This window comes from Aquarana catesbeiana, linkage group LG11 (genome assembly GCF_042186555.1).
Source record: "Aquarana catesbeiana isolate 2022-GZ linkage group LG11, ASM4218655v1, whole genome shotgun sequence".
Lineage (NCBI taxonomy): Eukaryota > Metazoa > Chordata > Amphibia > Anura > Ranidae > Aquarana > Aquarana catesbeiana.
In genome coordinates this window covers 280,909,590-281,053,768 of record NC_133334.1, presented here as the reverse complement: position 1 = coordinate 281,053,768, position 144,179 = coordinate 280,909,590, and the positions used below count along the sequence as shown (strand labels likewise).

The window sequence follows — 144,179 nt, the reverse complement described above, 5'->3', positions numbered from 1 at the left end:
ACGTTCATTAAAGCCCAAATTCAGGCAATTTTTTTTTTAAAGGAGCTGCAATCAGTGTTTAAAATAAAAAAAAATGCCTCCAGCTGCAATACTCATCTCCTCACCGGAGCTGGGTCCTGCAGTAATCATATTCCACCACTAGATGTCCTCCGTCCAAACAGTGGAGCTCCAGAGAACAGAAGGACTAATACTGGACATACACATAATCAGTTCATTTATTAATTAATTTCCGACTAATTAGGAAGTTACATACATTTTATATACAAATAAATATTAATTAAAGCGGAGCTCCAGACATATTTAAAACAATTAATGCAATTACAAGTTCATTACAGCCCAACTTCAGGCAAGTTTTTTTTTAAAAAAAGGAGCCGCAATCAGCGTTTAAAATAAATAAAAAAATTGCCTTCAGCTGCAATACTAATCTCCTCACCGAAGCTGGGTCCTGCAGTAATCCTATTCCACCACTAGATGTCCTCAGTCCAAACAGTGGAGTTTCAGAGACCAGAAGGACTAATACTGGACATACACATAATGATGTTCCACAAATCCCTTTCCAATAATTTCTGACTAATGTGAAAGTTACATACACTGTATATACGAATATATATTCATTAAAGAGGAGCTCCAGACATATATAAAAACAATTATTGCAATTACACATTTATTAAAGCTCAACTTCAGGCAATTTTTTTTTTTTAAAGGAGCCGCAATCAGTGTTTAAAATAAAAAAGCAGCTCTGGCTGCAATACTAATCTCCTCACCGGAGCTGGGTCCTGCAGTAATCATAATCCACCACTAGATGTCCTCAGCCCTCTGGATTGATATACGCCCAGTGTCCCAGAGGGGGCGTCACCACAGCACTATGCATTTACAGTTTAGAGAAAAACTCCAGGAAAAAAAACGATTAAAGTGGGTAGTGAAGTGACCGGTCTCAGGCGATACACTGAATGAAACAAATCCTCCTACATAAGCTGTACCTGTTTATCTATAGCTGTCTCTTCTCTACATTCGTTCAAGTTGTAGAATGAGTTTTTAGAAAGAAGGGGGCGGGGAGCTGAAGTTACACTCTGCAGAGCTCAGTGATTGCTGATTGGAATTAAAGGACACGCCCCCTCCCCATTACACAGCACACAGGTACAGAGCTGAGGCTGTCAATTACAGGCTGTGTGCTGGAGCTCCCTCCCCTGTCACCTTTTTAACCCTTCTCGGTGTCAGGGAAACTTGTCAGAAGTGACTCATGCAGATAGCAGAGGAAGGAGGCAGCAGACAGAAATGACACTTAGTGCTCTGGACTGAGACAAGTACACACTATAGAGGAATATGCTTTGTTCATATTTCATGTCTGAGGTTTACAACCACTGACATATGAGGAGTTGTATGTCACCTCCTGGATCACTTTTTTACATTTACAATTTACTGGTCCACTGTCACTAGACCTAGAGAGAAGAGATATAGCTCCTACACTGCAGCTGCTCTGCCCACTGCCAGATTAAAAAAAAAAAAGGTTTCCCAGGAGTTCTTCTTTAATGCTGCAGAGAGTGGCAGTGATGTTATCATGTCGCTGCCGCATCATTGAGGACCACCCACTGCCAGGAGAAGATCCAAAGAGGAAGAGGACCCTGCACATTGATGATGTCATCAGAGGCACCCCTGATGAGGTCACTGATGACGAAACGCGTAGGATGGAGCCTGGGATTGCTGACACTGCATGTGTATGATGGGAACCGCACATTTGACTGCTTATTTTCTAGCGTCTGCACAACAACACCAGATTGCCGGATTTACTTTATTTGGAAGTGATTGTTCTCATCATTCATGGGAGTGCATTTTTTTCTAGTTTAATTTAATAAAAATGGAGGACACTATGGCTGTTTCTGTTTCCTTTTGAGCCGGATGAGGGCTGCATCTCCCCTGGCTGAACTAGATAGTTGATTCATAAGGCTGACTTTTGTGAGATAATTGATCCCGGGTGTATTTGGAGGAGCATCGATACCTACCATAGTAGAGATAAGAAGCCAGTCCAGGTTCTTATCTCTGCACATAGGAAGGAAGTTGGGCATCCCATAAACTCCTCTACTCCATTCAAGTTGTTACCCCTAATAAAACAACAAAACCAAAGCCAAGGGACTGATTTCTTGTGTCTGGGTGCAAGTGGAAAATGCGTGTTGCCTGGCTGTGCAGGAATAGGGGAGCCAGGTACCAGCAGACCTTGCGGGGGGTAGTGTTACACCTACAATAGATTGTCAGTGAGATAGAATAAGACTCTGTAGGCCACAATAAAGATATAAAGTATGGCTACACATCCATACTCTCTTAGTGCATAGCCCATGTTAGCCCAAATTCGGTAAAAGTGGAAGAGGGGTAGGTTGGTTTTGGGATAGAAATTAGTAGTAACCATGGTGATCTCTTGCTTCACACTTGGGAGGCTCGCCTCTGAAGCTGTATGGGATCTCAACGTCAAGCTGACATTATTAACAACATGCAGGGTGACTGATTAACCGTTGTGTCATCCGGTAGCTGGGATGGATGGAACGTTCATATTGCTCATAAAACATTTTGGAGAAAGTTATTTCCAAAAGGAAGTTGGATGAAAATTCTGTTAACCCATCACCGTGTCTGCAGAACATGGCTTTGTGTCATCGGCTTTACAGAATACATAGAAAAATACAACCTTTAGCAACTAATCTGATTCCAGGTGCCAGGTTCTATTGTTTGTTAGAGAAGGTTGGCATCTAATGGGCATTGAAAGGACCTCTGCTTCTCGTTATGGGGGTTTTACACTTTGCTCATAGATGTACCGAGAGTAGTCCTCCAAACTCCTCAACCCCTAATGCCGCGTACACCCAACCGGTTTTGCCGTCAGAATAAACTCCGAAGGTTTCTCAGATGGAACTCCGACGGGATTCCATTCAAGCGGTCTTGCCTACACACAGTCACATCAAAGTCCGACTGTCCAGAACGAGGTGACGTACAACACGTACGACGAGACTAGAAAAAGGAAGTTCAGTAGACAGTAGCCAATAGCTGCCGTCTCGTACTTGCTTCAGAGCATGCGTCGTTTTTGGTCCGTTGCAACAGCATACAGATGAGCGGTTTTCACGATAGGAATTGGTTCCGTCGGAAATATTTAGAACATGTTCCATTTCCGGGTCCGTCAGAATTTTCAAAAAAAAAAAAGACCGATGGGGCCTACACACGATCGGAATAGACGTTGAAAAGCTTCCGTCTGACTTTTTCTGTCGGACATTCCGCTCGTGTGTACGCGGCATAAGACACATTTCTCAAATCTCCAAATGTTCCATTGTATTCTCATCCTCTCAGAGAAGAAGTGCTGGATCCTTTCACATGTGCTTTAGAATCAGATCTAGGGGGACCTGATCAGAAGCTCCATACTTATGAGCAGGTTGATGTAAACTGATCTGTGTCCGTTTAAAACTTAATTCCAATAAAAGTCAGAGGGACAATCCAAAACATAGCCAAACAGAACAGGGTTTTTTTGCATCTTTTTTCTGGACCTGGAAGGGCCCAGAGGTGCCTTTTTTCTGGACTTTGATGGACTCAGCAGTACCTCTTTTCTGGACTTTAATGGATTCTGAGGTACCTTCTTTTCTGGACCTGGCTGGATTTAGAGGTACCTTTTTTCTGGACTTTGATGGCCTCTGAGGTACCTTTTTATCGGACTTGGACGGACTCACAGGTATCTTTTTTTCTGGACTTGGATGGACTCAGAGGTACCTTTTTTCTGGACTTTGATGGACTCTGAGGTACCTTTTTATTGGACTTGGACAGACTCAGAGGTACCTTTTTTCTGGACCTGGATGGACTCAGTTACCTATTTTTTTGGTGCTTAATGGACTCAGAGGTACTTTTATCTGGACTTGGATGGACTCAGAGGTACCTTTTTTCTGGACTTGGATGGACTCAGAGGTACCTCTGAGTCCATCCAGGTCCAGAAAAAACAGATGGAACAGGACCCTGTTTTCTTTGGCTACATTTTGGATATTTTGGATTGTCCCCCTGACTTTTATTGGAATAAAGTTGTATCTGGAGCTCTTAGCAGTGGTGTGGCGCTTAAATTTCCATATTTGTTACTTTACACTACAGCAGGGGTGTCAAACTCAATCTCATTTTGGGCCACATCAGCATTATGGTTGCCCTCAAAGAGCCTATTATATCTGTAAGACTGGATAGACTAGTCGGTATTGCTGAAACCTGGCTTCATTCCTCACATGACTAGGCTGTTAATATTCCTGGCTATGCACTCTTTCAGAGAGACAGTTGATAAATGTAAAGTTATGGACTTGGGGGCTAAGAATATGCATCATATATACTAGGGAGAGTACAACTGGGGGAGTCAATGGTGGAGAAGGATCTGGGGGAATCCGTGGTGGAGAAGGATCTGGGGGTTCTGGTAGATCATAATCTCAATAATAACATGCAATGCCAAGCTGCGGTTTCCAAAGGGAGCAAAGTCCTTTCTTGTATAAGAGAGGTATGGACTCCAGAGAGAGAGACATCATCTGTACAAATCATTAGTAAGATCTCATCTGGAATATAAAGTTCAGTTTTGGGCTCCAGTTCACAAAAAGGATATCGGGGAACTGGAGAAAGTGCAGAGAAGGGCAACCAAACTGATAAGAGGCATGGAGGAGCTCCGCTATGAGGAGAGATTAGAGGAACTGAATTTATTCTCTCCCGAGAAGAGGAGATTAAGGGGGGATATGATCACCATGTATAAATATATAAGGGGTCCATATAGTGAACTTGGTGTTGAGTTATTCACTTTAAGGTCATTGCAGATTACAAGGGGGCACTCCTTTATGTCTAGCGGAAGAAAGATTTCATCTCCAAATACAGAAAGGTTTCTTCACAGTAAGAGCTGTGAAAATGTGGAATAGACTCCCTCCAGAGGTGGTTCTGGCCAGCTCAGTAGATTACTATAAGAAAGGTCTGGATTCTTTCCTAAATGTACATAATATAACTGGCTACTGACATTTATAGGTAAAGTTAATCCAGGGAAAATCCGATCGCCTCTCGGGGGATCAGGAAGGAATTTTTTCCCCTGCTGTAGCAAATTGGATCATACTTTGCTGGGGTTTTTCGCCTTCCTCTGGATCAACTGTGGGTATAGGATTGGGTATATGGGATTGTATGATATTATTATTTATTTACTTATTTTTATGGTTGAACTAGATGGACTTGTGTCTTTTTTCAACCTGATTAACTATCTAACTATGTAACTATGTTCAGAGCACCCAACCCCCCTTACATCAGAAGTCAGGAGTCCCCCACCTTCTCTTACATCACAGTGCACCACCCTTATCTTCTGCTGCTGCTGGGGAGAAGCTGGGGGCGGAGCTGGGAGGCAGAAAGTGCAGGGTCTGAAGGAGGACCAGAGGAGGGCTGGAGTCAGCTTCCGGAGTCTGATGAATGCTGAGACCAGGGGAGAGGAGGGGATGCTGCGGCTGAACAGAGAGGCGTTGGATCTGTAGGAGTAGTTCTGTCCTCATCTCTGCTGATGACTCCCGTGATGAGGTGGGGGGGGGGGGACGCAAAGAGAAGCCTCTACACGGCTGCATGGAGAAGTGCAGGATCTGGCAGAGGAGTTCTGTCCTCCTCACTGTTGCCAACTTCTGAGCCAGGGGTAAGGGGGGCAGAAGACAAGCCTCTCCGCAGCTGCACTGAGAAGCTCAGGATCTGGCAGAGGAGTTCTTTCCTCCTCACTGTTGCCAACTTCTGAGCCAGGGGGAAGGGGGTAGAAGACAAGCCTCTCCGCAGCTGCACTGAGAAGCGCAGGATCTGGAGGAGGAGTTCTGTCCTCCTCTCTACTGCTGAGACAATGTGGGGTTGGAGACGAGGGGGGGTGCTGCAGCTGCAGGAGGGGTGCAAGGGCCACATGAAATGGCCTGGGGGGGGGGGCAGATATGTGTTTGACACATGTGCACTACAAGGAGACCTTGGAGATACTCTGGGGTGTAAAAGCTGCCTGTCTGGGAACAAGGTCACCCTAAATCAGCATCAATATTTTAATATAGTAATGCCATTGAGATAACCCCATGGGTCCAGTGCTATTTTTCCACTTTCCACTCAACTATAGTGTAAACTTGGCGCCCTGCTTTGCACCTCTCAATTCTAGTCTGCCAGAGCGCTGTCACCTGTACTGGACCAATCATAAGAGGCCAAGGCCATCCCCACAATACAGCCGCACTGATAAACACACCCCTTGCAGCTCCGGGTCGGGGAATGCCTTGATCGCAGATGGTTAACCATGTACGGCTGGGACTAGGATCCGAACACATCCGAGCTCATCCCTAATTAAGACACCACTGGCAGCTCTCATACTTGTATTCTGAGATGTTCCCTTTAAAAGCAAAAGTTTTATTTTGTCCGGAGAGTACCGTAAAGCGCTCCCCTTTTCGTAACCTATTTTTATTTTCCATCTTTTCTTACCTTAAGTAATTTGTTACCATAGTCTTGGCAGGTATAGTGCCAAGCTCTTTATTTTAGGCTTTTACGGGCAAGATAAATGCTTATCATTTGTCATGTTGCTTCCTTTGTAGAGAAGTGAAGTCCCAGTAGTGACGGGGTTAATAATACCTAATCTCCCATGATGCATGTGCTGTGCTGTTTGTTGGCAGAGCCTCACCAGGTGTACCCAGAGCAGTTTGGGTTTTAATTAAACGCTGACAGCTGCTGCAGTGGAGAAAAAAAAAAACAAAACAAAAAAAAAAAAAAAAAAGACGAAAAGCTTTAGAGATTCTATCACAAAAGCTAACAGGGCCAGAATTAAAGAGCACACCTCCGTAGAGCGAATGTGGGTCATCCAGCAGATCGCGCCGGGCCTCACCACTGATCATGACATTTCTCTCCAGCAGCCTTTGTCTGCATTTCTACACACCCGAGAGTTCCCAACAATTCTGCTCCTCTCTCTGTTTCCAAAACTTGTCATTGGAAAAGGTAAAATAGGTCTAAAACACAATCATATCAGTAGAGCTGGATTTCGGGTCGTGCCGCTCCAGGCAGGAAGGGTGCTGCTTGTAGGACTCCCCATTTTTCAATAAAAGTAAGTTCCTTGTGGTTATACAGTAAAATGCATTAACGTCTACACAGACCAGCCATGACCACCAACCTAATATTAAGTAGGTCCCGCTTTTGCCTCCAAAACAGTCCTGACCCCTCATGGCATGGACTCCACTAGACCTCTGAAGGTACGCTGTGGTATCTGCCATCACTAGCAGATCCTTTAAGTCCTGTAAGCTGGGAGGTGGGGCCTCCATGGATCGGACTTGTTTTTCCAGAACATCCCACAGATGCTCGATTGGATTTGAGATCTGGAAGAATTTGGAAGCCAAGTCAACACTTTGAACTCATTGTTGTGTTCCTCAAGCTATTGAACCATTTTTGCAGTGTGTCAGGGCACATTATCCTGCTGGAAGAGGCCACTGACATCAGTGGATACCGTTTCCATGAAAGGGTGTACTTGGTCACCAACAATGTTTAGGTAGGTGGTAAGTGTCCAGTAACATCCACATGAATGGCAGGAGCCAAGGCTTCCAAGCAGAACATTTCCCAAAGCATTTCCACTGTCTTCTCCCCATACTGCATCCTGGTGCCATCTCTTTCCCAGGTAGGTTACGCACCCGGCCATCCACATGATGGAAAAGAAAATGTGACCCAGATCAGACCACCTTCTTGCTTTGCTCCGTGCTCCAGTTCTGAGGCTCACGCGTTGATTGTAGGCTCTTGTTGTTGAGATGGGTCAGCATGGGCACCCTGACCAGTCTGCCGCTACACCACCCCATACACAGAGAGATGCCAAGTTTTTCTTCTTTCAACACATCAACTTCAGGGACAAAATGTCTACTTGCTGCCTAATATATGCCACTGATTCTCAGATGCCATTGTAATGAGATGATCAATGATATTCACTTAACCAGGCAGCGGTCATCAATTTATGATTGATTGGTGTATCAAAAGCCAAATTTTGTGGGGAAAAGTTGTTTTTTTGTTCCCATGTCCCATTGGGGGGATTTCCCTTCACTTCCTTTCCCATAGACACAGCAGGCGGTCATAGGAAATCTCTCCAAAGTGAGGGAAATCCTCTCTTATGCCGTGTACACATGAGCGGACTTTTTGACAGCAAAGGTCAGATGGAACGAATCCGCCAGACAATTCGATCGTGTGTGGGCTTCATCGGATCTTTGCTGTCGAAAAATCAGACAGACTTTAGATTTAGAACATGTTTCAAATCTTTCCAACGAACTTGAGTCCAGTCGAAAAATCCGCTCGTCTGTATGCTAGTCCGACGGACGAAAACCGACGCTAGGGCAGCTATTGGCTACTGGCTATCGACTTCCTTATTCTAGTCCGGTCGTACGTCATCACATACGAATCCGTTGGACTTTGGTGTGATCGTGTGTAGGCAAGTCCGTTGCGTCAGAACTCTGTCGGAACTCCGTTGAAAGTCCGTCAAAAAGTCCTTTGGTGTTCAGTCCGTCGAAAGTCTGCCTGTGTGTGCACGGCATTAGGCCTCTTTTACATGGGCCTACCACCCCACGACCTCCCACCTAAAGTCTACAATACAGCCGGAGGGGGCTGTTTATGTGCCACGGGCGTGATGTACTGCATTGTGGCCGAGGGCACATTTACAATGGCATGTTGAATTGAGCTTCCATGAAAACAAGGGGCTTGGCTTTAAATACATTGCAGTACGTGTCCATTCACATCTATGTATTATGGTGGGTTGAAGGGTCAAGTGTGCTGTTTAAGTTGTTTAATGCATTGACATCTGTTGGTGGTCTATTAGATGTGAAGGGAACGCCCCCAAATGCTATTGCAACCGCGTTGCGCATTACCATGCATAATAATGTTTATTAAAATGCGCACACCTAGGTGTGAAGACACACTTTAACCAAAGTTCACCATTGAAAGAACTGTATGCAAGCTTGTAGAGACCACCAGTCAAGAGCCTGAGTTGGCTGTTTGGCTATTTGAAATATTTCTGGAAGTGCTGGAGTATCTGCGATTATTTATGACCATACAGGTCAGTCAGTCAAAATGTATTGATGTTATTGGATCAGCTTAACAGCCAGGCATCTAGCTCTTTCAGAAGGAATGACTACTAGAACCTGGTTACAAGCAATGGTATATATATATATATATATATATATATATATATATATATATATATATGTGTGTGTGTGTATATATATATATATATATATACACACTATATTACCAAAAGTATTGGGACACCTGCCTTTACACACATATGAACTTTAATGGCATCCCAGTCTTAGGGTCTGTAGGGTTCAATATTGAGTTGGCTCCGCCCTTTGCAGCTATAACAGCTTCACCTCTTCTGGGAAGGCCGTCCACAAGGTTTAGGAGGGTGTCTATGGGAATGTTTGACCATTCTTCCAGAAGAGCATTTGTGAGGTCAGGCACTGATGTTGGACGAGAAGGCCTGGCAGGTTGTGCAGGTCAGTCAAGTTCTTCCACCCCAAACTCGCTCATCCATGTCTTTATGGACCTTGCTTTGTGCACTGGTCCAAATCAATTGGTGGATGGGGGGGATTATAGTGTGGGGGTTGTTTTTCAGGGGTTGGGTTTGGCCCCTTAGTTCCAGTGAAGGGAACTCTTAAGGTGTCAGCAGACCAAGACATTTTGGACTATTTCATGTTCCCAACTTTGTGGGAACAGTTTGGGGACGGCCCCTTCCTGTTCCAACATGACTGCCCACCAGTACACAAAGCAAGGTCCATAAAGACATGGATGAGCGAGTTTGGGGTGGAGGAACTTGACTGGCCTGCCCAGAGTCCTGACCTAAACTTGATAGAACACCTTTGGGATGAATAAGAGTGGAGACTGCGAGCCGGGCCTTCTCGTCCAACATCAGTGCCTGACCTCACAAATGCTCTTCTGGAAGAATGGTCAAACATTTCCATAGACACCCTCCTAAACCTTGTGGACGGCCTTCCCAGAAGAGTTGAAGCTGTTATATTAGCAAAGGGAGGGCCAACGCAACATTGAACCCTCCGGACTAAGACTGGGATGCCATTAAAGTTCACGTAAAGTCAGGCATCCCAATACTTTTGACAATATAGGGTATATATATTTATATATATATATATATATATATATATATATATATATATATATATATATATATATATATATATATATATATATATATATATGTATATATACACCTTGCCCAATAATGTGTTCCCTAGCTGCAGTGCTGGTTCTGCTCCTGACATCAGAATTGTTAAGGACACTATTCTGCCTGTTTAAATTGAACAACAGATGTCACATGAAGTCCCGCTGCTCAGCCGTAGTGCAGTCCTCTTGTAACCCTTCGGTTTCCATACTGACTTGGACCTTGTTCATAGACTCTGCAGGTCTAAGTGTCTACAGAGCCGGTATGATTTTGAAGTCTTCAAAAGCTCTCCCAGCAAAAAGGTGGGCTACCGAGGTCAACAGTGAAAGTCAATGGGGTGGCATCATTTGTGGCAGCCCCATAGCAGACGGAAGCCACATCACCCAGCACTGCTGTGTATTGAGCCATTTGGCACAGCATATCCTTTCCTCCTAAAGTCAGGAGAAGCTTAGCGGACCTCCGGAGCATGAGCTGATCACCTCCTTTTAGCTCCCTTTGTGTACCATTGTTTAGAGTAACAGTTATAATCCATATAAAATGATTTACATAGCCTGAAGCACTATGCTGTTTATAGAACTGCAAGTAAAGCTTGACCTTCCGCTGCCAACACCACACCGGGGTGGACACGTGTTGCCCATTCTTGAGTTAGAGGGACATTTGCTGGATTCTTCCACCCAAGCGCACATTAGCAGGTTGCTTGCATAGCAGGCGCAGCTGTTGCGGTAGTCTGTTGCTATTTAGGACAGCCATGGCTGGTTTGGCTCATTGTTTTAGGAGCGGCGTATCACACAGACATGAAATCCTCCGCCTTCAACGGCAGATCTGAAACCTGAACTCTGCTCCTCGCCATCTGTAAAAGAAGACATGTGTGAAGATGGCCCTGGACTATAAAAGGAAGTGATGAGATAGACTCAAGCAGTGCTTGTGACAACCCGGCCGTGGGGAGGTTAACTAGAAAGTGATAATGAGCACTTCTGAGAGTCATAGCACCAGATATCCTGACAGGCTGGAAAATCTCTGAATGGTTCCCATTTATATGGAGGAAAGGGTATGAATGTTGTACCGTGCATTTGCTGCATTGGTCCTTTTTGCAGATTTGTTGGACCCCTACAGTGGCAATTTATGTGAGGACAGATAGAGCTCCCGCTGCCTCTAAATCAGGGTTTCTAAACTAGGGTTCCATATAAGCCTAAGGTTCCTCCAGGAGTTGCTAGGGGTTGTTTAAGCAACAAGCAATTCCTGCTACAAGTGCAAAGAGCATTCTTCCCACTGACCATCACACTAATGTATCATGAGTTGTAGATATACTCATTTTTGGCAGGGGATCCCTGAAACCAAAGAAACCCACCCTTCCTGCCCCATATGACCATCATCCTAAAGTCTAAAGTCTCAAGGAGGGTCCTTTAGAAGTCTAATGCCGCGTACACACGACCGGTTTGTCCGTCAGAATAAACTCCGAAGGTTTCTCCGACGGAACTCCAACGGAATTCCATTCCAGCGGTCTTACCTACACGCGGTCAATCCAAAGTCTGGCCAAAGTCCGACCGCCCAGAACGCGGTGACGTACAGCACGTACAACGGGACTAGAAAAAGGACGTTCAATAGCCAGTAGCTTACGTCTCTTACTTTCTTCAGAGCATGCGTCGTTTTTGGTCCGTTGGAACAGCATACAGATGAGCGGTTTTCCCGATAGGAACTGGTTCCAGCGGAAAGATTTAAAACATGTTCTATTTCTAAGTCCGTCACAATGAAACAATTCCGTCGGACTATTCCTGCCGGAAAAGTCCGACCGTGTGTACGCAGCGTAAGGGGATTGACTGTGCAGGCATGGTCAATGGCAAGAAGACCATGTCTGAGAGATGTCAGGACTGCGGCAGAAGAATCTCACTTACAGACAGCTAAAAGATCTTTGGTGTCAGTGGTTAATTATCTAAGAGGCAGAATTTGCTCATTACTCAAGGAACCCCTAGCAACCTCTGGAGGAACATTAGGGTTCCACGAGACCCTGGCTGAGAAAGGCTGGTGTAAAGCTACAGCTAGAGGAGACCATCAACTGCTATGGGGCCCAGAGCCCTCCAGATGTGCAGTTTACATAAATAGCAATGGCATAGAACAAATACACCTGGATTAAATGAACATAGTTTGGGAACCTCTATCCGGCTGCTATGAAAATGGTTAGCAATATGTGTCACTGGTGGTCCTACCTTTGAGAAGGAAGGCCTTTTAATGGTATAATGGTTGAAATGGATGGACTTGTGTCAACAGGTCTAACTATGTAACTAAATGTTCATACAATTGGGTCCCCTCACCCAGAGTCACAGCTCTAAATTTGGGAAAAGGATGATAGGGTAACTTTAGATCAGGGGGGCTAATCAGGCGGGAAAGGACACTTTTGGATGGATTTACTAAAGTCACATAGGCTGTGCACTCTGCAAGTGCAGCTGCTCCAGAGCTTAGTAAATAAGGTCAAGCTTCACTTTGCAAAAAATACCCAATCACATGCAAGGAAGATTAGGGGGGAAAAAACAGCCTTCTTGCTTGCGCATTATTGGATGATGGAAGTAAGCAGAGCTTCCCCTCATTTACTAAGCTCTGGAGCAACTGTGCTTGCAAAGTGCACAGTCTAGTTGCCTTTAGTAAATACACTCCCTTGTGTGAAAGTGTACTTATCCTTTAAGCCATCATCGCATGAGATGACAGCCAGCTGGCACCCCTTTTTAGGGCTGGTCAAGCCATGATCTTGCAACTGTGGTGGCAGAAGAGGCCAGCTGGCTGTCTTCAATCTGACTGGTTTGAAAACGTCATCCAATATCTACTGTTGGAGAGTTTGACCCCTTGCCCCCTCTCCATAGGCATGAACAGGACTGGGGTAGGCCTCTTCTCCTCTCTCCGTAGGCCTCTACTCCCCTTTCCATAGGCTTCTTCTCCCCTTACTATAGGCCTCTACTCCCCTCTCCATGGGGCCCTACTCCCCTCTCCGAAGGCCTATTCTCCCCCCTATAGGCCTCTTCTTTCCTCTCCATAGACCTCTTCTTCCCTCTCCATAGGCCACTTCTTCACTTTCTATAGGCCTCCCCCCCCCCCCCATAGGCCTCTTCTACCTTTTCCATAGGCCTCTTCTCCCTTCTCCATAGGCCTCTTCTCCCTTCTCCATAGGCCTCTTCTCCCTTCTCCATAGGCCTCTTCTCCTCTCTCCATAGGCATCTTCTCCCCTTTCTTTAGGCCTCGTCTACCTTCTCCAGAGGCCTCTTCTCCTCTATCCATAGGCCTCTTCTTCCCTTTAAATAGGCCTCTTCTCCCCTCTCCATAGCCTTCTCCTCCCCTTTCCATAGGCTTCTCCTCCCCTCTTCATAGGCCTCTTCTCCCCTTTCCGTAGGCCTCTTCTCCCCTCTCCATAAGCCTCTCCTCCCATCTCCATAAGCCTCTTCTCCCCTTTATGTAGCCCTCTTCTCCCCACTCCATAGGCCTCTTCTCCCCCCTCCATAGGCCTCTTCTCCCCTCTCCATAGGCCTCTTCTACCCTTTCCATAGGCCTCTCCTCCCCCCTCCATAGGCCTCATAGCCCCCCCCCCCAAACTGCCTCTTCTCCCCTCTCCATAAGCCTGTTCCCCCCTCCAAAGGGCTGTTCTCCCCCCTCCATAGGCCTGTTCTCCCCCTCCATAGGCATCTTCTCCCCTCTCCAAAGGCCTCTCCTTTCTTCTTCATAGGCCTCTTCTTTCTTCTCCATAGGCCTCTTCTCCCTCTCCATAGGCCTCTTCTTCCTCTCCATAGGCCTTTTCTCCCCCCTCCATAGGCCTCTCCTCCCCCCTCCATAGGCCTCTCCTCCCCTCTCCATAGGCCTCTTCTCTTCTACCCTCTCCATAGGCCTCTTCTTCTCTCTCCATAGGCCTCTCCTCCCCTTTCCATAAAAATAAACCTTCATTTTTGCAACAGCCAATACCATACCTCCCAACTTTTTGAGATGGGAATGAGGGACAGCTATCAGCAAAAGTATGTAGGCATAGGACACGCCCCCCTTAAAGGAGAATTGTACACAAAAAACAAGATTGGTTAAACCCATAAGTGCTTTTTTTACCACTACAATTCCTTTATATTGGATTGTGGAATTTACAAATGCAGCAATTTAGAAATCAGATGAAAGGTTTAGCGCTGGGAAACACTTTTTGATAGATAAAAAGTGCATTATATACACAACTATATAGATTAGACCAAAATGAGGGACAAATGAGGAGGAAAGAGGGATGGAGGGACATTGCTCCAAATCAGGGACAGTCCCTCTAAATCAGGGACAGTTGGGAGCTATGCAATACTCATTGGTGCCTGAGGGCCCTTGGCCATTCTACAGTGTCTATGGCCACCCTTTAGTCTGCCAGTAAATTTCCAGATCTCTCACCAAGAACAAGAAATGGTGAGTAAAACCTGTGCATTCTTTTGTGATAATGGACCCGCTGACCACGTCCACAGCTTTAGCAGTGTAAGAGCTTTAGAACATTTGCCAATGTAATTTGTACACTTCTATGTTTATTTTACCATTGACTTTACTATTGACTTCACCATTAAGATCAACAGCACAACCATTGGTCCCTCCACACATGCCAGGGTCCTGAGTGTCATCCTTGACTCTGACCTCTCCTTCAGCCCCCACATCCAATCACTGGCTAAATCCTGCCGCCTTAACCTCCGCAACATCTCCAGAATTCCACCCTTCCTGACTAATGACACCACAACTTATTCACTCCTTGATTATTTCCCGCCTTGACTAATGCAACTCTGTCCTTAATGGCCGACCCTTACTCAGGCTATCCCCCCTTCAGTCTATTATGAATGCTGCTGCTAGACTAATACACCTCACTAATCGATCCGTGACTGCTGCTCCTCTCTGCCAATCCCTTCACTGGCTTCCCCTACCCCACCGTATAAAATTCATAATGCTAACCACAACATGCAAGGCCATCCACAACATTGCCCCCAGCTACATCACCAACCTCATCTGCAGATATCACCCAAATCGTCCCCTCCGCTCCTCTCAGGACCTCCTGCTCTCTAGCTCCCTTGTTACCTCCTCCCATGCTCGCCTTCAGGACTTCTCCAGAGCCTCTCCCATCCTCTGGAACTCCCTGCTCCGGTATATCCGATCAGCCCCTAACCTGTCCATCTCCAGGACTTCTCCAGAGCCTCTCCCATCCTTGGGAATTCCCTGCCCCAGTATATCCAATCAGCCCCTAACCTGTCCATCTCCAGGACTTCTCCAGAGCCTCTCCCATCCTCTGGAACTCCCTGCCCCAGTATGTCCGATCCGCCCCTAACCTGTCCATCTCCAGGACTTCTCCAGAGCCTCTCCCATCCTCTGGAACTCCCTGCCCCAGTATATCCAATCAGCCCCTAACCTGTCCACCTTTAGGAGATCCCTGAAAACTCACTTATTCAGGGAAGCCTATCCCACACCCACCTAACAACTGTCCCCGAGCCACCCCCATCAAATCATTCCCCGCATCTATTACCTTTTGTACCACCACCTCCTCCCTTTAGAATGTAAGCTCTACGAGCCGGGCCCTCCTGTCCCTTCTGTATTGTACTGTAATTGTGCTGCCCCCCTCTACATTGTAAAGCGCTGCGTAAACAGTTGGCGCTATATAAATCGTGTATAATAATAATATTAATAATAATTTTATATGAGGAGTTAATAACTATGTATCCACTAGGAATGAATGAAATTAGGAGTTATAATTTTCCCTAAATTTTAGCAAAAATTACGTTGCAGCAAAAGGTTCATCATTTTGGTGTGCATTGGAGTAAATGGGGATGGTGAAAATAGGATTGAGGATTGGTGGTTTTTAAGTGTCCAGCTCTGTACGGGAGGCAATGGCTGTCACAAAGGCAGCAATGTCACCAAATACCTCAATCGCGACAGCAGAGATCAACCTTCTTACATTATCAAAAGATAGAGATGATGTGATTATCTCTTGTTCCTAGAGGTTACAATCAGGATAATTCACTCTCCCTGGCTGGCTGGCTCCCTCTCCCGACATCCCCAGTACCCCTCCTCTTTCCCTCACTGCCCCCTCTGGATCTATAGATATCACGGTGCCCTCCCTTGCCTTCTCTACGCACACCTCTGACGCTCTTGGTATAGTGAACAGATGGCAGGCGACAGACGCTGCTGAGGTGTAATGCGATTAGAGCGAGCTCATTTCAATCGCTGGCTTCTTCCTGCGCCTGCCACCTCCCTTCCCTCTGCCACCAAACCTTCTCGCACCTGCTATGTGTCTCCGGGTTTCTGCCCCATGCCAGGGCAAGCGTTCGGCTGGAAAGAAACGCAACCTTATTCTAAATAAGCAACGTCACGTGTTTGCATGGCGGGGGAAAATATAAATTAACTCAATGGGGGACCTCATGTCTTCAAAAGCTTGATTTGTATATGGAAACAGACCGAGCTTCGTGTATACAAACACGAGGAGAGTAACAGAGTCACCGTTCTTTGATACCTGCTGTAAAAAAAGAGTGCCAACCATTGAAACGGCCACTGCCACCACCGGAGATACATCTACACTTCTACAGAGACTATAAAGCTACGGGACTAGCTCTGGAAGATTTAAAGGGAAAATATAGTCATTTTTTAAAAAAATGCTCAGTCCATTAAAAACTGATATTTAGACCATGACAGCCGTTTCTTTTTGGGACTTTATTGGTGAGAGCTCTGCCAGAACTCTGGGGCCTGCATGCAAGTTATGACCATTATAAGGGACGCCCACTCTCTCTGTTGCATTTGTTTATTTGTTTAATGCTGAAGAACAGGGGTCTCCAAACTATGACCCGTGGGCCACTTCTGGCCTGCTATAGGATTTTATCTGGCCCACCTCTAGGGTTAGTGGCATATCCTCAGATTCAGTACACAGACTGAGGTTGGTCTCCACTTCTGATGGGAATTCTGTTGCAAGGGCAGATATTGATGGCCTCCCCGATGTAAGGGAAACCACTGATAGGGATCCCAAAGTAAGGGGGAACTCTGATATATAACGGGGGCTCTACAGTGAAGGGGTTGCTTTTGATCTGAAAGTGGGACTCTGATGTGATGGGGACCTCTGATGTGATAGAGATGCATCTCATGTGAAATTGGTTCCATCCCCTAGTTTTAGTGCAGAGGCAGTCAGGCACACAGCATTCTCTCACTCTCTGACTCAATGAATGGTCTAGGGCAGGGATATGCAATTAGCGGACCTCCAGCTGTTGCAGAACTACAAGTCCCATAAGGCATAGCAAGACTCTGACAGCCACAAGCCTGACACCCAGAGGTAGAGGCATGATGGGACTTGTAGTTGTGCAACAGCTGGAGGCCCGCTAATTGCAGATCCCTGGTCTAGGGGATGTCTTATCTTTTATGCTTTTATTGCTTGTAGAAACTTGGATGGTTTGGAGGGGAGCATAGGATTTCCCAAGGACACTGAATAACCAGAGGACACTTCTAGTTAACAGTCTCTGCTCACCGGAGCAGAAGAGGTAGAAGAGGTAGCTAAGTTTAATCTCTCATAAGGGCCACCACAGGCTGAACAATTACTAGAGCCCTCTGAAGAAAAGAGAGCCAACACACAGTCTCTAGGGCCACAGGATCATCAGTTGCCTCCTTCCAATATCCACCGGGCACTCTTCGGTGAGGGAGAAAGAAAGCTCACAAAAACCACGGTACGGCTGGACACCCCTCTCTAACACCCACTGGGCATTCCTCATTGAGCTCTCCAGACCAAAGTACCAGACTTGAATCTTTGAAATAGGTCCCCCCAGCTATGCTACAGGTGGGACCTCGATGAACCTCCAGCAGTGTTCAAGCGAACTACCCTAGGAGAAGGGGCTCTTAGGCCGGGCTCCCCCTTGCAGGACTGGACCCAGGACCAACCAACTTACTGCTAAAGACCTCAGGCTATTTATGGGCTCTCACAACAAAAACATGGGTTCTATGGTCCACATTGATAATGTTAGTCACCCTTAGATCACTCACCACATCAGGTGTTGTCACCGTTACCAAAAATATCTGTAAAAAAATAAAAAAACCCTAGTGAAGATCACCTGGGAAGCATAGGGGTTACACTAGCAACAAAAGGATCATACAGTTTATAGGCTCTCCAGCCACCTACTGGGCACACCTACCCAGGGATTGGCTGGGTCTCCATAAATATTCAGTCTGCCCTTCTGCCTTTCCTCCCACTGTGATTCCAGAACTCTCTAGAATTCAGGGGGGAACAGTCAGACCAGCAGCCACTGAGCAGGCTAAAGCAATCAACAACTGCCTACAGTGGAGCCAAACTAAATTTACCCAGCATGCTATGCTCTAACTAGGAGCGTGCTACACATTTATAAAACTGATTTTTTTTTTTTCAGGTCCCCAAATATTTGTAAACTTTACACTGTGGACCTTATACTGAAAAGTCTGGAGGCCTCCGAGAATGTAACAGGAGGAGCTGGAAGACACAGTAAAGAGTACTATTAATGCTACAGCATACAAAGACATTTTAGAGAACTTCCGACCTTTTAATAACAGTTTGTGGAAGGCTTCTTTTCTGTTCCAGCACGGCTGTGCCCCTGTCCACAAAGCCAGCTCCATAAAGGCATGGTTCAGTGAGTTTGGTGTGGAGGAGGTAGAGTGGCCTGCAAAGAACCCTGACCTCAACCCTTCTGAACACCTTTGGGATGAACAGGAACACCAATGGTGAGCCAGATCTTCTCATCCATCATCAGTCCCTGACCTCACAAATGTCTTTTTGGCTAAAAGATCCCACATTCCATCAGACATACTCCAGAAAGGAAACAAGAGTGGAGACTGTTGTAGCTCCAAAGAGGAAGGGGGGCACTTTTTACTATACTGGTTTTGGAATGGGATATCCAACCAGTGGCGACCAGTGCTCAATTTTCTTCCCCCAGCCAGCCAACCAAATAACCCCCCACCCCCCAATACTTGCTCAATTGATCGCGGCCCTCTCCCTCTTGTGGGAGCCAATTCTTCGACTAGGCCTAACAACCCAACAAACTTCTTGGCCATAATGTGTAAGTTTGGCTAGAGCAAAGGTCTCCAAACCTTCTAAACAAACGACCAGTTTACTGTCCTTCAGACTTTACGGGGAACCAGACTTGGGCGAGTGGAAGTAGAAAATGTCCTGGCTTCCAGTCAGAGTAAACGATGCCCTATCTTTGGTGTCAGTGGGGAGACTAGTGCCCCGATTGTTGTTGTCAGTGGAAGGAATAGTATCTTGTTGTTGGGTGTCATTGGAAGGAATTCTGCTTCATCGCTGATGTCAGTGGGAGAAATAGTGCCCCATTGTTGGATTCAGTGGGAGAAATAATGGACCATTGTTGGCATCAATGGAGAGAATTATGCCCCATCGTTGGTGTCAATGGAAAAAATTATGCGACATTGTTGGCGTCAATGGATGGTATTATGCCCCATCGTTGGCATAAATGAACGGAATTTTGCCCCATTGTTGGCATTAAGGGACGGAATTATGCCCCATCATTGGCATCAATTAATGGAATTATGCCCCATCATTGGCATCAATTAATGGAATTATGCCCCATCATTGGCATTAATAGATGGAATTGTGCCCCATTGTTGGCGTCAATGGATAGAATTATGCCCCATCGTTGGTGTCAAAGGAAGAAATTTTGCCCCATCGTTGGCATCAATGGAAGGAATTATGCCCCATCATTGCCATCAGTGAAAGGAATTGTGCCCCACTGTTGGTGTCAGTGGGAGGACTTGTGCCCCACCATTGATGTCAGTGGGAAGAATTGTGGCCCATCATTGGTGTCAAAGGAAGAAATTATGCCCCATCGTTGGCATCAATGGACAGAATTATGCCCCATCATTGGCATAAATGGAGGAAATTATGCCCGATTGTTTGCATCAATGGATGGAATTGTGCCCCATCGCTGGCGTCAATAGAAGGAATCATGCCCCATCGTTGGTGTTAAAGGAAGAAATTTTGCCCCATTGCCGTCATTGCCGTCAGTGCAAGGAATCATGCCCCATCGTTGGTGTCAGTGGGAAGAATTGTGCCCCATCGTTGGTGTCAATGGAAGAAATTATGCCCCATCGTTGGCATCAATGGATGGAATTATGCCCCATTGTTGGCATCAATGGATGGAATTGTGCCCCATCGTTGGCGCCAATGGTTGGAATTATCCCCAATCGTTGGTGTCAAAGGAAGAAATTTTGCCCCGTCATTGGTGTCAATGGAAAGAATTATGCCCCATCGTTGCCGTCAGTGGAACAAATTGTGACCCACTGTTGCTATCAGTGGGAGGAATTTTTCCCCATCATTGGTGTCAGTGGGAAGAATTTTGCCCCACCATTGGTGTCAGCGGGAGGAAGTGTGCCCTTTTGAAGGTGTCAGTGAGAACAGTGCCCCATTGTTGGTGTCAGCGATAAGAATTATGCCCCATTGGATGGAATAGTGCCCTATGGGCCAGATAAAGGCAAGCAAAGAGCCACATCTGACCCCCGGGCTGCAGTTTGGAGACCACTGAGCGAGAGAATGAAAGGGAGAATCAAAATTGTTTCCTGCGGGGAATTACCGACAGTTTATACTTAAGACAATTTAATAAATAAGACCCACTTTGCTTTAGGGCAGTTTATTATATGTAAGGCCTCGTACGGCCTTGATGTCATACAGAGGACAGACAATGGAGCAGTATGGACCAAAGGCCCAAATAGGAGGACATTCATTATTCAGACAAGTGCTCCATTTTGTATGTAAGACTAGACACCAACCACAGGTCATAGGTCCCACCTGTTCCTGTCTGCGCCTCCGCGGACAACCTCTAAAGCCTTTGAAAGGCCCCTTCTGTCCTCGCCTGATTGTCTAAGGACTTTAATCCTCCATCTTGCTCTGCCGCTGGTTCTCTGGACCCTGGAGCACTAACGCTGCTGTGAGAAAGTGACCTTTTTTTTTTCTCCGCCAACACTTAAATAACACCCAGAACTTAAAAAAAAAAAAAGGAAGCGGCATTTTCTCCTAATAAACCTCCCGCATCCCAGAGGCAGGTCAGGTGGAGCGGTAATGTTTTTAGGTTTCGGGGAGGGAGCCGGGGGGGAGAGCGGGGGTCATCAATAGCCAAAGTCTTGATGAAAATAAAATATGCTCCAAAGGACATTACAGAGGAGTAAATAAAAGAGATAAAAAAATGGAAATTTCAAGCTCGCTGCGTCTCTTCTGATAAAGGGAATAAGACGGGGAAGGGAATAATGCGTGTTGAGAAGGGTTACCATCACTTTAAGAGCCAGCCGGGGCTGCACGCGGCTGATAACATAGAGGATGACGCCTGTTTGAGCGAGATAACGGCAAATCCTAGCATGTGCTATCCCCAATCCAAGTCTGCAAGGCCCAGCCACGCAGCCTGACAAAGTGCCATTTAAGATAGAATAAATACAAGCGTCTGAGACCGTTACTAGCACCTTATTAATCTGCTGCTCACCATTTAAAATGTTGTTAAAAATACAGAGTTTAGCAGACACAAGCTGAATGGTTTTGGGATCCATCACAAGCTGCCTGTGTGTCCCTATTGTCTCCGGCAATTCCTGTCTCTTAACCCTTCCAAGGGCAGAGTCCTACAGAGCAATGCCACTCTGTCATTGTGTGTTACATTATATCCCTGGTGCCCACCCTGCAGCCTGGGGGGTGCATGCAGTCCTTTGGCACTTTTTGTGCAGCCCTCAGGGGCCCTGAAGACACCGATCTATATTTCCCTAATGCCCTGTTTCTCTACTGCCCAGTCCATGTCTGTCTCCTGAAGCATGACCACAGTCTCCAACATCTCCTATAGCATGTTCACAATCTCTGACCATCTCTTGTATCATGTCTGCAGTCTCTGACCATCTCTTGTATCATGTCTGCAGTCTCTGACCATCTCCTGTATCATGTCTGCAGTCTCTGATCATCTCTTGTATCATGTCTGCAGTCTCTGAGCATCTCTTGTATCATGTCTGCAGTCTCGGATCATCTCCTGTATCAAGTCTGCAGTCTCTGACCATCTCTTGTATCATGTCTGCAGTCACTGACCATCTTCTGTATCATGTCTGCAGTCTCTGACTATCTCCTGTATAATGTCTGCAGTCTCTGATCATCTCTTGTATCATGTCTGCAGTCTCTGAGCATCTCTTGTATCATGTCTGCAGTCTCGGATCATCTCCTGTATCAAGTCTGCAGTCTCTGACCATCTCTTGTATCATGTCTGCAGTCACTGACCATCTTCTGTATCATGTCTGCAGTCTCTAACCATCTCTTGTATCCTGTTTGCAGTCTCTGACCATCTCCTGTAGTATGTCTGCAGTCTTTGACCATCTCTTGTATCATGTCTATAGTCTCTGACCATCCCTTGTATCATGTCTGCAGTCTCTGACCATCTTCTGTATCTTGTCAGCAGTCTCTGACCATCTCTTGTATCATGTCTGCAGTCTCTGACCATCTCTTGTATCATGTCTGCAGTCTCTGACCATCTCTTGTATCATGTCTGCAGTCACTGACCATCTTCTGTATCATGTCTGCAGTCTCTGACCATCTTTTGTATCATGTCTGCAGTCTCTGACCATCTTCTGTATCATGTCAGCAGTCTCTGACCATTTCTTGTATCATGTCTGCAGTCTCTGACCATCTCCTGTAGTATGTCTGCAGTCTTTGACCATCTCCTGTATCATGTCTGCAGTCTCTGACCATCTCCTGTATCATGTCTGCAGTCTCTGATCATCTCTTGTATCATGTCTGCAGTGTCTGACCATCTCCTGTATCATGTCTGCAGTCTCTGACCATCTCTTGTATCATGTCTGCAGTGTCTGACCATCTCCTGTATCATGTTTGCAGTCTCTGACCATCTCTTGTATCATGTCTGCAGTCTCTGACCATCTCTTGTATCATGTCTGCAGTCTTTGACCATCTCTTGTATCATGTCTGCAGTCTCTGACAGTCTCTTGTATCATGTCTGCAGTCTCTGACCATCTCCTTGTATCATGTCTGCAGTCTCTGACAATCTCTTGTATCATGTCTGCAGTCTCTGATCATCTCCTTGTATCATGTCTGCAGTCTCTGACAATCTCTTGTATCATGTCTGCAGTCTCTGACCATCTTCTGTATCATGTCTGCAGTCTCTAACCATCTCTTGTATCATGTCTGCAGTCGCTGACCATCTCTTGTATCATGTCTGCAGTCTCTGACCATCTCTTGTATCATGTCTGCAGTCTCTGACCATCTCTTGTATCATGTCTGCAGTCTCTGACCATCTCTTATATCATGTCTGCAGTCTCTGACCATCTCTTGTATCATGTCTGCAGTCTCTGACCATCTCTTGTATCATGTCTGCAGTCTCTGACCATCTCTTGTATCATGTCTGCAGTCTCTGACCATCTCTTGTATCATGTCTGCAGTTTCTGGCCATCTCTTGTATCATGTCTTCAGTTTCTGGCCATCTCTTGTATCATGTCCTCAGTTTCTGACCATCATATCATGCCATTCATTGCTGAGAGTCTTTCCAAAGCTATGAAAATCAGTTGCAAATAGACAGTACAGATTTACGGCTGGCATGTGAGAGATAACAACATGATCCAAAAGCTGTTTCTGTCACTGAAGGCAAATGAGACACTACTTCGCTTGTGTTGCTATCCCTCCTAAATTTTTAAATGTTAGCTTCCGAATCTTGACATATTTTATGGCAGTTTTGAAAAAGATGCTTATTCTCTCCTCCAGTTACTCCCTTTTCTTTTCCCTCTCAGTCCTCTTTCTCTTGCTGCACTTCATTCCTCTTCTCATTCACATGGTGTCTGTTTGACCCCTTGTTCACTCAGCTATCCACAACCTATCCATAGCCCAAGATGGGACAATCCATTCTGGGCTAAGGAGGCTTTTTGGAACAAAACTTTTACATACTCATACCACCTCCACCACAGTGCTAAGCCGCTCTGCTGCCCATAGTCTAATGTTATGGGTTTGTAAGTTGTCAACCACCACCTTAGCAGCCACTGGCACTTGATGGTCACCACCTTACCGGCCTCAGGCACTTGACAATGGTCAGCACCTAACCGGCCACTGGCACTTGATAGTGGTCACCAGTTTACTGGCCACTGGCACTTGACGATGGTCAGCACCTTACTGGTCACTGGCACTTGACAATGGTCAGCACCTAACCGGCCACTGGCACTTGATAGTGGTCACCAGTTTACTGGCCACTGGCACTTGACGATGGTCAGCACCTTACTGGTCACTGGCACTTGACGATGGTCAGCACCTTACTGGCCACTGGCATTTGACGATGGTCAGCACCTTACTGGTCACTGGCACTTGACGATGGTCAGCACCTTAACGGCCACTGGCACTTGACGATGTACAGCACCCTATCGGCCACTGGCACTTGACAATGGTCAGCACCTTACTGGCCACTGGCACTTGACGATGGTCAGCACCTTACTGGTCACTGGCACTTGACAATGTACAGCACTTTACCAGCCACTGCCAATTGATGATGGTCACCACCTTACTGGCCACGACCACTTGACGATGGTCACCACCTTATCAGTTACTGGCATTTGAGGATGGTCAGCACCTTACTGGCCACTGGCACTTGATGATAGTCAGCACCTTACTGGCCACTGGCACTTGACGATGGTCAGCACCTTACTGGCCATTGGCACTTGACAATGGTCAGCACCTTGCTGGCCACTGGCAATTGATAATAGGTAGCACATTAACGGCCAATGGCACTTGACGATGTACAGCACCTTACCGGCCACGACCACTTGACGATGGTCACCACCTTATCGGTTACTGGCACTTGTTGATGGTCACTACCTTACCGGCCACTGCAACTTGACGATGGTCACCACCTTACCGGCCACTGGCACTTGACGATGGTCACCACCTTATCGGTTACTGGCACTTGACGATGGTCACCACCTTATCGGTTACTGGCACTTGACGATGGTCACCACCTTACCGGCCACTAGCACTTGGTGATGGTCACCACCTTACCGGCCACTGGTACTTGATGATGCTCACCACCTTACGATTCACTGGCACTTGACGATGGTCACCACCTTATCAGTTACTGCTACTTTATGATGGTCATTACCTTACTGGCCACTGGCACTTGACGATGGTCACCACCTTACCAGCTACTGGCACATGACAATAGTCCAATTTTTCAACTCTTTCACTTGCCACGTGCTATCCAAACCCTCAAAATGGTAATCATTCTGCTGTATTTACCTGAAAACTTCCAATAAAAATTTATTGAAACAGAAAAGTGTGTTTACTGGAGTATACACATTTTATTGCACGCTGTGCTGGAATCGAGCCATATGCAATTATTTGCCGCTTTCATTATATTATGTTGTTTTATTTGTATTCTGTCGTGTGATAGCATACCGATAAACATCATTTGAATGAATAAAAAAGGTAACAGCTGCAGGTTCTGAAATGTTTTCAGTGCCGCCATATAGCACCGCAGCGAGGGTCACAGGAGCACCCGCTTTATTCTGCAATGAATTTGGCGTTTAAAGCGTATCTATATTCAAAATAATATATTCATTCCAACATTGTATTTTGATTATTTCTAGCCTAATCCTATTATGAATGATCTTAAAGTTTGTAAATCCTGCACATTTCCTTCCTTTAACTCTGTGACATGAAGCCACTATGCCCTATGAGTAGGCACTGCTGTGTCACACATTTCACAGATTCTGGGAGTCCAGGTGGGAACAAACACAGCGAGTTTCCTCCTCAAGAAGGCACATGTACAGTCATGCCAATGAACATCTAAATGATTCAGAGAAGGATTGGGAGAAAGTTCTGTGGTCAGACGAGACCAAAATTGAGCTCTTTTGGCATTAACTCTACTTGCCGTGTTTGGAGGAAGAAAAATATTGACTATGACCCTAAGAACACCATCCCTACAGTCACACACAGAGGTGGAAACATGATGCTTTGGGGCTGTTTCTCTGATAAAGGTACAGGCCGACTTTGCCGCATTGAGGGACCAATGGACGGGGCCACGTATTGTAAATTATATTGGATGAGAACCTTCTTCCCTCAGCCAGAACACTGAAGATAGGTGGTGGATGGGTCTTCCAGTAGGACAATGACTCAAAACATACCGCCAAGGCAACAAAGGAGTGGCTCAAGAAGAAGGACATTAAGGTCATGGAGTGACCCAGCCCGTCTCCAGACCTTAATCCCATAGAAAATGTATGGAGGGGATGAAACTTCGAGTTGCCAAGAGACAGCCAAGAAACCTTCAGGATTTAGAGAAGATCTGTAAAGAAGAGTGGACAAAAATCCCTCCTGAGATGTGTGCAAACCTGGTGACCAACTACAAGAAACGTCTGACCTCTGTGATCGCCAACAAGGGTTTCTCCACCAACTACTAAGTCATGTTTTGCTTGGGGATCAAATACTTATTTTACTCCATTTATAACATTTGTAGTGTGTTGTTTTTCTGGATTTTTGGTTGATATTCTGTCTCTATCATATAAAACACCCCTATGATAAAAATTATAGACCCTTCATTTCTATGTAAGTGGGCAAAACTTACACAATCTGCCGGGGAGCCAATCATTTTTTCCCTCCACTGTACATAGATCACCCAGAGGAGGGGGAGGGGTTCTCAAAAAAAGTGGAGTTACTCTTTAAAGGATTCTTCACACTTTTGCATGCCTATTGTACTGCCCACAACGCACTTTGTATGCATATTGCTGTGCTTGGCTATTCGTTATCAATGGCACCCCAATGTGCGTACATGGCGTAAACAAACGCAACCCGCCTCCTTAACACATGTAATAAAGAATACTATAATAATAAATGTAAATAATGTATAATAATGTATAATATAATAATGTAAATGTTATAATACATGTAGTAATAATGTAATAAAGCAGTGTGTTGAGAAAAACTGGGACAGGTGGGTTTTTTGGCCCGTTGCCTCTTGCTGGGGGCCCACTGACAATGAATGGGCAGAGTGCATTACCTGCACGACAAAATGGGCATAAGTGGGAATTGTAGAAAATACCTTTTATCGATTTTTTTTTTGTGTTTGGAGGAGAAATTCCATCCTTCACTCTGATCAAACAAGTGGCATAAAGCGTTGGTCCGCGTCTATAGGAAGGCGGCTGGGCGGCATAGAATGTCCCCGGGAAGGATCAGTGTGCACATGATCAATAATAAACACAGCAAGACAAACACACAGAACAGCAGGTGTGTAGGATGAGCGCGGAGCTTCACAGGTGACCTAAAGGAGGGGGTGGGGATCGGAGGGTTATATAGGGACAGGGTATCTGCTATAAGGAGGTATATACTGAGAGCAATGTACAAATGTTCACAAATAGTCAGGAAAAACGTCCATCAAAGGGAAACACCCGCTTATTCCATACTGACCAGCAAAAAAACACAAAACTTTTACAATGTATGCCTAATGTAAACTAAGTCGTTATTATAACTTTTTCATATAAGTCATTTTTTAAAATATCTATATTTGTATTGTTGAAATACGTAGACCAGTGATGGATGCTTTACTTGATATTGAGGGCCTGATATCAGCAAAGTGGCAGAGACTGTAGACATGCAACAGGAGATAGTCAGAGACTAGGAGCATGCTAAAAGATGTGGTCAGAGACTACAGGAATACTACAAGACATGGTCTAAGACTGCAGGCATGCAAGAAGAGATGATCAGAGACTGCAGAAATGCCACAAGAGATGGTCAGATACCACAGACATGATACAAGAGACTGTCAGAGACTGCAGACAGGATACAAGAGATGGTCAGAGACTGCAGACAGGATACAAGAGACTGTCAGAGACTGCAGACAGGATACAAGAGATGGTCAGAGACTGCAGACATGATACAGGAGATGGTCAGAGACTGCAGACATATTACAGGAGATGGTCAGAGACTGCAGACATGATACAAGAGATGGCCAGAGACTGCAGACTTGATACAGGAGATGGTCAGAGACTGCAGACATGATACAAGAGATGGTCAGAGACTGCAGACATGATACAAGAGATGGTCAGAGACTGCAGACATGATACAAGATATGGTCAGAGACTGCAGACATGATACAAGATATGGTCAGAGACTGCAGACATGATACAGGAGATGGTTAGATACTTCAGGTATCCTATAATAGATGGTGAGATACTGCAGACATGATACAGGAGATGATCAAAGACTGCAGACATGATACAAGAGATGGTCAGAAACTGCAGACATGATACAGGAGATGGTTAGATACTGCAGACATGATACAGGAGATGGTCAGAGACTGCAGACAGGATACAAGAGATGGTCAGAGACTGCAGACATGATACAAGATATGGTCAGAGACTGCAGACATGATACAAGATATGGTCAGAGACTGCAGACATGATACAGGAGATGGTTAGATACTTCAGGTATCCTATAATAGATGGTGAGATACTGCAGACATGATACAGGAGATGATCAAAGACTGCAGACATGATACAAGAGATGGTCAGAAACTGCAGACATGATACAGGAGATGGTTAGATACTGCAGACATGATACAGGAGATGGTCAGAGACTGCAGACATGATACAAGAGATGGTCAGAGACTGCAGACATGATACAAGAGATGGTCAGAGACTGCAGACAGGATACAAGAGATGGTCAGAGACTGCAGACATGATACAGGAGATGGTCAGAGACTGCAGACATGATACAAGAGATGGTCAGAGACTGCAGACATGATACAGGAGATGGTTAGATACTGCAGACATGATACAGGAGATGGTCAGAAACTGCAGACATGATACAAGAGATGGTCAGAAACTGCAGACATGATACAGGAGATGGTTAGATACTGCAGACATGATACAGGAGATGATCAGAGACTGCAGACATGATACAAGAGATGGTCAGAAACTGCAGACATGATACAAGAGATGGTCAGAAACTGCAGACATGATACAGGAGATGGTTAGATACTGCAGACATGATACAAGAGATGGTCAGAAACTGCAGACATGATACAGGAGATGGTTAGATACTGCAGACATGATACAGGAGATGGTCAGAGACTGCAGACATATTACAGGAGATGGTCAGAGACTGCAGACATGATACAAGAGATGGCCAGAGACTGCAGACTTGATACAGGAGATGGTCAGAGACTGCAGACATGATACAAGAGATGGTCAGAGACTGCAGACATGATACAAGATATGGTCAGAGACTGCAGACATGATACAAGATATGGTCAGAGACTGCAGACATGATACAGGAGATGGTTAGATACTGCAGGTATCCTATAATAGATGGTGAGATACTGCAGACATGATACAGGAGATGATCAAAGACTGCAGACATGATACAAGAGATGGTCAGAAACTGCAGACATGATACAGGAGATGGTTAGATACTGCAGACATGATACAGGAGATGGTCAGAGACTGCAGACATGATACAAGAGATGGTCAGAGACTGCAGACATGATACAAGAGATGGTCAGAGACTGCAGACAGGATACAAGAGATGGTCAGAGACTGCAGACATGATACAGGAGATGGTCAGAGACTGCAGACATGATACAAGAGATGGTCAGAGACTGCAGACATGATACAGGAGATGGTTAGATACTGCAGACATGATACAGGAGATGATCAGAGACTGCAGACATGATACAAGAGATGGTCAGAAACTGCAGACATGATACAAGAGATGGTCAGAAACTGCAGACATGATACAGGAGATGGTTAGATACTGCAGACATGATACAGGAGATGGTCAGAGACTGCAGACATGATACAGGAGATGGTTAGATACTGCAGACATGATACAGGAGATGATCAGAGACTGCAGACATGATACAAGAGATGGTCAGAAACTGCAGACATGATACAAGAGATGGTCAGAAACTGCAGACATGATACAGGAGATGGTTAGATACTGCAGACATGATACAGGAGATGGTCAGAGACTGCAGACATGATACAAGAGATGGTCAGAAACTGCAGACATGATACAGGAGATGGTAGATACTGCAGACATGATACAGGAGATGGTCAGAGACTGCAGACATGATACAAGAGATGGTCAGAGACTGCAGACATGATACAAGAGTTGGTCAGAAACTGCAGACATGATACAAGAGATGGTCAAACTGCAGACATGATACAGGAGATGGTTAGATACTGCAGACATGATACAAGAGATGGTCAGAAACTGCAGACATGATACAGGAGATGGTTAGATACTGCAGACATGATACAGGAGATGGTCAGAGACTGCAGACATGATACAAGAGATGGTCAGAGACTGCAGACATGATACAAGAGATGGTCAGAGACTGCAGACAGGATACAAGAGATGGTCAGAGACTGCAGACATGATACAGGAGATGGTCAGAGACTGCAGACATGATACAAGAGATGGTCAGAGACTGCAGACATGATACAGGAGATGGTTAGATACTGCAGACATGATACAGGAGATGGTCAGAAACTGCAGACATGATACAAGAGATGGTCAGAAACTGCAGACATGATACAGGAGATGGTTAGATACTGCAGACATGATACAGGAGATGATCAGAGACTGCAGACATGATACAAGAGATGGTCAGAAACTGCAGACATGATACAGGAGATGGTTAGATACTGCAGACATGATACAAGAGATGGTCAGAAACTGCAGACATGATACAGGAGATGGTCAGAGACTGCAGACATGATACAATTGATGGTCAGAGACTGCAGACATGATACAAGAGATGGTCAGAGACTGCAGACATGATACAGGAGATGGTCAGAGACTGCAGATATGATACAGGAGATGGTCAGAGACTGCAGGTATCCTATAATAGATGGTTAGATACTGCAGACATGCTGCAAGAGAGAGTTGCTATAGGAGTTGTTGGAGACTGGGGACATGCCGGGGTATTGCTGTTATTTGCATCTCATTGGGAATATTTCCCTTGGCTTCCTGTCCTTTGGATTCAACAGGAAGTGAGAAGATATTTATAATGTGAGGCCTCTACCTTCTTGGACAGTTGTCACAGAAACAAGTGCCCCAATTGGGAGATTTTCCCTTTATTCCTGTCTTGGTGGCAGTTCAGCATTTCGAAAGTACCTGCTCTTCCAATGGGCATTATGTTTAAACTATAATCTATATTGTGAAATTTGGACCCAGATTACAAGCAGGTTAATTTGTGAAATATAAAGCCGTTATACCATGTAGATAAACTTCCTTTAGTACATGGATTAGGTGGACAGCTCCAATAGTGTATGGTCAGGACTGATCACACCTTTGTGTATCACGCTGGGGCAGTCGATGAGCGCATGATGGAAAGATGCCCAAACCCAATCACACATCAAAGCTATCTGTAGATCCCACAGTAAAGCCAACAGAAATACTATAATCTCAACTTTTTCAGCATAGCTCCAGCTTGGCCCCACCTGCTCCCACTTGGGCATACCCACTGGTCCTTTAATGTAATGGTGTCACGGTCAGGGGTCAGGCTTTGGAGACCAGTAGCTTTAGCAGTAGAAAGGCTCCCACTGACCAGCAGGATAAGTACACAAGCAGGTGACTCTGAGTCTGACGGGTGACGCGGGCTTACCCGAGTTGTGGGGTATAAGCACTAACTGGTGTTCCCTAGAGCTCCTGATGGTGGGGATGGATTTTGCTGAGTGTTAATACTAGGACCTCAGGATCCCCCCCACCAGGAGGTGAGCAAGCCTGGGTCCAGTAGCAGATATAGCAGGCAGGGTTCAAACAGAAGCGTAGTCAATAAACAAGCCAAAGGTCGGTAACAAATGTTGGAATCAAGCGGAAGCGTATTGGAGGAACAATCCAAAAGTCAGTAATGAGCGGGAGTGGAGATAGGGACAGCTGCAGATACACAATACAGTAAGATATCGGCTGGAGAGAGCACAATAATCTGGCAAACAGGAAGTGCAGAGACATGGCTTAAATCAGGAAGTTCATGGGAGGAGCAAAGGGTTCAAGGTTCCCCAGAAAAAAAGAGACAAGGCAACATTGTCCCAAGAGGTCATAGAGGGTGAAAGAAGAGCTACTACCAGATGCAGCAGAGGTTGTAGGTTCAGATCCCGGGCTTTTTTATATATATATAGGAATAAAGGGATCTCCCAACCCAACCCCTTTGTACAGCCTGCCAGATCTTATATGAGAATGACCGATCTCTGTGTGACAATGGGAATAATCAGTGATCAGGTACTGAAGCCGGGTTTCTCACCCAGGGTTCCATGGATTTATTTGTATCTTTTATATCTTTCTGCAATTGATTTCAGATCACTTAGACGTGATAAAAGTGATGACAGTTCAAAACGAACTCAAGTTTTGGGGAGAAAGTTCTGTACCAACGCACATCCACCAGGTAACAGTCATATCCCATGTAGGACCTGGACTGAGCCAAGAAAAGATTTTATACCATTAAAAACATTTGTGTCTATTTTGACTGGAGTGCCTCTTTAAATGGTTACATCTCCTTCTTCCCCAGACATCCATGCATTATACAGAGCGTGCGTGTTGTCTGTTTTTGTTCTTTCACCAGAACGCAGGACAGTCGTGTTGCATGTGCGGGTTGGATAACAAGCTGCTGTCGTGCCTGGGCCTGTGTGATTCATACGAGGGGGATCCTGCTATGCACTGATATAGTAAATCTGCCCACAACATCCATCGCCACCCACCAGAGATAAACAGGTTTGCTGGGCCCCACAACCTGAGAGTTTACATGACAGAGAGTGTATCCGTGGACTGAGAAAAATTACATCATCCATGGAGGAGATCCATCCATCTATCTATCCTATGTTGGTCACTTCATCAGTTTGTCTATCTGTTTGGTCCATCTACTTGTCTAATTTTATGGTCTATCTCTTTGTTTGTCCGTTGCTCTGTCTACCTATCTGACCATCCAACTGTTTGTCTTCCAGTCTGCTGGTAGTCAGTCAGTCTGTCTATCTATCTATCTATCTATCTATCTATCTATCTATCTATCTATCTATCTATCTATCTATCTAACTAAAGGTGTAGCAATATAAAGGGGTGACCCCCTTATTGTGGTTGGCGTGAGTTTGAGGTTCATCCCTGACCTCATGTGAATCTCTTCTATCTCATACCGGGAGTTTCTAGATGGGGCCTATGGAGGAATTAGCGTTTGGGAGTGACACAAGGTGCCCACCTTTTTTTCATTGGGCGTGCTGGCTCCAGGTAAATGAAGAAACCAGTTTCTGGGGCTGGCAGGGTGGGGCAACCAAAACAACGTGAGAGGGAACTTACTCTGGAGTCAACCATTAAGTCAAAGGTAGACTACTGCCCAGGGACTCCAGTCTGGGATTCCTGAGTCCGGTGTTCTATGTATGAGTTCTGTTCTATGAACTCTTCTTTCGCAGTTACATGGCTTACTTAGTTGTTACAAAATGTTGGCAGGCCTAAAATCAGAAGCACTATCAATGATAGAGGGGGTCTTCCATTCTCAGATGAAAAGCCGAAAAGCTGTGGGTATGTCCCATCTCTGTAGACCTTCATAGTCTCCCTACCTACTTCATGCGTTGATCAACTTTTTAAATATTGCTGCTGAACTACTCCAATACCACCACTGTTCGAGTGGTGACCAATGGTGGGAATTGTCCATGGGTTTGATGTTCATTTTTTTGAATGTAGAAAACCTCTTCAAATTATCATCAGCTTTTCTCAGAAATATGGAATGTCTACAGACAGCATTCTTTGTTGATTCCATGTACTCCGTACTTTAATTTCTTATCCACTTATGTGCCAAAAAAAATTCTTAGCTGGTATGAAAGGATGGCGGGCCATAAAATCAGAAGCCAGAAATACTTCAGCTCTTTACAGCAAATATTAAAGGATATTTCCAAGTAGTATCCATGGCCGTCATTCTTTACTGTGCATCCACTGTGGGCAATAGCCAGTTAACCTGCCAGTATGTCTTCAGCCTGCGGGAGGAAGCCCACACAAAATACAGGGCAACTTGGTTGCTCTTAATGGACTCATATCCACCCATTAACCAAATTACCCACCTGCCACCCAATTCACCCTTTAGCCTCTTAAGACAAAAGAGTCAAAGAACAATTGTTGGGGTGAATATGGCTTCATTAGCATATGGAGCTGGATGTCGGCAGGGGATCCTCCATTGATGACACCCACAATGGTCAGAGCAGCATGGTGCAATCAATAAAATCCCCTTTTACATTGCCCTTGACTTTCATCTCACCTCAATACCGGCAAATTGGACAATTCTGTTATGCCGCACGTGTTCCAGCATGGCTGTCCCTAATATTAACACCTACATGGAATAAAATGCAACAATGTCCACATTTAACCGTATTAACCTTAGGAACATCCATATACTGGGAGTCACGATGGAAACGTAAGGCAATTATATGCAACGGAGCTTAGAAGCTGCATCTTTCTCCTCTCATTATATATACTCTGTCGGCAGTTGTTCACTTTTCAGGTAATAACCAACGAGGGAAAGTGAAGTTAGAGAAACAACAATTAACCACTTCGACCCCTAATGCCACGTACACACGATCGGACTTTCCGCCAACAAAACCGTGGATTTTTACTTGAAGGGCGTTGGCTCAAAATTGTCTTGCGTACACACGGCCACACAAATGTTGGCCAACAATTACGAACGTGAGAACGCGGCGACGTACAACGAGCCAACAAAAAGGAAGTTCAAAAGCCAGCGCGGCTCCTTCTGCTTGATCCCGAGCATGCGTGGAACTTTTGTGTGAGGGACTTGTGTACACGCGATCGGACTTTCCGACAACAAAGTTTTGTTTGGCGGAAAATTTGAGAACCTGCTAGCCAACATTTGTTGGCGGAAAGTCCGACAACAAATGTTCGATGGAGCATACACACGGTCGGACTTTCCGATAACAAGCTCACATCCAACATTTCCCGTCGGAAAGTTCGACCGTGTGTACTGGGAATTAGGCTGTATGCGGGCATCCGGGGTAAAGCGTTCCACATAGACCATCCTCGGCACCGCCGGCTCTCACCGCTGTCAGTCTGCAATCGTGACCAGGAAGACTACCCTGCAGTAGAGCGATCTGAAAGCGAGGCTTGAACCGCTCATGGAGCGCAGCGAGGAAGGGATGACGTCGATGGCGGTGCGGGGGGTAGTCTATGTGGACAGCTTTACCCCGGATGTCTGCATACTTATGCCCCATACACACGAGTGGAATGTCCGACAGAAAAAGTCAGACGGGAGCTTTTCATCATATATTCCGATCATGTGTGTGCCTCATTGGACTTTTTACGTTGAAAATTCTGATGGACCTAGAAATAGAACATGTTCTAAATATTTCCGACGGGACCAATTCCTATCGGGAAAACCGATCGTCTGTATGCTGTTCCGACGTACCAAAAACGACGAAGCAAGTACAAGACGGAAGCTATTGGCTACTGACTATTGAACTTCCTTTTTCTAGTCCCGTCCTACGTGTTGTACGTCACCGCGTTCTGGAAGGTCGGACTTTGGTGTGATCGTGTGTACGCAAGAAAGTTTCAGCGGAATTCCGTCGGAACTCTGTCGGAAAAAACTTCAGAGTTTATTCTGACGGGAAAACAGGTCGTGTGTACAGGGCATTATATGTGCCTCTTTTATTTAAACGTGGGACTTTAAAGGTACATCGTATGAACGAGAACACAATTGAATAAAATTACACAAATATTAACAAAAATTTGGGTAATTTTATTCAATTTTATTTTATTCAATTGTGTTCTCGTTCATACGATGTACCTTTAAAGTCCCACTTTCTACACATTCTTGTTCTACTACTTTTTAGGGATGTTGGTACAATCATTGTTTTTGTGTGCTTTTGGTACTGACCTCTACCCTACTTTTTGATCTTTTATTTCAACCGTGTGAGTTGCTAAATGTTGTACCTTCATTAAATGTAACCATATTGTTACAGTTAGAGGCGCCTCTCTTCTCTTCTATACTCAGTTGTGACGTGACGCTACTTGTATATCAAGTCAAAATGTATTGAAAATACATTGTTTTTCACGCATACTGTTAGATAGGTTAATTTGGTTGTCTGCGGGCTGGTCGGTAGGTGAGCGTAGAGTTTCCCTTGGCTTTTTTTTCTATCGGGTGCTACATGTGGTGGACCTCTTGCCCCGGGTGGCTGCGGAGCGATGCACACACCTGCCAGCAGCTAGAGATCTCCGGATCCTCAATAATCTCAGCCATGGTTCAGAGATCTGGGTGTCCTGGAGTTCTCCTTCCACCATCTCCAGGAAAGTGTTAATACAAGCGGACGCGGTTCTTCTACATAATGGACACATTTGTGCTGTCCGGCCGGCACACGAAGGCTATAACACTATAGAACAATTTGCTGGTATTTAGATGGGCGTCGAGTGCAACGTAAAAAGGGGCTTTTATTGATTGCTGCGTGCCGCTCCGACCATTGCGGGAGTCATGAGTGGCGGATTCCCCTCCAATATCCGCTCCATACACTAATGGTATACTTTGTAGAAGCGTCTGCCCATATTAACCTTCCTAACCAAACACCTTTAAAAACTTCCGTGTGTATAATTAGGAACACTAAATCGCAGAGCGATGTGAATGGACGGTCACGGGATTACCCTTACCTTCCTCCTAAGTGCCTATAGAACTTCTTGTAAATTGGATTGTGATCACATGATTGGTGCATGATAAACACAAGCTGTTTTTTTTTTTAATCAATATATAAAATACTTATAAACTAATAATGCATCTCAGTGCTGCTGACCTCCTGCAGCCTCTTTCAGCCACTTCCTGTCCACATTCGTGCACAGCTGTGATGGCCGAGTGTCATTTCTCCGGGTGGGTTCTCTAATGGCGACAAGAGCCAACCATTACCTCTACGGTAGTCCCCATTGGCTGTGTTACAGGGTGACACAATGCAGAGGCATGGGAGATAGGAGGAGAACGTTGTCACCTTACGATAGGAAGTGCCTGAACAAGGACCTTCATGGCAGGATCACAGAATATTATTGTAATAAAATCTGCAGATTTTAAAAATTCTGAAAATTACGTTTGCAATTATATTACAGTGGGTGTAAACCTCAGACATGAAATATGAACAAAGCGTATCCCTTCTATAGCGGGAGTTAGCAGCCTGTAGGTGGAGGACAGGCATAGCTCCCAACTGTCCCTAATTTGGAGCAATGTCCCTCTGTCCCTCATTCCTCCTCATTTGTCCCTCATTTTGGTCTGATCTATATAGATTAGGGTTGCACCGATACTAATATCGGTATTGGTATCAGTGTCTGATACCGAGTATTTGCACAAGTATCGGTACTCGTGCAAATGCACCAATACCTGAAACCGATACTTCCAGGCTCGGCTCTTTGAGCTGTCAGTGGGGTCTCCCCGGTGTTAAAAAAGTCCCGTAATTGGAGCTGTCAAAAAAAAAAAGCAGCCAGCAATGTTTATTAACAACATTGCTCAGCCCTGAAACACTAAAATAAAAAGAAACATTGTTTCTTTTTGTATTATTCTGTTTCTTCATCTGCAGATCAAAGGGATGAACAAATGTTCCTCTGTTTAACCCCTTAATAACCCTTCATTTACTCTAATCAGCCTTAATTAACTCCCTATTCCCCTCCATTTAATTATTATTTTCCTGCTTTTTTTCTTTTGTTCACGTCTATTTTATAAACGATAAACAAAACTTTTTTTTTGTTTGCTTTGTTAGTGAATATTTTTTACACATATATATTATATATATATATTAACATATATTTACACATTTCACATTGAAAAAGCGTTAAATTAAAAAAAACATTTGTTAATAACTTTTCAATGCTTTGTAGCATTGCTGACAGCTGAAGTTATCGGTAATTGGTATCGGCGAGTACTAAAAAAAAAAGTATCGGTACTCGTAGTCGTTGTAAAAAAAATGGTATTGTTGCATCCCTAACATAGATGTATATAAAATGTACTTTTTATCTATCAAAAAGTATTTGCCAGCGCTAAACCTTTCATCTGATTTCTAAATTGCTACATTTGTAAATTCCAAACGCCAATATAAAGATTGTAAGCTCTTCTGAGCAGGGCCCTCTTAATCCTCTTGTATTTTATTGTATTATAACGGTATTGTCTCCCTTTTATATTGTAAAGCACTGCGTAAACTGTTAGCGCTATATAAATCCTGTATTATAATAATAATAATAATAATAATAAAGGAATAGTAGTGGTTAAAAAAACACTTATGAGTTTAACCAATCTTGATTTTTTTGTACAATTCTCCTTTAAGGGGGAGTGGCAAGGGGTGTGTCCTATGCTTGCATGCTTTTCCTGATAGGTGTCCCTCAGTTGGTAGGTATGGACAGGTGACTGGTAGATGGCAGTCTGGGCTTGCTGACCCGCCATCCTAGAGCATCGGAGTGCAATGCAGAGGGATTGCTTGGAAAGTTGGAGGTGTTGTAGGGAGCAAGAGCCTCATAAGCCGATGCCTCCTCTGTAGTGCCGGCTCCTGTCCCATGCGGAGTGATACCAACTGTGCTCCACCTCTTATCCCGGATAGTGGTCTCCAGGGTGGTGCCAGCAGCAGGGAAGATATGGATATGTATTATAGCAGAAAGTAAAAAATATTGGGTTTTTTTTTTTTTAAATTGTTGGTCTTTTTGTTGTTTATAGCGCAAAAAAATAAAAAACGCAGAGGTGATCAAATACCACCAAAAGAAAGCTCTATTTGTGGGAAAAAAATGACATCAATTTTGTTTGGGTATAACGTCGCATGACTGCGCAATTGTCAGTTAAAGCGACGCAGTGCCGAATGGCAAAGAAATGGCCTGGTCATTTAAGGGGGTAAATCCTTCCGGGGCTGAAGTGGTTAATGAATTAAATAAAAAAATTAAAAAACAGTAAAGTTAGCCCAATTTTTTTTATATAATTTGAAAGATGATGTTACGCCGAGTAAATGGATACTTAACACGTCACGCTTTAAAATTGCGCACACTCGTGGAATGGTGACCAACTACGGTACTGAAAAATCTCCATAGGTGACAATTGAAATTTTTTTTTACAGGTTACCAGTTTTAGAGTTACAGAGGAGGTCTAGCGCTAGAATTATTGCTCTCGCTCTAAGGCTACTTTCACACTGGGGCCTTGCCGTGTTTAGCGGTAAAGCGCCGGTCATTTTAGCGGCGATTTACGGTCATTTTAGCTGCGCTTTATCGTTGTTTTAGCAGTGCTTTTAACCCCCCGCTAGTGGCCAAAAGCATGGGTTAAAACCGCCCATGTTGTGGCGTTTCCAAAGCGCTTTACAGGCGCTGCCTATTCATTTTAATGGGCGGGGCGTTGTGGGTGCGGTGTATGTAGCGCTCCCAAACTGCCCCAAAGATGCTGCTTGCAGGACTTTTTTTCCCGCCCCGGTGTGAACGAACTCGGGGAGGCATGAGAGGCAGGATTCAGGCGCTTTACAGGCGCTATTTTTCGCACTAAAACACCTGAAAACTGCCTCCGCGTGAAAGGGATTTAAAGATCGCGGCGATACCATCGTTTACATATGCGGGGGGCGACTTACGTATGCGTTCGCTTCTGCATGCGAGGCACGGGGAGACGTGACACCATAAACACCACAAATGCGTTTTTTTCCACAATTCTGGAATTGCGAGCAGAATTGTGCGATTCCGGTAAGCTCGGGTGTGAGCGGGCCTAGCAGGGGACGCGGTGTGTCCCCGATGTGGGCAGAATCACAAATCCTTCCAGCGATGAGACACTCGACACACCCGTGTCTTTCACAATCAGAAAACGTATTTATCATTTCACAAAAACAATCATAAAAGGAAACAAAGTATCGATGTGATTACATTGCGGATGAGTGCTAGCTCTGTGCCGCACCTTGAATTACACAAAGTTTTCCTCTAAGTGGGACTTTAAAGGGGTAAAAGTCATCTAAAGGTCATACCATTGTCGTAAAAATATTGGTTTTATTGAAATATGATAAAAAAAAAAAATAGTGTGTACAATACATAGAATACACATAGGAAGCAAATACAGAGATATGCAAAAACAAAGCAGCTGGAAATAACCACCAACAAACAAAGGACAACAGAGATGACCCATGTGCTGCACCTTGTGCCCCCGGTGGGCCCTATGGGTGGCACCCCGGCTCTGATGCGACCTTTGCCGTCCTGCACGCAGGAACAGGTGCGCGGTTCCAGCACAGCGATCAGGGCTGCAGATGTTGTACACAAATAGTCCTGAGTAAGTAGCGGTGTGGTGTGCGCTTCCTTGTGGTGAGGCGATGCGGGGGTTGTGAGAGTGGAACATCTGTGAGGAAGGCAGAGAACTCAGCTGGAACTACATCTGCTGTGTGCCGGAATATCACCGGGACGCCGCCATTGGGTCACCGCGGGAATCCTAGATCAAATTGTTGGAAAGGGGACCCCCCCACCACCACCCCTCACCTTCTAACCCATCCTAATGGGACACAACACCGGTGTCTAGGCTCTGACGGAAGTGACAAATAATAAGTAGGTACCAGTGCGCAAACCAAAAACCACGACACAAAGTAAGCAAAGAGAACAAAAAGGTCAATAAATGCAGCGGCCAGCATGAGGGTGTTCACACACCGATCGAAAAATTAATAGAGAGAGATAAATCACGCGGCGCTTACAAATAAAAATAAAACTACTAATTAAAACTAAAAAATGTAAAGCAACCAAATAAACAGGAAATTCATGACGGAAAATCCAAGTTTTAATAGTATCTTCATATTAATCTTCCATTATATTGTGTAAACAAAGGTTACAAAAAACCATTGTTACATCAAAAAATGAATCACGAGAAGTGGGCTTATTTGTGATTCATTTTTTGATGTAACAATGGTTTTTTATAAAAATAAAAATATGCACTGACATTGTAATGACACTGGCAGGGAAGGGGTTAACATCAGGGGTGATCAAAGGGGTTAAATGTGTTCCCTGCAGGTGTTTTCTAACTGTATGGGGGATGGGCTTCCTGGGGAAACAGCAGAAAGACAGGATCTTTGTGATCTCCCCTGTCAGAACGGAGATGGAGAAATGGATGGATGGAGACATGGATGGATGGATGGATGGATGGAGACATGGATGGATGGAGACATGGATGGATGGAGATATGGATGGATGGAGACATGGATGGAGACATGGATGGATGGAGATATGGATGGATGGAGACATGGATGGATGGAGATATGGATGGATGGAGACATGGATGGATAGAGATATGGATGGATGAAGGCATGGATGGAGACATGGATGGAGATATAAATGGATGTAGACATGAATGGATGGATGGAGACATGGATGGATGGATGGAGACATGGATGGATGGAGACATGGATGGATGGAGACATGGATAGAAGGAGACATGGATGGATGGAGATATGGATAAAGAGATAGGTTGCACGGAGGCATGGATAGATGGAAACATGGATGGATGGAGACATGGATGGATGGAGATATAGATGGATGGAGACATGGATGGATGGAGATATGGATGGATGGAGACATGGATGGAGATATAAATGGATGTAGACATGAATGGATGGATGGAGGCAAGGATGGATGGAGACATGGATGGATGGATGGATGGATGGATGGAGACAATGATGGATGGATGGAGACATGGATGGATGGAGACATGGATGGATGGATGGAGACATGGATGGATGGAGACATGGATGGAAGGAGACATGGATGGATGGAGATATGGATAAAGAGATAGGTTGCACGGAGGCATGGATAGATGGAAACATGGATGAATGGAGACATGGATGGATGGAGATATAGATGGATGGAGATATAGATGGATGGAGGCATGGATGGATGGAGGCATGAATGGAGATATGGATGTATGAAGACATGGATGGAGACATGGATGGATGGAGATATGGATGGATGGAGACATGGATGGATAGAGATATGGATGGATGGAGACATGGATGCATAGAGATATGGATGGATGAAGGCATGGATGGAGACACGGATGGAGATATAAATGGATGTAGACATGAATGGATGGATGGAGACAAGGATGGATGGAGACATGGATGGATGGATGGAGACAATGATGGATGGATGGAGACATGGATGGATGGATGGAGACATGGATGGATGGAGACATGGATGGATGGATGGAGACATGGATGGATGGATGGATGGATGGATGGAGACAATGATGGATGGAGACAATGATGGATGGATGGAGACATGGATGAATGGAGACATGGATGGATGGATGGAGACATGGATGGATGGAGACATGGATGGAAGGAGACATGGATGGATGGAGATATGGATATAGACATGGATAGATGGAAACATGGATGGATGGAGACATGGATGGATGGAGACATGGATGGATGTAGATATAGATGGATGGAGACATGGATGGATGGAGATATAGATGGATGGAGGCATGGATGGATGGAGGCATGGATGGATGGAAACATAGATGGATGGAGACATGGATGGATGGAGACATGGATGGATGGAGACATGGATGGATGGAAACATGGATGAATGGAGACATGGATGGAGATATGGATGGATAAGGCATGGATAAATGGAAATATGGATGGATGGAGAAATGTATGGAGGGAGACATGGGTGGATGGATGTAGGCATGGATGGATGGAAATATGGATGGATGGAGGCATGGATGGATGGATGAAGGCATGCATAGGTGGGAACATGGATGGATGGAGACATGGATGGATGGAGACATGGTTGGATGGATTGGGACATGGATGCATAAAGGCATGGATAGATGGATGGAGACATGGATGGATAGAGGGAAACCTGGATGATGGAGACTTGGATGGATGGATTAAGAACTGGATGGATGGAGACAAGGATGGATGGAAACATGGATGGAGACAAGGATGGATGGAGACAAGGATGGATGGAGACATGGATGGATGGAGACAAGGATGGATGAATGGTTGAATGGATGGATGGAGACAAGGATGGATGGATGGATGGATGGAGACAAGGATGGATGGAGACATGGATGGAGACAAGGATGGATGGATGCGACATGAATGGATGGATGGATGGATGGATGGATGGATGGGTGTAGACAAGGATGGATGGAGACAAGGATGGATGAATGGATGGAGACATGGATGGATGGATGGAGACAAGGATGGATGGAGACATGGATGGATGGATAAAGGCTTGGATAGATGGATGGAGACATGGATGGATGGATGAAGAACTAGATGGATGGAGACATGGATGGATGGATGGAGACAAGGATGGATGGAGACATGGATGGAGACATGGATGGATGGATGTATAAAGACATAGATAGATGGATGGAGACTTGGATGGATGGATGAAGAACTGGATGGATGGAGACTTGGAAGGATGGATGGAGACAAGGATGGATGGATGGAGACATGGATGGATGGATGGAGACAAAGATGGATGGAGACATGAATGAATGGAGACATGGATGGATGGAGACATGGGAACATTGATGGATGGATACATGGATAGAAGGAGACATGGATGGATGGAGACATGGATGGAAGGAGACATGGATGGATGGAGACAGGGATGGATGGAGACTTGGTTGGATGGAGACATGGACGGATGCATGGAGACGTGGATGGATGGATGGAGACATGGATGGATGGAGACATGGATTGATTGAGACTTGGTTGGATGGAGACATGGATGGATGGATGGAGACATGCATGGATGGAGACAAGGATGGATGGATGGATGGAGACATGGATGGATGGGGCGTTTGCTGTGAATATTAAAAATGAATGAAATGGTGTATTTGGTTTGTGGGACTCAGACGCCGTGTGGTTCCACTTTAATGCTCAGTGCAGATTTCACAATCCTGGTTCAGCGATGGGCCGGAACGGGTTAAAGTGAGCAAACCGACGCGTGTTACACATTGTGTATGTTGACATACAGGGCTGTGCACACATATACATATTGACATGGGTTCAGGGGAAGCTGAGAGTAGACAGCTGTGAGATGAAGCTGCCTTTGGCTGGCACACAGGTCCGGGGCGGGCAGTGTCCGGCAAAGGACAGATGGCAGGTGCTGGAGTCTTAAACAGGCTTGTTTTCTCTGAGTTTTCTTAATGTGACATCAATTTTACACCGGGCATCCTTAGTGACCGCAGACAAACACCAACGTCACTCTGCGCTCTGCAGCCGGGAGCTGACCGGCTATTTCCACCTTCCGTAGGATGTTTTACGGTCCTCCCAAATCTACCATGGTGGCGATCCCCCCCCCTCACCCGAATCACAGGCTTCTTTCCCCTGCAAATGAAAAACAAGAAAGGTCGCGCTCTATACCCAAAACCACACGAGATTGATAATAAGTGATCAAAATTAAATTGATAATAAGTGATCAAAAATAAATATATTAAACTAAATTAGGTCCCTAAAAAATTTATATCATAAAGAGTTTATTGTTGAAGTGAAAAAATAAATCATCAAATATCCATTCAACGAATACGTGACAAATAGGTGAATAGTCCATGTTTAGGTTCCAAAGGTGACTTTTCTTAATCAAACCGACCACCATGCGAAGTGTGCGCTTACCAGCTGCACAGACAAGGTTTGCCCGCGGATAACACCCAGCCAGGGCCTTTCCCCCCAGTAACAATCCAATCGCCACATCGCTTGGGGATATCCTGGTCCGGACCTTGACGGGTTAATTCTCCGTTAGAAGTCTACAAACCGCTCAGTGGATGGTGGTGCGTTATTTAAACTGACAATTGCGCGGTCGTGTGAAGTTGTACACAAATAAAATTGATATCATTTTTTCCCCACAAATAGAGATTTCTTTTGGTGGTATTTGATCATCTCTGCGGTTTTTATTTCTTGCGCTATAAACAAAAAAAGAGTGACAATTTGGAAAAAAAAACAAACAATATTTTTAACTTTCTGCTATAAAACACCCAATAAAAAAATGTGAAAAATCAAATTTCTTCATCAAATTAGGCCGATATGTATTCTGCTACATAAGAAAAATCCCAATAAGTGTATATTGATTGGTTTACATTGGACGTTATAGCATCTATAAACTATGGGATACACTGTATACTGGAATTTTTATTTATTTAGTTCTTTTTATACTAGTAATGGAGGCGATCAGCGGCTTATATCGGGACTCCGATATTGCGGCAGACAATCAGACACTGACACTTTGTGGGAACCAGTGACACTAATGCAGTGATCAGTGCTGAAAATATGCACTGTCACTGTACCAATGACACTGACTGGGAAGGGGTTAAACATCTAGGGCGATCAAAGTGTTAAATGTGTGCCTAGCCAGTGTTTGTGTGTGCTGTGGGAGGAGCTTTTACTAGGGGAAGAGATGGAATTTATTCCCTACTTTGCAGGAACACAAAACCCTTCCCATCCCCCTGTCAGAACGGAGATCTGCCTTGTGTACATAGGGAGAGCTCCGCTCTGAGTCTCTGCCTAACGATCGGCGGGTGCCGATGGACTTTGAGTGCCCGCCACCTGCAGATTGGCTTCTGCTGTAAATGATCACAGCAGAAGTGGTGTGGCGGCGGCGCGCAAATGCCCCCTGCAAGAGGAAGTGCGGGATCACTTATATGTAGGTGATCCGGAGTAAAACTGCTAAAGGGCGGTCAGCAAGTGGTTAAATCAGAGCTATGATGTAACGATGCTGACCCATCCTGACTTTCCACATAGGACAGCTGATCCAAGTGTGGTGGTACCTGCTAAGAGGTGAGTAGCTACAGGACCCCAACAGCCAGCAACTGGAAGTGTGTACAGGATTTCCACTTTTCTCTGTGACCATGAAAAACCTCCAAGCACTGGGAAATTTTTTGAGAAGCACCTGGAAGGCGAGAGTGAGGTCAATAAATACAGCTTCCTAACACCTGTGTAGTAGTACAAAGAGAGTGATTATTAGCACAATACAACTGAAATAACAGCATTATCAGACGTTCACCGACTTCCTACAAATAAACCTGTCAAAACCTGAGCAATAAAAAAAAGGAGCACATAGATCAGCCAATCACAACCAAGGTCCTGTATAACCCCAAGGTTCCTCCAAAGGTTCCTAGAGCTGTGGTAAAATGACCTCCCATCTGATGATACCTGGAAGTTCTGGGTCCAAAGCCAATTACCAGAGCCAGCAGCATGAACCCAATGACCTTTTTTTAGAGGTTTGTAAAGGTGGCATTTCAACCACCAATTTAAGGGGGGGAGGCATTTTTCCCACTGACCACCAATGTAAGGGACATTCTTCTCACTGATCACCAATGTAAGGAGCATTCTTCTCACTGATCACCAATGTAAGGAACATTCTTCTCACTGATCACCAATGTAAGGAACATTCTTCTCACTGATCACCAATGTAAGGAACATTCTTCTCACTGATCACCAATGTAAGGAACATTCTTCTCACTGATCCCCAATGTAAGGAACATTCTTCTCACTGATCACCAATGTAAGGAACATTCTTCTCACTGATCACCAATGTAAGGAACATTCTTCTCACTGATCACCAATGTAAGGAACATTCTTCTCACTGATCACCAATGTAAGGAACGTTCTTCTCACTGATCACCAATGTAAGGAACATTCTTCCCACTGATCACCAATGTAAGGAACATTCTTCTCACTGATCACCAATGTAAGGAACATTCTTCTCACTGATCACCAATGTAAGGAACATTCTTCTCACTGATCACCAATGTAAGGAACATTCTTCTCACTGATCACCAATGTAAGGAACATTCTTCTCACTGATCACCAATGTAAGGAACATTCTTCTCACTGATCACCAATGTAAGGAACATTCTTCTCACTGATCACCAATGTAAGGAACATTCTTCCCACTGATCACCAATGTAAGGAGCATTCTTCTCACTGATCACCAATGTAAGGGACATTCTTCTCACTGATCACCAATGTAAGGAGCATTCTTCCCACTGATCACCAATGTAAGGAACATTCTTCTCACTGATCACCAATGTAAGGAACATTCTTCTCACTGATCACCAATGTAAGGGACATTCTTCTCACTGATCACCAATGTAAGGAACATTCTTCTCACTGATCACCAATGTAAGGGACATTCTTCTCACTGATCACCAATGTAAGGAACATTCTTCTCACTGATCACCAATGTAAGGGACATTCTTCTCACTGATCACCAATGTAAGGAACATTCTTCTCACTGATCACCAATGTAAGGAGCATTCTTCTCACTGATCACCAATGTAAGGAGCATTCTTCTCACTGATCACCAATGTAAGGAACATTCTTCTCACTGATCACCAATGTAAGGAACATTCTTCTCACTGATCACCAATGTAAGGAACATTCTTCCCACTGATCACCAATGTAAGGAGCATTCTTCTCACTGATCACCAATGTAAGGAACATTCTTCCCACTGATCACCAATGTAAGGAGCATTCTTCTCACTGATCACCAATGTAAGGAACATTCTTCCCACTGATCACCAATGTAAGGAACATTCTTCTCACTGATCACCAATGTAAGGAACATTCTTCTCACTGATCACCAATGTAAGGAACATTCTTCCCACTGATCACCAATGTAAGGAGCATTCTTCTCACTGATCACCAATGTAAGGAACATTCTTCCCACTGATCACCAATGTAAGGAACATTCTTCTCACTGATCACCAATGTAAGGAACATTCTTCCCACTGATCACCAATGTAAGGAACATTCTTCTCACTGATCACCAATGTAAGGAACATTCTTCTCACTGATCACCAATGTAAGGAACATTCTTCTCACTGATCACCAATGTAAGGAACATTCTTCTCACTGACCACCAATGTAAGGAACATTCTTCTCACTGATCACCAATGTAAGGAACATTCTTCTCACTGATCACCAATGTAAGGAACATTCTTCTCACTGATCACCAATGTAAGGAACATTCTTCTCACTGATCACCAATGTAAGGAACATTCTTCTCACTGATCACCAATGTAAGGAACATTCTTCTCACTGATCACCAATGTAAGGAACATTCTTCTCACTGATCACCAATGTAAGGAACATTCTTCTCACTGATCACCAATGTAAGGGGCATTCTTCTCACTGATCACCAATGTAAGGAACATTCTTCTCACTGATCACCAATGTAAGGGGCATTCTTCTCACTGATCACCAATGTAAGGAACATTCTTCTCACTGATCACCAATGTAAGGAACATTCTTCCCACTGATCACCAATGTAAGGAACATTCTTCCCACTGATCACTAATGTAAGGAACATTCTTCCCACTGATCACCAATGTAAGGAACATTCTTCCCACTGATCACTAATGTAAGGAACATTCTTCCCACTGATCACCAATGTAAGGAACATTCTTCCCACTGATCACCAATGTAAGGAACATTCTTCTCACTGATCACCAATGTAAGGAACATTCTTCTTACTGATCACCAATGTAAGGAACATTCTTCCCACTGATCACCAATGTAAGGAACATTCTTCTCACTGATCACCAATGTAAGGAACATTCTTCTCACTGATCACCAATGTAAGGAACATTCTTCTCACTGATCACCAATGTAAGGAACATTCTTCCCACTGATCACCAATGTAAGGAACATTCTTCTCACTGATCACCAATGTAAGGAACATTCTTCCCACTGATCACCAATGTAAGGAACATTCTTCTCACTGATCACCAATGTAAGGAACATTCTTCCCACCGATCACCAATGTAAGGAACATTCTTCTCACTGATCACCAATGTAAGGAGCATTCTTCTTACTGATCACCAATGTAAGGAACATTCTTCTCACCGATCACCAATGTAAGGAACATTCTTCTCACTGATCAACAATGTAAGGAACATTCTTCTCACTGATCACCAATGTAAGGAACATTCTTCTCACCGATCACCAATGTAAGGAACATTCTTCTCACTGATCACCAATGTAAGGAGCATTCTTCTCACTGATCACCAATGTAAGGAGCATTCTTCTCACCGATCACCAATGTAAGGAACATTCTTCTCACTGATCACCAATGTAAGGAGCATTCTTCTCACTGATCACCAATGTAAGGAGCATTCTTCTCACTGATCACCAATGTAAGGAACATTCTTGTAAGGAACATTCTTCTCACTGATCACCAATGTAAGGAGCATTCTTCCCACTGATCACCAATGTAAGGAACATTCTTCCCACTGATCACCAAAGTAAGGACCATTCTTCTCACTGATCACCAGTGTAAGGAGCATTCTTCTCACTGATCACCAATGTAAGGGGGAGTCTTCCCACTGTCCACCAATGAATTAGCATTAGCAAGGGTTCCTCAAGACCTGAGCATTATTTTAAGTTTTCCTGTAGTAAAAAGTTGAGCCCCAGGGTTAGGCTGTTAAAGATCATTAGAGGTTACCTTTGGAGAAAACCAAATGTCAAAGAGATTGGCTGTTCTTTTTTCTGGGAAATTCTTCTCCCCTTTTTGCCTACTGAGCCTTGGCACTCTGATGGGTGGTCTCACTGACCATCGGGAGCTCAGAAGGTGGAAGGGTAGGTGGCCAAGCTCCACTTTTGGTATGAAAATGAAGATGTGTATATCAGAGTTGCCTATATTTTCAAGGATCATGTGACATGAAGATTATTTTGAAGGGAACTTCTGCTTATTCATACTTTTCATCATCGGATAAGTTTTGGGTGACGGGTTTATTTTCATTCCATGCACCTACCATCTGTTTGATTTATTGTTTTCTTTTACTGAGTAAATATGACCATCTTTCATTGTTCATCTGAACAATTCAATATTTGTCCGTCATCATAAAAGGCCCGTTTCCTCCAGCCCCTTTTCCTGCATTAAAATGCTCTTTTTAAGTACAAAAAAACATATTCCATTATAAAAGGGCCTTTACAGTGGAACTGCATCGGGTGGTATCTTGGAGGACCATGTAACCATCAAATTAAGTGCCACGTCTGCCGATCAGATTGATGAATAATAACATGATTAGACAAAGAATATGGACTTTATAGACACCACAACACCCTCAATCAAGGTATAAAACATGCAATTGTATTGGATACCATAAAAAAACACTTAAAATCAAAACTAACTGAGCAGCTCTGATCTATCCTGGGCGTGGTGGCTTTCATAACGCAGGTGACCCTATTATTGGGCTGGCATGGTAGCTGGTGGTTATCTTTGTTTCCATATATGACCCATTTCCATGTCCCTTACTTTTGAAAGGCCCTATCTGTATATGATACTGAGGAATCTATGTTCTTTTAGCCCCTTCCCGTCTGGTCTATTGTACCGTCTGGTCTATTGTACCGTCTGGTCTATTGTACTGTCTGGTCTATTGTACCGCTGACACTATGTTCACCTGGTCTTTGGTCTGCTGGTCTGGCTGTGTGGGCACCGACAGCTCATCATCCACAGAAGTAAGTAGAGCAGGGGCTGGGGGATGGGGAGGGTGTACGGTGTTAGCTCATATTTTTAATTTTTATTTCAGAAAAGGTAAACTAAATAACAACAGGATCTCTTACTGTCATGGTCCGGGGTCAGGCTCAGAGACCAGTAACTATAGCAGTAGAGAGGCTCCCGGACAGTTGGGTAAGTACACAAGCAGGTCACTCTGGAGGATGACACCGGCTCACCCCAGGTGCAGGGCCTAAGCACTAACCGGTGTTCACCAGAGCTCCTGATGGTGGGCATGGGTTTTTCTGTGTGTTAGTAGCAGGTCACAGTCCTCAGGATCACCCCACCAGGAGGTGTGCAAGCCAGGGTCCAGTAGCAGATATAGTAAGTAGAGATAAAGAAGAAGCGTAGTCAGTAAACAAGCCAAAGGTCGGTAACGAGTGTAGTGAAGATACGGACAGCAGCAGGAGTGACAAGAGGCAGATATCGGCTGGAGAGAGCACAATAATCTGGCAAACAGGAAGTGCAAAGGCATGGCTTGAAAAGGGGGTTTATGGGAGGAGCAAAGAGTTCATGGTTCAAGGGAAACGAGACACAAGGCAAGGTTGTCAAACTCAATTTCATTGTGGGACGCACCAGCATTATGGTTGCCCTCAAAGTGCCGGTTGTATCTAGGGATGCACTATGTAAAGAGTGCAGTTTAAGGGGTGCCCTACATACAGAGTGCAGAGTTCAGGGGTGTGCTATGTACAGAGTGCAGAGTTCAGGGGGGCCCTGTGCCGAGTGCAGGGTTGGGGGGTGCATGACGTACAGAGTGCAGAGTTCAGGGGTACGCTATGTACAGAGTACAAATTGCAGTGGGATCTTAAACGGGCAATAAATGTGTGTTAAGTGCGGGCTTCAGGGATGTACAGAGTGCAGGGATGCGCTGTGTACAGAGTTCAGGGGTGTGCTATGTACAGAGTGCAGAGTTCAGGGGTGTGCTATGTACAGAGTGCAGAGTTCAGGGGTGTGCTATATATAAAGTGCAGAGTTCAGGGATGCGCTGTGTACAGAGTGCAGAGTTCAGGGGTGCTCTATGTACAGAGTGCAGAGTTCAGGGGTGTGCTATGTACAGAGTGCAGCGTTCAGGGGTGTGCTATGTACAGAGTGCAGAGTTCAGGGGTGTGCTATGTACAGAGTGCAGAGTTCAGGGGTGTGCTATGTACAGAGTGCAGAGTTCAGGGGTGTGCTATGTACAGAGTGCAGAGTTCAGGGATGTGCTGTGTACAGAGTGCAGAGTTCAGGGGTGCTCTATGTACAGAGTGCAGAGTTCAGGGGTGTGCTATGTACAGAGTGCAGAGTTTAGGGGTGCTCTATGTACAGAGTGCTGGGTTCAGGGGTGCGCTGTGTACAGAGTGCAGAGTTCAGGGATGCACTGTGTACAGAGTGCAGAGCTCAGGGGTGCTCTGTGTACAGAGTGCAGGGTTAAGGGGTGGGCTGTGTACAGGGTGCAGAGTTCAGAAGTATGCTACATACAGAATGCAGGGGTTAGGGGTGTGTTATGTGCAGTGTGCTGAGTTCCAACACCTCCAGATGAAGAAAAGCTCTGGGAACGAGGGCAATATGTAATGACCTGGCAGGCCGAATTCGTCCCAAAGGCCTTGAGTTTGACTCGTGTGTTCCAAGAGATCAGACAGGAAGCTGTCCAGCATCTCAGATGGCTCAGCAAGAAGAGTTACTGCCAGACACAGCAGAGGTTGTGGGTTCTGATTCTGGTCCTGACACCTATGGTGTATGTGGAGTAGGAAATCTGGAGTGGTTTGTTATAGAAGGTGCCGATGGTGTAGCCTTCCCAGGGGGCACCTGTGACACCCTTGCTATGTCACCATTGCCTATTGCAAAACAAAAACGTGGAGGGGAGGAAATGTAAGTTTACAGAAAAACATTTCAATGTACAAATGATTAGCGATGTTTCGGGATGCGCATGCAGTGCACACACTTTAATGAAAGGATCGCAGTTTTTCCCACAATTACTGTCATTTTTAGCTATAAATAGAAGTCAGAAGTCCGTTTTCTTTTCGCAGTTCCAGGCAGCAGAGTCAGGCGCAGTTAACAATGCGGTAAGTTTAATTCACCATATAAAATAAAGGGTCTGAGAGAGGCTGACAAGGGAAGATAATAGCCGGGAGAGAGCCGGATTGAGCAGGAGGGGGGTGAGGTGAGATGTTTATGGAGGAGGCTGGGGGGGGAGGGGAGGCTGATGCCAGATGTGGCCCACTCAGACCCATCTGCGGCGTGTGATATCCGCTAACACCCGGCTGAGACTTCCCTCTTCTCATACTGAGCCCCTTATCTGCTCTGCGCATTCACACCGCCAAAGCTGCTGCACACTGAGCCAGAGACGGCGGGAAGAGCAGGCAGGGGCTGGCGGGCGACGAGCAGCCTGGAGCTCCTTCTACACCGCCAGTCACCCCCCAGTCACCACCAATCAACACCAGTCACCACCAGTCACCCCCAGTCGCCACCAGTCACCCCCAGTCACCCCCCAGTCACCACCAATCAACACCAGTCACCCCCAGTCACCACCAATCAACACCAGTCACCCCCCAGTCACCACCAATCAACACCAGTCACCCCCAGTCACCACCAATCGACACCAGTCACCCCCAGTCACCCCCCAGTCACCACCAATCGACACCAGTCACCACCAGTCACCCCCAGTCACCACCAATCAACACCAGTCACCCCCAGTCACCACCAGTCACCACCAATCAACACCAGTCACCCCCAGTCACCACCAGTCACCCCCAGTCACCCCCAGTCACCACCAATCAACACCAGTCACCCCCAGTCACCATCAATCAACACCAGTCACCCCCAGTCACCACCAATCGACACCAGTCACCCCCAGTCACCACCAATCGACACCAGTCACCACCAGTCACCACCAATCAACACCAGTCACCCCCAGTCACCACCAATCGACACCAGTCACCACCAGTCACCCCCAGTCACCACCAATCAACACCAGTCACCCCCAGTCACCACCAATCAACACCAGTCACCCCCAGTCACCACCAATCGACACCAGTCACCCCCACTCACCCCCAGTCACCACCAGTCACCACCAATCGACACCAGTCACCACCAGTCATCCCCAGTCACCACCAATCGACACCAATCAACCCCAGTCACCACCACTCACCCCCAGTCATCACCAATTGACACCAGTCACCACCAGTCACCACCAATCGACACCAGTCACCCCCAGTCACCACCACTCACCCCCAGTCACCACCAATCTACACCAGTCACCACCAGTCAACCCCAGTCACCACCACTCACCCCCAGTCACCACCAATCGACACCAGTCACCACCAGTCAACCCCAGTCGCCACCAGTCAACCCCAGTTGCCCACAGTCGCCACCAGTAAACCCCAGTCACCCCCAATCACCACCAGTCGCCCCCAGTGGCCACCAGTCGGCTCCAGTCGCCCCCAGTCAACCCCAGTCACCCCCAATCGCCACCAGTCACCCCCAGTGGCCATCACTCACGTCCAGTCACCACCAGTCACCCCCAGTCACCACCATTCACCCCCAGTCACCACCAATCGACACCAGTCACCACCAGTCAACCCCAGTCACCCCCAGTCACCACCACTCACCCCCAGTCACCACCAATCGACACCAGTCATCACCAGTCAACCCCAGTCGCCACCAGTCAACCCCAGTTGCCCCCAGTCACCCCCAATCGCCACCAGTAAACCCCAGTCACCCCCAATCACCACCAGTCGCCCCCAGTGGCCACCAGTCGCCTCCAGTCGCCCCCAGTCAACCCCAGTCACCTCCAGTCACCCCCAATCGCCACCAGTCACCCCCAGTGGCCATCACTCACGTCCAGTCACCACCAGTCACCCCCAGTCACCACCAGTCACCCCCAATCGCCTCTAGTCACCACCAGTCAACCCCAGTCGCCCCCCAGTTGCCACCAGTCACCACCAATCACCTCCAGTCGCCACCAGTCAACCCCAATCACCCCCAGTCGCCCTCAGTTGCCTCCAGTACCACCAGTCAACCCCAGTCATCACCAGTCACCCCCAGTCACCATCAGTCGCCCCCAGTCACCTCCAGTTGCCACCAGTCACCACCAGTCACCCCCAGTCGCCTCCAGTTGCCACCATTTACCACCAGTCGCCACCAGTCACCCTCAGTCGCCACCAGTTGCCCCCAGTCACCTCCAGTCACCAACAGTCAACCCCAGTCACCACCAGTTGCCCCCAGTCACCCCAATAATGTACGCAAACTGCTCATGTTATGCTCCACATATGCGTCCATTTTTTTCTATAAATTATTTTTTAACCCCCGTCTAAATATTTAGTTAATTTAAGATTCCTTAAGTTTTAAACAGCCAGACAGGAACGTCTTTCTTTTTTAATTGATTAAATCAGTATTAAACCCAAAACCCAAAAATGTCCCATAGTCCAATCATTCTATGTGGGGGCAGCAGTGCCGGGACAAGGTCACCGAGAGCCCAGGGCCCCCCCCACAAAGATGTACAAGCATTATGCATAGCTCCCAACTGTCCCGGATTTCAAGGGACTGTCCCTGATTTGGAGCAATGTGCCTCTGTCCCCTTTCCTCCTCATTTGTCCCTCATTTTGGTCTGATCTACATAGTTGTATATAAAATCCACTTTTTATCAAAAAGTATTTTCCAGCGCTAAACTTTTCACCTAATTTCTAAATTTCTGCATTTGTAAATTCCAAAAGCCAATGTAAAGGAACAGTAGTGGTAAAAAAAGCAACTTGTGGGTTTAACCAATCTTGTTTTTGTGTACAATTCTCCTTTAAGGGGGCGTGGCAGGGGGTGTGTCCTATGCCTGCATACTTTTGCTGATAGGTGTCACTCAATCCCATCTCAAAAAGTTGGGAGGTGTGGCATTATGTGTCAGCAAAACTCCCTCCCCCCAGCACAAATCTTTGCCCTCTCATCCCCCCCCCAAAAAAAAAAAAAAATCACCCCTCCAAGTACACATCCTTCCCACTCCAAATTCCCTCTGCCAGCACAAATCCCCCCTCCCCTTAGCACAACCCCCCCCCCCATCATCTCTACCAGCACAAATCTCCCCTTCTAAAATAAATGTCCCCTCCTAGCACACCCCCCCCCCCCCCCCCAACCATTTCGCCTCTTCTAGCACAAACCCCCTCAAATCCCCCCTCCTAGCACAAATCCTCTTCCCCCATCCCCCCTCTAAACACAAATCCCCCTAAATCACCACTCCAAAACCCCTCCCCCCAAATGTTCCCTCCGAAGACAGCTCTCACCCCCTGCTGCCCCCAAATTCCACCTCCCAACACAAATCCCCTCCCCCCCAATCTCCTCATGACGCCCCCCCCCCCCATCCCCCTCACATCACATGATACGGCAGTGCCCAGGGCAGCCGCACCTCCTGTTTTCACCTGGTGATCCGGCCAAAAACACCTCCTGTATTAGAGCGCCCTCCCCCACTCTGGAGGAAGGAGTACAGGGGGGCACCTTTGGACAGCAGCATTGTCAGTCTGGGGGGAGGGGAGTTAGATGGACTAGCAGATTTAGATACACTAACAAATGGAAGACAAACTCCATCTCACACTTTATAATTCGTTAATCAGTTATAATCTGTTTTTTTTTTCCTTTTGGGATAAAGGTTTTACGCATTCCCATTCCCCCACCCCCCCACCCCCGGAGAAGAAACGCGATATAGAAATATTCTAATGGTGATTCCAGCATCGGGAGGAGACTATTCAATCAGGTCACTCATGAAGAGATGTGACCACGAAATGAAATTGGATGAGAGCGGTTAGAGCGGTAAGGATGCAGAACTCCCTTCCACAATCGGTGGTTGCAGCATCTCTACCAGCAAATCCCCCCCCAACCAAAAAAAATCACCCCTCCTAGCACAAATCTCCACCCCTCAAATTGTCCCTCCAAGTACACATCCTCCCCACTCTAAATTCCCTCTCCCAGCACAATCCCCCCCCCATCACCCGTCCTAGCACAAAGCCCCCCCCAACCAAAAAAAATCACCCCTCCTAGCACAAATCTCCACCCCTCAAATTTTCCCTCCAAGTACACATCCTCCCCACCCCAAATTCCCCCTCCCAGTAAAAAATACTCCCCATCCCCCTTCCTAGCAACCCCCTCCCCCAATCATCTCTACCAGCACAAATTCACCCCCCCCCCAAAAAAAAATTCCCCTCCTAGCACAAATCCTCCACCCCTCAAAATTTCCCTCCAGGTACACATCCTCCCCACTCCATATTCCCTCTGCCAGCACAATTCCCCCCCCCCCCCCCCAATCACCCGTTCTAGCACAAAGTCCCCAAATCAACTCTACCAGCACAAATCCTCCTCCCCCCCAAAAAATTCCCCTCCTAGCACAAATCCTCCACCCCTCAAAATTTCCCTCCAAGTACACATCCTCCCCACTCCCAATTCCCCCTCCCAGTAAAAAATACTCCCCATCCCCCATCCTAGCAACCTCCCCCCCATCATCTCTACCAGCACAAATCCCCCCCCCCCCCCAAAAAAAAAAAAAATTCCCCTCCTAGCACAAATCCTCTACCCCTCCAAATTTCCCTCCAAGTACACATTCTCCCCACTCCAAAATTCCTCTCCCAGCACCCCCCCCCCCCCCAATCACCTGTCCTAGCATAAAGCCCTCGAATCAACTCTACCAGCACAAATCCCCCCCCCCAAAAAAAATGCCCCTCCTAGCTCAAATCCTCCACTTCTTAAATTTTCCCTCTAAGTACACATCCTCCCCTCTCCCAATTCCCCCTCCTAGTACAAAAATACTTCCCATCCCCCTTCCTAGCACCCCTCCCCCATCATCTCTACCAGCACAAATCCCCCCCCCAATCACCTCCCCCCCATCATCTCTACCAGCACAAATCCCCCCCCCAATCACCTCCCCCCCATCATCTCTACCAGCACAAATCCCCTCCCCCCAAAAAAAAAAATCCCCACCTAGCACAAATCCTCCACACCATAAAATTTCCCTCCAAGTACACATCCTCCCCACTCCCTTCCACAATCGGTGGTTGCAGCGGGAAATGTAGCTAATTTTAAAAAAATCTTAAATAAACGTCTTATTGAACACGATATTCAGGGATATGGGAAGTGGTAGAGGGTGGGACATAATACACCAACACAGGATGAACTGAATGTACCGATGTCTTCATGTAAGATAAAAAAATAAAGGTTGATCATTGTAAGCACCCCTATCAGTGGTAAATGGTTTGTCTCATCCCTGTAAACTGATACATTCTGCTTGTGCTTTTGAAAAACAAGCAGACTTGTTGGCAGGATCACCAGATAAAAATAGAAGAAAGAAAGACTAAAAAAGAAAAGGAATGGAGCCGTCACATCTAAGAATTGGTAAGATATTAAACGTTTGCTTTTGGGTTGATTCCCGCTTTGATCTTCATAATTATTTCCCTCCGATTTTGTTATGCAGTGTGGTCTGGGTTTGTCACTTTCTAAGTCGCAGAATGACGGCGCAGGCTGCACCGCGGTGAATGTAGATCACATCCCTCTTCTGGCAGGTGTCCCCAAACTTCTGAGCACCACCTGTGACCGGCTGACACTTGTCCCGAAACTACGGGAGGTTCAGAGAAACAAACTTCACGGTAGAGGAAGAGAGAAAACCTGAGAAGAGGAAAAAAACTGACATTTCTCAGGTTCACGAAAGATACATTTTATAGTCTAAATGGAGATAAAACCGCCGCGCCATTGTGTTCTGACCGCTAGTCTCTCCGCTGACCCGTTCTGCAGAAGTCGATTGTTAGATGGCCATAGATGGATCGAAATTCAGCCATGGTGTGTGTACAGCCCTAGAAAACATGACTCAAATATATCAATCAATCGTCGTTATAATAAATCAATAAATCAGCACACGGACATCATAGTGGATAATGAATCCAAAATATAATAAACATTATTACCGAGTCTTGAAAAAGTATTCATACCCCTTGAAATTTCCCACATCTTGTCATGTTACAACCAAAAAACATAAATTTATTTTATTGGGATTTTATGTGATAGACCAACACAAAGTGTCACATAATTGTGAAGTGGAAGGAAAATGATAAATGATACAAATAAATATGTGAAAAGTGTGTGTGGGGGGGGGGCATTTGTATTCAGCCCCCCTTTACTCTGATACCCCTAACTAAAATCTAGAGGAACCAATTGCCTTCAGAAGTCACCTAATTAGTAAGTAGAGTCCACCTGTGTGTCATTTAATCTCAGTATAAATACAGCTGTTCTGTGAAGCCCTCAGAAGTTTTCTAGAGAACATAAGTGAATAAACAGCATCATGAAGGCCAAGGAACACAGCAGACAGGTCAGGGATAAAGTTGTGGAGAAGTATAAAGCAGGGTTAGGTTATAAAAAAATCTCCCAAGCTTTGAACATCTCACGGAGCTCTGTTCAATCCATCATCGGAAAATGGAAAGAGTATGGCACAACTGCAAACCTACCAAGACATGGCCGTCCACCTAAACTGACCGGCCGGGCAAGGAGAGCATTCATCAGAGAAGAGCCAAGAGGTCCATGGTAACTCTGGAGGAGCTGCAGAGATCCACAGCTCAGGTGGGAGTATCTGTCCACAGGACAACTATTAGTCGTGTTCTCCACAAATCTGCCCTTTATGGAAGAGTGACAAGAAGAAAGACATTGGAGAAAGAAAGTCATAAGAAGTCCTGTTTGTAGTTTGTGAGAAGCCATGTGGAGGACACAGCAAACATGTGGAAGAAGGTGATCTGGTCACATGAGACCAAAATTCAACTTTTTGGCCTAAAAGTAAAAAACTATGTGTGGCGGGGCAAAGGGGCAAAAAGAAAAAAAAAGAGATAAAAAAAAAACAACAGCAGAAAAAATGTTGATATTACAAGGAAGTGGGATATCAAAGGGTGCTAAATCTCAGCGTGTTTCGCGGGTTGAGCTTCTTCAGGAGACCTTTTAGGTGAACTGTTTTGTGTGAAGAACAAGTGGCGCTGTTATATCATGGAGAAGGGAGGCAAAAGGTAACCCATCACTCCAGGTCCACGGCACCCAGTACGGGCAGGTACACATAAGGGGGTCCTCACACCCAAGGTATCACGTCCTCTAATACAGTGTTTCTCAACTCTAGTCCGCAAGGCGCCCCCAACATGTTTTCAGGCTCACCATTATTTTTCACAGGTGATTTGCACAGTTTCACTGCCTTAGTAATTATCACAGCCGTTTCATCTGAGGGAAATCCTGAAAAAGCCATATAGATACTGCACTATCTGGCTTTACTCCATGTGCACTGACTTTATCCAAAAGTCCCTACCCCTTATGTGTTTCGTCACAGGGACATGTGACTTTCTCAGGGGGATGCCCTGAGGAAGTTACATGCCCTTGGGAGCCCCCTGAGGAAGTCAAGTGTACCTGTGAGGAAGCGCATAGGTGGAGACCTTTGGATGACGCCATTGCGCATGGAGGAAAACCAGGAAGTGCGGTATCTTTATACACTATATCAGTGTTTCTCAACTCCAGTCTTCAAGGTGCCCCAACAGGTCATGTTTTTTAGGATTTCCCTCAGATGAAACTGCTGTAGTAATTACTAAGGCAGTGAAACAGATCAAATCACCTGTGCAAAATAATGAAAAACCTGAAAACATGACCTGTTGGGGCGCCTTGAGGACTGGAGCTGAGAAACACTGCTCTAATAAATAAGGATTTGGGAGCACATATATAATGCCCACTAGAGAGGTAATAAGGCATTTTCAAATGCTGTTCCTTATTTACAAGCAGTAACACACATCCCTCATGGACAGTCATGAGTCATGACTAGGCGCTGCTATAGCACGAAACGCGTTGGATCTTCACATTCTCCACAGTGTCCTGTTGCTGTTTTATGTTATAATAAAGAAAGATATTTCGGAGTTCAGCAGTCTGGACTTTCTGAGTGTATACTGACGTATTGTTCAGTTAGGCTTTGCATCTACTTTGACCTTCTGTCCTTATGCACACTGCATTTGACCCTGACAACGGTGAATCAGTCAATCAATTTTTGATTTTTTCTTTTGGCAATCCAACAAATTGGAATGAATTTTGGGTTTCCCGGTTATCTGCAGCCTATACATTTCTGTAGTTCTGTTGATGGTATACAAACAGCTTGTTATCAGCAGCCCAGTCTGCCTAGACGGAGCTTATCTCCTCCTCCACAGTGGCGGGCCACGCTTCTCTTCTCGAGGCCTCCATAGCGAGAGGCTGGTTGGGAGCCCCGTGCTGTGGATGCGATGATAGCCCTGAAGGCAGCTGTGGGTATGAAGACATCATTTAGGCAAATAAGCTTGATAGACCTTCATTTTCTATCATTGTTGGCATTTTCCAGCTGTTTTTGACATCAGGGGAATGTGTGTGTTTGATCCTCCTTACTTCAGAGAAGACCTGTCAGTTTTTAGGAATAATTGTACGCAGTTCTTAAAGTAGACCTTCACCCGCTAGGTATGTAGCACCCTTCACATAGGTAGGTGCTAGAGGTTAGGATTTTTGGTAGTGCAGACAAATGTGTTTGTTCTTGGTTTTGTGGGCTGGGAGTGGCTCAGAGTAGCAGCTGTGACTCACAGACAGCATTACTTTGCTGTTACCCTCCTCTTTCTTCTAGAGCAGGCTTTCTCAGAGGAACCCTTGAAATGGTTCTCCGGTCTCGGGGGGAACCCCTGCTAAAAATTAGAAATCTGCAACTCATGATACATTAGTGTGATGGTCAGTGGGACGGTATGGTCCTTACACTTGTGGTCATTGGGAAGAATTACCTCCTTACAGATAGCTAAAAAGATCAATGGTTTTGTTGTGAACTTATCCGAGAGGCAGAAATGGTCCAATGCTGAAGGAACCCCTAGCAACCTATGGAGGAACCCTAGGGTTTCCACGGAACCTTGGTTGAGAATCACTGTTCTTGAGGATTCTAGAAGAGAAGGAGGGGAAGAGAGGTGGAGCTGTCTGGGGTGTCTCAGGGAGCCCTGACCAATCTCCAGCTAGGATTGGCAGGGGGCAGGCCTCCTTGAGATACCCAGGGTCAGCCCAGCTAGGGGGAGTTGTCGGGTGGAAGAACTGAGGATGGAGTACTAGGCTGTCAGGGCCTTTGAGGCAGCTCCCCAGTCTGGAGAGGGGGGGTGACCTTGGACCTGGGACTCAAGCCTTTCAAGAACTCATGAAGGATCTGAACAGGAGGCACAGAGAGGAGTCAGTAGGGAGAGCAGGAGCAACTCTTCAGGAGGGAACCACCAGTTGCAGCCAGGAGGGCTGGTAAATGAAATGTGCACGTAAAGAAATGAACTCCGCTGGTATTAAACCCCAGCAACCTCCACTATATTACCAAAAGTATTGGGACGCCTGCCTTTACACACACATGAACTTTAATGCCATCCCAGTCTTAGGGTCTGTAGGGTTCAATATTGAGTTGGCCCACCCTTTGCAGCTATAACAGCTTCAACTCTTCTGGGAAGGCCGTCCACAAGGTTTAGGAGTGTGTCTATGGGAATGTTTGACCATTCTTCCAGAAGAGCATTTGTGAGGTCAGGCAGTGATGTTGGAGGAGAAGGCCTGGCTCGCAGTCTCCGCTCTATTTCATCCCAAAGGTGTTCTATCAGGTTGAGGTCAGAGCTCTGTGAAGGCCAGTCAAGTTCCTCCACCCCAAAGTCACTCATCCATGTATTTATGGACCTTGCTTTGTGCACTGGTCCAGATCATTTGGTGGAGGGAGGATTATGGTGGAGGGTTGTTTCTCAGGGGTTGGGCTTGGCCCCTTAGTTCCAGTGAAGGGAATTCTTAAGGCGTCAGCATACCAAGATATTTTGGACAATTTCATGCTTCCAACTTTGTGGGAATAGTTTGGGGACGGCCCCTTCCTGTTCCAACATGACTGCACACCAGTGCACAAAGCGAGGTCCATAAAGACATGGAGGAGCGAGTTTGGGGTGGAGGAACTTGACTGGCCTGCACAGAGTACTGACCTTAACCAGACAGAAAACCTTTGGGATGAATTAGAGCAGAGACTCTGAGGCAGGCCTTCTCGTCCAACATCAGTGTCTGACTTCCCAAATGTACTTCTGGAAGAATGGTCAAACATTCCCATAGACACCCTCCTAAACCTTGTGGACAACCTTCCCAGAAGAGTTGAAGCTGTTATAGCTGCAATGGTGGGCCAACTCAATATTGAACCCTACGAACTAAGACTGGGATGCCATTAAAGTTCATGTGTGTGTAAAGGCAGGCGTCCCAATACTTTTGGTAATATAGTGCAGTGCTTCTCAATTCCAGTCCTCAAGGCACCCCAACAGGTCATGTTTTCATGCTTACCATTATTTTGCACAGGTGATTTAATCAGTTTCACTGCCTTAGTAATTACCACAGTAGTTTCATCTGAGGGAAATCCTAAAAACATGACCTGTTGGGGCGCCTTGAGGACTGGAGTTGAGAAACACTGATATAGTTGTAGATACCGCACTTCCTGGTTTTCCTCCATGCGTGATGATGTCATCCAAAGGTCTCCACCTATGCGCTTCCTCACAGGTACAGTTGACTTCCTCAGGGGGCTCCCAAGGGCGCGTGACTTCCTCAGGGGATCCCCATGAGAAAGTCACGCGTCCCTGTGACGAAACGCATAGTGTGGGGCCTTTTGAATGAAGTCAGCGCTCATGGAGGAAAGCCAGATGTGCAGTGCAGAATCTATATGGCTTGCTGGGGCCGAATACCGGCAGTGTTCATTTCTCTATGTGCACATTGTTGTGTAAAACGGAAGAAGCATAGAAACTTTTGCATTTAGGACGTTTTTGCATGTTTTGTGATTATTATTGATAACAAATACTTATGATAAATGAGTTGATGTATCGATAGTGCTGCACCATTTTATTTATTTATTTATTTTTTTATGTGTTTTTCAAAGTGATTTCTCAACCAAAATAAAGCATGGAGACACGGATGGGTGGGGGAGTTTGGCGTAGGCGTGACAGGTGCCCATGAATGGGTTAATAAAAATGACCAGAAAATTAACCCCTTGTGTTCCCGCCGGGGTCAGCAGCCATCAGCATATTGTTAATTAACAAGGAAAGCAAGCTGTCTGTCTGCTGGGATATGACAGATCTGAGGGCGGAGGCCATCCGTCACCCAATCAGAGGCCACATTGTCTTCTGAGCGCCGGTAATTGTCGCCACACGGAGAGGCAGCAGATAGATAGGGAGCCGCTAACGACCGACTGTGATAGGTTATTCCTCCCGGGGGGGGGGGGGGGGGGGCGGTGACACCAGGGGACAGACATCACACGTGATTAACCCCTTCCTCCCTGGCAGAGAAAACCTGGTTACATATAGACGTGCGCAGTTCATTTCGTTCCGAATTAAAATTCGGACGGATTTACAATATTTTTTTTTATCAAGAAAAGAATTTATAATAGTTACAAGATTACAAAAGTACCGAATTTAAACGAATCTGAAAAAAAAAAATGGGACGAAATTCAAATAGTTTTTGAAGCGTTTTAAAATTTGAATCGTTTTCCAATTTCCAAAGAGAATAAAAAAAGAATAGAAAATTATGGAATAGATTACAAAAATAATAATAATAGACTAGAAAAGAATATAGCAGAAAATAAAGGAATAGAATATAATAGAGTAAAACAGAACAAAATAGAATAGAAAATAAAAGAACAGAATAGACTAGAATATAATAGAAACAAATATAATAGATTAGAATAACATAAAAAGAATATAACCATCTTCTGAAATTCGAATTTCAAATAGAATAAATTTTAATGTGAATACATAAGAAAAGAATAGAAAATAATAGAATGGAAACAAAAAGAATAGAATAGACAATGATAGAATAGAAAAGAATAGAATTTAAAAAAATAGAATAGAATATAATAGATTAGAAAAATGATAAGCATTTCCCAAAATTCAAATAGAATCAATTCGAATTTGAATAGAATAGAAAAGAATAGGATAGAAAATAACAGAATAGTATAGAAAATAGTATAGAAAAAAACAACAGAATAGAATAGAAAGAATATAACCATGTTCCGAAATTTGAATTTCGAATAGAATAAATTTGAATAGAAAAGAATAGAATAGAATAAAATAAAATAGAATAGAATAGAATAGAATAGAATAGAATAGAATAGACTAAACAACTAAAAAAAAGAGTATAATTTAAAAAAACAATAGAATAGAATAGATTAGAATGGAAAGAATAAGATACATATTACAATGCTATTGACCATTGTAGACAAAAAGCCGCTGAAATGCAGCGATTGTGAAGTATAATTTCCTTATATTTTGCCATCCCCGGTTCCTTCTTTTCCCTCCTCATCAATATAATAAATAATATATTAAATCAAAATCATTGATCATTCAGTTCCTATTACATATCTTATTTTAGACCTGGTGACATCATCACTGGGTCTCTGTGCTTGTCTATGCAATGCAGGTTGGAGGGGCTGGCAGGGTGCTGTACTGTTTTTTTTTTGGGGGGGGGGGTTGTCCTCTGTACCCCCCAACTTTTTGAGATGAGAACAAAAGACATCTATTAGAAAAAGTGTGTAGCATGGGACACACCCCCTTAACCCCTTCAATACTGGGCACTCTCACCCCCCTTCCTGCCCAGGCCAATTCTCAGCTTTCAGCGCTGTCAGACTTTGAATGACAATTACGCGGTCATGTGACACTGTACACATAGGACATTCTGCTCATTTCTTTCACACAAATAGAACTTTCTTTTGGTGGAATTTGATCATCTCTGGGGTTTTTTTAATTTTCTGCTAAACAAAGTAAAAAAGACCAAAAATTTTGAAAAAAAAATGTTTTTCTTAGTTTCTGTCAGTAATTTTAGTAATTTTTCACCTTCACTGATGGGCACTGCTAGGCGGCACTGATGGGCACTGATTGGTGTCACTGATGGGCACTGATAGGCGGCACTGATGGGCACTGATTGGTGTCACTGATGGGCACTGATTGGTGTCACTGATGGGCACTGATAGGCGGCACTGATGGGCACTGATTGGTGTCACTGATGGGCACTGATTGGTGTCACTGATGGGCACTGATAGGCGGCACTGATTGGTGTCACTGATGGGCACTGATAGGCGGCACTGATTGGTGTCACTGATGGGCACTGATAGGCGGCACTGATGGGCACTGATTGGTGTCACTGATGGGCACTGATAGGCGGCACTGATGGGCACTGATAGGCGGCACTGATGGGCACTGATTGGTGTCACTGATGGGCACTGATTGGTGTCACTGATGGGCACTGATAGGCGGCACTGATGGGCACTGATTGGTGTCACTGATGGGCACTGATTGGTGTCACTGATGGGCACTGATTGGTGTCACTGATGGGCACCAATTCGCCCGTGTTCTGGGTGCCATTAAGAAATGATCGCATTACAACCGTGTTCCGCGTTTTGCCGCTATTCTGGAATTGTGGGCACAATCGCTGCGATTCCACCCACAATCCAGAATTCTAAGGTGTGAATGGAGCCGCAGTAAAAGCCGCACACATTACACATTGTTAGGCACTTAGTTAACCCCAGTCCCATTATAAGTCGCTGATCACCGTCATTTCTCGTGTAATCAAAATTCCAGTATATATCTCACAGTTTCCATAGTTTGTAGATTTACACTTATTGGGATTTTTTTTTTTTTTTTTTTTTTTTTTTTTTTACCAAAGACATGTAGAAGAATACATATTGGCCTAAATTGATGAAGAAATTAGATTTTTTTATATTTTTTTTATTGGATTTGTTTTATAGCAGAAAGTACCAGCCCATCCCCCTCCATATACAGAACAGTCAGCTTCCATCAGAGCCTTGTCACCCAGGACCAGCCCATCCCCCTCCATATACAGAACAGTCAGCTTCCATCAGAGCCTTGTCACACAGGACCAGCCCATCCCCCTCCATATACAGAACAGTCAGCTTCCATCAGTGCCTTGTCACACAGGACCAGCCCCTCCCCCGCCATATACAGAACAGTCAGCTTCCATCAGAGCCTTGTCACACAGGACCAGCCCCTCCCCCTCCATATACAGAACAGTCAGCTTCCATCAGAGCCTTGTCACACAGGACCAGCCCCTCCCCCTCCATATACAGAACAGTCAGCTTCCATCAGAGCCTTGTCACACAGGACCAGCCCCTCCCCCTCCATATACAGAACAGTCAGCTTCCATCAGAGCCTTGTCACACAGGACCAGCCCCTCCCCCTCCATATACAGAACAGTCAGCTTCCATCAGTGCCTTGTCACCCAGGACCAGCCCATCCCCCTCCATATACAGAACAGTCAGCTTCCATCAGAGCCTTGTCACACAGGACCAGCCCATCCCCCTCCATATACAGAACAGTCAGCTTCCATCAGTGCCTTGTCACCCAGGACCAGCCCATCCCCCTCCATATACAGAACAGTCAGCTTCCATCAGTGCCTTGTCACCCAGGACCAGCCCATCCCCCTCCATATACAGAACAGTCAGCTTCCATCAGAGCCTTGTCACCCAGGACCAGCCCATCCCCCTCCATATACAGAACAGTCAGCTTCCATCAGAGCCTTGTCACCCAAGACCAGCCCATCCCCCTCCATATACAGAACAGTCAGCTTCCATCAGAGCCTTGTCACCCCGGACCAGCCCATCCCCCTCCATATACAGAACAGTCAGCTTCCATCAGTGCCTTCTCACACAGGCTGTCCCAGGTCTGGCTTTGTTGGGTCGCACTGGTTGGGCTCAGCGCTGTACAGACGGCAGTCCGGCTCCCCCTGCAGGCCGCCTGTGGTAGTGGCGCTGCCTCCATCCCCGAGCAGACAGAGCAGCAGCGGCAGTATCAGGCTGGGAGCCGGCGGAGGAGGAGTACCGGGACAGCGGCACCGCCAACTGGGGGGAGGGGAGGGAGAGACTGGAGCCCCGGAGCCGGGGACATTACCGGAGGATGTGACATGTGATACCTACCTGGACTACCTACCTAGACCTGGACCAGTCTGCACCACTGAGCTGCAACTTCTTCCTGACCCGAGGTAAGTCACTGGGACCCCCATCACCTGGGGGCCCCCCATCACCCTGTACCCCACTGTCTGTCCTTCCATAGATGGGGATCTGTCCGTCTAATGACCGACCGACCGACCTACCTACCGACCTATCCACCTACCAACCTATCCATCTACCGACCGACCTTTATCGACTTGTGTTAGTTTATCTATCAGATCTTTCCATCTCTTCATCCCTCTCTCTCTCTCTATATATATATATATATATATATGTTCTCTTGTTGGTCTTTTGGGGGTTTTTTGATTTACTATCTACTACTGATCCTCTCCTCTATCCGGTTTCAAGCCATGAATGTTTATTTATATTTCTGTCTGTTTCTGATATCTGATATTTCGATCTCTTCATCTCTCTTTCTCTCTATGTTCTCTGTTTGTCTTGTTTGGGATTTTTGATTTACTATCCTACTACTGAGTATCCTGTCATTGACTATCATACCATTGCCTTTTCTACTGAACCTAGCCTCTATCTAGTGACAAGCCATAGTTGCTCTATCTATCTATCTATCTATCTATCTATCTATCTATCTATCTATCTATCTATCTATCTATCTATTTCTAGCAGATCTTTACATCTCTTCATCTTTCTCTTTTTCTCTCTATGTTCTCTGTTGGTCTTTTTGGGGATTTTTTTAATGGCAATCCTGTCATTCACTATCCTGCCATTGACTATCCTTCATTGACGATCCTGCAATTGACCATCCTGCCATTGACTATCCTGCCATTGCCTATCCTGCCATTGCCTATCCTGCCATTGATTATCTTGTCATTGACATCCTGCCACTAACTATTCTACCATTGACTATCCTGCCATTGCCTATCCTGCCATTGACCATCCTGCCATTGCCTATCCTGCCATTGACCATCCTGCCATTGCCTATCCTGCCATTGACCATCCTGCCACTGACTATCCTGTCATTGCCTATCCTGCCATTGACCATCCTACCATTGCCTATCCTGCCACTGACCATCCTACCATTGCCTATCCTGCCACTGACTATCCTGCCATTGACCATCCTGCCATTGACCATCCTGTCATTGCCTATCCTGCCATTGACCATCCTACCATTGCCTATCCTGCCACTGACCATCCTACCATTGCCTATCCTGCCACTGACTATCCTGCCATTGACCATCCTGCCATTGACCATCCTGCCACTGACTATCCTGCCATTGACCATCCTGCCATTGACTATCCTGCCACTGACTATCCTGCCATTGACTATCCTGCCATTGCCTATCCTGCCATTGACCATCCTGCCATTGCCTATCCTGCCATTGCCTATCCTGCCATTGCCTATCCTGCCATTGCCTATCCTGCCATTGCCTATCCTGCCATTGACCATCCTGCCATTGCCCATCCTGCCATTGACCCTTGCCTCTTTCTGGTAGCCATGTTTGTTGAGCTCTTTTTTCGGCTTCTTTTGGAAGTTCCGTGTACAGAATCCATATTTGCATCTCTAGTTTTCCAGTAAAGATTTATCTCCTGTCAGCGGCTCCCAGTCCATCCCCGGTGTCCTATTAATGGTATTATTTTGTTATTTGTTGGGTGACTAGAGGAAGAAATCTCAGAGTGACAGCGGACGTCCTTTTGTGTGACTTTTTATGGTGTTTTTGGCTGTTTTTTGGGGCAATGAAGTGAGATTTTTGTGGATTCTTCAGAAGGGAAGAGGCTCTTCCATGTTATTTGTTGTTGGGCATCTTTCTAGCATTGCAGACCATGGCAGGTCAATGTGTGTGTGTTTGCATGTATGGGGGGGGGGGGGTGTTGGTGATGTTTTTTATTTGCTAGAACTATAACACAAACATCAGAATATAATAATAAAACAAGGCGAGAACTCCTCTGTGTGGCGAGAGGATGCAATTTCCCAACCCAGTCTGCGCCGGTCTCATCGCCGTTACTTGGCAGAATTGTGATTTCTTTTATAAGGAAAGCCGGTTATTCCGGTGGGGTTTGATCTCTGCCTGTGTTTGGCTTTACAGGAAAACAGAAAAAAAAAAAAAAAAAAGACACAGGAAAAAAAAATTTGCCTGCAGAGCTAGCAATCAGATTGAGCTTTGGCATTAACAAAAGAGGCTTGTCTGGTGAACTCTGGTAACGATCTACCGGGGAATGGCACCAGATCCAGATTATTGGTTTGGCAATTCATGTCGTGTTTAGTAAGCTCTGTAACAATACACCGTGTAATCTTCTTAGCGCTGGCCGGGTATTGTTTGCGGAATCCGTCTGTCACGCAGAGTGTTACGGAGCCGGCCGTCAAGGCGAAGCGCCGTCCCTGCCACCTGGTCGCTCTCATCGGCGGCGGCGGCGTACGTGGGGGGGGGCGCCGGTCGCTCCTCAAAGCTGACATCCCTGGGAGAACTATTTGGCAATTTTGTTTCACTTTTTTTCTGCCTTCTGTGAAGAAATTCCTCCCTCTTAGTAAATAGCTATTAATAATGCTTATTTATCATCGCACGCTTCAATTATATCGCTGTCTTTACTTAGCTTACAGTCCGTGAATCCGCGCATTAATAATAACCTTTTACAAAGGATGAGATGTAAATATCCCGGACGGGGGTTCCCGTTATATAGTTCAGTTTTTAATATTTATAATTAAAAATCTCTCCATCTTCTTTCGTACGGCAAAGGGCAACATGCAAAGGGCAACGTCCCCTGACAAGCAGCTGGCAATTAAATGTCATTGTCTTACCTCCCGTTATCTGGTGACAGGGGGGGGGGGGTTCTCTGGGTCACCCAACTTTGTACATACCAGTATTAACCTCGGCATCGCCTAACCGGATAAAGCAGATTATTTTAACGCCTTTAATTAAAATATTTTATTGTATGATAATTTATAGTATTAGGCAATCATATGCTGCGAGAGAGTATAGAATAATAATAATACTAATAATAATAGCAATTTAATACATTGTTGCATATAATATGCTGCAAGAGAGTTTTGAATAATAATAATAATAATAATAGTAGCAATTCAATACATTGTTACACCTTGCATATTATATGCTGCAAGAGAGTATTGACTAATAATAATAACAATTTAATACATTGTTGCAATATGCATATAATATGCTGCAAGAGAGTTTTGAATAATAATAATAATAATAATAATAGTAATCATAATAATAACAATTCAATACATTGTTACAACTTGCATATTATATTCTGCAAGAGATTATTGACTAATAATAATAACAATTTAATACATTGTTGCAATATGCATAAAATATGATGCATGAGAGTTTTGAATAATAATAATAGTAATGATAATAATAATAACAAATCAATAAATTGATGCAGTAGGCATATTATATGCTGCAAGGGACTATTGACTAATAATAATAATAATAATAATAAATAACAATTCAATAAATTGTTGCAATGTGTATAATATTGTAGGGAAGAGGCAGTTTTTGGGATGTGGAATTGGATACATAGTTCATTTCTTATGGCACGCAGCCAGCTAAAAGCAATGGGCAAATCTTAAAGAAGTCTCTATTATTTGGAATTTTGCTCTGCGTTAGGAATACTGGAGACTCAAATAGCAAAGAAAAGGAACCCAAGGAAAAAGATAATGCTGAAGGTTGGCTGTAGATGGACAGATGACTCCCTAGACACGCCAGGCTCTGAGACATCTGTCCACCCTCAATCCTGCTGGGACTTGCTGCACTGTAGCTTGTTACTTGATAAGCGTTTGCCGAACATGCGCAGTTAAGCGCTTGACTTCTTGTTGAGAAAAAAAGAATGCACCGCACATGTTGGAAGTGCCTAGGGAAGATCTATGTGGTTCGATCGCCACCTTGTTTTTACCTAGAGCATCCATCCCAGTTTGGTCCAAAACTGGGATGGATAAGACTGGCCGTAAAGGCGTCACCTGCCCGGTGTGATGCTTAGGTTGGGGGGGGGGTTGGGCTGGTTAGGGTCACATCGAAGGGTACCGGACCCCTCTGCAGGCTACACAGCAGTGAACCCATATTGTCTGGTCTAGGACCCCTCCCCCGCTCTGTATTTAGGCCAGCCTTTCTCAACCAGGGTTCCATGGTGCCGTGAGGTTCTTCCAAAGGTTTCAGGGGTTCCTTGAGCAATTTCTGCCTCTCAGATAAGTTCCCCCTGACACCAACGACCTTTCCAGCTATTTGTAAGTGGGGGATTCTTCCCAATGACCACAAATGTAAGGAGCATTCATCCCACTGACCAGGGGTCTCCAAACTTTCTAAACAAAGGACCACTTTATTGTCCTTCAAGCTTTAGAGGAGCAGAACTGTGGCCAGTGGGGCAAGAAAGTGCCCTGCCGTCAATTCAAGTAAACAATGCCCCCTCATTGGTATTAGGCAGTGTAATAATGCCTCATCATTGGTATCAGTGGAAGGAATAGTGCCCCATCATTCGTGTCAGTGGGAGGAATAGTGTCCCATCATTCGTGTCAGTGGGAGAAATAGTGTCCCATCATTGGTGTCAGTGGAAGGAATAGTGTCCCATCATTGGGAGGAATAGTATTCCATCATTGGTGTCAGTGGGAGGAATAGTGCCCCATCATTCGTGTCAGTGGGAGAAATAGTGTCCCATCATTGGTGTCAGTGGAAGGAATAGTGTCCCATCATTGGGAGGAATAGTATTCCATCATTGGTGTCAGTGGGAGGAATAGTGCCCCATCATTCGTGTCAGTGGGAGGAATAGTGTCCCATCGTTGGTGTCAGTGGGAGAAATAGTGTCCCATCATTGGTGTCAGTGGAAGGAATAGTGTCCCATCATTGGGAGGAATAGTATTCCATCATTGGTGTCAGTGGGAGGAATAGTGACCCATCATTGATGTCAGTGGGAGGAATAGTGCCCCATCATTGGTGTCAGTGGGAGGAATAGTGCCCCATCATTGCTATCAGTGGAAGGAATAGTGCCCCATCATTGGTGTCAGTGGGAGGAATAGTGTCCCATCATTGGTGCCAGTGGAAGGAATAGTGCCCCATCATTGGTGTCAGTGGAAGGAATCGTGCCCCATCATTGGTGTCAGTGGAAGGAATCGTGTCCCATCATTGGTGTCAGTGGGAGGAATAGTGACCCATCGTTGGTGTCAGTGGGAGGAATAGTGACCCATCGTTGGTGTCAGTGGGAGGAATAGTGCCCCATCATTGGTGTCAGTGGAAGGAATAGTGTCCCATCATTGGTATCAGTGGGCGGAATAGTGTCCCATCATTGGTGTCAGTGGGAGGAATAGTGTCCCATCATTATTATCAGTGGGAGGAATAGTGCCCCATCATTATTATCAGTGGGAGGAATAGTGCCCCATCATTGGTATCAGTGGGAGGAATAGTGTCCCATCATTGGTGTCAGTGGGAGGAATAGTGCCCCATCATTGGTGTCAGTGGGAGGAATAGTGCCCCATCATTGGTGTCAGTGGGAGGAATAGTGTCCCATCATTGGTGTCAGTCGGAGGAATAGTGTCCCATAATTGGTGTCAGTGGGAGGAATAGTGCCCCATCATTGGTGTCAGTGGTAGGAGGGGTGTTAGATGGGTTAGCATTTTTAGATACACTAACAAATCAAAGCCAAACTCCAGCTCACACTTTATAATCAACAAGTTTTGTTCGTTTTGGAATAAAGGTTTTACATAATAACATAATAATAAATAAAAGCTGATCAATGTAAGCACCCCTGTAACTGCTACATCTGCAGGACAGCTTGTTCTGTTGAAAAACAACAGACTTACTGGCAGGATCACCAGGTGAAAATAAAAGAAAGAGAGCCTAAAAAAGAATACTAATGCAGCCGTCACATCTAAGAATTGGTAATCGGCAATATAATTAATGTTTGTTTTTGGGTTTAACCAGTTTATGCCCACGCTATAGCCGAAAGAAGGCTTCACCATGGGCTTACTTTGCTGGGAGGGCGTACATGGATGTCCTCCTGTGATCGCGCTGCCGGGCACGCGGGTGGCACGCTCTGTGATCACTGAGCTCTTTGGACTCCGCTGATCACAGATCGGGGTAAAGGGCCAATCACAGCAGACCTTTACCATGTGATCAGCTGTGTCCAATGACAGCTGATCACAGATGTAAATACAAGCCGGTTATCGGCTTTTCTTTCTTCAGACTGACAGCTGAGGAGGGGAGAGGAGAGCCGATAACCTGACTTGTGTTAAAGGGACATCGGCACTCATTATCAGTGCAGTCCCAACAGTTCCTACCAGTGCTGCCAATCAGTGCCCATTAGTGCTGCCAATCAGTGCCCATCAGTGCCTCCTCATCAGTGCCCATTAGTGCCACCTATCAGTGCCCATCAGTGCAGCCTCATCAGTGCAGATCGTTGCCGCCTATCAGTGCCACTTATCAGTGCCCATCAGTGCCACCTATCAGTGAAGCCAATTAGTGCCCATCAGTGCCACCTATCAGTGCCCATCAGTGCAGCCTATCAGTGCCCATCAGTGCAGCATGTTCGTGCTCATCAGTGCCACCTATCAGTGCCCATCAGTGCCACCTTTTAGTGCTCATCAATGTTGCCTCATCAGTGCCACCTATCAGTGCCCATCAGTGCAGCATGCCAGTGCTCATCAGTGCCACCCATCAGTGCCGCCTATCAGTGCCAATCAATGTTGCCTCATCAGTGTCCCCTATGAGTGCCACCTCATCAGTGCCCATCAGTGCAGCATACCAGCGCTCATCAGTGAAGGAGAAAAATTACCTGTTTGCAAAATTTAATAAGAACTATGAAAAATGTTTTTTTTTTTTTTCTTTTAAATGTTGGTCATTTTTAGTTTGTTTAGCAAAAAATACCCCCCCAGGTGATGAAATCCCCCTAAAAGAGAGCTCTATATGTGTGCAAGAAAATGATAAACACGTCATTTGGGTGGCCGGGATTGAAGGGGTTAATTCTGCTTTACATGGAATGTTTGTAGTTGGCACATGGCACTTCCTGTGTGAAGAAGTTACTGTAACTCTTTCTGATGATGGGGAGATTGCGGCGCGGTAATGAAGTCACGTCACGGACGGCGTGTTACATAAGGTTAGGCGCTTGCCTCACTCTCGGCGGTTTTTCCTCAGAATGTTTGCGCTCATTCCTTTTACATAACTCCGCTCTTCTCCTGTAAAGACGAGTCCAGCCATGATTTATATTGGTTTGCGGAGCTTTTATACAGACATTGCGCTCGGCGTTGGGCTCAATCTGCTGCTACAGACAAAGCCGCCAGCGGCAGAATCGCTAAACACTCCACCTGCCGGCCCCTGGGAGCCGCTACTTTGTAGCCAGACGCAGCAAAACCTCGCTGGCCTAAGCGCCGCTGGATCTGGATGGTGAGTGGCGTCTCACCGCACAGCCGCGCCTCGTTCACATGGGGCGTGGTGTAGTGTACACCCCTGCGAGGGCCGCGTTCCATGCATCCGCATCCGCATTCACGCACTCCCAGTTATTTCAGTTGTGATGCACAAACGCAGCCGCTGTTCCCAATTGGACAGCCATGTGGGCCACGCCCACTGTCTGCCTTGTCCAATGAAACTGTTGCTTCCCAATTGAAATGATTGCGACTACCTGCACTGGGATGCATGGAACACCTTTAGGGTAAATTAGAGCGGAGACTGCGAGCCAGGCCTTCTCGTCCAACATCAGTGCTGGGAGAACAGCCTGCCTGTCCTCCAATGATCAGACTTGTGCTGACACACCCCCCCCCCCCCCGCGCGCAGCCTGCCTGTCCTCCAATGATCAGACTTGTGCTGACACGCCCCCCTGCACAGTGTGCCTGTCCTCCAATGATGAGACTTGTGCTGACACGCCCCCCCCACAACCTGCCTGTCCTCCAATCATCAGACTTGTGCTGACACGCCCCCCCTCCCTGCACAGCGTGCCTGTCCTCCAATTATGAGACTTGTGCTGACACGCCCCCCCCACAACCTGCCTGTCCTCCAATGATCAGACTTGTGCTGACACGCCCCCCTGCACAGTGTGCCTGTCCTCCAATGATGAGACTTGTGCTGACACGCCCCTATGCACAGCGTGCCTGTCCTCCAATGATGAGACTTGTGCTGACACGCCCCCCCCCCCCCCACAACCTGCCTGTCCTCCAATCATCAGACTTGTGCTGACACGCCCCCCTGCACAGCGTGCCTGTCCTCCAATCATCAGACTTGTGCTGACACGCCCCCCTGCACAGCCTGCCTGTCCTCCAATGATGAGACTTGTGCTGACACGCCCCCCTGCACAGTGTGCCTGTCCTCCAATGATGAGACTTGTGCTGACACGCCCCCCTGCACAGCCTGCCTGTCCTCCAATGATGAGACTTGTGCTGACACGCCCCTATGCACAGCGTGCCTGTCCTCCAATGATGAGACTTGTGCTGACACGCCCCCCCCCACAACCTGCCTGTCCTCCAATCATCAGACTTGTGCTGACACGCCCCCCTGCACAGCGTGCCTGTCCTCCAATCATCAGACTTGTGCTGACACGCCCCCCTGCACAGCCTGCCTGTCCTCCAATGATGAGACTTGTGCTGACACGCCCCTATGCACAGCGTGCCTGTCCTCCAATGATGAGACTTGTGCTGACACGCCCCTATGCACAGCGTGCCTGTCCTCCAATGATGAGACTTGTGCTGACACGCCCCCCCCCCCCACAACCTGCCTGTCCTCCAATCATCAGACTTGTGCTGACACGCCCCCCTGCACAGCGTGCCTGTCCTCCAATCATCAGACTTGTGCTGACACGCCCCCCTGCACAGCCTGCCTGTCCTCCAATGATGAGACTTGTGCTGACACGCCCCCCTGCACAGTGTGCCTGTCCTCCAATGATGAGACTTGTGCTGACACGCCCCCCTGCACAGCCTGTCTGTCCTCCAATGATGAGACTTGTGCTGACACGCCCCTATGCACAGCGTGCCTGTCCTCCAATGATGAGACTTGTGCTGACACGCCCCCCCCCCCCACAACCTGCCTGTCCTCCAATCATCAGACTTGTGCTGACACGCCCCCCTGCACAGCGTGCCTGTCCTCCAATGATCAGACTTGTGCTGACACGCCCCCCTGCACAGCCTGCCTGTCCTCCAATGATGAGACTTGTGCTGACACGCCCCTATGCACAGCGTGCCTGTCCTCCAATGATCAGACTTGTGCTGACACGCCCCCCTGCACAGCTAAACACTGTGAAGGAAGATTTGTGTGCTGCTGTTTTTCCTCCCCCAGCTCCCTAAGCCCCTCCCTTAAGCAGCTGAGCACAGAGGGAATGTAGAAAAGATGGTTATTTCACACCCAGAATAGCTTATTTTATCCCTAAGGCTGCTTTCTCACTACTCTGTTGAACAAAAAAATGCGGTAAAAACATATATGCATGTTTGGTGCATTTCCAGCGTGTTTTCCGGGTGTCTATTACCCAGCATGCACCTGTGAAACTCAGATATGTGACTCAGAAAACGCACTAAAAAGGCAATGCAGGTGCAGTTTTGATGCATTTTTTTGCCGCGTTTATATGCATTTTCTCTTAATGGCGGTTTTGAAAGCTGTACCAGTGATGCAGAATGCAGGATTCTCCCAAACGCACGCGCAGCGCAGCGGTGTGAAGAGTCCCATAGGATTTAAAGGAACTACATGTTCGCAGGGTTTTTTTTTTTAGCACGATAAAAAAAATGCAGCAGAAAACACATCCATGTGAAAGCAGCCTGAAATCCGCGGGCAGCTGTGCGGCCATTTTGTTTTGCAGGGCATGCTGGGATTGGCGGTCCTACAAGAAGCGCGGTGTATTTGGGTGCATTTCATGCGACAATCAGGTGAAGAATTTATGGTTACATACAGAATCTAAAAAAAAAAAAAAAAACAGATGGAGATCTATACAAGCGAGGAGGGATCGCGGTCCCTACACTGTCACCGGAGGGGGAGGGGGGATGGTGTGTCCAATCTGGGAACCGCATCCAATTCCCATAGATGTGAACCCAGCCTTACAAGTAAAACCTCGGATTGCGAGCAGAATTTGAAACCTGCTTTTAATCCAAAACACTTGTATATCAAAGTGAATTTCCCCACAAGAAATAATAGAAACTCAGATGATTCGTTCCGCAACCATTTATTCACAAGTCCTTCAGTTTATAGTCCATATAAAAAGATTATAGCGATGTGATTGGTTGTGTGACCATAAAATGTCCCTCTACAAATATCTGCCTCCACAAGGGGATTAGAAGAAAAATGCAGCAGGAGCTCCAGAGTAGAAAAGAGAAGAGAGGGCGCCTCTAAGTGTAGTAATATGGTTACATTTAGTGAAGGTCCAACATTTATCAAGAGGCACATCTAAGTATACAGACATCCGGGGTAAAACTGTCCACATAGACCATCCCCCGCACCGCCGGCTCTCACCGCTGTCAGTCTGCAATCATGACCAGGAAGACTCCCCTGCAGTAGAGCGATCTGATAGCGAGGCTTGAACCGCTCGTGGAAGGGATGACGTCGATGGCGGTGCGGGGGATGGTCTATGTGGACAGCTTTACCCCGGATGTCTGTATACTTAGATGTGACTCTTTAAATCATCAACCATGTGAGTTGCTAAATGTTGGACCTTCATTAAATGTAACCAGATTGCTACACTTAGAGGCGCCCTCTCTTCTCTCTAAGGCCTCACACATGCCGGACGTTTTTGGACATTTTTACAGCGGCTGTTTGTGGCTTCAGATGTTTTTTTCTACAGTCAATAAACTCTTCAGCATGTTATCCTATGGGCAGTGTTAACTTTGGCAGAAAATTTTGATTTAGTTTTAGTCTTAGGACTGCAATGGCATTTTAGTTTTAGTCGTATTTAGTTGACCAAATCTCCAGTACATTTTAGTCGACTAAAATGGGTGTAATTAAATTGCAATGCATTAGTGAACATTTCTCTACAATTTCCAAACTCATTATATACGGCTGGAGTGAAAAATCGAATATGTTATTTATTATGGTATTGAACATGAACTATATGAACTACAGACCAGCGTTCATTTTGAAGTCAAATTTCAATTTAGTTTTAGTCTTTTGACTAAAATGCCATTTTATTTTTAGTCGTATTTTAGTCATCTCAGTTGTTTTAGTTTTAGTTGACAAAATTAACACTGCCTATGGGGGGGAGATTTACTAAGACTGGATAACTCAGAATCTGGGGGCAGCTGTGCATGGCGGCCAATCAGCTTCTGACTTCAGATCGTTCAGTGAAGCTTTGACAACAAAACCTGGAAGCTGATTGGTCTCTAAGCAGAGCTGCGCCAGATTTTGCACTCTCCAGGTTTAGTAAATAAGCCCTTATGGGTCCACACATAGGCTGTTATCAAATGTTTTTGGTTGGAAAAAAATCCCCCAAAATGCAGATAACTCTCAAATACGCGGCTCACCAAAGTTTTTTAACGTTTTTGATACATTGTAAAAAAAAAAAAGTTAAAAAAGGCCAAAAAAAACTCTACTGCAAAAACATTGAAAATCTCTCTGCAAAGCTCCTGGCATTTTTTATAATGTTATTATAACGTCCGGTGTGTATGAGGCCTATTACTCACATGACGCTACTTGTATATCAAGACATTGCTTGTATACATAGGGGTGCGCAGGGGGTGTGCCAGGTGTGCCTGGGCACACCCTAATCTCTCTGCATGGTGCCGATTCCCCCTACTGCCTGGGCTCCTCCCGCCTGCCCCCCCTCCCCTGTGTTTACTATGCTTCAGTTTGTGAATGAACAGGAAGTCCACTCATTCACTGTCCAGTGTGTGTTTGAGCTTTGGGGTGTACACCCTAATACAATTGGCTGCACACACCTATGGTCCCTATAGCAGCCATTGGTGACTGTGTCTGTTTAGACCCCTGATATTTCACCAAAGACACATCAGGGTCTTTTAGGACTTCTACATAAAGCTGAGGTTAAAAGTGAAAAAGTGTGTCACCGGCGCAAAAATGATAATAATATTTAAAATTAAAATTAAAATATGATCTGTTGCAGATACAAGTCCTATATTATAGGTTAGGAAAACATGAGTATTGCATGAAATGTAACTGCTCTGATCCAAAGGTGCTCATATAATATCACCACTAAAACGGTGTCTGCAACATGTGCACAAAACTCAAAGCTATAGAAGTGTAAAGTGCAAAGTAACAATATATCAATCTACAGTGCAAAATATCAAAATCCCCGGACAGGTTTTTTTTACAATCATCCCCAAAATCCACTTCACAATTTTATCATTTATATCCCATGTGCATAGTGTCCCCCCCCCCCCCCCATCACATCCGTGATCTATAGGAAGCCTTTTCACCACTCCGTGTGCCACCACCACCTTCTGAAATGGGCCCTCACCAGAACCTAGAAAAAAACTTGTGTCTTTGGTTTATATCGGGATAACCACTCCACTTTCCTGGCGTTCCTCCAACTAGGTTGCCGCTAGTTACTCCTCATCTCTCCATGTCAATCTTGATATCTCATAAGAAGTAAACCAGAAGTAATCCATCATTGCGCAACATGCGTGCATTCCCAGCCTCGATCAGGTACCAGATCGAGGCTCGGAACGCACGCCGATCCCGGGAGACGAAGCGGCGGAGCTAAACCCAAAACTCACACTGCTGGAAAGACTCGGCGCCGGTCTAAAGGCACCTGAATTGCGAGTGCACATTTTATACATTTTGGATGTTTACCTTATTGGTTAAAATAAATTTTACAAAAGCATGTTATGCAATGATGGATGTTCACTCCTTATGCCGCGTACACACGGGCGGACTTTTCGGCATCAAAGGTCCGACGGCATAGGCGTGCGCACAGGGTGTGCCAGGTGTGCCTGGGCACACCCTAATCATGCTGTGCTGCACAGATTCCCCCTGCTGTTTGGCTGCAGAAGAAGGGACCAGGAAAGTGGAGGGGTTATCCCGATATGAACCAAAGGTGGAAGTTTTTTTCTAGGTTCTGGTGAGGGCCCATTTCAGAAGGTGGTGGCGGCACACGGAGTGGTGAAAAGGCTTCTTATAGATCACGGATGTGAATTGGCGCACACCATGCACATGGGATTTAAATGATAAAATTGTGAAGTGGACTTTGGGGACGATTGTATAAAAACCTGTCTGGGGGTTTTGATATTTTGCACTATAGATTGATACATTGTTACTTTTACAGTTCTATAGCTTTGAGTTTTGTGCACATGTCGCAGACACCGTTTTAGTGATAATATTGTATGAGCACCTTTGGATCGGCGCAGTTACATTTCATGCAATACTAATAAAGCTGAGGTTGTTTCGATCGTCATTGGCTCCTCGTTCCCTGGTGTACCCCTTTCTTTCACGTTTCTCTGAGGGGGTGGCACGGTGCCAGCCATTTGCGGCGATAGCGATCGGTGCCAGCCCTTCTGTTCCTGTGCAAACAGTATAGCAGCTGAAACGTGCTGCCATCCTCGCACCCGGCGGGGAGAAGCTCCTCACCCACTCACTGCCTCAGCTGGAGAGATGCCAAGTGGTGTCCACAAAGATCTGCAAAAAAGAAGGGGGTAAAAAAGTCCCGTTCCTTAGGGGGGGTTCTCAAGTTTTTATCATAATTTGTGTGACAGATAGAGCCACTGAGTGATGGATGGGGACAAAAAAAAAATGTGTGCAGTGCATGAAAAATTCTGCAATCCAAAATACAACTCATAAGTTGCACTAACCAAACTGTGCAAAGTTCCTGTAAACTTTTTTTTTTTTTTTTTTTTTACTAAGAAGTGCAAAACCAGATACTACCTTGTCAAAGTGCAACTGTACTGTATGTAAATAAACAACAAAAAAAGTGGCGTGTGCTGAAAGTTCATAAGAGAGGAGGAAAAAAAGTCCCAATTGTTGGTGAATAAAGAAGGTGCCTGTTCGAATTTTCTTAATAAAATCAGAGGATTTTTTACAGGGGGAAAGCGTGAACACAGGGGCGGACTGACAACTCATGGGGCCCCCCGGGCAATAGGAGATTATGGGGCCCCCAGGCAATCAGAGATTATGGGGCCACACAGTATACACACACAGTATACACACACACACAGTATACAATCACACAGTATACACACACACACAGTATACACACACACAGTATACAATCACACAGTATACACACACACACAGTATACACACACACAGTATACACACACACAGTATACACACACACAGTATACAATCACACAGTATACACACACACACACAGTATACACACACACAGTATACACACACACAGTATACAATCACACAGTATACACACACACAGTATACAATCACACAGTATACACACACACAGTATACAATCACACAGTATACACACACACAGTATACAATCACACAGTATACACACACACAGTATACAATCACACAGTATACACACACACAGTATACACACACACAGTATACAATCACACAGTATACAATCACACAGTATACACACACACAGTATACACACACACAGTATACAATCACACAGTATACAATCACACAGTATACACACACACAGTATACACACACACAGTATACAATCACACAGTATACACACACACAGTATACAATCACACAGTATACACACACACAGTATACAATCACACAGTATACACACACACAGTATACACACACACAGTATACAATCACACAGTATACACACACACAGTATACACACACACAGTATACAATCACACAGTATACACACACACAGTATACACACACACACAGTATACAATCACACAGTATACACACACACAGTATACAATCACACAGTATACACATACACAGTATACACACACACACAGTATACAATCACACAGTATACACACACACAGTATACAATCACACAGTATACAATCACACAGTATACACACACACAGTATACACACACACAGTATACACACACACACAGTATACACACACACAGTATACAATCACACAGTATACACACACACAGTATACAATCACACAGTATACACATACACAGTATACACACACACACAGTATACAATCACACAGTATACACACACACAGTATACACACAGTATACACACACACACAGTATACACACACACAGTATACAATCACACAGTATACACACACACAGTATACAATCACACAGTATACACACACACAGTATACAATCACACAGTATACACACACACAGTATACAATCACACAGTATACACACACACAGTATACAATCACACAGTATACACATACACAGTATACACACACACACAGTATACAAGCACACAGTATACACACACACAGTATACACACAGTATACACACACACACAGTATACACACACACAGTATACAATCACACAGTATACACACACACAGTATACAATCACACAGTATACACACACACAGTATACAATCACACAGTATACACACACACAGTATACAATCACACAGTATACACACACACAGTATACAATCACACAGTATACACACACACAGTATACACACACACAGTATACAATCACACAGTATACACACACACAGTATACACACACACAGTATACACACACACAGTATACACACACACACAGTATACAATCACACAGTATACACACACACAGTATACACATACATGTACACACAGTATACACAGACATGTTTCTATTAGCTGCAAAGGTACTGGAGAGGCGGGGCAGCTATAATCTCGGGAATTTTAGACCAAAAGGATGTGGGTAAGGGACATTTCAGAGACAGATGTAAACAAAAAACACAGATGTTTACATACTGTCCCTGGTTTTACTGAGGCTGGCAACCCTGATGGGGCCCCCTAGTAGCCCGGGGCCCTTGGGCAGTGCCCGAGTGGCCGAATGGTCAGTCCGCCCCTGCGTGAACACTTTCGGCACTGAATGTATCTAATGGGGTGCTGGAGGGTCTATTTGATGCAATGACAACCCCCCAAAAAACTGTTGATCCTGGCAGAAACCTAGAGCTGTTCTGTGCACACTTCCTTCTCAAGGAGTGTAATCAGCCCTCCTGGTTCTCATCTTGGTCTACAGAAAGATTAGCCTTCATCTTGTAGAGAGCTGAGAATTGTAATGGTTGAATAGTTTAGCAAAAAAAGACAACCCGGAGGGCTGACACCATAAAAAATGTGGCGTGTTGTTGGCCCACAACAGGAGCCGAATGCGTTTCTGGTGGATGGAAAGGTATTTGCCCTTGTGGGGTACAAGCTGTGGAAATGTGCAAGTATGGCAGAGATGTACGGCGTGAATTTTTTTTTTTTTTATTTTGCCCTGACATACACTTCTCTTCTTCATTATTTTGCAAACAGATCAAGCCGATAAAGATTATGATAACAAAAAAAAAAGGGGAAATTGCCACTTTTGAAATATCAGATTTCTCATTTAATGCACGTTAGGAAATATTGGTATCTACTTCATCTGCCAAAGATGTTTATTTTCGGAGCTACCGCTTTCTGTAGAAATTTCTGGCTTGGCCTCTTCGTCTGAGAGGTGGACCTCAAGTTCCCCTTTTAGGACGTGCCTCCCTCCCCTCCTTCCTTCTAACATCTCTTATCCATTCAACCAAAACCACCAACACAGTTCCTCTTCGTCTGAGGTGAGTTACATAAGGGGATGTGGGGAGGTTGAGCATTAACTCAAAGGAAACCTGTTGGGAGGAAGATATGGAGGCCACCATTGCTGCCTTCTCCTTATGAAGATGATGGTTGGATGGCTGTCATGCTAATCGAGTGATTTCAGAAATTTCTGGTTTGCTGAGCTCCAACAAATATGGAGGCTTGTCTGGGCTCAGACAGTTTAAAGCCATTGTAGTCTTTGGTTAAGTTTACCTGTACTATAGCGCCATTACCCCTATCCTGTACATCCCGCTCCTCTATGCCAGTGGTCTCCAGACTGTGGCCCAGGGGCCACATGTGGCCTTTTTCTTGCCTCTATCAGACCCTTGGAGCACTATTCCTTCCACTAATACAAGACACTGTTTTGCCAACTGACATCAACAAGGGGGCACCATTTCTCCCAATGACACCAACAATATGACACTGTTCCTCCTAATGATACCAAAGATGGGGCACTATTCCTCCACCTAATACCAAATGTTATGTTTATTCCCACCGATGCCAAGAAAATTTCCACTCCCACTGGCCACAGCCCGGCCCCCTTAAAGTCTGAAGGATAAAAAACTGGCCCTTTGTTTAGAAAGTTTGGAGACCCCTGCTCTATACTAAAAGATGGTAGAAGTTGTGGATGTGCCAGGATCCTCCTGGTCATGAAACCCAAGGAATGTCATGGAGGTGAACTGGTTGCATGCACCAACATGGAGGTGAACTGGTAGCATGTACTAACATGGAGGTGAACTGGTAGCATGTACCAACATGGAGGTGAACCAGTAGCATGTACCAACATGGAGGTGAGCTGGTGTCATGCACCAACATGGAAGTGAACTGGCATAATGCACTAGCACGGAAGTGAACTGGTAGCATGTACCAATGTGGAGGTGAACTGGTAGCATGTACCAACGTAGAGGTGAACTGGTAGCATGTACCAACGTGGAGGTGAACTGGTAGCATGTACCAACGTAGAGGTGAACTGGTAGCATGTACCAACATGGAGGTGAACTGGTAGCATGCACCAACATGGAAGTGAACTGATAGCATGTACCAACATGGAGGTGAACTGGTAGCATGCACCAACATGGAGGTGAACTGGTAGCATGCACCAACATGGAAGTGAACTGGTGTCATGCACCAACATGGAAGTGAACTGGTAGCATGTACCAACGTGGAGGTGAACTGGTAGCATGTACCAACATGGAAGTGAGCTGGTGTCATGCACCAACATGGAAGTGAACTGGTAGCATGTACCAACGTGGAGGTGAACTGGTAGCATGCACCAACATGGAAGTGAACTGGTAGGCTGTACCAACATGGAGGTGAGCTGGTGTCATGCACCAACATGGAAGTGAACTGGTAGGCTGTAACAACATGGAGGTGAACTGGTAGCATGTACCAACATGGAGGTGAACTGGTAGCATGCACCAACATGGAAGTGAACTGGTAGCATGTACCAACGTGGAGGTGAACTGGTAGCATGTACCAACATGGAAGTGAACTGGTAGCATGTACCAACATGGAAGTGAACTGGTAGCATGTACCAACATGGTAGTGAACTGGTAGCATGTACCAAGATGGAAGTGAACTGGTAGCATGTACCAACATGGAGGTGAACTGGTAGCATGCACCAACATGGAGGTGAACTGGTAGCATGTACCAACATGGAGGTGAACTGGTAGCATGTACCAACATGGAGGTGGACTGGTAGGATGCACCAACATGGAGGTGAACTGGTAGCATGCACCAACATGGAAGTGAACTGGTAGCATGTACCAACATGGAAGTGAACTAGTAGCATGTACCAACATGGAAGTGAACTGGTAGCATGTACCAACGTGGAGGTGAACTGGTATCATACACCAACATGGAGGTGAACTTGTAGCATGCACCAACATGGAGGTGAACTGGTAGCATGCACCAACATGGAAGTGAACTGGTAGCATGTACCAACATAGAAGTGAACTAGTAGCATGTACCAACATGGAAGTGAACTAGTAGCATGTACCAACATGGAGGTGAACTGGTAGCATGCACCAACATGGAGGTGAACTGGTAGCATGCACCAACATGGAAGTGAACTGGTGTCATGCACCAACATGGAAGTGAACTGGTAGCATGTACCAACGTGGAGGTGAACTGGTAGCATGTACCAACATGGAAGTGAGCTGGTGTCATGCACCAACATGGAAGTGAACTGGTAGCATGTACCAACGTGGAGGTGAACTGGTAGCATGCACCAACATGGAAGTGAACTGGTAGGCTGTACCAACATGGAGGTGAGCTGGTGTCATGCACCAACATGGAAGTGAACTGGTAGGCTGTAACAACATGGAGGTGAACTGGTAGCATGTACCAACATGGAGGTGAACTGGTAGCATGCACCAACATGGAAGTGAACTGGTAGCATGTACCAACGTGGAGGTGAACTGGTAGCATGTACCAACATGGAAGTGAACTGGTAGCATGTACCAACATGGAAGTGAACTGGTAGCATGTACCAACATGGTAGTGAACTGGTAGCATGTACCAAGATGGAAGTGAACTGGTAGCATGTACCAACATGGAGGTGAACTGGTAGCATGCACCAACATGGAGGTGAACTGGTAGCATGTACCAACATGGAGGTGAACTGGTAGCATGTACCAACATGGAGGTGGACTGGTAGGATGCACCAACATGGAGGTGAACTGGTAGCATGCACCAACATGGAAGTGAACTGGTAGCATGTACCAACATGGAAGTGAACTAGTAGCATGTACCAACATGGAAGTGAACTGGTAGCATGTACCAACGTGGAGGTGAACTGGTATCATACACCAACATGGAGGTGAACTTGTAGCATGCACCAACATGGAGGTGAACTGGTAGCATGCACCAACATGGAAGTGAACTGGTAGCATGTACCAACATAGAAGTGAACTAGTAGCATGTACCAACATGGAAGTGAACTAGTAGCATGTACCAACGTGGAGGTGAACTGGTATCATACACCAACATGGAGGTGAACTTGTAGCATGCACCAACATGGAGGTGGACTGTTAACATGTACCAACATGGAGGTGAACTGGTAGCATGTATTAACATGGCGGTCAACTGGTAACTTGCAGCAAAATGGAAGTGAACTGGTAGCATGTACCTACATGGAGGTGAATTGGTAGCATGCACCAACATGGAAGTGAACTGGTAGCATGTACCAATGTGGAGGTGAACTGGTAGCATGTACCAATACAGAAGTGAACTGGTAGGCTGTACCAACATGGAGGTGAACTGGTAGAATGTACCAACATGGAGGTGAACTGGTAGCATGTACCAACATGGAGGTGAACTGGTAGCATGTACCAACGTGGAAGTGAACTGGTAGCATGCACCAACATGGAAGTGAACTGGTAGCATGTACCAATGTGGAGGTGAACTGGTAGCATGTACCAATGTGGAGGTGAACTGGTAGCATGTACCAACATGGAGGTGAACTGGTAGGATGTACCAACATGGAGGTGAACTGGTAGGATGTACCAACATGGAGGTGAACTGGTAGGATGTACCAACATGGAGGTGAACTGGTAGGATGTACCAACATGGAGGTGAACTGGTAGGATGCACCAACATGGAGGTGGACTGTTAGCATGTACCAACATGGAGGTGAACTGGTAGGATGCACCAACATGGAGGTGGACTGTTAGCATGCACCAACATGGAGGTGAACTGGTAGGATGTACCAACATGGAGGTGGACTGGTAGGATGCACCAACATGGAGGTGGACTGTTAGCATGTACCAACATGGAAGTGAACTGGTAGGATGTACCAACATGAATAGAACATGCAAACATAGAAGTAAACTTTTAGCATGCACAAAATGAAAATTTACTGTTTATGGGTCCAAAGGACCCTTTACCAGCTCACCAAGGTGCCCGGTTTGCCTGCATGCCGTGCCACTTGAAGTGACCCACAGCAAACCCTCCATTGTTGAGGACAAGGAAATTCCGGGGTGAGTTGTGGTTTACATAAACCAATCCGTTCCTCGCCAGTATACAGGGAGCGCTTTCTGTTGGGCTCAGAAACAACGATCGCTCGGAATTGCTGCTTCTATAGGTTTGCAGGGCTTGTGTTTTCCGTTTGAAGGATGACAAGCTTGTCTTATGGGACTCCTGCCATTGTTGAAGCCTTCCATTACCCCAAGCCAACCATTTTGCCAGTGGGATTTTGGGAGCTTTAGTCTTCTAACCAGCTGGAGAGCCACAGGTTGAGTTCACCCGATTAAATGTGTAATATTGCACCGTGCGCTATACTGCAATGCCGTGTCTTGGCAAACCCACATCCATCTGTCAGGATTTAAAAGATAAGCAGCCAACACCCCCCCCCCCCCACCCCCACCCCCCCTCCTCTACCAAATTGTGCCGCCTCATGACAAACAATATAAATGACAGCCTGATGATCTTTGAGTTTTGTGCTGTAATTGTCCCAGGGTGTCGCGATTGTGATCATCGTCACATTTGTCACACCAGGCCTGTCACTCACGCGCTTCACTTTTGTTTATATAAACAGGTGAATTGTTTGATGCCACAATTAAAACCATCTGCCACGCAAATGACTGCCAATTAACTCATCCTGTTTTAATTACCCTGATAATTGAACTCAATGTGTGCCGAGAATGACACAGAAATACTAAGTGGTCACAAGGATTATACCCATTCAGTGTGCCCGATGCCCAGTGGCGCTAAGCTGGGGGCGCTTAATGCTGTTAACTCATCCGCTATCAAGGAGCGCTTTGTGGCACTTTGCCAGGACGAGGGTGGTTCTGCCCAACCCCCCCTAGAAAGGACAATCTATACAATGTTTTAATCATGCCAAATAATGCCGAGTCCGTGCCGAAGTGTGCCGGCTACCAGGGCGCGTTGGTAGACATTGTGTGACCAGAGATCAGCCGCGCAACCTGCGAGAAATTGGTGATTTGCAGAATTGAGGTGACAAAGTTACCGGCCGTGTCATTTGTTTGGACACGCTCCCGGCGGTTGGATGGAGGGATCACCTTCCACAAAAGTGATATAAAAAAAATGTGTTCAGTATTTTGATCGCATTTTATTTCTACCTTTTAATAAACAGAAATTTTAAAAAATATATATTTATTTAAAGAGATTTAAATATTAAAAAAAAAAATCAATATTAAACGCCATCTGCACCATAAACCAAAAACACTATTTAATTCATTTTTATTATTCAAAGCAAACTCCCCCATCCATCCATCAATGTCTCCATCCATCCGTGTCTCCATGCTTTATTTTGTTTAGAAGTAACTTTGAAAAACACCCCCCTAGCATTTCTAGCTGCGGCCATCTTGACTAAGGGCAAATGATTCATGTAGCATTTACTTCCCGGAATCCATCTGCCCTTAGCTCAAGCATACATGCAGGAGGGTGTGCTTATCTGAGAAAACCCCTCTCCTCCTCTTCTCCCCTCCTGAAGACTCCCGGGCAGTGGCTGCCGCTCCATAAGGGGTGCAAGGCCCCCCCCCCCCAATCCATGCACCCAGCCCCCAATCTACATGCAGAGCGCCGGACGCATGGATTCCAATGGGGTTATGTTTTTTTTTTTAAGCACGTGATTAAAGCCAGACGCTCTAATTGGTTTAACCACTTCTAGACCGCCCACCGTCGTTATATGTCAGTACTTTGTAGAGGAGTATCGTTGTTATGGCAGCAGCTAGCTGCCATAACCCCGGTAATCTCTTCTTCAGTGGGCGGTCCGCTTCGAGATAAAAGTGGTCTCTGCGGCGGATTCGCCGCAAGATCACTTTTATCGGCGGCGGGAGAGGGCCCCCCCTCCTCCCGCCAAGTTCTGCTGCCCTCTGCCGCTTACCGGATCCATCGGCAGCGGTGGAGGTGATTGGATGTTTCCACTTGCTGGGTACGGAGACGAGTGAGGGGAAGATGGCCCCCACCCGTCTCTATAACATTGCAGGGCGTCAAAACATCACTTCCGCCTATGGCTCTTAAAGGGACATTTTTTTTTACATATTTTTTACATATTTTTTTATTGCAACCTGTAGAATTTTTTAAACGTCGCCTATGGAGATTTTTAAGAGTAAAAATTTGTCGCTATTCCAGGAGCGGGCGCAATTTTGAAGCGTGACATGTTGGGTATCAATTTACTCAGCGTAACATTAAAAAATTGGGCTAATTTTACTGTTGTCTTATTTTTTTTAATTCAAAAAAGTGTATTTTTTCCAAAAAAAATGCGCTTGTAAGACCACTGCGCAAATATGGTGTGAAGGAAAGTATTGCAACGACCGCCATTTTATTCTCTAGGGTGTTAGAAAAAAAAATGTATAATGTTTGGGGGCGCTAAGTAATTTTCTAGCAAAAAAAACTGTTTTTAACTTGTAAACAACAAATCTCAAAAAGAGGCTCGGTCCTTAAGTGGTTAAAAAAAGGGTGGGCTCAGGGCGCAGAGCAATGCGTCCCCGAGCCCACCCGCTTGTGTGACAATAGCGAATTAATATTCGCTATTGTCTTCCTGCTTCTCCTCCCGGCCAATCAGGAAGTGGGAGGAGCGCGGTTGGCTGAAAGGAGAAGCTATTGTATTGGCCGGTACCGAGGGGCAGGGAGGATGTACAGGGAGATCTGGAAGATCGCCGCCATCATCAGCTCTGCATCGCCGCCATGAGCCCGACCACGTGAGTGCCACCCATCAGGCGCGGAGGAGGTCAGGTGGTCTGTTTGCCACCCCTGGGGGAGGGGGTGTTGGGTGGTTTGTTTGCCACCCCCTCAGCTGGAGCACCAGCTGCCACTGCTCCTGGGATGTATGATCTATTAATAGCAATGCGCTATTTTAACTATTTTAACTGACAATTGCAATTAATGCAACAATGTATCCAAATGAAATTTCTATATTTTTTTTCCCCACAAATAGAGATTTCTTTTGGTGGTATTTGATCACCTCTGCGGGTTTTCTATTTTTGTGCGCTATAAACATAAAGATAACGGAAATTTTGAAAAAAATGAAACAATATTTTTTTACTTTGTTCTATAAAAGATATCCAATTAAAAATGTAAAAAAACAAAACAAAGCAAAAACAGATTTCTTCATAGATTTAGACCAATATGTATTTTGCTACATGATAATTGTCTTTGGTAAAAAAAAAAAAAAAAATCCCCAATAATCGTATATTGATTGGTTTGAGTAAAAGTTATCGCGTCTACAAACTATGGGATATATAATGGAATTTTATTTATTTATTTTTTATACTAATAATGGCGGCGATCATCGACTTATAATGGGACTGCGATAGTGCAGCGATAAATATGACACTAACTGACACTGGGGGGGGAGGGGGAGCTGACTAACTGCCACTGACATCACCAATTACACTAATACAGAGATCAGTGCTAATACTATACACTGTCACTGTACTAATGACACTGGGTGGGAAGGGGTTAACATCAGGGGCGATCAAAGGGTAAAATGAGTGCCTAACAATGTGTAATATTTTCTGCTTTTACTAAGCGATCTTGTTGTTGCTTTGCCGCTGTAGATGTGTGGGGGCGCTCTGCCGCTGTATATGTACGGGGGGCGCTCTGCCGCTGTAGATGTGCGGGGGGCGCTCTGCCACTGTAGATGTATGGGGAGCGCTCTGCCGCTGTAGATGTACGGGGACGCTCTGTCACTGTAGATGTACGGGGGTGCTCTGCCGCTGTAGATGTACAGGGGGGGGTGCTCTGCTGCTGTAGATGTACGGGGGCCACTCTGCCGCTGTAGATGTGCGGGGGGGCGCTCTGCCACTGTAGATGTACGGGGGGCGCTCTGCCGCTGTAGATGTACGGGGGGCGCTCTGCCGCTGTAGATGTACGGGGACGCTCTGCCGCTGTAGATGTACGGGGGTACTCTGCTGCTGTAGATGTATGGGGGGGTGCTCTGCTGCTGTAGATGTACGGGGGCTGCTCTGCCTCTGTAGATGTGCGGGGGGCGCTCTGCCACTGTAGATGTATGGGGGGCGCTCTGGCGCTGTAGATGTACGGGGGGCGCTCTGCCGCTGTAGATGTACGGGGGGCGCTCTGCCGCTGTAGATGTACGGGGGGCGCTCTGCCGCTGCAGATGTACGGGGGGCGTCTGCTGCTGTAGATGTACGGGGGCACTCTGCCGCTGTAGATGTACCGGGGGGCGCTCTGCCGCAGTAGATGTATGGGGGGCGCTCTGCCGCTGTAGATGTACGGGGGGCGCTCTGCCGCTGCAGATGTACGGGGGGCGCTCTGCTGCTGTAGATGTACGGGGGCACTCTGCCGCTGTAGATGTACTGGGGGTGCTCTGCCGCAGTAGATGTATGGGGGGCGCTCTGCCGCTGTAGATGTACGGGGGGCGCACTGCCGCTGTAGATGTACGGGGGGCGCTCTGCCGCTGTAGATGTACGGGGGGCGCTCTGCCGCTGTAGATGTACGGGGGACGCTCTGCCGCTGTAGATGTACGGGGGTGCTCTGCCGCTGTAGATGTATGGGGGGTGCTCTGCCGCTGTAGATGTACGGGGGACGCTCTGCCATTGTAGATGTATGGGGGGTGCTCTGCCGCTGTAGATGTATGGGGGGCGCTCTGCCGCTGTAGATGTACGGGGGGTGCTCTGCCGCTGTAGATGTACGGGGGGCGCTCTGCCGCTGTAGATGTACGGGGGGCGCTCTGCCGCTGTAGATGTACGGGGGGCGCTCTGCCGCTGTAGATGTACCGGGGGGTGCTCTGCCGCTGTAGATGTACGGGGGGCGCTCTGCCGCTGTAGATGTACGGGGGGGCGCTCTGCCGCTGTAGATGTACAGGGGGCACTCTGCCGCTGTAGATGTATGGGGGGTGCTCTGCCGCTGTAGATGTATGGGGGGCGCTCTGCCGCTGTAGATGTACGGGGGGCGCTCTGCCGCTGTAGATGTACAGGGGGGGGCGCTCTGCCGCTGTAGATGTACGGGGGGCGCTCTGCCGCTGTAGATGTACGGGGGGGCGCTCTGCCGCTGTAGATGTACGGGGGACGCTCTGCCGCTGTAGATGTACGGGGGGCGCTCTGCCGCTGTAGATGTACAGGGGACGCTCTGCCGCTGTAGATGTACGGGGGACGCTCTGCCGCTGTAGATGTACGGAGGGCACTCTGCCGCTGTAGATGTACGGGGGACGCTCTGCCGCTGTAGATGTACGGGGGGGCGCTCTGCCGCTGTAGATGTACGGGGGGCGCTCTGCCGCTGTAGATGTACGGAGGGACGCTCTGCCGCTGTAGATGTACGGGGGACGCTCTGCCGCTGTAGATGTACGGGGGGCGCTCTGCCGCTGTAGATGTACGGGGGGCGCTCTGCCGCTGTAGATGTACGGAGGGACGCTCTGCCGCTGTAGATGTACGGGGGACGCTCTGCCGCTGTAGATGTACGGGGGGCGCTCTGCCGCTGTAGATGTACGGGGGACGCTCTGCCGCTGTAGATGTACGGAGGGCGCTCTGCCGCTGTAGATGTACGGGGGGGGGGAGGGGCGCTCACCAAGTGGTTAATATAAGGAAGGATTCACTGTAAGCAGGACACTTTTTATTTTCTTTGAAGTGGAACTCCAGGCAGCTATAAAACACAGAGATGATTACTGTATGTGAGTATATAATAATAATGTAAGTATACAATTGTGACATTGTATCAGCTTCTGGAACTCCTCTGTACAGCTCCACTCAGACTGATAGAGGGAGAGGCAGAATTAGGATCTGATCAGGTGCTGGGTGCAGATGTGCTGACAAGGAACATGCTGATAGGAGAGAGCAGAGGGTTGATCTCATCAGTCTGCTGCTGCTCACTTACTGTCCAATCAACAGGCTCGTTGTTGGTATAGATCCACCTGGTCGTGCTGTTTGGTAGGGGCTTTTTAATTCTCAGAATTATAAATCCTTTAGCAGGTAAAACGGCTCCCATGTGTTTTATCGGCTCATTTAGCAGTTTCCCCGGAGGTCAGCTTTAAGTTGTTGCATGGCAGAGGCAAAGCAGCACCGGGCCTGAAACCCCCGTAAATGATGTGTGGGGGGAGGTTGTGTCAAAGTCAGCAAAGTGTCATTAAAAAGCGTTCTTATCCTTTAAGAGAAATCAAAGTCACGACCCTGCGCTATAAAATGAGGCGAAGCACCATATTGTGTTCTATACAAAGGTCAGCAGAGCTCCTTCTGTGCTGGTATTTCTCCCATCTGCATTGTAGACGTCAGAATCTCCTCCTTCTCCCTCCTCATTCCCACCAGAGTTCAGGAAACATTCTGCAGACGATCGATAGACAAGGTGTGATAATCTACAGATCGTCTATCTATACCAGGAGTCTCCAAACTCCCTGAAAAAAGGGCCAGTTTACTGTCCTTCAGGTTTTAGGGGGGCCAGACTGTGGCCAGTGGGAGCAGAAAATGCCCCATCATTGGTGTCAGTGTGAGGAATAGTGTCCCATCATTGGTGTCAGTGGGAGGAATAGTGCCCCACCATTGGTGTCAGTGGGAGGAATAGTGCCCCACCATTGGTGTCAGTGGGAGGAATAGTGCCCCATCATTGGTGTCAGTGGGAGGAATAGTGCCCCATCATTGGTGTCAGTGGGAGGAATAGTGCCCCATCATTGGGAGGAATAGTGTCCCATCATTGGTGTCAGTGGAAGGAATAGTGTCCCATCATTGTTGTCAGTGGGAGGAATAGTGCCCCATCATTGGTGTCAGTGGGAGGAATAGTGCCCCATCATTGGTGTCAGTGGGAGGAATAGTGCCCCATCATTGTTGTCAGTGGGAGGAATAGTGCCCCATCATTGGTGTCAGTGGGAGGAATAGTGTCCCATCATTGGGAGGAATAGTGTCCCATCATTGGTGTCAGTGGGAGGAATAGTGTCCCATCATTGGGAGGAATAGTGTCCCATCATTGGTGTCAGTGGGAGGAATAGTGCCCCATCATTGGTGTCAGTGGGAGGAATAGTGTCCCATCAGTGGGAGGAATAGTGTCCCATCATTAGTGTCAGTGGAAGGAATAGTGTCCCATCATTGGTGTCAGTGGGAGGAATAGTGTCCCATCATTGGTATCAGTGGATGGAATGGTGCCCCACAATGGTGTTGTCTCCCTCCTCTGACCCGCTGTTGGCTCCTCCTCTGACCCCGCTGTTGGCCCCTTCTCTGACCTGCTGTTGGCTCCTCCTCTCACCCCGCTGTTGGCTCCTCCTCTGACCCCGCTGTTGGCTCCTCCTCTTACACCGCTGTTGGCTCCTTCTCTGACCTGCTGTTGGCTCCTCCTCTGACCCCGCTGTTGGCTCCTCCTCTGACCCCGCTGTTGGCTCCTCCTCTCACCCCGCTGTTGGCTCCTCCTCTGACCCCGCTGTTGGCTCCTCCTCTTACACCGCTGTTGGCTCCTTCTCTGACCTGCTGTTGGCTCCTCCTCTGACCCCGCTGTTGGCTCCTCCTCTGACCCGCTGTTGGCTCACCGACAGTCCCATTCACTTTAATGGGATGGCTGGTGATGGGGCGGTGACACAACAAGGGGAGGGACGTGGCGGCAGCAGGTGATTGGATGCCCGCTAACAGGCACTGCCATGATGGCTCTGAAATGACAGGTGCTCTTTATATGCAAGGACTTATTCTTGCTGGTAGTTGGAATCTCTAAAATTTGCAAACAAAATGAAGTTTTCCTATTTAGAATAATAAGCTGTCAGGTTAGTAAAACGGCGATATCAGAAGCGATTCAGTCATACAGTTTGTAGTGTACATAGATTTGCAAAACAATGGGATAAAGGAATATTCCTGAACTTTGTTTTATCTCATGGTTACTGTGACATTGTGTGAATGCATCAATGCAGTGCATGTTATCTCAGCTTGGATTCATTGAACGAGTTTACCAAAAATACAAATATTGCAGAATATACAGCATCATACTACATAACTAAGCTCCATTTCATGCTGAATAAGCTAAAATTATGAATGTATCTTAAATAGAAATCTATCTTTAGATAGATTTTTACGCCAAAAGCATTTAATAAAATAAATTTCATAAAAATCAAAAAAGTCCCATTTAAATAAAAAAATCAGATTTTCTAAATTTTTTTTTTTTACAAATCATTGATTTTTATCCATCCCGGCAAGCAGTTAAAATAATGAGAGTCGTCATCCCCATACAGAGATAGAAAGGAGAATGTAAATTATACAGCGTGTTTAGTGTCACTTTAAAAAGCCAACGTTTTTTGTTTTTTTTTAAAGAGGAGGGAATGTTTGGAACCCCTGGCAGGTTTTATTGCTGGGGAGAGCCCCCCCCCCCCCTTCTCCATCTGTCCTGGAGACCATTGTAACCCCAACAAAAAAAATGATGGGAAATCCAAAATGTTACAAGTTGTCACCAGCAAAAGGAAGTGAGAGGGAATCCTCCAATCGGGACACCCGACCCGGTGTCAGCTAAGAGGAAATCTCCCCGTACTTTGGAGAGATTTCTGTGTATGAAGGAAATTCACCCGATCCGGGAGATTCACCCGATCCAGGAAATTCACCCAATCCGGGAGATTCACCCGATACAGGAAATTCACCCGATCCGGGAAAATCACTTGATCCGGGAGATTCACCCGATACAGGAAATTCACCCGATCCGGGAGATTCACCCGATACAGGAAATTCACCCGATCCGGGAGATTCACCCGATACAGGAAATTCACCCGATCCGGGAGATTCACCCGATCCGGGAAATTCACCCAATACGGGAAATTCACCCGATACAGGAAATTCACCCGATCCGGGAGATTCACCCAATTCGGGAGATTCACCCGATACAGGAAATTCACCCGATCCGGGAAATTCACCCGATCCGGGAGATTCACCCGATCCGGGAGATTCACCCAATCCGGAAGATTCACCCGATACAGGAAATTCACCCGATCCGGGAGATTCACCCAATCCGGGAGATTCACCCGATACAGGAAATTCACCCGATCCGGGAGATTCACCCAATCCGGGAGATTCACCCGATACAGGAAATTCACCCGATCCGGGAAAATCACTTGATCCGGGAGATTCACCCGATACAGGAAATTCACCCGATCCGGGAGATTCACCCGATACAGGAAATTCACCCGATCCGGGAGATTCACCCGATACAGGAAATTCACCCGATCCGGGAGATTCACCCAATACAAGAAATTCACCCGATCCCTGCGATAAAAAACCTTCAGAAACCTCCATTTATATCTATGAAAAATAACAAAGTGCAGCAATGACTCCACTGCTACAGAGAAGCCATTTATTTTGTTTATTAGGATTAATAAGCGTAGAACACATGATGTCATAGTCTGCAGCCGTGCCAGAAATTTGCTTGCTAAAATTTCTGGCATTAGAACTCCCACTCCAAAAAAACAAGCGAGCGAATATTCAGACGCCAGGAGCCGGCGCACCGCCTGGATCAGGTTCTTAAAGTGGAAACTTTACACAAAATAATAGAAATTTGGGTTTTATAATAAAGGATTTGTACCGGCTGGTGGTTTGTTTGGGGGGGTGGCAAACAATCCCCCCACCCGGACCTTCAACCCCCCCCCACCCGGGACCTCCAACACCCCCCCCCCCAGGACCTCCAACCCCCCATCGATGTCTGCCGGTCCACCACCCCATCTAGGCGGCACACAATGGACGGGCCGCCCCCGCTGCCTGCATAGGGGAATCCTACATCGGTGACACAGACAGCAATATAACGACACGGCATCTTCTTTGCTTAATGGAGCAATATAACCCATGAGGGACCTCTGCAGAGAGACCACTGCTTCCACGCAAAGTGCATAGGTCCCTCTCTGCAGCATGCTGGTAGTGAGGGGGGAATCCCTCTGTCTGTGAAACAGGCAGCAGTATAATATCACACCTCCCAACATTTTGGGATGGGAATGAGGGACACCTACTAGCAAACGTATGTAGGCACAGGAAACGCCCCCTGCCACGCCCCCTTAAAGGAGAATTAACCAAAAACAAAAGGTTAATTAAATCCACAAGTGCTTTTTTTTTTACCACTATTATTCCTTTATATTGGCTTTTGGAATTTACAAATGTAGCCATTTAGAAATCAGATGAAAGGTTTAGCGCTGGGAAACACTTTTTGAAAGATAAAAAGTGCATTTTATATACAACTATATCGATCAGACCGAAATGAGGGACACATGAGGAGGAATGAGGGACAGAGGGACATTGCTCCAAATCAGGGACACTCCCTCGAAATCAGGGACAGTTGGGAGCTATGTAATACTACATTAGCTTTGCTCAATGGAAAGCTATAGATCTGACCCAGCGGGGAGCATGTGGGACCTCTGCAGAGGGACTACTGCTTCCACACAAAGTGCAAGGATCCTTCTCTGCAGCATGCCGGACGTGAGAAGGAATTCTTCCGTTGGTGAAGCACCCAGCAGTATAACATTACATCAGCTTTGCTTAATGGAGAGCTATAGGTCTGACCCAGCAAAAGGGGCATGTGGAACCTCTGCTGGGAGACCGCTGCTTCCGCACAAAGTGCAAGGTTCCTCTCGGCAGCAAGCTGGCGGGGGGGGGGGGGTCTTCCAACTCAAGCTGCCTACAACAGACAAGGGGCTGTTAGGCCCTGTAGGTACTTATTAGAGCGAAGGGGGCATGTGGGAGCTCTGCAAGAGACCACTGCTTGCATGCAAAGTGCAAGGGTCCCTGTCTACAGCAAGCTGGCAGGGAACAGCCTTTCCTACTGAAGCTGTGGCTGCTTTCTAAGGCAAATAGGACTTTGCACACCCTTTGATCGGTTGCACCTGCAATATATATTGCTGAAATAAACTGAACACTCAGTCGGGCCTTTGGGTTATACCTGTTGCTCAGCGCTGGGTAGGCAAAGTAGAGCTTTACTTTAAGCCCACCGTATTTCATGGGATTAGGGAAGGTATACTAGGCTTCTTCATGCAACAGACAAGGGGCTGCTAGGACCCGTATGCATCTATTAATTGCGGAGGGGGCATGTCGGACCTCTGCAGAGAGACCACTGCTTGCACACAAAGTTCATAGGTCCCTATCTGGAGCATGCTGGCAGAGGGCAGCAGGCTTTTCTACTACAACTGAATGTTCAGTAGGGCCAGGGCCGTCTTTAATATTGATTGGACCCAGGCAAACATTTTCTTGCCCCCTTTTGCCCTGAGTAGGGCTTTTAAATTGCTTAGTGCATGGTGGAGCAAAGTGGAGGTTCACTTTAAGCCCAACCACAGAGAGTTAGAGAAGGTGTACTTAGCTCTGCAGGCAACAGACAATGGGCTGTTAGGCCCCCGTAGGCACCTATTAGTGTGGAAGGGGCATGTGGGACCTCTGCAGAGAGACCACTGCTTGCACACAAAGTTCACAGCTCCCTCTCTGCAGCATGCTGGCAGGGGGACAGGCTTTCCTACTGAAGCTGTGGCTGCTTTCTAAAGAAAATAAAGGGTAAGACTTTGCACACCTTTTGATGGGTTTCACCTGGAATATAGCTGAAGGTGTACTTAGCTCTGCAGGCAAGGGGCTGGTGGGCCCTGTAGGTAGGTCTTAGGGCGGTGGTCAGTGTAGTAGAGTTGAGGTCATCATGTGGATTAGATGTGAAGTCTATGAACAGGGGGGGTATTATGCAGTGCTGGGGTATTGGGGGGGGGATGGGGGCCATTGGGACCCCTGGCTCTGTGTTCCAGGTAGGCCCTGCTCAGCCTCCACCATTACAAGCTGTGCATTCTTCCAGTCCCAGTGCAGGGCGCTCTCTGGCTCCCAGCTGAGTGTTTCCATAACAGAGACCAGATGGAGCCCAGTGTCTCCGGCTCTTATCTGGAGTTGTTCTTGGCGGGGCTCAGCGCTGAATTTCAGGAATACTTTACTTTATTTAGGAGCGGGGCTGGCTGTGGCTGGGATCGGCCTCCCAACATCTGCTCTGCATTTCCAGCCATTTAAAGAGCAGGGAGAGGACTGCTGGGGTCTCCTGTTAACCCTTTGCTCTGCTCCCATGCTCCTGCCATGTGACAGGCAGCCGCGGGTCCCCCGCTCATCGCCCGTTCTCACGCCCTCTCTTCCTCTTTCTGCTTCCCTGCTGGCGGTAATACTCTCACTTTTCTTCCGTTGGTTTGCTGCTTCCTCATTACTCTCCTGTAAAGTGGAATCTGCAGATAAAGCAGTCACTTGTGATCAACACTCTAGAGCTGTGGTGGTCCACTTATGAGGGGCCCAAAGTGCGGCCCCCTGACATCACCAAAGGGCCACAAATAAAATGTACTGAATATTCATTATCAGAGACACCAAACATACAACAGGAGATGGTCAGAGACTGCAGACATGATACAAGGGATGGTCAGAGACTGCAGACATGATACAAGAGATGGTCAGAGACTGCAGACATGATACAAGAGATGGTCAGAGACTGCAGACATGATACAGGAGATGGCCAGAGACTGCAGACATGATACAGGAGATGGTCAGAGACTGCAGACATGATACAAGAGATGGTCAGAGACTGCAGACACAATACAGGAGATGGCCAGAGACTGCAAACATGATACAAGAGATGGTCAGAGACTGCAGACATGATACAGGGGATGGTCAGAGACCGCAGACATGATACAGGAGATGGTCAGAGACTGCAGACATGATACAAGAGATGGTCAGAGACTGCAGACACGATACAGGAGATGGCCAGAGACTGCAGACATGATACAAGAGATGGTCAGAGACTGCAGACATGATTCAGGGGATGGTCAGAGACTGCAGACATGATACAAGAGATGGTCAGAGACTGCAGACATGATACAAGAGATGGTCAGAGACTGCAGACATGATACAGGAGATGGCCAGAGACTGCAGACATGATACAGGAGATGGTCAGAGACTGCAGACATGATACAAGAGATGGTTAGAGACTGCAGACACAATACAGGAGATGGCCAGAGACTGCAAACATGATACAAGAGATGGTCAGAGACTGCAGACATGATACAGGGGATGGTCAGAGACCGCAGACATGATACAGGAGATGGTCAGAGACTGCAGACATGATACAAGAGATGGTCAGAGACTGCAGACACGATACAGGAGATGGCCAGAGACTGCAGACATGATACAAGAGATGGTCAGAGACTGCAAACATGATTCAGGGGATGGTCAGAGACTGCAGACATGATACAGGGGATGGTCAGAGACTGCAGACATGATACAGGAGATGGTCAGAGACTGCAGACATAATACAGGAGATGGTCAGAGACTGCAGACATGATACAGGAGATGGTCAGAGACTGCAAACATGATACAAGAGAGGATCAGAGACTGCAGACATGATACACAAGATGGTCAGAGACTGCAGACATAATACAGGAGATGGTCATAGACTGCAGACATGATACAGGAGATGGTCAGAGACTGCAGACACGATACAGGAGATGGCCAGAGACTGCAGACATGATACAAGAGATGGTCAGAGACTGCAGACACGATACAGGAGATGGCCAGAGACTGCAGACATGATACAAGAGATGGTCAGAGACTGCAGACACGATACAGGAGATGGCCAGAGACTGCAGACATGATACAAGAGATGGTCAGAGACTGCAGACATGATACAGGGGATGGTCAGAGACTGCAGACATGATACAGGGGATGGTCAGAGACTGCAGACATGATACAGGAGATGGTCAGAGACTGCAGACATGATACAGGAGATGGTCAGAGACTGCAGACATGATACAGGAGATGGTCAGAGACTGCAGACATGATACAAGAGATGGTCAGAGACTGCAGACATGATACAAGAGATGGTCAGAGACTGCAGACATGATACAGGAGATGGTCAGAGACTGCAGACATGATACAAGAGAGGATCAGAGACTGCAGACATGATACACAAGATGGTCAGAGACTGCAGACATGATACAAGAGATGGTCAGAGACTGCAGACATGATACAGGAGATGGTCAGAGACTGCAGACATGATACAGGAGATGGTCATAGACTGCAGACATGATACAGGAGGTGGTCAGAGACTGCAGATATGATACAAGAGATGATCAGAGACTGCAGACATGATACAAGAGATGGTCAGAAATGAACGCTCATCTAGGAATCCGGTGTACAAAAATTCAATCTTTGCAACTGAATTTTTTACCCATTTTCCGTTGGACAATTTTTCTCACTTCGGTTGATGGATCGGGGTGGGTGTCACTAATGTGGTGTGAAAAAAAGTGTTGTCACCCTCGTCATGCCATGCAGCTATACAGTACAGCAGGTGCGGATGGATCAGTGGAGGGCACGCATTCCTTCACAATTTTGCCGCCAATAATTTGGTTCCTGTATGGATTGTTCAGCTGTGTAATTGGGAGTTTGGCTTGAGGGGTCATATAAGTCTTTCTGTAGCATTCACATTTCCCATGAGTTTGGAGTATTAAAGTAATAATTAAACCCTCAGCGCTTTTTAGTTGAACACATTGAGCACAAGAAAATAAATATTCCCAAATGATTTTTTACAATTCTTACCCCAGCACTTGCATTTCACCAATTTCTATGCTGCTGGCTCCTCCTCTCTAAAGCTGCGTACACAAGAGCGGAATGTCCAACAAAAAAAAGTCCGACAGAATCTTTTCATCGTCTATTCCGATCAGGTGTGTCCCTCATCTGACTTTTTTTCGAAAATTCTGATGGACCTAGAAATGGAACATGTTCTAAATATTTCCAACGGAACCAATTCCTATCGGGAAAACCGCTCGTCTGTATGCTGTTCCGACGGACCAAAAACGACGCATGCTCTGAAGCAAGTACGAGACGGAAGCTATTGGCTACCGAACTTCCCTTTTCTAGTCCCGTCGTACGCGTTGTACGTCACCGCGTTCTGGACGGTCGGACTTTAGTTTGACCTTGTGTAGGCAAGACCACTTAAGTGAAATTCCGTCAGAGTTCCGTCGGAGAAACCTTCGGAGTTTATTGTGACGGCAAAACCGGTCGTGTGTACGCGGCATAAGTGCCTGCACCGTGTCCAATAAGAGTAGCATTGCTGGCCAATAAGGTGCTCTGATTGGGTAATCGGGAGAAGGCTGGAGGATGAAGTTGAACCTCAGGTAAAAAAAAGTTAAACCAGCATCAGAGGGGCAAATATAATTTTGTGGCTAATAGTAGTTAAAGTGACAGTGAACTCTGGTTTAAATAAAAATATGTATTCATAACTAGAAAAAAAAGGTCCCTTCTATGGCTCTCAGCCTCCTTCAAATCTCCAAATTCCTTTATATTGCTGCTGTGATCTGACTTCCTGTAAGAGGGAGGCTACGTTCGTTCTCCATGGTCCCTCTGTATGTAGGAACGTAGCCCCCCTCTCTTGGTCCCTCTGTAGGAATGTAGCCCCCCCTCTCTTGGTCCCCCTGTATGTAGGAATGTAGCCCCCCTCTCTTGGTCCCCCTGTATGTAGGAATGTAGCCCCCCTCTCTTGGTCCCCCTGTATGTAGGAATGTAGCCCCCCTCTCTTGGTCCCCCTGTATGTAGGAATGTAGCCCTCCTCTCTTGGTCCCCCTTGTATGTAGGAAAGTAGCCACCCTCTCTTGGACCCCCTGTATGTAGGAATGTAGCCCCCCCTCTCTTGGTCACCCTGTATGTAGGAATGTAGCCCCCCTCTCTTGGTCACCCTGTATGTAGGAATGTAGCCCCCCTCTCCTGGTCCCCCTGTATGTAGGAATGTAGCCATCCTGTCTTGGTCCCTCTGTAAATAGGACTGTAGGACTGTAGCCACCCTCTCCTGGTCCCCCTGTATGTAGGAATGTAGCCATCCTGTCTTGGTCCCTCTGTAAATAGGACTGTAGGACTGTAGCCACCCTCTCTTGGTACCCCTGTATTTAGGAATGTAGCCCCCCCTCTCTTGGTCCCCCTGTATGTAGGAATGTAGCCCCCCCTCTCTTGGTCCCCCTGTATGTAGGAATGTAGCCCCCCTCTCTTGGTACCCCTGTATTTAGGAATGTAGCCCCCCCTCTCTTGGTCCCCCTGTATGTAGGAATGTAGCCCCCCTCTCTTGGTCCCCCTGTATGTAGGAATGTAGCCCCCCTCTCTTGGTCCCCCTGTATGAAGGAATGTAGCCCCCCCTCTCTTGGTACCCCTGTATTTAGGAATGTAGCCCCCCCTCTCTTGGTCCCCCTGTATGTAGGAATGTAGCCCCCCCTCTCTTGGTACCCCTGTATTTAGGAATGTAGCCCCCCCTCTCTTGGTCCCCCTGTATGTAGGAATGTAGCCCCCCCTCTCTTGGTCCCCCTGTATGTAGGAATGTAGCCCCCCCTCTCTTGGTCCCCCTGTATGAAGGAATGTAGCCCCCCCCTCTTGGTCCCCCTGTATGTAGGAATGTAGCTCCCCTCTCTTGGTCCCCCTGTATGTAGGAATGTAGCCCCCCCTCTCTTGGACTCCTTGTATGTAGGAATGTAGCCCCCCTCTCTTGGTCCCCCTGTATGTAGGAATGTAGCCCCCCTCTCTTGGTCCCCCTGTATGTAGGAATGTAGCCCCCCCTCTCTTGGTCCCCCTGTATGTAGGAATGTAGCCCCGCCTCTCTTGGTCCTCCTGTATGTAGGAATGTAGCCCCCCCTCTCTTGGTCCCCCTGTATGTAGGAATGTAGCCCCGCCTCTCTTGGTCCCCCTGTATGTAGGAATGTAGCCCCCCCTCTCTTGGTCCCCCTGTATGTAGGAATGTAGCCCCGCCTCTCTTGGTCCCCCTGTATGTAGGAATGTAGCCCCCCTCTCTTGGTCCCCCTGTATGTAGGAATGTAGCCCCCCCTCTTGGTCCCCCTGTATGTAGGAATGTAGCTCCCCTCTCTTGGTCCCCCTGTATATAGGAATGTAGCCCCCCCTCTCTTGGTCCCCCTTGTATGTAGGAATGTAGCCCCCCCTCTCTTGGTCCCCCTGTATTTAGGAATGTAGCCCCCCCTCTCTTGGTCCCCCTGTATGTAGGAATGTAGCCCCCCTCTCTTGGTCCCCCTGTATGTAGGAATGTAGCCCCCCCTCTTGGTCCCCCTGTATGTAGGAATGTAGCTCCCCCCTCTCTTGGTCCCCCTGTATATAGGAATGTAGCCCCCCCCTCTCTTGGTCCCCCTTGTATGTAGGAATGTAGCCCCCCCTCTCTTGGTCCCTCTGTATGTAGGAATGTAGCCCCCCTTCTCTTGGTCCCCCTGTATGTAGGAATGTAGCCCCCCTCTCTTGGTCCCCCTGTATGTAGGAATGTAGCCCCCCCTCTTGGTCCCCTTGTATGTAGGAATGTAGCTCCCCCCTCTCTTGGTCCCCCTGTATGTAGGAATGTAGCCCCCCCTCTTGGTCCCCCTGTATGTAGGAATGTAGCCCCCCCTCTCTTGGTCCCCCTGTATGTAGGAATGTAGCCCCCCTCTCTTGGTCCCCCTGTATGAAGGAATGTAGCCCCCCTCTCTTGGTCCCCCTTGTATGTAGGAATGTAGCCCCCCTCTCTTGGTCCCCCTTGTATGTAGGAATGTAGCCCCCCCTCTTGGTCCCCCTGTATGTAGGAATGTAGCCCCCCCTCTTGGTCCCCCTGTATGTAGTAATGTAGCCCCCCTCTCTTGGTCCCCCTGTATGTAGGAATGTAGCCCCCCTCTCTTGGTCCCCCTGTATGAAGGAATGTAGCCCCCCTCTCTTGGTCCCCCTTGTATGTAGGAATGTAGCCCCCCTCTCTTGGCCCCCCTGTATGTAGGAATGTAGCCCCCCTCTCTTGGTCCCCCTTGTATGTAGGAATGTAGCCCCCCTCTCTTGGTCCCCCTGTATGTAGGAATGTAGCCCCCCTCTCTTGGTCCCCCTTGTATGTAGGAATGTAGCCCCCCCTCTCTTGCCCCCCTGTATGTAGGAATGTAGCCCCCCCCCTCTCTTGCCCCCCCTGTATGTAGGAATGTAGCCCCCCCCCTCTCTTGCCCCCCCTGTATGTAGGAATGTAGCCCCCCTCTCTTGGTCCCCCTGTATGTAGGAATGTAGCCCCCTCTCTTGGTCCCCCTGTATGTAGGGATGTAGCCCCCCCTCTCTTGGTCCCCCTGTATTTAGGAACGCAGCCCCCCCTCTCTTCCTCACTCCTGAGATGGGATGTGCACAGAGCTGTTCTTGAGAGGGGAAAAGGAGAGGATCGGGAGCCCACATGGGACGTTACAAGGGGCGGGAAACACACAGTAAGAAGGAATGTCCTGAAGAATGGATTACTAGGCTGTTAAGCAGTGAATGTGGATGGAGAATAAAGATATTTTTTGGTGTCGCTTCTATTGTCAGGCAGGACGTTTTTAGTTTTCAATGTCTGAAATGGATGACAGGTTCACTTTAAATAAAAGGGACCAACGTGGGTCTTGCGTGGCACTGTACCCCCCCGGCGGGCACGGCTTGCTGGTACCCTCATCACATGGCACCGTAGAGCCAGCTCTGGAGAATGCCCCCTCTTTATCACCCCCCCCCCCTCCTCCTGGCTCTGCATTTGGCACCATTGTGTAGATGTGATCCTGGATGCCCGCGCTGGTGATGGACTCCAGATGTCAGCTCCGCACAAACGTCCAGCTGCAGCCCATTAGCGAGCAAATAAAAATAATCCGAAAAGAGGAGGAGAGTTCCTGGCTGGAGCCGGGGCTGGGAGCGCTGGAGTTTTCCCAAGACCTGTCAAAAAAAAAAAAAAAAACACACAAGCGGCAATCGCCAACCCTGGCGGCTGAGAAAAGTGCTTCTCATAAACAGGGAGCCTTCTTATCTGCGGCACCAGGAGGAGGGGGGGGGCACTGGGGACACAATCCCATATGGTGTGCGCTAGTCCTGGCCGGCGGGGCGTATGCCGGAGAGAAAGAGAGAGGCGCAAGGCAACCGGGCTGGGTGTTCGCGCGTCTGTGCAAAAACTAAAAAAAAAAAAAAAAACTAGGCGAGGAACCCTGCAAACTGTGCCGCCGGGTGGCACGCGAAGGGTTAAGGCCGCCCTGGCAGACTCCTTCCCTCCTGTCTTCTGCCCGGCGTTCCCTTCTTTGGTCTTGGCTGGAGTTGCAGGACGGATCTCGGCAGCTGCCACACACCTGTCCTCGGCTCTCAAACTGCAGTGAACCCCACGGACCTCGTCGCTGGCAGAGGAACAGAGCGCCGCCGGCCAGGCAAGGGTTAATAATAGTAGAGGAGGTTGGGGGGGGGGGGTGGTAGGGGGAGCGCCACAGCTGATCCCAGCAGCAGGTGTTTCGGAATTGCTTTAACTGCTGCTCTCCGTCCACGTCTTCCATCACACCCCCCCCCCCGACCCTCTCCACCTGAATGGTAATTTCCACCCAGCCTTGGTCACCCCCCCCCCCCCTGGACTGGCACAATCTGTCATCTCTGAGATTATAAAGAGAACCTGTTATTATGAGCGGCTCATCTCATTCTTTTCTTTTTATTTTCTCTTCGCAGGCAATTCACACGATTCCCAGATTACAATGCCAGACTCACCGGCTGATGTGAAGACCCAGACGAGGACCACGCCGCCCACCATGCCCCCTCCATCACCTGCACTCAGCCAAGGGACCAACCGCACTTCCTCCTACACCCCAAGCACAAGTGAGATGGCGCTTTAAAATTGGGGGGATCTGTATAGAAACTTGAGGGGTGGTACTATGGATATGGCATAGGAAGCTTGATGGGGAACTGCAAGGGCAAGCGAGCCTTTTGTTGGCTGTCATGGCATGCTGAGACTTGTGGTTCTTCTACAGGATTGCACCAGTTGGCTCCTACACCTACACCAAATGTTCTCCAGCCTGTCCACCAGAAACGTACCTTTGGGTGAGAACATAGGTTCTCACCCAAAGGTACATGTACCCCAGGGGTACTTTCACAAGAGGCACTCATGTGTACTGGGGTACTTTCATGAGATGTACTCATGTACCCCTGGGGTACCTTAGTGAACGATACTCATGTACCCCAGGGGTACTATCATGAGAGGTACTAACGTAGCCTTGGGGTACAATCACAAAGGGTACTCATGTACCCAGGTGTACTTACCCGAGAGGTACTCATGTACCCCAGGGATACTTACCCGAGAGGTACTCATGTACCCCAGGGGTACTTTCACAAGGGGTAGTCATGTAGCCCAGGGGTACTTTCACAGGAGGTACTCATGTACTCCTGGGGTACTTTCAGGTGGGGTACTTATATACCCCAGGGATACATTCACGGGAGGTACTCATGTACCCCAGGGGTACTTTCATGAAGGGTACTCATATATCCCAGGTGTACTTACAAGAGGTGTACTTATGTACACCAGGAGTGCTTTCACAAAGGGTACTTTCACGAGGGGTACTCATGTACCCCAGGGGTACTTTCACGAGAGGTATTCTTGTGCCCCAGGGGTACTTTTTTTACCAGAGGTATTCATGTACCCCAGGGGTACTTTCACTAGAGGTATTCTTGTGCCCCAGGGGTACTTTCACTAGAGGTATTCATGTACCCCAGGGGTACTTTCACTAGAGGTATTCATGTGCCCCAGTGGTACTTTCACGACAGGTATTCTTGTGCCCCAGGGGTACTTTCACTGGAGGTATTCATGTGCCCCAGTGGTACTTTCACTAGAGGTATTCATGTACCCCAGGGGTACTTTCACTAGAGGTATTCATGTACCCCAGGGGTACTTTTACGACAGGTATTCTTGTGCCCCAGTGGTACTTTCACGACAGGTATTCTTGTGCCCCAGGGGTACTTTCACTGGAGGTATTCATGTGCCCCAGTGGTACTTTCACTAGAGGTATTCATGTACCCCAGGGGTACTTTCACTAGAGGTATTCATGTACCCCAGGGGTACTTTCACTAGAGGTATTCATGTGCCCCAGGGGTACTTTCACTAGAGGTATTCATGTACCCCAGGGGTACTTTCACTAGAGGTATTCATGTACCCCAGGGGTACTTTCACTAGAGGTATTCATGTGCCCCAGGGGTACTTTCACTAGAGGTATTCATGTGCCCCAGGGGTACTTTCACAAGGGGTACTCGTAAGATGGTTTGACAGAACATTCATTGTACATCTCATTAACAAAAAAATGTAATCAAACTGCAATGGTATTTTTGTTACAAAATTCTATCACAAGCCTTCAGAACTTCTCATTACAGTCAAAAACAAATGTGGATTTGTCCTCATTAATCAAACAAATGCTTTGAAAATGAAGGTCCCCCTATTTCCCCCGAGGGGTATTTCATTTAATAATGTTGAATAACAATCCTCCATCGATTTAGGTGGTAACAGATCATTATCTTCTGTCATTTAGGCCGTGTCTCGGTAACCCTGCTTAGATACCCACAGAGGGCAATCCAGCTATTTCCTATTTTTCCCAGGAAAGTATGGACATTGATGGGATCCCGATGTCCTATAAGAGTGTATTGGTCCAGAATCATCCACTCCTCATCCAATCTAGTAGAGCTGCTGATCTAGGGTCTCTCCTGAGATTGGAGGTCCCCAAAGACATCCTCATCCAGGCAGTGATAAGCCTATTTACACATTATCCTAATATTCGAACCCAGGTTAGAATGGGAGGAATGGCTTTGCCTGCCCGGGGTCCAGATACAATGTTCAGACATGCCAGGATTGCAATGTTCCTTCACAGGTGTCGTGTAAAGTAGCCATGATTGGGGAAAAAAAGGGGGGGGTGCATGGTACGGGGTTTAACCCATGGAGCAAGTGTCCTCCTTTTAATGCGCATCTAAGCAAGACCTAAGTACCCTCAGCAGGGCTGGATTTACTATTAAACACAATAGGCTGTGCCTAAAGAAAACTTGGGATGGATTTACCATCAGACACAACAGGCTATGCCTTTTAGGCACCTTGAGATGGACTTGCCATTAAACACAGTTGGCTGTGCCTATAGGCACATTGGGATGGACTTACCATCAGACACAATAAGCTGTGCCTATGGGCACCTTGGGATGGATTTACCATTAAATACAATAGACTGTGCCTATAGGCACCACGGGATGGACTTACCAGTAGACACAATAGGTGTGCCTATAGGCATCTTAGGGTGGATTTACCATTAGAAGCAGTAGGCTGTGCCTATAGGCATCTTTTCTCCTGCCTAGTTGTCCAGTAGAATTATGATCGGCCACCTGGCAGAGGCTGACTGGGCCGGCCACCACAGACTTGCCTTAAAGCAGGGCCGGCTCCAGCATAGTAGGAGCTGCAGACAAAAGTTGGCTCCAGTGACACACAGGAAGTGCTGCCTGCAGGGGGACTCACACTTCCAGGGCCGGCCGCTGGAGACACTGCCGCACTGAAGGAGCGCGGCACACTTTCTCTTTTATCACACGCCATCACACCATGACAGCTGCACTGGGGTAGAGAGGGATGTCTCTTTGCTGGACTTGGCTGTGTCTTTGCTGGATTGGTCTGTCTCTTTGCAATATGTGGATGTTTGTTTGCTGGATTGGGCTGTCTCTTTGCTATATGTGGATGTTTCTTTGCTGGATTGGGCTGGTTTTTTTTGTTTTTTTGCTGGATTGGGCTGTCTCCTTGGCATTATATGACGCTTATTTCTGAAAATTAAAAGAAATTTAGCAGTTTCGTGTTTAGATGTTTTAATATTTTCTACTATTTTTAAAAATGTACAAGTGCAAGTATCTGGTCTTGCCTGGGGCACAAAATAGTCTAGCACCAGCCCTGGGTGCACTGCGCTGAACCTGCGGATCAGTTTGAAAGAAGCCCAGTAACCACTACAGAACACATATTCCCATATATATATACTGTGATTTTAGTCTTCCATTCAGGTGTTAGGAGCCGGCGCTATACATGAAGTATTAACTTATGTGGCTCTGCTTCGCAGCTGCTTGCTTCCTCTACCATCGGCTTCATTCACAACACTGATGCAACTTGCGATCTGGGCTTGCCAACCCGCCATCCCATAGCAGGAAGTCACCGGCCACATAAGAGGACTCCGTGGGCCACATAAGAGGACTCCGTGGGCCACTGGTTGGGCACCCCTGCGTTAAGCTTTATGAAAGATCTCCTGCCTGCCACAGACACAATGACTGATTGTAAAGAAAAATTGCCATACAACATTCTATAATGACCAGACAACATAACTTCATTATAATTATAGACAAGTTACAATTATTACAGGAAGGAAATGTTTAGAATGTTTCTTTGGATCCACAAAGAAATTCATGGGAGCTCTTTGGGTGGGTGGCCAGACTGTGATAACTGATTGGGGAAAGGACACAATAGGCTGTGCCCATAGGCACCTTGGGATTGGTTTACCATTAGACAGACCAGTAAAGTATGAATTCCTTCGGCTTCCTGTGAGTTGCTGCACAGAATTGATGTTTCCTTTATATGTCTCATAAAATTGTACAGACCTTTGAAGTGTTTCATGTGTTGAACAGCCCCTCGTAAAGCTCTCACATGTGTGGGGATTAGCTGCAGAAAAAAAGGTGATTTTAGATAATTTCTTGAATATTTATTTTTCTTTAATTGCTTTATTTTTTGGCCATGTTACCCCAACCCCCCCTCCAAACAATATGGATGAGCAGCATTTCCTCTCACTCATATCTGTCATATGTGTCCATCACTGGGGATGACACAATCTCTGGCATACAACATTCCCTCATACCCCACATTGTCTCTCTGGATCTCATACCCCACATTGTCTCTCTGGATCTCATACCCCACATTGTCTCTCTGGATCTCATACCCCACATTGTCTCTCTGGATCTCATACCCCACATTGTCTCTCTGGATCTCTCATACCCCACATTGTCTCTCTGGATCTCTCATACCCCACATTGTCTCTCTGGATCTCATACCCCACATTGTCTCTCTGGATCTCATACCCCACATTGTCTCTCTGGATCTCTCATACCCCACATTGTCTCTCTGGATCTCATACTCCACATTGTCTCTCTGGATCTCATACCCCACATTGTCTCTCTGGATCTCATACCCCACATTGTCTCTCTGGATCTCTCATACCCCACATTGTCTCTCTGGATCTCATACCCCACATTGTCTCTCTGGATCTCTCATACCCCACATTGTCTCTCTGGATCTCTCATACCCCACATTGTCTCTCTGGATCTCATACCCCACATTGTCTCTCTGGATCTCATACCCCACATTGTCTCTCTGGATCTCTCATACCCCATATTGTCTCTATCAGCCCCTTCATGAGATCTGCTTCTTCCAGCCAGATGTTCTTTAATTAGATGTTGGGTTGTGGAAGCTTCTGATCTGATGGGTTTTAGTTTAAGCTGAACAGAAACAGATGCGTGTGTGTATGTGTGTGTCCATAATCCGTGTCCCTAATGTTTATGTATATGTGTATTTCTGTGTGTGTGATCTATATGTATATATATATATATATATATATATATATATATATATATATATATATATATATATATATATATATATATATATATATATATATATGTATGTGTGTGTTTAAAGAATGTGTATGTGTATACAGTGCCTTGAAAAAGTATTCACACCCCTTGAAATTTTCCACATTTTGTGATGTTACAACCAAAAACATAAATATACTTTATTGGGATTTTATGTGATAGACCAACACAAAGTGTCACATAATTGTGAAGTGGAAGGAAAATGATAAATGATACAAATAAATATGTGAAAAGTGTGTGGGGGGGGGGGGCATTTGTATGGCGCCCCCCGGAGTCAATACTTTGTAGAACCCCCTTTCTCTACAAGTCTTTTTGGGGGTGTCTCTACCAGCTTTACACATCTAGAGAGGACATTTCTGCCCATTCTTCTTTGTAAAATATCTCAAGCTCTGTCAGATTGGATGGAGAGCGTCTGTGAACAGCAATTTTCAAGTCTTGCCACAGATTCTCAATGTGATTTAGGTCTGGACTGTGACTGGGCCATTCTAACACATGAATATGCTTTGATCTAAACCATTCCATTGTAGCTCTGGCTGGATGTTTCGGGTCGTTGTCCTGCTGGAAGGTGAACCTCCGCCCCAGTCTCAAGTCTTTTGTAGACTCTAACAGGTTTTCTTCTAAGATTGTCCTGTATTTGTCTCCATCCATCTTCCCATCATCTCTGACCAGCTTCCCTGTCCCTGCTGAAGAAAACCATCCCCACCACATGATGCTGCCACCACCATGTTTCACGGTGGGGATGGTGTGTTCAGGGTGATGTGAAGTGTTAGTTTTCCCCACACATAGCGTTTTGCTTTTAGGCCATAAAGTATAATTTTGGTCTCATGTGACCAGAGCATCTTCTTCCACATGTTTGCTGTGTCCTCCACATGGCTTCTCACAAACTACAAACAGGACTTCTTATGACTTTCTTTCACCAATGTCTTTCTTCTTGTCACTCTTCCATAAAGGGCAGATTTGTGGAGAACACGACTAATAGTTGTCCTGTGGACAGATTCTCCCACCTGAGCTGTGGATCTCTGCAGCTCCTCCAGAGTTACCATGGACCTCTTGGCTCTTCTCTGATGAATGCTCTCCTTGCCCGGTCGGTCAGTTTAGGTGGACGGCCATGTCTTGGTAGGTTTGCAGTTGTGCCATACACTTTCCATTTTCCGATGATGGATTGAACAGAGCTCCGTGAGATGTTCAAAGCTTGGGAGATTTTTTTATAACCTAACCCTGCTTTATACTTCTCCACAACTTTATCCCTGACCTGTCTGGTGTGTTCCTTGGCCTTCATGATGCTGTTTGTCCACTAAGGTTCTCTAACAAACCTCTGAGGGATTCACAGAACAGCTGTATTTATACTGATGAGTAAATAACACACAGGTGGACTCTACTTACTAATTAGGTGACTTCTGAAGGCAATTTGTTCCACTAGATTTTAGTTAGGTGTATCAGAGTAAAGGGGGCTCAATACAAATGCCCCCCCCCCCCCACACTTTTCACATATTTATTTGTATCATTTATCATTTTCCTTCCACTTCACAATTATGTGACACTTTGTGTTGGTCCATCACATAAAATCCCAATAAAATACATTTACATTTTTGGTTGTAATATGACAAAATGTGGGAAATGTCAAGGGGTGTGAATGTATATATGTGTAGTTGTGTGTAATATATGTGTATGTAATGCATGTAATGTATGTGTATATGTGTATGTAATGTATGTGTATATGTGTATGTAATGTATGTAATGTATGTAATATATGTGTGTGTAATATATGTGTATGTAATGTATATAATGTATGTACTATATGTGTATGTAATGTATGTGTATGTAATGTATGTACTATATGTGTATGTAATGTATGTGTGTGTAATGTATGTAATATATGTAATATATGTGTGTGTAATATATGTGTATGTAATGTATGTAATGTATGTAATATATGTGTGTGTAATATATGTGTATGTAATGTATGTGTATGTAATGTATGTGTATATGTGTATGTAATGTATGTAATGTATGTAATGTATGTAATATATGTGTGTGTAATATATGTGTATGTAATGTATGTGTATGTAATGTATATAATGTATGTACTATATGTGTATGTAATGTATGTGTATGTAATGTATGTACTATATGTGTATGTAATGTATGTGTGTGTAATGTATGTAATATATGTAATATATGTGTGTGTAATATATGTGTATGTAATGTATGTAATGTATGTAATATATGTGTGTGTAATATATGTGTATGTAATGTATGTGTATGTAATGTATGTGTATATGTGTATGTAATGTATGTAATGTATGTAATATATGTGTATGTAATGTATGTGTATGTAATGTATATAATGTATGTGTATGTACTATATGTGTATGTAATGTATGTGTGTGTAATGTATGTAATATATGTGTAATGTATGTACTATATGTGTATGTAATGTATGTGTGTGTAATGTATGTAATATATGTGTATATGTGTATGTAATGTATGTGTATGTAATGCATGTAATATATGTGTACTGTGCTCCGGGGTTTAGTGTTGGGTCTGTAAAGCTGTGATGTGACGGGTCTGTACATGCCAGCGTCCATGCATCCTGCAATACAAACATGCAGCCCACACACAGAACATGTAAGGCACACACACGGAACATGTCAGACACACACACATGGACACACACACGGACGGAGTGTCACTTTGGGATCCCACCTGTCAGTTGTGGGCATGCGGTTATTTTGGGCTGCTCTTTCGCGGGCCGCCCCTCAGCCTGCACTTGGTGCCAGTGTGTGTGTGTTAGTGGAAGGCGATCGGACAGCTATAGAGAGAGGGGTGAATCCACAGCAAGGTAAGTGCCATTCACCGAAATCTCACCAATACGTACCGGGCGTGGCCTCGGACAATGTCGAGGAATTGGGGTGCCGATGGGACAGACCCTCTTTATTATATAAGGGCCGTGTGTTGTGGATCGGGACGCTGGGGAAGGATGAAGTTCTCTTCGGATCGCATGCAATCGATAGGGGCGGAATTCTGCTGTGTGTGGTTAAAGGGGACCTCCAGCTACAGTTTGGTATTTCTGTGCAGGGCGCAGCGCAGAGCTCATCAAATTTCGAATTGGCGTTTATTAGCTAAACTGTGTCCCCGTGTCTGTGCAGGCTCTTGAAGTAGGGGTCCTGGAAATGGTAAAATTAGCTTGTTGCTGCTCTGTGTCTTCAGGAACGTCATTGGCTGAGAGCCGGGCCCATTTGGGTGGTGCTTGTCCACTAATATCCAACACCAACACAAATTGCCTGGTGGGGGAGGGGCATGAAGTTGAATTAATTTATTTATATGTAAAATATACTGTGTGTGTGTGTGTGTGTGTATATGTGTGTGTATATATATATATATAGCCAAACTGTAACCTTTTTCTACCATAGACATTTAAAGCGGTTATTAAACCCGAAAGCAAACGTTTATTATATTGCAGCTTAGCAATTCTTAGATGTGACGGCCGCATTCGTTTTTCTTTTTCAGGGTTTCTTTTCGTTATTTTCATTTGGTGATCCTGCCAGTGAGTCTGTTGTTTTTCAACAGAACAAGCTCTCCTTCAGATGTAGCAGTTAGAGGGATGAGACAATCCATTTACCACTGACAGGGGTGCTCACAATGATCAGCTTTTATTTGTTTATGTAAGACCTTTATCCCAAAAGGAACAAAACTAACAAAACTGCTGTAACTTATTCTAAAGTGTGAGGTGGAGTTTGGCTTCGATTTGTTAGTATATCTAAATCTGCCAGTCCATCTAACACTCCCCTCCCCACAGACTCACAATGTTCCTGTCTGCTGTGCCTCCTGTTCTCCTTCATCCAGAGTGGTGGTGGTGGTGGGGGGCACTCTAATAAAGGAGGTGTCTTACTGGCCAGACCACCAGGTGAAAAAAGAGGGGGAAAAAAGCCAAAGAAAAGAAAAGGAATGCAGCCGCCACATCTAATGATTGGTAAGCTGCAATATATTACATTTCTGGTTATGGGTTTAATATCGCTTTTAATGTACACATATATATTTATATCACTTGTCTCCTTTCTTATTCCTTCCAGTGATTGATGATGGTGTGGTAAGATTATTCAGTCGGTATCTTAGTGGTAATATTTGTGCTTCCAATGAGTTCTATAGTTTGCTATACACCTTGCAATCTGATTGTACAATCTCCTTTACATCTAGGGACAGGTATGCAGTACAAGAGCCTCCCTGGTAGGGTAGAAATGGAATGGATAGGCTTGGTTTAGGGGCTTCTTCATAATTTAAGTAGATCTTTAGTAGAGAGCACTGATGAAGAGGGGACCCACCTTGAAACACGTCAGCTCTTTCAGACCCGTGTGGCATCTTCCCAGCATACAGGAAGCATGTGTTGCAGTTCTTCATGTAGTTATTTATGATGAGAATGGGTATAAATGGAATGGATAGGCTTGGTTTGGAGCTTCTCCTAGATAGTTTTAGTAGATCTTTGGTAGAGAGCTCTGATGAAGAGGGCACCCCCCTCGAAAAAAGTCTGCACTTGCAGACCCTTGTGGCATCTTCCCAGCATACAAGAAGCATATGTAGCAATTCTTTGTGTAATTATTTATGATGAGAATGGGTAGAAATGGAATGGATAGTCTTGGTTTTGGTTTCTCCTAGATAGTTTTAGTAGATCTTTAGTAGAGAGCTCTGATAAAGAGGGGACCCCCCTTAAAGCGCGTCAGAACTTGCACAATCTATTCCATAGGCCAGAATTAGTTTAAGTTTTTATTTTAGATATATTTTAGGTTTTCAACCTCACACAGGCCAGTATGTTAGCTTTTGGTGTAGAAAGAGATGCCCCACCCTAAGGCCATCTGGTTTCCTTGTAACCTTAATCCAGGTAAACACAAATCATGCTTTGTATACTCACCTGTCCTGCACCAAACGTTCTGCAGCAACACATAACGGTGGCACTGGAATATTCAACTTCAAATGCAAAGAGTGTGAGGCGGGAATTGAACCCAAAACCCCAACACTACAATGATGGGCACTGAGCCACTCTGCAAATAAACCTGCCTGTGCTCTCACCAGGAAATGTGACAACGTGCACTGTTAAAAGAAAAACAGAGTGGTTTTGTATTTCGTTATTTATATTTAGGATTTTATTTTATACTTATTTATATTTTTATATTTTATTTATTATTTATATTTTTATATAATTTTATATTTTATTTTTATATATTTTATATGTTATTTATATTTTTATATTTTATTTTTATATATTTTATATATTATTTATATTGATATATAATTTTATATTTTATTTTTATATATTTTATATGTTATTTATATTTTTATATATTTTTTATATTATTTATATTTTTATATAATTTTAGATTTTATTTTTATATATTTATATTTTTATATAATTTTAGATTTTATTTGTATATATTTTATATGTTATTTAAATTTTTAGATTTTATTTTTATATATTTTATATATTTATATTTTTATATAATTTTAGATTTTATTTTTTTATATTTTATATGTTATTTATATTTTTATATTTTATATATTTATATTTTTATATATTTTTTTATTTTATTTTTATATATTTTAAAAACTATTAATATTTTTAGATTTTATTTTAAACTTATTATTGTCTTTCTTTATATTTAGGACTAGAAAAAAAAAATTAAACTTGAAATGTTGCTATTAATAGCTTTTATTTTTATAGCCAACAGTTACAGTTCCAGGCTCATTTTTCAATGCATGTTCAATAAAGCCTACTATGTTTACAGAGTTCAAAAGCGCAAGCTGATATATAGCTGATATATATATACACTGTATATACTTAAAAGAGAAACATGGCCTAAGTTTTTCTTGGTAATACTGACCTGAGTGCACTTACTTTCCTTCTTGTGTGACCCAGAGTCAGCTATTGCTCACTCCAGGGTTTCAATCAGAGACGTCCTGCCTCAAAGCATGCTGCTATTACTGTGCTGTCTCTTTAGCTAACCCATAGTGCTCTAGGAATCCTCTATCATGTTTATTTGTAATTAAAAATATATATATCTCAACAAAACATCAGTTTAAAAAAACAAACAAACATGTAAAGCATATTTAAAGGCAAAACTATTTTTTATTTTCATTATGGATTAAGTAGAGAATGGTAAAAACTCTTATCAGGATTTTTTTTTTTTTTTGCCGTCTGTGTCCACATCAAGATATTACCATTCACTTCCTTTCCTGTGGAAACGACACAAAGTGAGAATTCTCTCCCAGATGAGGTAATCAGTTGCCACCAGAACATATTTTCCCCATTGGAAGTTTTCCTTTTCTGGGGGCAACTCAGAAGTTTGGACGTTCCCTCACGCCTGGTGACAAACAAAAAGGACGAATCTCCCCAGCGGGGGCACCAGAGATTCGAACTTTCCCTAACTCTATCCAAAAAAAAAAAAAAAAAAAAAAAAAAAAAAAGAAATTGAAGATGTAGAGTAGAGAGACGGCAACTCGTCCTTCCAAAAGAATCATCAAGTAGAGTGTACAAAATACAGTGGCTTACGCATTTCGTCAATAAGCCTTAATCATAGCCGCTGGGTAGAACTAAGGCTTATCGCCGAAACACGTTAGACACTGTATTTTGTACACTCTACTCAATGAAATAAAGTGATTCTTTTAGAAGGACGAGTTCCCGGATCTCTACTCTACATTTCCATGGTCTGTTAGTGTTGGGAAGACATTTTGAGCAGGAGCACCATCAGTCCACCTCCGAGGGGGGAATTTTCTGGGCGTTGCATCTCCCTTCTCATGGTTAAAAAATATATATTTTGGTTACTAAAACTATGATAAAATAGAATGGACCCATTGTGCATTATTACAAATATAATGGAGTGAACGTTCTCTATCAGTCACATTGTTTCTTGTTTTTCTCCGCAGTAATGAACGGGAGCAGTCACTCCCCCACTGCTATCAATGGAGCCCCATCCACCCCTAATGGTTTCAGCAACGGACCTTCTGCGTCATCCTCGGCTGCACTAACCAATCAGCAGCTGCCCCCGGCCTGCGGGGCCCGGCAGCTCAGCAAACTCAAGCGCTTCCTGACTACGTTGCAGCAGTTTGGCAGTGACATCTCCCCGGAGATCGGGGAACGGGTGCGGGCCCTGGTGCTGGGACTGGTGGTGAGTACCGGAAGCAGGAAAGCCGAGGTGATTGCGGGTGTCTTTACATAAATCGGCAATAAAAACACAAACTTGTAATCAGTGCCAGGACAAGATCATATAGTGCCCAGGGGAAAGATGTCAAATTACGCCCCCCTCTTCATTATGTATTTATGAGGCGGAAGAGGAGAGAGAGCACAGCCCGCACCTCCTTCAGAATCTCCCCTCCTATAACAAATCTTCTCCCCCCCATTACCTCTCCAAGCACAAATCCCCCCCCCCATTACCCCTCCCAGCACAAATTGCACCCAAATCCCCCCTCCTAGCACATATCCCCCCCACCGCCCTTCAAGTCCCCCCTCCTAGCACAAATCTTCTCTCCCCCCGCCCCCCCAAATCCCCCCTCCTATAACAAATCTTCTCCCCCCCCATTACCCCTCCCAGCACAAATTGCACCCAAATCTCCCCTCCTAGCACATATCTCCCCACCCGCCTTTCAAATCCCCCCTCCTATAACAAATCTTCTCCCCCCCATTACCTCTCCAAGCACAAATTACCCCCTCCTAGCACAAATCTCCCCCCCCATTACCCCTCCCAGCACAAATTGCACCCAAATCCCCCTCCTAACACATATCTCCCCCCCCACCCTTCAAGTCCCCCCTCCTAGCACAAATCTTCTCTGCCCCCCCCCCCCAAATCCCCCCTCCTATAACAAATCTTCTCCCCCCCATTACCTCTCCAAGCACAAATTGCAGCCAAATCCCCCCTCCTAGCACAATTCTTCCCCCTCCCCTCCTAGAAAAATACTTACCCTCTGCCACCCCCCAAATGCCCCCTTCCAACACAAATCCCCTCCCCTCCCCAATCTCCTTGTGGCTCCACCTCACATGATACGCAGGGCCCAGGGCAGCCGCCCCTCCTGCCCACCCCTTGTCCCGGCCTTGTTGTAATGTACATTGCAGGCAGCCCCTGGTCATATTTTAGTCTTTTAAGCCTTAAATGGCTGCTAACTGAGGACTTTGGCTACACTTATATTTCTAGGAAAGCTCCAGTAAGAGACTTGTGTTTGGGGTCTTTAAAACGATTTTCATTCTATTTTCCCAGAATTCCACGCTCACGATCGAAGAATTTCACTCCAAGCTGCAAGAAGCAACCAACTTCCCTCTCCGCCCTTTTGTCATCCCGTTCTTAAAGGTAAAACGGTCAACATCAATGACGTTGTTTCTTTTTATTGCCCATAAAGAAAACCGGTAAATAATTTAAAAATGGCGTGGGGGTCCCCCCCCAAATCAACACCAGACCCTTATCTGAGCATGCAACCTGGTAGGCTATGAAAAGGGGGGGGGGGACAAACAAGCGCCCCCCCCCACCCCTCCTGAACCATACCAGGCCACATGCCCTCAACATGGGGGGATGTTTTGGGGCAGGGGGGGCTCTGCCACACCCCAAGCACCTTGCCTCCATGTTAAAGGGGACAAGGGCCTCTTCCAGGGTTGTGGGGGTTATCGGAATCTGGAAGCCCCTTCTGACAAGGGGGCCCCCAGATCTCGCCCCTCCCTGTGTGAATGAGTACGCGGTACATTGTTCCCCCCACTCATTCACCAAAAAAAGTCTCAAAAATAAATAAGAACACAGATAGTTTTTGACAATTCTTTTATTTAAAAAAACAAAAAACAAAAACAATGTCCCATGAAGTAAATCCAGCGTCAGTCACGATGAACGCTGCCTGGAAAAAGAAAAAAGGTCCACCCCCGTCGCTGGCTCCCGCTGTCTGCCAGTTCTTAAGTAACGAAGGGGTGGGGCCACCCGATGACGTAACCAGCAACAGGTGCAGACCTCTCTTTTTTTTTTTTCTCTTTTCAGGGCCTGGGTTGGGAAGGGGGGGAGGGGCACGCTGATTTTTTAGCACATTTTATTGCCAGCAAGTCTTTGGCTTATATTCAGCTGACAGTGGGGAACCCGCTGACAGTTGATGGAGTCATCGGTTGTTAAGGATGTGGCAGCCGGTCCGCTCCTTAAAGCGGAACCTTCAGTCATTTTTTTTCATCTTTCCATCTATTAAATCTTCTGCCCTTCTTGTTGTTATTTTAACTTTGGATAATAAAACATTTTTTTTTCTGCCAGTAAATTACTTATACAGCCCACTTCCTGTTTCTTGTCTGGTCATTAGCCTAGGCTTTTGACATCATTCACAGCTCTCTCTCTCTGAGTTTGCCAGGAAGGGAGAGGGGGTGTCATAAGTGGGCCAATGAGAGCTGCAGAGCTGGAGGTGTGCCTCTGTGTAAATCCAGGAAGTGAACAGGCAGCAGCTTCAGCTGCCCACAATTAAAATGGCTGCAGCCAGACTCAGCGGAGGGAGATTTCTGCAGCATATTTGGCAAGTACAGAATCACAGTATATATATATAAAATAATATGCAAAGTGGTTGGAGGGAAGCTTCAGAATGGCAAAGATGTTTTTTATTACAAATTATGTGAGCAGACTGCAGTTCCTCTTTAACAACCAGCTATTTTTAGTTAATCGCCGAAACGCGTAAACCACTGTATTTCGGTAATTTGTTGTTTTTTGTACTTCATGAAGTGTATCGAGGGGGGTTCATGTCTTTTCGGCCACTACATGAAAACCTTGTGGTTCTGCACTTATAGGACAGGCATGCAGCTCTTGTACTTATCCATAATACTTTTTTTTTCCTGCGCACATAAATAAAAATCTTTTTTTTTTTCCAGGCTAACCTTCCACTTCTGCAGCGGGAGCTTCTTCACTGCGCCCGTTTGGCAAAGCAAAGCCCGGCCCAGTACCTGGCACAGCATGAACAGCTGCTCCTGGACACCAGCGTCAGCAGCTCCCCCAACGATGCCTCTGAGCACCTCCTACTGGAGGTGAATGAGAATGGCAAGAGGCGGACCCCTGACAGGTATGACCATCAGGAGGAGATAAATAACTAAAGTCCGGTGCAGTTTTAGGAACATGAATGGACAGAGAGAAAAACCACAAATGATAGCCTGGAAGGTAAATTTTTGCCAATCACATCCTCTAAGGCCCCATTCACACGAAGCAGACTGCGGCTGCGACCTGCTTGCCCAGCAGGGGATCTCTCCGCCGATCCCCACTGAGCAGGCAGATGACAGGTCTGTGTCTGGTCTGCTAATGCAGAGCTGACACGGACACAGAACGCTCTCCTCTGTGGGCGGCCAGATGGAAACGGACCGCCTCTCCGTTTACACCCGACTGCCATCTGATCCGCTAGACATTTGTTTTTGGCAGATCCGATTGGATTGGGTGTAGGCGGGTGTAAACAGACACCCGGTCCGCCTGAAAAACTGACAGGCAGACCTGATCGGAACGTCCGAGTGAAAGGGGCCCAAAGAAGAACTCCATTCTATCAGAAAAGCTGAAGTTAGAAGCTGATTGGCTCCCACGCACAGCTGCACCAGATTCTGCACTCTCCAGTTTTAGTAAATCAACCCATGCGTGTTATTGTTAACCGTTGTTGGTTTCTTTTCCGGAATGCCAATCAGCTGCAGCACCGATCTGTGTGTTCTGACAGCAGCAGGGTTTTTGCTCTCAGAATACATATGTCTGTGCCTGCAGCACTGCAGGAGGAGATTTCTCGTCCACAAGCTGAAGTTAGAAGCTGATTGGCTACCATGCATAGCTGCACCAGATTTTGCACTCTCCAGTGTTAGTAAATCAAGCCCCCATCATGTGTCGCAGCCATGGTTACGTCGCCCTGTTCGACGGGGGGGATGATTTTTGTTGGCTGCCTTTGCAGCTTAAGGGGTAGGGTGTAGCAAAAAGGTGGCTGAAGCGCCTAGTTTTGCTGCCTCCCACCCACAAGTCTTAACAAGCCCTTACAGTGTAGGAAGGATCTGTAAATCTTAGTGCAACACTGCAACCATTGTGCAGCATTGCAAAGCAGGAGCCAGGGCCTGCATTTGTAAGGAGCAAATATGGCTGCCTCCATATATATATATACAGTGGAACCTCGGATTGTGATTAATGCGATTTACGAGTGTTGTCTCGAAAGACGAGCAGGATTCAAACCGCTGGGGAGCGCAGTACTGCATTTGGCCAAAGGTGCGGGGATGCCGGTGACGCTCAGAGACACTCGGGATCCGAGTGTCTCCGGCACCCCCCCCACCTCTGGCCACATGCGGTACTGCATACACAACAAGTCACTATGGAACAAATTATCCAAGTTTCCTTTTTATTCCTTTTATTCCTATGGGAAAACTCGCTTTGATATACACGTGCAAGCATGCTTCTGGTCTGGTACGGATTATGCTCGTAATCTAAGGTACTATTGTATATCAATACATACATAAAGTATACATAGAAACAACGTTTCTGTTAATAAGACTATTTACATCAAGCTGATCTCTTACTTGTATATAATACGAACGGTTTGAATTTGTCCTGTGACATCTAAGTAGGTGCTGAATATTAACAAAGTGAACTGCCAGTCAGCTGTACAAATAAGGTGAAGCTGTGTACACTTTAAATACCCAACCATATGCAAGAGTATTAAAAAGGGAGGATTTTCGCTTGCACATGATTGGGTGATTCAAGTGCATTCAGCTTCTATGTATTCACTTTGCTCTTGTAAATCAGCCTCTTTCTATGTATACAGCTTCCCTCCTCCCTGAGTACGGAGTAAACCATTCGTATTCTGGATTGGAGATCGGACTGATGGTGTCCGGTTATCAGAAAGTGATGTTGTTTTTTTTTGAGTTGTGAATTGTACAGTAAAAAAAAAACTGAACAAATCCTTTTCCTTAGGACCAAAGAGAACGCACAGGAAGGTCTCCACCCGGATCACCTTGCCAAGCGGCCATGCACCACAAGCCCCGCCCAACGATACAGTCCCAGCAATGGACTCCTCCACCCGCCCACCAATGGACTCCCGCACCCCACCCCTCCTCCTACTCAGCACTACCGCTTGGAGGACATGGTGCTGGCCCATCACTACCGGCATACAGACCCTCGGGAACTGCGAGACCGACATCGGCAGGCAGGTATGGGAGACGTTTCCGGCATTTCTAGGTTAAATGGTGCGAGAAGGAAAGAGGCTGAACGGGGAATACCCAGACATAGATGGACCCCATACAGCCGGCCATAGAGGGTTCAAATCTCCGAGCCGAGATGCAGACCATGTATGGGCAGGCTAAATGTACACAAGTTGATCCATAGATCAACTTGTGTACAACCAGCCTGACGGATTTTACATGCAATTATTGCTTGTGACTGTTATAACCACTAGCAATAATCATTGTGTTCTCTCAGGGGGGACACCCCCACCCCCCACCCCCCGCTGGGAGAACACAATGGCTCAGCTGAAGGGATTCCCCCATCCACGCTGACAGTTTTGATGGGGGAATCATGCAAATTTCTTTCCTGCAACCCGTGGGAAAAAAAAAAAAAAATTGCTCTGTCTATGGCCAACCTTAGTTTCTCATGATAGGATTTCTTTTTTTTTTTTTTTTTGTCCCTAAGTGTTGTCACTATATCAGTGTTATCTTCCCGCAATACAAATGACTGAGGATCCGGAGCTGTACTGTAATAAACAGACGGTGCTGTGTTTACACATCTGGTGTTGTGCAACAGCCGGAGCTCCGGCTAATATTCTCATACAAAGTCTATTTCGGGGGCCTTTCCATGTCAGTCTAGCAGATGCCCGGGAAGCAGCGTGATCTCCGCAGCAGGCTGTGTTATGCGTTCATCAGCTGACTTGCTGTACGATGCCCCCCCCACCCCAGTATGGGAAGACCCTCTCACAGCCCAACGTGTGCGTTTTATAACACAACGACGTCACACCACCATCGTAACAGGTCCTCACACACAACGTGCTCCTTGGATTGTGAGCTCTGTGGTCAAACATTGGTGGTCACCTGACCTTCACACTTCTATGGGCTTGTCAGACAACCCAAAGCAAAACCACGGGCACGCAACTCCGGAATATGAGGTTGTCCCCCACAACCCGCACCTTGGGGACTTAAACACCGTCCACAATTTGGGAAGTTTAACAAAATTTTTGGATTGTTTTTTTTGAGAATTTGTGCTTATTCAGCCAAAAGAACCTTTGTGAGGTTGGGTACAGACTAGACATGTGCACTGCCCGAAAATTTGTTCGTTTTCGTTTCATTCGTTTTTTGTTTTTCGGGTCATTCGTTATGATCGCAATTCGTACATTCGTAAATTCGTAAATTAGAAAATTCAGAAATTTGGAAATTCGAAATTCCGAAAACACGAAAATCTGAAAATAGTAACTAACTATTAAATTTATAGGTATTGGAATTTCCTTTCAAATTTGGCTGTTAAACGTAACAAATACGAATTTATCCGAAGTTACGAATGCCGTATTTAAACAAATGGAACGGAACAAATTAATAATAAATAATAATAAAAAGTTTTTATTATTGTTATTGTTATTTATTATTCATTACGTTCCATTCGTTTGGATACGGCTTTCATTATTTTGGATAAATTCGTATTCGTTACGTTCACTAACAGCCAAATTTGAAAGGAGATTCCAATACCTATAAATTTAATAGTTAGTAATAGTTAAGCTATTATTAGTTAATTATTATTTCATTTAATACTATACACTTTCACTGTACTAATGACACTGGCTGGGAAAGGGTTATCATCTAGGGCAGTGATGGTGAACCTCGGCACCCCAGATGTTTTGGAACTACATTTCCCATGATGCTCCACTACACTGCAGAGTGCCTGAACATTATGGGAAATGTAGTTTCAAAACATCTGGGGTGCCGAGGTTCACCATCACTGATCCAGGGTGATAATGTGTGCCTAACAATGTGTGATGTGTGCTGCTTTTTACTAAAGATCTCTCTGTTTCTTATCCCTGCTTTGCAGGGATAAGAAACAGAGAGATCGTTCCCTGCTTTGCAGGGATAAGAAACAGAGAGATCGTTCCCTGTATGAGCCGTCCGGTCACAGTATATGTACTGCGGTGGGTCGGCAAGTGGTTATGGATTTAAAAGGTCCTTCCCCAAATTGTTGCCAAAATTGATCCAAACGTCTCTGTGTGCTGTAAGATTTACATACAGCGCCCTTCACTAGAAGCCCCAGAACTTCATCGTTTGGAGGATGATGTGATGGTCAGGTGTCTACAAACCATTGGCCATATAGTGTAGACTGTAGAGCATTGGTTTCCAAACTGCGGCCCTTTGCTTGCCTTTATCCAGCCCTAGGGGCCCCATTCCTCCCAATAACACCAATGATGGGGCACTATTCCTCCCACTGATACCAATGATGGGGCACTATTCCTCCCACTGACACCAATGATGGGGCACTATTCCTCCCACTGACACCAATGATGGGGCACTATTCCTCCCACTGACACCAATGATGGGACACTATTCCTCCCACTGACACCAATGATGTGGCACTATTCCTCCCACTGACACCAATGATGGGGCACTATTCCTCCCACTGACACCAATGATGGGGCACTATTCCTCTCACTTATACCAATGATGTGGCACTATTCCTCCCACTGACACCAATGATGGGGCACTATTCCTCCCACTGACACCAATGATGGGACACTATTCCTCCCACTGACACCAATGATGGGACACTATTCCTCCCACTGATACCAATGATGGGGCACTATTCCTCCCACTGATACCAATGATGGGGCACTATTCCTCCCACTGACACCAATGATGGGGCACTATTCCTCCCACTGACACCAATGATGGGACACTATTCCTCCCACTGACACCAATGATGGGACACTATTCCTCCCACTGATACCAATGATGGGGCACTATTCCTCCCACTGATACCAATGATGGGACACTATTCCTCCCACTGACACCAATGATGGGACACTATTCCTCCCACTGATACCAATGATGGGGCACTATTCCTCCCACTGATACCAATGATGGGGCACTATTCCTCCCACTGACACCAATGATGGGGCACTATTCCTCCCACTGACACCAATGATGGGGCACTATTCCTCCCACTGACACCAATGATGGGGCACTATTCCTCCCACTGACACCAATGATGGGACACTATTCCTCCCACTGATACCAATGATGGGACACTATTCCTCCCACTGACACCAATGATGGGGTACTTGTCCTCCCAATGACGATTACTGATGTGAGGGCATTTTCTACTCCCGGGGGGACCACAGTCCGACCCCCTTAGTGTTTGAAGGACAATAAAGTGGCCCTTTGTTTAGAAAGTTTGGAGACCCCTGGTGTAGAGGTTTGTCAGAGACCTCCATGGTTTTCCCACCCATCTGCCCATGTATGGAGGACTCTCCTGTCTTCATTAGAACGAAAGATTTTGTATTTCTTATAAGAAAACGTGGAAAGGAGCGCGTCTGGTTATAATTATCCGAGATAAACAGCTTGTATTTCCTCTTTCAGCTGTGCATGAGGTCATCGATCACCGGCTGACAGAACGGGAGTGGGCAGAAGAGTGGAAACATCTCAACAATGTGAGTATGCCACGAAAACGATCGCTCTAAAGATCACCATAGTGCAATTATTATCCCCCTTTTTTTTTTTTATATATATATATATATAACAAAGCTGTTGTGAAATGTTATCTGATTGGCCGGTCCGGGTTACTGCAGGTCATCTGCTGCCGGTTTCTAAAGAACTAATTACTATGGACACCTAATTGATCGAATGATATTCAAGACAAGAAGAGATTGTGGAGTCTGGGTTTGGAGATTACAGAATTTACATATTTTCAGCCTCCTCCGGATAGGAAGCTGAGACAGGAATTGTAAATAGGTTATATTTAGAGATCTAAACGGTTCTGAGAATCGGGGAAAAAAAGTATTTGTTACGATCGGGGTTCTTCAATATGATCGGTTATCATCCTCATTGCCTACCAGATACACTATATTACCAAAAGTATTGGGACGCCTGCCTTTACACGCACATGACCTTTAATGACATCCCAGTCTTAGTCCGTAGGGTTCAATATTGAGTTGGCTCCGCCCTTCGCAGCTATAACAGCTTCACCTCTTCTGGGAAGACCGTCCACAAGGTTTAGGAGGGTGTCTATGGGAATGTTTGACCATTCTTCCAGAAGAGCATTTGTGAGGTCAAGTACTGATGTTGGATGAGAAGGCCTGGCTCGCAGTCTCTGCTCTAATTCATCCAAAAGGTGTTCTATTGGGTTGAGGTCAGGACTCTGTGCAGGCCAGTCAAGTTCCTCCACCCCAAACTCGCTCATCCATGTCTTTATGGACCTTGCTTTGTGCACTGGTGGGCAGTCATGTTGGACAGGAAGGGGGCCGTCCCCAAACTGTTCCCACAAAGTTGGGAGAATGAAATTGTCCAAAATGTCTTGGTATGCTGACGTTTTAAGAGTTCCCTTCACTGGAACCAAAGGGCCAAGCCCAACCCCTGAAAAACAACCCCCACACCATAATCCCCCCTCCACCAAATGATTTGGACCAGTGCACAAAGCAAGGTCCATAAAGACATGGTTGAGTGAGTTTGGGGTGGAGGAACTTGACTGGCCTGCACAGAGCCCTGACCTCAACCCGATAGAACACCTTTGGGGTGATTTAGAGTGGGAAGAAGAAAGAAATGGCTGCACATCCAGAACTTCCAAACTGTGGTCACATAGACGCATTTCACACATACATCTTGTGCTTAATCATTAATGATTAAGCACAAGATGTATGTGTGAAACGCGTCTAGGTGACCACAGTTTGGTGTCTTCGGTGTTATCTTTGTGAAACAAAATAAAAGGCAATCGGAAGTTCTGGATGTGCAGCCATTTCTTTCCACTCTAAATCACCCCAAAGGTGTTCTGTTGGGTTGAGGGCTGCAAGATACTTCCATCGGCCTTGTGGAAACCTTGTGGACGGCCTTCCCAGAAGAGTTGAAGCTGTTATAGCTGCAAAGGGCGGAGCCAACTCAATATTGAACCCTCCGGACTAATGCTGGCCATACACTATACGAAAAATCGGCCGAACGCATTTTCGAAAAACGAACATTCGACCGTGACCGCAAACGATCGTGCCATCATGTAATGACTGATAAATCGTTCAGTGGACATAAATAAATCATTTTTTGTTCGTTTTTTACATATACCGAGTGCAGACAGTTCGGACGGGAGGCACATTAACCTTGCAATTTATCGTACGTTCGGCAGACATTTTCCAAACTTGCCGTTCGTTTTTTTTCCACAAAAATGTCACAAACGATTATCGATTTGTGCCCATTAACTTGCCGAAAAACGAATGAAGTGTCTATACGAACGATTTTTCGGCCGATTTTTCATATAGTGTATGGCCAGCATAAGACTGGGATGTCATTCATTTTCATGTGTGTGTAAAGGCAGGCGTCCCAATACTTTTGGTAATATAGTGTATGTGCGATTCCTTTCATTATGAATCGAAATTCGGCCAAAATTAACATGATCCGGAGATTCAAATGTAAATCACAAACCACCTGGGGGGGGATTTTCTAAAACTGGAGTGTGCAAAATCTGGTGCAGCTGGGCATGGTAACCAATCAGCTTCCAGGTTTAATTGAACAAGCTGAAGTTGAAAGCTGATTGGTTATTAGACATGTGCAATTCGTTTAGTTCCAAATTTGTTTTTTTTTAACGAATTTTGACAAACTCGTTAATTCGGAAATATCCGAATTAACGGAAACCCGTTTAACTCATTTTTCCAAATATTTGTAAATTCGAAAAATTTGTAAATTCGTACATTCGTAAATTAGTGAATTTTGTAAATTCGGAAATTTGGAAATCTGAAATAATAATTAACTAATAATAACTTAACTATTACTAGTAACTATTAAATTTTAGGTATTGTAATTTCCTTTCAAATTTGACTGTTAGTGAACGTAACGAATACAAATTTATCCGAAGTTACGAATTATCCGAAATAACAAACTGCCGTATCCAAACGAATGGAACAAAATGAATTAATAATAATAAATAACAATAATAATAATAAAAACTTTTTATTATTATTATTTATTATTAATTTGTTCCTTTTGTTTAGATGCAGCATTCGTTATTTCGGATAATTCGTAACTTCGGATAAATTCGTATTTGTTCCATTCACTGAGAGTCAAATTTGAAAGGAAATTACAATACCTAAAATGTAATAGTTAGTTACTATTTCAGATTTTCGAATTTTCGGGTTTTTGGATTTTCAAACTTCGAATTTACAAATTTCCAAATTTTCTAATTTACGAATGTACAAACTTACGAATTGCGATCATAACAACCTGAAAAACGGAAAAAAAAAATATAAACTATTGAAACGAAAACGAAAATGAACGAATTTTTTGGCTGTGCACATGTCTATTGGTTATTGTGCCCAGCTTCACCAGATGCTTTTTTAGTAAATCCCCCCTCCCCCCCATTGGTTATGTAGGAGATTCCTTTCCATTACCGGAAATCCCGGGACAATGCAGATTATTGCTGAGAATGTGGAAATGACCGGCTTTTTTTCTTTTTTTTGTTTTCCCCCCACCAGCTGTTAAACTGCATTATGGATATGGTGGAAAAAACCCGGCGCTCGCTGACGGTCCTCCGTCGCTGCCAGGAAGCGGACCGCGAAGAGCTCAATCACTGGATACGGCGCTACAGCGACGCGGAGGACCTGAAAAAGAACGTCAGCTCTGCGGCTCAGCCAGCGCGACATCACAACAGCTCCTCGAGCACCGAGTCCTCACCGGCAGGTCAGTGCAGGAAGAGCGGGACTTGTACCCATAATAGTATTATATGTAGTGATTTAACCACTTGACCTCCGGAAGGTTTTAACCCCCCCATCTTCATGAATGGACTATTTTTTGCTATTGCGCTACTTTGACAATTGCGCGGTCATGCAATGCTGTACAAAACATTTATATCATTTTTTTTCCACACAAATAGAGCTTTCTTTTAGTGGTGTTTGATCACTCCTGCGTTTTTATTTTTTTTATTTTTCGTGATATAAATGAAAACAAGACAGAAAATTTAACCCTTTTTGCTGCCGGACCCGTTTTTTGCGGGTTTTTTTTTTTTGCACACATGTTTAAAAAATAATTTTAGGCCTGAAGATTACACAAAATCCAAAAATATTATATATTTTCTGAAAGCTGTACTGCACTGGTGACAAAATGTAAAAAAAAAAAAAAAAAAAAAAAAAAATTGTGAAAATGTTCTTTTTTTAATTTCTTTATTTTTCATAAAATGATGACAAAAACTTCAAAAAAACTTGCCACGCCTCTTACTAAATACCTTGGACTGTCTACTTTCCAAAAAGGGGTCATTTGGGGGGGTATTTGAGTTTTCGGGCCTCAAGAAATGAGAACGTCCGTCAGTACATCGGGATCGATCGATTTTCAGTTATATCCCATAGTTTTGTGGTCTCTATAACTTTCCTACAGACTAAATAATATACACCGATTTGGGTCATTTTCACCAAAGAAATGGAGCAGAGTACATTCTGGCCTAAATTTATGAAGAAAGATTATTTATTTACAAAATTTTATAATAGAAACAAAGACTTTTTTTTTTTTTTTTCAAAATTTTTAGTCTTTTTTTCGTTTATTTTGCAAAAAATAACCCCCCCCCCCCCCCCGTGGTGATTAACCACTTTAAGACCAGCCGCTGCAGTTGTACTGCACAGCAGGTTGGCTCTCCTGGAGCGAATCGCCATCATTGTACGCCGGCCGCTTTAAGAGCTCTAGGGGGCGCGCACGCGCGACGCCGTAGCCGATGCGTATAAATCTATAATAAAAATGCCATAAATCTATCCCCTATATTTCAATATACGCTTATTGCGATTTTTTTTTTCTTTTACCAAAAATATGTAGAAGAATATATATTGAAAGTCCAAAATGCAGCGCTTCAAATTGACGTTAATCATACAAAAGTTCTGTCAATGAAGAGACAGGGAATCTGAAGAATATATATTGGCCTAAACTGATGAAGAAATTCGTTTTTTTTTTTTTTTTTTTTTTTTTATATTTATTATAGCAAAAAGTAAAAAATATTGTTTTTTTAAATATTTAAATAAAATTGATGAAGAAATTCGTTTTTTTTTTTTAATTTTTTTATATTTATTATAGCAAAAAATATTGTTTTTTTAAATATTTAAATATTTTTAAATATTTTTTTTTTCAAAATTATCGGTCTTTTTTTGTTTATAACGCAAAAAAAAAAAAAAAAAAACGCAGAGGTGACCAAATACCACCAAAAGAAAGCTCTATTTGTGGGGAAAAAAAAGGACTTCAATTTTGTTTTGTCAGTTAAAGCGACGCAGTGCTGTACCGTAAAAAAATGGCCTGGTCAATAAGGGGGGTGGGTAAACCCTTGCGGTCCTTAACTAGTTAAATACCACCAAAAGAAAGCTCGAGTTGTGGGAACAAAATGATAAAAAAAAAAAAAAAAAAAAATGTCATATGTGTACAGTGTTGTATGACCGCGCAATTGTCATACAAAGTGCGACAGCGCTGAAAGCTGAGAATTGGCCTGGGCAGGAAGGGGGGTGAAAGTGCCCGGTATTGAAGGGGTACTGCAGGGCACAGGCAATAATATTCCGCTGTCTGCAGACTGTTCATCAACTCTTTTTTCTTTTCCTTTAGAGCCATCAAGGGACTTCCTACATCGGCCGCCGCCGGCTGGCTATATGCCTGAGGAGATCTGGAGGAAGGCAGGTGAGTTATATCCTGGGGGCACCCAAGTGATAGGCCCCGCCCCCCCCAACATCGGGGGGTGTCCAGATGACATCACTAAATCTTAATCCATAGATAGAAATAATGCAGAAGGTCCCACCATATAGAGGGGGAGATTTACTAAAACTGGAGCACCCAAAATCTGGTGCAGCTCTGCATGGCGGCCAATCAGCTTCTAACTTCAGCTTGTTCAATGAAGCTTTGACAAATAAAACCTGGAAGCTGATTGGCTGCCATGCAGAGCTGCGCCAGATTTTGCACCCTCCGGTTTCAGTAAATCTCCCCCCCATAGTGTATACGATATCAAAATATTTTTTTAGCTTTTGGTAGCTGTCCAGCAAAAAATCCGCTAATGTAATAATGATGGCGGCTCATCGTTTCCCTCTATATGTTGACCACCATGAGTTCCATTATTATCCGTTATTTTGAATTTTCAGATTTTCAAATTTTTGTTCTTATTTTCGGATTTTCGTTCTTTCAAAATTTCGTACTTATTTTCGGATTTTCGTTCTTTTGAATTTTCGAATTTTCATTCTTATTTCCGAATTCTCTGGTTTTTGAATTTCCGAATTTTCGGATTTCGAATTTCCAAATTTATTCAAAATAACAAATTTTGATCATAACGAATGACTCGATAAACGAATGAAAAAATGCAGATTTGTTAATAAACGTCAAAAGATAACTCCACTTTTGTGGGAAAAAAAAACAACTAAAATAATCTAGCACGTAAAATTACAACACAAGTCATATTGTAATTGAATGTTATTAAAAATTCCCTTTCCTTTTCAATCTGCAGCAGCTGTCATTTCCTGTATAATGTAATACGGCCACGCGCTCTGTACACTGATGATATACAGAGCGCCCCCCCCCCCCCCCCCCAGATATGTAATTTCCTGCTTGTGTGATTGGCTCAACTGATTTTCCCACTAAGATACAAGTCAGATTTTGGGCATCTCATGCAACAAAGAATTGAATATTTGGTGAGATTCTCGTAAAGGGAAATCACTTCTAAAGGGATGCAGACCCGACAGCTTTCCTCATTAGAGCCCTGCAGGTGCAGCAGCTGATTGATAATTGACTCCTATTCACATTCACTTAGCACATGGACACAGAGAAACAAACAGCTCTTTTTTCAGTATAACACAAGGGACGAATCTGCTACAAAGTTTCTTACAATCCCTGCAATGTACAGAGATCACCCAGAGGGGGGGGGGGGGGGGGATTTATTCTCAACAAAAGTGGAGTTACTCTTTAACTGTATTTTTAAATGTACCTAGTGTAAGTACAGTCTGCTGGTACAGCAGCACTCAGACTGGGAAGGGGGGGACATTACCAGGAAACAATCAGGTATACTTTTGGGCCCAAGTGCTGAGAGTGCTGATTGGTTAATCTGTGTTATAATAATAGATGTCATACAGAGGGTTGTAGTGTTGACAAGTGGGTAGAATGTAGTGTGTAGATTATTTGTGCACCTTCTCTCGTTCTGTAGCTTTGTTAGCACTCAGTGTTATGGCCCCGTGATAAGCAAACCAGTAGATCTCTGGTTGGTGTAGAACTACAAGCCCCAGCATGCTCTGCCTGCCAAGGTGTGTATGGAGCCACACAGAGAACTGTCAGGACATGCTGGACCTTCTGATTCCATAGCCAGATCTACTCGTTGCCCGTCACTATCTTTGCGCCAACGTTTAGCTGCAGCGTAGGGCATAGACCTAAATCATTAAACCCCTCCTTCACCTGAGTCCCCCCTCCCAGGGCTCATCTTCACCTCTGAGCTGTCTCTCTGCCCGCACAGAGGAGGCGGTGAACGACGTCAAGCGGCAGGCCATGTCCGAACTGCAGAAGGCCGTGTCGGAAGCGGAGCGCAAGGCTCACGACCTCATCACTTTAGAGAGAGCCAAAATGGAGCGAGCGCTGGCGGAGGCAAAGAGGCAAGCATCGGAGGACGCCGTCTCTGTCATCAACCAGCAGGAGGACACAAGTGAGGTAACGCCCATGAGGAGCTAAGTAGGAGGCAAGAGATCTTTTTGAAAAGGACTTGCTATTGGGCTTCATACACACGTGCGTCAGCTTGTATAACAGTTGTGTATACTGTGAGAGTGTTTTCAAAGCTTGCAGCTAACTTTTAGCAGTTTTCTTGAAGCCTTCCAAACCTTAGTTTGGGGATATTAAACACAGATTGAAATAGGCAGGGTGGAAATACTCCCTTCGTCCAAGTCACCCCATGTCTCCACCCCTACCCACCTCCGCGCACTGTCTCTTGTCTCCACCCCCTACCCACCTCCGAGCACTGTCTCTTGTCTCCACCCCCTACCCACCTCCGAGCACCGTTCTTTGTCTCCACCCCCTACCCACCTCCGAGCACCGTTCTTTGTCTCCACCCCTACCCACCTCCGAGCACTGTCTCTTGTCTCCACCCCCTACCCACCTCCGAGCACTGTCTCTTGTCTCCACCCCCTACCCACCTCCGAGCACCGTTCTTTGTCTCCACCCCCTACCCACCTCCGAGCACCGTTCTTTGTCTCCACCCCTACCCACCTCCGAGCACTGTCTCTTGTCTCCACCCCCTACCCACGTCCAAGCACCGTCTCTTGTCTCCACCCCCTACCCACCTCCGAGCACTGTCTCTTGTCTCCACCCCCTACCCACCTCCGAGCATCGTCTCTGGTCTCCACCCCCTACCCACCTCCGAGCACCGTTCTTTGTCTGCACCCCCTACCCACCTCCGAGCACTGTCTGTGGTCTTCACCCCCTACCAACCTCCGAGCACCATCCTTTGTCTTCACCCCTACCCAACTCCGAGCACCGTTTTTTGTCTCCTCCCCTACCCACCTCCAAGCACTGTCTCTTGTCTTCACCCCCTACCCACCTCCGAGCACTGTCTCTTGTCTCCACCCCCTACCCACCTCCAAGCACCGTCTCTTGTCTCCACCCCCTACCCACCTCCGAGCACCGTTCTTTGTCTCCACCCCCTACCCACCTCCGAGCACTGTTCTTTGTCTCCACCCCCTACCCACCTCCGAGCACTGTCTGTCTCCACCCCCTACCCACCTCCAAGCACCGTCTCTTGTCTCCACCCCCTACCCACCTCCAAGCACTGTCTGTCTCCACCCCCTACCCACCTCCAAGCACCGTCTCTTGTCTCCACCCTCTACCCACCTCCGAGCACCGTTCTTTGTCTCCACCCCCTACGCACCTCCGAGCACCGTTCTTTGTCTCCACCCCCTACCCACGTCCGAGCACCCTCTCTTGTCTCCACCCCCTACCCACCTCCGAGCACTGTCTCTTGTCTCCACCCCCTACCCACCTCCAAGCACTGTCTCTGGTCTCCACCTCCCACCCACCTCCGAGCACCGTTCTTTGTCTGCACCCCCTACCCACCTCCGAGCACTGCCTCTTGTCTCTACCCCCTACCCACCTCCGAGCACCATCCTTTGTCTTCACCCCTACCCACCTCCGAGCACCATCCTTTGTCTTCACCCCTACCCACCTCCGAGCACCGTTCTTTGTCTCCACCCCCTACCCACCTCCGAGCACCGTCTCTTGTCTCCACCCCTACCCACCTCCGAGCACCATCTCTTGTCTCCACCCCCTACCCACCTCCGAGCACCGTTCTTTGTCTCCACCCCCTACCCACCTCCGAGCACTGTCTCTTGTCTCCACCCCTACCCACCTCCGAGCACTGTCTCTTGTCTCCACCCCCTACCCACCTCCTAGCACCATCCTTTGTCTTCACCCCTACCCATGTCCAAGCACTGTCTTTTGTCTCCACCCCCTACCCACGTCCGAGCACCATCCTTAGTTCTCGGATGTGGGTAGGGGGAGGAGGCAAAGGACCATGCTCAGAGTTGTTTAGGGGTGGAGACCAAGGAATGTGCTCAGAGGTGGGGAGGGGATGGAGACAAAAGACAATGCACGGAGGTGGGTAGGGGGAGGAGACAGTCTTTTGTCTCCATCCCCTCCCCATCTCTGAGCACATTTCTTGGTCTCCACCCCCTACCCAACTCTGAGCATGGTCCTTTGTCTCTGCCCCCTACCCACCTCTGAGCATCAGCCTTTGTCTCCACCCCTTATCCACCTCCAAGCACCATCATTTGTCTCCACCCCTACCCATCTCCAAGCACCATCATTTGTCTCCACCTCTGAGACATCATCCTGCGTCTCCACCCCCCTACCCACCTCCGAGCACCATCATTTGCCTCCGCTCGCTACCCACCTCCAAGCACTGTCCTTTTTCTCCGCTCCCTACCCACCTCTGAGCACCGTCCTTTGTTTCCATCCCCTACCAACCTCCGTGCACTGTCCTTTGATTCCACCCCCTACCCACCTCTCAGTACTGTCCCTTTAAGAGAAAACAGAACCAAGTATCATTTTGTGGTGCTAAGTAATTTGTATGGAATTTGTTATTGATAATATGAAAAGCAGTATCATTGATCCCCTGCAGTCAGCAAGAATAGCCTCCCCTTCAAGCAACAATAGATCTCCCTGAGCAACAATAGACCCCCTGTAACAAAATACCCCCCAGCAACAAAATATCCAACCCAGGAACAATAGACCCCCCCCCCAGCAACAATAGATCTATAGACCTCATGCAAGAAAATAACCCTAGCAACAACATTACCACCCAATAGTTTTAAGGTAGGTAGGATAGCACTATATGGGTTTTTTTTGGTGGTTCTTCAGAAATTAATCTGCACCTCACCTGGTTGCCCCCACACACGCTTGTCACCATCTGAACCAAATAAGTTTATCTTGGTCTCATCAGACCACAGGACATGGTTCCAGTAATCTTAGTCTGCTTGTCTTCAACAAACTGTTTGCGGGCTTTCTTGTACATCATCTTTAGAAGAGGCTTCCTTCTGGGATGACAGCCATGCAGACCAATTTGATGCAGTGTGCGGCGTATGGTCTAAGCACTGACAGGCTGACCCCCCACCCCTACAACCTCTGCAGCAATGCTGGCAGCACTCATACGTCTATTTCCCAAAGACAACCTCTGGATATGACGCTGAGCACGTGTGACCTCAACTTCTTTGGTGGACCATGGCGAGGCCTGTTCTGAGTGGAACCTGTCCTGTTATACCACTGTATGGTCTTGGCCACCGTGCTGCAGCTCAGTTTCAGGGTCTTGGCAATCTTCTTATAGCCTAGGCCATCTTTATGTAGAGCAACAATTCTTTTTTTTCAGATCCTCAGAGAGTTCTTTGCCACGAGGTGCCATGTTGAACTTCCAGTGACCAGTATGAGAGAGTGAGAGTGATAACACCAAATTTAACACACCTGCTCCCCTTTCACACCTGAGACCTTGTAACACTAACGAGTCACATGACACCAGGGGAGGGAAAATGGCTAATTGGGCCCAATATGGAGATTTTCACTTAGGGGTGTACTGACTTTTGTTGCCAGCGGTTTAGACATTAATGGCTGTGTGTTGAGTTATTTTGAGGGGACAGCAAATTTACACTGTTATACAAGCTGTACACTCACTACTTTACATTGTAGACAAGTGTCATTTCTTCAGTGTTGTCACATGAAAAGATAGAAGAAAAGATTTACAAAAATGTGACAGAGGGGTGTACTTACTTGTGTGAGATACTGTATATAGATGTGTATATATATGGACAGAAGCGATATGGGTAGGTGACAAAGATAAAAATAAAGAAATGGGCACCAACATATGTGTAAATAATTATAGAAAAGGGAGATTTCTTGGCGGGACTTTAAAGGTGCCAGCAAGGAAAAACAAGGAATTTGAATCCATACTAGGTGTAAAGATTGCAAGTTTATTAATGTTATATGCAGAACATGATAAAAGGTTTGGTATGACTTATGTGCACAAGTACAAAGATACATCTAAAAATTCAAAATAGATGACAAATTATAATCACTCAGAGATAGCGTTGGAGTGATGGTCCCAACATGTTTCGCCCCACTGGGCTCATCAGGGGATGATTTAAAGACAATTAGATGTAACACTGCATAAAACCAAACCAAAATTAAAACCGTTGCATGGACTAGAAATGCAATACAGAAAATGAAATAATAATGGTAGTGGTACATTGGAATAAGCTGTTGGCTAACATGCCCGTCATCAAACGCTCACCCAAATGAGGATCTTTTGTTTGTGATTCAGGGTCAAGTCACGAAAAACCATCAATGGGTAGTGCAATGGAAAGACGCCAAATGAGGCTTAAAGGAACTTGAAGGCTGAAATATGTGTATATATATCTATATATATATATATAGATATAGATATAGATCTATATCTATATCTATATATATATAAGAGAGAGAGAGATATATATGGCACTTGCTGGCAGAACTGTGGACAGTGTATATGTGTTACCATGTGAATGTTATAATGTTCTGGGTCCAGGAGCCAGGAGGCTTTGTAGAGCGTTGTTTGGAATAAAGCATCCATTCGTAGATCCACATTTTACCTTGTAGATAGAGCTGATTATGAGGCTCTCTCATTCTCTGCTGCTGGGTAAAAAGGCTGAATGCTGACAAAACGCTAAAAAGGTTTATTATGAGCTGTTTAGTTTGTTTTGGGGAACCCATTCAGTGACGATATATCATTTTGTAATTTCTCATATGCTCTGAGAAATACCAGCAGCCGAACGTTTCTGTGCTTCTGCTGGTTTCTGGGAATTTGCAGCTTATATTTTTCTCTTTTTTTTGTTTTGTTTTGTAGAGTTGTTGGAACTGCGGCCGGAAAGCAAGTGAGACCTGCAGCGGCTGCAACACGGCGCGTTACTGCGGCTCTTTCTGCCAACACAAAGACTGGGAGAAACATCATCACGTATGCGGCCAATCCCTGCACCACCCTCCCAGTGCACCACCAGCATCAACCACCCCTGCCACACCCGCAGCCAGCCCCACCGCAAGCAGCTCCGCCTCTAGATCCGGGACTCCCGCCACACCTCTTCTGTTAGATACAGCCTCGCGCTAAACTGAGACCTCCCCGCGAATTAATAATAATAATAATAATAGGAGGATGGAAACCAACCACTGCGACACACAGCGACCTGCACTGGTCAGCCTTGCTGCTGGTAAAATGTTGTGTCCGTCAAGACTTTACCTACCCCCCCTCCCCCTCTCTCGTGTCTCTTTCTGGGCGGGGCTAGGACCTGCATGTCAGTGTGGTTTGGTTTTGGCCCGTATGAAGCTAAATATCACAAAAGGCCCCGTCTTGCCTCCTAATATTGGAATGAATATCCCTAGGAGGGGGATGAAGAAGATCGCGGATTGGGGATGTTTTGTTTTTTTTTTTAAAGAACTGCTTTCAAATCTTTGGCTTTAAATGAAATTGAAATCCAAAAAAAAAAAAAAAAAAAAACATAAACCAGATATACAAATTAAACTACCTTGCTAGACAGCCAAGAAATGTCCAACACCAAGAACACCTCTTAAAGAGAAATCCAAAAATAACGAAACCCAAACTTTTCTTTTTTTTTTTGCCAGCCCTGCCAAAGCCCGGTCCGTCATGGCGGGAGGAGTGGGAGGGAGCTTCCTGGAATTAAAAAAAAAAAAAAAAACAGGAAACTCCAAAGGATTCTGGGAGTTTCTGCTGGGTGCTCAGCAAGAGGAAGGACACCTTTATTCTAACCAATGCTAAAGAAGAAGAAGAAGAAGAAGTGCTCCAAAGAGGCACCAACCAGTGCTGCACTTCCCGATCGATCTCCTCCTACCTACCTCTCCTGTAGCAGACGCCTCTCGCGTTGCTCGGTTGTTCAGGACCCACCCCCGACACCCCTCGTCCAGTTCTTGGATTGTGTGCGAGGGAATTAAAAGGCCACCAGAGATACGGCTCCTGTCCCGTTTCAGACAGACGATGACTTTTTGTGTATAGGTGTCTCCACTCCAACCAACCTCTGCTGGCCCCCCCCTGACGAGGCCTGCCAGAAATACCCCAAATATCATTATTTAATGGACAGTCATGGACAACACGCCCCTTTGGTGGGCGGGGACTGGTGGGAGGTGAATCTAGGGCTCCGCCTGGAACACAGACTTCAGCCCACGTTTGGCAAGATTGTACAGTTTGTTTGTTTTTTTTTATTTTCTATTTATAAAAAGCAAAATGAAGAATTCCCGTGTAGGGGACACGAGTGCAATATGAAAAGTGCAAGGCTACTGATGGAAGGGGGGAGGGGGGCGGGGGGGGGGGGTAAGCTGCAAATTTATGTTGACGCAAAACAACCCTTGAAAATAAAATGGGGGTAGGGCAGGAAAGAGTTAGCGCCACGCAGAGAGGAACGATGGCAGAAATGTGAAAATTAAACTCTTATGGTGTTTTGTAGTAATAGAATGCAATAGGCTGAGATGTACAGTGAGCTATAGCAACCAATCATACACCACGTGTTTTAGCCTGCCCCCCCTCTAAGACTTGAGAGCTGATTGGTTGCTCTTGGTTACTTTGTGCCATGCTCTTTGCACTGTAGACGGAAAATGTGAAGAGTTGCCATGCATAATACAGTTCTACCTTCAGACACTTTCTTACCTAATAGCTTATTCATTAGATGAGCCAATCCATTAAATGAACCTATTTATTAGATGAGCCCATTCATTAAATGAGCTCATTTATTACATGAGTTTTTTTAATACCTGAGCCCATTCATTAGATGAACCCATTCTTTAAATTAGCCCATTTATTAGATGAGCCCATTTATTACATGAGCCCATTTATTACATGAACCTATTTATTACATGAGCCCATTTATTAGATGAGCCCATTTATTAGATGAGCCTAATCATTACATGAACCCATTTATTACATGAACCCATTTATTACATGAACCCATTCATTACATGAGCCTATTCATTGAAGAGCCTGTTTATTACATTAGCCCATTTATTACATGAACCTATTCATTGAAAATTGTGTTTTTTTAGATGAGTCCATTCCTTGAAAAACTGTACAGTGCATTGGGGAGTAATTCACAATGAATGGCACGGACCGCACCACACATACAGCAGGTGCATTGCCATACAGACCACAGGAAAGAGCTGGCACTCTGGTAAATCACCGAAAATGGTTATCCTTTATTACAAAAGAGTGGCGTACGGCTTATATAAAAATCCAACGTGTTTTGGCCATCAGGCCTAAATAATGAAACGCGTTGGATTTTTTTTAATCACCTGTACTCTCAAGCTGAGCAGAGTTCTGGCTCTTTGCCGACTCTTTCCTGTGGACTGTATAGTGCATAAGGTTATCAGAAACCTCTTTGCATGACGCACCCGGTACCAGGAGTTGTGGATAGATTGGGGGGGGGGGGGGGGGGGTTCAGCGCTGTTTCACCTGCATTCACATCTTTGTTAATGCAGGTTTTGGCAACCCAGCCATGCATTGTGCTGCGATGTGGTGCAGGTGCACTGGTAGTTATTGTCATGTGTGCTCTAGGATGCTACTCTAAATCAGTGGAAACGCACGTAGTACCTTGTAATCCATTAACGCACAACGATTGGTTACTAAGGAAGACACTTCTTTTTTTCAGACCCCTTACATCAAGAGATCCCACGTGCTAAAAAGGCACCTTTGCTTTTTGGGTGATTCGTTAAACGGGTAGACTTTCTTTTGTTTTTGAGGAAGTCCTACAGCCTGTCTGAGGTTCCTATTGCTGTTGGTGGAGATATCTCCCCCCACTTCCTGAGCACCATCACTGGGACAGGTAAAAAAAAGGAAACCTCCCCACCTGGGGCAAAGACAATAACTACCACAAATAGCGTTTGGCTGTTGTCTGTGTTCCCTGAGACAGGAAGTGGGGGGGAATCTCCCCAGTGGGGACAAAGACTTCAGTGCTGATAGATGTTCCAACCCTTCCCCGCTTGCCTCCAAAATTAAGGAGTAGCCCCCTCGAATTTTGCTTCATATCACTTCTCCCGATGCAAGAAATACCTAAAAGAAGCAAATAAGCACCAGCGACCCAAAAGTAGATTAGATTAAATAGATTAGATTAAATTAGATATTTAGAAAGCCCCTGTCTCCTACCCACAGTAGCCATTTTGAGGTTCAAACCACTTAAAATGAAAGTAGACATTGGAAGAGCCTGTCCCCATAGTTTATTCCGGTCTCATGAACATCCATCACAAGGGGCTCTGGCCAAATGACTGGTTGCCAGTAAATTGACATCTTGCATTCTTACAGGTTGTACCAAACTTTCCCCCAAAATGGCTGCCTACCAAGCCATAGTTGTTCTTTCGCAAAACGAGTGTTGGGAGCGCCGGATCCCAATGGGAAAATCATTTTTGATCTCCAGCTCATGAGAGGAAACTCTACGCGGGTATCCTGGGGAAATTCTAAGCAAAGTGTAAAAAGATAAGATCTCCGCAGGTTAGTGTAAGTCCAGTAAATGTTTATTCATCTTAATAGAAGAAGACAAAGCCAAGACGTTTCGGAGGTTCAAGGTTCCCCTTCATCAAGAGAAACAAGATGACACAAAATCATAACAGAATATCTATGGTGTACTAGAATTGCAAATCTCTATATGAGTTTGTACCATCTTGATTCTCCTGAAGAAGGGGAACCTTGAACCCAAGCGAAGTGTTGGGGTTATCCTCTGACCATTTATATCACAAATCTCTATAAGATTTTGTACCATCTTGATTCTCCTGAAGATGGGGAACCTTGAACCCAAGAGACCTGTTGGGCTTATCTTATGACAATTTATATTACAAATCTCTATATGAGTTTGTACCATCTTGATTCTCCTGAAGGAGGGGAACCTTGAACCCAAGAGACCTGTTGGGCTTATCTTATGACAATTTATATCACAAATCTCTATATATTGGGTTTGTACCATCTTGATAATCTTGAAGAAGGGGAACCTTGAACCCAAGAGACCTGTTGGGCTTATCTTATGACAATTTATATCACAAATCTCTGTAT

The 144,179-nt window shown here is 45.8% G+C and overlaps 1 protein-coding gene across 6 annotated transcripts; it reads left to right on the top strand.

Moving 5' to 3' along the window:
• Window positions 1-67,364: 67,364 nt before the first annotated feature.
• CBFA2T3 (CBFA2/RUNX1 partner transcriptional co-repressor 3) lies at window positions 67,365-140,639 on the top strand. 6 transcript variants are annotated; one of them, XM_073605937.1, is made up of 11 exons: window positions 67,365-67,616; window positions 107,503-107,649; window positions 119,386-119,627; window positions 120,711-120,800; window positions 122,333-122,520; window positions 124,386-124,621; window positions 128,021-128,091; window positions 131,113-131,317; window positions 133,208-133,279; window positions 135,095-135,275; window positions 139,989-140,639. In XM_073605937.1, the coding sequence occupies exons 2-11, from the start codon at window positions 107,529-107,531 to the stop codon at window positions 140,227-140,229; spliced, it is 1,647 nt and encodes a 548-aa protein (XP_073462038.1). In that variant the 5' UTR covers window positions 67,365-67,616; window positions 107,503-107,528; the 3' UTR covers window positions 140,230-140,639. The 6 variants fall into 6 exon arrangements, with proteins under 6 accessions (XP_073462038.1, XP_073462035.1, XP_073462039.1 ...); XM_073605934.1 differs by having other exon boundaries at window positions 135,050-135,275; XM_073605938.1 differs by having other exon boundaries at window positions 67,367-67,616; window positions 135,050-135,280; window positions 139,989-140,126.
• Window positions 140,640-144,179: the final 3,540 nt, after the last annotated feature.

What these genes read in the sequence shown, in the direction of transcription:
- CBFA2T3 (XM_073605934.1), top strand. Translation starts at nt 107,529, where the DNA reads ATGCCAGACTCACCGGCTGATGTGAAGACCCAGACGAGGACCACGCCG. An exon ending in CTCCTACACCCCAAGCACAA is followed by an intron (nt 107,650 to 119,385) that starts GTGAGATGGCGC and finishes TTTTCTCCGCAG; the next exon opens with TAATGAACGGGAGCAGTCAC. An exon ending in AGTGGAAACATCTCAACAAT is followed by an intron (nt 128,092 to 131,112) that starts GTGAGTATGCCA and finishes TCCCCCCACCAG; the next exon opens with CTGTTAAACTGCATTATGGA.